Source organism: Vigna unguiculata, chromosome 8, assembly GCF_004118075.2.
Source record: "Vigna unguiculata cultivar IT97K-499-35 chromosome 8, ASM411807v1, whole genome shotgun sequence".
Taxonomy (NCBI): Eukaryota; Viridiplantae; Streptophyta; class Magnoliopsida; order Fabales; family Fabaceae; genus Vigna; species Vigna unguiculata.
In genome coordinates, this window is record NC_040286.1 from 36,966,181 (window position 1) to 37,106,783 (window position 140,603).

At 32.8% G+C, this 140,603-nt stretch overlaps 21 protein-coding genes, 1 long non-coding RNA gene and 1 pseudogene across 32 annotated transcripts in view; 5 read left to right on the forward strand and 18 right to left on the reverse strand.

Moving 5' to 3' along the window:
• Positions 1–5,832: 5,832 nt before the first annotated feature.
• On the reverse strand, positions 5,833–8,218 carry LOC114193641 (probable inactive receptor kinase At5g53320). Its single transcript, XM_028083518.1, has 2 exons — positions 7,059–8,218; positions 5,833–6,688 (listed from the first exon to the last, which is right to left on the reverse strand). The coding sequence occupies exons 1-2, from the start codon at positions 8,206–8,208 to the stop codon at positions 6,027–6,029; spliced, it is 1,812 nt and encodes a 603-aa protein (XP_027939319.1). The 5' UTR covers positions 8,209–8,218; the 3' UTR covers positions 5,833–6,026.
• A 3,249-nt stretch (positions 8,219–11,467) lies between these two features.
• Positions 11,468–13,984, reverse strand: LOC114193648 (probable serine/threonine-protein kinase WNK11). 2 transcript variants are annotated; one of them, XM_028083533.1, is made up of 3 exons: positions 13,834–13,984; positions 12,775–13,278; positions 11,468–12,160 (listed from the first exon to the last, which is right to left on the reverse strand). In XM_028083533.1, exons 2-3 carry the CDS (start codon positions 13,276–13,278, stop codon positions 11,759–11,761), a joined length of 906 nt encoding a protein of 301 aa, XP_027939334.1. In that variant the 5' UTR covers positions 13,834–13,984; the 3' UTR covers positions 11,468–11,758. The 2 variants fall into 2 exon arrangements, with proteins under 2 accessions (XP_027939334.1, XP_027939333.1); XM_028083532.1 differs by lacking the exon at positions 13,834–13,984 and adding an exon at positions 13,667–13,805.
• Positions 13,985–19,236: 5,252 nt separating this feature from the next.
• Positions 19,237–23,326, forward strand: LOC114193645 (FRIGIDA-like protein 1). Its single transcript, XM_028083529.1, has 3 exons — positions 19,237–20,266; positions 20,649–20,812; positions 20,886–23,326. The coding sequence occupies exons 1-3, from the start codon at positions 19,450–19,452 to the stop codon at positions 21,585–21,587; spliced, it is 1,683 nt and encodes a 560-aa protein (XP_027939330.1). The 5' UTR covers positions 19,237–19,449; the 3' UTR covers positions 21,588–23,326.
• Positions 23,327–25,998: 2,672 nt separating this feature from the next.
• On the forward strand, positions 25,999–31,465 carry LOC114193642 (probable WRKY transcription factor 20). 4 transcript variants are annotated; one of them, XM_028083520.1, is made up of 6 exons: positions 25,999–26,490; positions 28,000–28,167; positions 28,534–29,023; positions 29,185–29,350; positions 29,437–29,595; positions 30,738–31,465. In XM_028083520.1, exons 1-6 carry the CDS (start codon positions 26,257–26,259, stop codon positions 31,210–31,212), a joined length of 1,692 nt encoding a protein of 563 aa, XP_027939321.1. In that variant the 5' UTR covers positions 25,999–26,256; the 3' UTR covers positions 31,213–31,465. The 4 variants fall into 4 exon arrangements, with proteins under 4 accessions (XP_027939321.1, XP_027939320.1, XP_027939323.1 ...); XM_028083519.1 differs by having other exon boundaries at positions 26,001–26,490; positions 28,534–29,086; XM_028083522.1 differs by lacking the exon at positions 25,999–26,490 and adding an exon at positions 26,831–26,938 and having other exon boundaries at positions 28,534–29,086.
• Positions 31,466–33,453: 1,988 nt separating this feature from the next.
• On the forward strand, positions 33,454–35,187 carry LOC114193651. Its single transcript, XM_028083534.1, has 2 exons — positions 33,454–34,168; positions 34,437–35,187. The coding sequence occupies exons 1-2, from the start codon at positions 33,964–33,966 to the stop codon at positions 35,030–35,032; spliced, it is 801 nt and encodes a 266-aa protein (XP_027939335.1). The 5' UTR covers positions 33,454–33,963; the 3' UTR covers positions 35,033–35,187.
• Positions 35,127–38,152, reverse strand: LOC114193646 (scarecrow-like protein 21). The gene is made up of 2 exons (XM_028083530.1): positions 37,973–38,152; positions 35,127–37,123 (listed from the first exon to the last, which is right to left on the reverse strand). The coding sequence occupies exon 2, from the start codon at positions 36,917–36,919 to the stop codon at positions 35,309–35,311; it is 1,611 nt and encodes a 536-aa protein (XP_027939331.1). The 5' UTR covers positions 36,920–37,123; positions 37,973–38,152; the 3' UTR covers positions 35,127–35,308.
• Positions 38,153–41,744: 3,592 nt separating this feature from the next.
• On the reverse strand, positions 41,745–43,878 carry LOC114193652. 2 transcript variants are annotated; one of them, XM_028083535.1, is made up of 4 exons: positions 43,523–43,878; positions 43,282–43,331; positions 43,044–43,185; positions 41,745–42,191 (listed from the first exon to the last, which is right to left on the reverse strand). In XM_028083535.1, the coding sequence occupies exons 1-4, from the start codon at positions 43,755–43,757 to the stop codon at positions 42,145–42,147; spliced, it is 474 nt and encodes a 157-aa protein (XP_027939336.1). In that variant the 5' UTR covers positions 43,758–43,878; the 3' UTR covers positions 41,745–42,144. The 2 variants fall into 2 exon arrangements, with proteins under 2 accessions (XP_027939336.1, XP_027939337.1); XM_028083536.1 differs by having other exon boundaries at positions 41,754–42,191; positions 43,104–43,185; positions 43,523–43,872.
• LOC114193647 (transcription termination factor MTERF9, chloroplastic) lies at positions 43,797–46,602 on the forward strand. The gene is made up of 5 exons (XM_028083531.1): positions 43,797–44,292; positions 44,482–44,548; positions 44,623–44,756; positions 44,834–45,523; positions 45,692–46,602. Exons 1-5 carry the CDS (start codon positions 44,014–44,016, stop codon positions 46,007–46,009), a joined length of 1,488 nt encoding a protein of 495 aa, XP_027939332.1. The 5' UTR covers positions 43,797–44,013; the 3' UTR covers positions 46,010–46,602.
• Positions 46,603–48,070: 1,468 nt separating this feature from the next.
• Positions 48,071–53,450, reverse strand: LOC114193644 (zinc finger CCCH domain-containing protein 18-like). 5 transcript variants are annotated; one of them, XM_028083524.1, is made up of 8 exons: positions 52,800–53,450; positions 51,185–52,093; positions 50,941–51,096; positions 50,658–50,837; positions 49,450–49,568; positions 49,171–49,347; positions 48,986–49,079; positions 48,071–48,697 (listed from the first exon to the last, which is right to left on the reverse strand). In XM_028083524.1, exons 2-8 carry the CDS (start codon positions 52,075–52,077, stop codon positions 48,637–48,639), a joined length of 1,680 nt encoding a protein of 559 aa, XP_027939325.1. In that variant the 5' UTR covers positions 52,078–52,093; positions 52,800–53,450; the 3' UTR covers positions 48,071–48,636. The 5 variants fall into 5 exon arrangements, with proteins under 5 accessions (XP_027939325.1, XP_027939327.1, XP_027939324.1 ...); XM_028083526.1 differs by having other exon boundaries at positions 48,071–48,772; positions 49,450–49,574; XM_028083523.1 differs by having other exon boundaries at positions 49,450–49,574; positions 52,800–53,449.
• A 7,210-nt stretch (positions 53,451–60,660) lies between these two features.
• On the forward strand, positions 60,661–61,453 carry LOC114193653 (heavy metal-associated isoprenylated plant protein 47-like). The gene is made up of 3 exons (XM_028083537.1): positions 60,661–60,756; positions 60,922–61,000; positions 61,130–61,453. Exons 1-3 carry the CDS (start codon positions 60,745–60,747, stop codon positions 61,273–61,275), a joined length of 237 nt encoding a protein of 78 aa, XP_027939338.1. The 5' UTR covers positions 60,661–60,744; the 3' UTR covers positions 61,276–61,453.
• Positions 61,454–62,206: 753 nt separating this feature from the next.
• LOC114193640 (DUF21 domain-containing protein At1g55930, chloroplastic-like) lies at positions 62,207–84,146 on the reverse strand. Of its 2 annotated transcripts, none has more exons than XM_028083517.1 (14): positions 84,118–84,146; positions 68,824–68,921; positions 68,640–68,733; positions 67,978–68,055; positions 67,700–67,803; positions 67,124–67,205; positions 66,615–66,754; positions 66,456–66,534; positions 66,286–66,349; positions 65,541–65,632; positions 64,654–64,719; positions 63,774–63,890; positions 63,158–63,328; positions 62,207–62,651 (listed from the first exon to the last, which is right to left on the reverse strand). In XM_028083517.1, the coding sequence occupies exons 3-14, from the start codon at positions 68,682–68,684 to the stop codon at positions 62,409–62,411; spliced, it is 1,281 nt and encodes a 426-aa protein (XP_027939318.1). In that variant the 5' UTR covers positions 68,685–68,733; positions 68,824–68,921; positions 84,118–84,146; the 3' UTR covers positions 62,207–62,408. The 2 variants fall into 2 exon arrangements, with proteins under 2 accessions (XP_027939318.1, XP_027939317.1); XM_028083516.1 differs by lacking the exon at positions 84,118–84,146 and adding an exon at positions 69,253–70,185.
• Positions 72,491–75,716, reverse strand: LOC114193634 (receptor-like protein 9DC3). Its single transcript, XM_028083510.1, has one exon. It carries the CDS (start codon positions 75,566–75,568, stop codon positions 72,614–72,616), a length of 2,955 nt encoding a protein of 984 aa, XP_027939311.1. The 5' UTR covers positions 75,569–75,716; the 3' UTR covers positions 72,491–72,613.
• On the reverse strand, positions 78,576–81,686 carry LOC114193638 (receptor-like protein 6). The gene has a single exon (XM_028083514.1). The coding sequence runs from the start codon at positions 81,654–81,656 to the stop codon at positions 78,789–78,791; it is 2,868 nt and encodes a 955-aa protein (XP_027939315.1). The 5' UTR covers positions 81,657–81,686; the 3' UTR covers positions 78,576–78,788.
• Positions 82,894–84,489, reverse strand: LOC114195180 (putative DUF21 domain-containing protein At3g13070, chloroplastic). Its single transcript, XM_028085569.1, has 5 exons — positions 84,480–84,489; positions 84,118–84,378; positions 84,008–84,059; positions 83,843–83,912; positions 82,894–83,025 (listed from the first exon to the last, which is right to left on the reverse strand). Exons 1-5 carry the CDS (start codon positions 84,487–84,489, stop codon positions 82,894–82,896), a joined length of 525 nt encoding a protein of 174 aa, XP_027941370.1.
• A 787-nt stretch (positions 84,490–85,276) lies between these two features.
• On the reverse strand, positions 85,277–88,283 carry LOC114195181 (receptor-like protein 54). The gene has a single exon (XM_028085571.1). The coding sequence runs from the start codon at positions 88,281–88,283 to the stop codon at positions 85,422–85,424; it is 2,862 nt and encodes a 953-aa protein (XP_027941372.1). The 3' UTR covers positions 85,277–85,421.
• Positions 88,284–98,465: 10,182 nt separating this feature from the next.
• On the reverse strand, positions 98,466–101,506 carry LOC114195182 (receptor-like protein 9DC1). Its single transcript, XM_028085572.1, has one exon. It carries the CDS (start codon positions 101,504–101,506, stop codon positions 98,621–98,623), a length of 2,886 nt encoding a protein of 961 aa, XP_027941373.1. The 3' UTR covers positions 98,466–98,620.
• A 4,724-nt stretch (positions 101,507–106,230) lies between these two features.
• LOC114193635 lies at positions 106,231–109,154 on the reverse strand (annotated as a pseudogene).
• Positions 109,155–112,976: 3,822 nt separating this feature from the next.
• LOC114193636 (receptor-like protein 6) lies at positions 112,977–116,065 on the reverse strand. The gene has a single exon (XM_028083511.1). It carries the CDS (start codon positions 116,043–116,045, stop codon positions 113,160–113,162), a length of 2,886 nt encoding a protein of 961 aa, XP_027939312.1. The 5' UTR covers positions 116,046–116,065; the 3' UTR covers positions 112,977–113,159.
• A 3,471-nt stretch (positions 116,066–119,536) lies between these two features.
• LOC114195183 (ABC transporter C family member 3-like) lies at positions 119,537–123,440 on the reverse strand. The gene is made up of 8 exons (XM_028085573.1): positions 122,759–123,440; positions 121,732–121,951; positions 121,257–121,551; positions 120,932–121,146; positions 120,411–120,716; positions 120,265–120,328; positions 119,941–120,180; positions 119,537–119,852 (listed from the first exon to the last, which is right to left on the reverse strand). The coding sequence occupies exons 1-8, from the start codon at positions 123,415–123,417 to the stop codon at positions 119,728–119,730; spliced, it is 2,124 nt and encodes a 707-aa protein (XP_027941374.1). The 5' UTR covers positions 123,418–123,440; the 3' UTR covers positions 119,537–119,727.
• A 45-nt stretch (positions 123,441–123,485) lies between these two features.
• On the reverse strand, positions 123,486–125,877 carry LOC114193639 (receptor-like protein 7). Its single transcript, XM_028083515.1, has one exon. It carries the CDS (start codon positions 125,837–125,839, stop codon positions 123,545–123,547), a length of 2,295 nt encoding a protein of 764 aa, XP_027939316.1. The 5' UTR covers positions 125,840–125,877; the 3' UTR covers positions 123,486–123,544.
• Positions 125,878–127,593: 1,716 nt separating this feature from the next.
• Positions 127,594–129,277, reverse strand: LOC114193654. Its single transcript, XR_003606290.1, has 2 exons — positions 128,980–129,277; positions 127,594–127,889 (listed from the first exon to the last, which is right to left on the reverse strand). It is a non-coding gene; the product is annotated as an uncharacterized LOC114193654 (long non-coding RNA).
• Positions 129,278–130,141: 864 nt separating this feature from the next.
• Positions 130,142–133,211, reverse strand: LOC114193637 (receptor-like protein 7). The gene has a single exon (XM_028083513.1). It carries the CDS (start codon positions 133,167–133,169, stop codon positions 130,287–130,289), a length of 2,883 nt encoding a protein of 960 aa, XP_027939314.1. The 5' UTR covers positions 133,170–133,211; the 3' UTR covers positions 130,142–130,286.
• Positions 133,212–135,897: 2,686 nt separating this feature from the next.
• The window catches only part of LOC114194073 (ABC transporter C family member 3-like), a 6,101-nt gene continuing 1,395 nt past the window's right edge, over positions 135,898–140,603 (reverse strand). Inside the window, exons 1-10 of the mRNA XM_028084116.1 lie at positions 139,626–140,603; positions 139,362–139,448; positions 138,629–139,279; positions 138,356–138,520; positions 137,879–138,173; positions 137,554–137,768; positions 137,034–137,339; positions 136,888–136,951; positions 136,564–136,803; positions 135,898–136,475 (exon numbers count right to left, since the gene is read on the reverse strand). The exon at positions 139,626–140,603 is cut by the window's right edge and continues 1,395 nt beyond it. Of these exons, the coding sequence (XP_027939917.1) occupies positions 136,351–136,475; positions 136,564–136,803; positions 136,888–136,951; positions 137,034–137,339; positions 137,554–137,768; positions 137,879–138,173; positions 138,356–138,520; positions 138,629–139,279; positions 139,362–139,448; positions 139,626–140,603 (3,126 nt within the window). The 3' untranslated portion in view covers positions 135,898–136,350. The remainder of the gene's footprint in view (positions 136,476–136,563; positions 136,804–136,887; positions 136,952–137,033; positions 137,340–137,553; positions 137,769–137,878; positions 138,174–138,355; positions 138,521–138,628; positions 139,280–139,361; positions 139,449–139,625) is intronic.

Below are 140,603 nucleotides of genomic sequence, written 5' to 3' on the forward strand. Positions count from 1 at the left end.
AAGAAGCTGAAATGCATCCGTAGTGATAATGGTGGTGAGTACCGTGGACCTTTTGATGTTTATTGCAGGCAGCATGGTATTAGACACGAGAAGACTCCTCCTAAAACTCCTCAGTTGAATGGTCTAGCGGAGAGGATGAACAGGACCTTGGTTGAAAGGGTTACATGTATGCTTTCAGAAGCAAAGTTGCCTAAGCACTTTTGGGGAGAGGCATTGCTTGCAGCTGTGCATGTTATTAATCTCAGTCCCGCAGTTGCTTTGAATATTGAGGTGCCAGACAAAATTTGGTTTGGTAAGAATGTTAGATATGATCATTTGCGTGTCTTTGGTTGCAGGGCATTTGTTCATGTTCCTAAGGATGAAAGATCCAAGTTAGATAAAAAGACAAGGCAATGTATCTTTATTGGCTATGGTGAGGATGAATTTGGCTACAGGTTTTATGATCCTGTTGAGAAGAAGCTTGTTAGAAGCCGTGATGTACAATTCATGGAAGATCAGACCATTGAAGACATTGATAAGGTGAAGAAGACCACACCCGAGAAAGACAGTAATCTCACTGATGGTAATCCGATGAGGTTGCCCACTCACAATTTGGAGAATGTTGAAACGGAAGCTCAAGACAATGAGCAACATGGTGATGTTGATGATCAACAGTTTGGAAGTGGAGTAGAGGTTCCAATTGATGATGCTCAAGAGGAACATGATGATGATGACGATCTTGGTGATATACCTGAATCACCTCAAGTCCAACTCAGGAGGTCTAATAGACAGAAACAACCTTCTACAAGGTATTCCTGTGATGAGTACATAACCTTGACTGACGGTGGAGAACCTGAGTGTTTTGAAGAGGCTTTGGATAGTGAAGAGAAGAAACAGTGGCTGGATGCAATGCAAGATGAGATGAAATCTTTGCATGATAATCACACTTACGACTTGGTGAAATTGCCTAAGGGCAAAAGGGCATTGGAAACTAGGTGGATTTTCAGGGTGAAACAAGATTCAAATTCTACGCTTCCAAGGTACAAGGCCAGATTAGTGGTGAAAGGTTTCAGACAGAAAAAGGGTGTTGATTTCAATGAGATTTTCTCACCTGTGGTGAAAATGTCATCCATCAGAACTGTGCTAAGTTTAGCTGCTACTCTTGATTTGGAGGTTGAGCAGATGGATGTGAAGACAGCTTTCCTTCATGGTAATTTGGAGGAAGAGATATACATGAAGCAACCTGATGGTTTTCTTGTTAAAGGCAAGGAAGAATATGTGTGTAGACTAAGGAAGAGTCTATACGGTTTGAAGCAGGCTCCAAGGCAGTGGTATAAGAAGTTTGAGTCTTTTATGTGTGAGCAGGGTTACATGAAGACTACTTCTGATCATTGTGTCTTTGTTAAAAGTTTTTCTAATGATGACTTTATTATCCTGTTATTATATGTTGATGACATGCTTATTGTTGGAAAAGATATTTCCAAAATTGACAGGTTAAAGAAGACACTTGGCGAGTCTTTTGCCATGAAAGACTTGGGAGCTGCTAAAAGGATTCTTGGCATACATATCTCACGTGATAGGAGAGAAAAGAAGATTTATCTATCACAAGAGCAATACATTAGGAAGGTGTTGCAGAGATTCCAGATGGAAAATGCTAAAGCTGTGAGTACTCCTCTTGCTACTCATTTTAAACTGAGTGTTAAACAGAGTCCTTCAAATGAAGTTGAGAAGACCAATATGAGTAGAGTTCCTTATGCATCTGCGGTGGGCAGTTTGATGTATGCGATGGTGTGTACAAGACCAGATATTGCACATGCTGTTGGTACAGTTAGTCGATTTTTGTCAAACCCAGGTAGAGAGCATTGGAATGCTGTGAAATGGATTTTGAGGTATCTTCATGGTACAGTTGATATGAAGCTTTGTTTTGGAGGTGATAAACCTACTTTGATGGGTTACTCAGACTCAGATATGGCTGGGGATATTGATTCCAGAAAGTCCACTTCGGGCTATTTGATAAAGTTTGCAGGGGGAGCTGTGGCTTGGCAATCAAGACTACAAAGGTGTGTAGCGTTGTCTACTACAGAAGCAGAGTTCATTGCTATTACTGAAGCATGCAAGGAGGTGTTATGGTTGAAGAAATTCTTGCAGGAGCTTGGTTTTAGGCAAGATAACTATTCATTGTTTGTTGATAGCCAAAGTGCTATCCATCTTGGTAAGAATCCAACTTTTCATTCTAGATCCAAACATATTGATGTGAGGTATCATTGGATACGTGATGCTTTGGATGCTAAGTTGTTGGAGTTGAAAAAGGTTCATACAGATGATAATGGTGCTGATATGATGACTAAAGCATTGCCAAGAGGAAAGTTTGAAGTTTGTTGTGAGATCGCCGGTTTGGCGGTTATCTCCACATAGTTGTGAGGGGGAGATTTGTTGGGTATTGGGCTCCCTTCCTATGTGGAGAAAAGGCCCAAAATTTGAGAAGCCCATGTCTCACTTAAACCTAGTGGAGAGGAGGCTATAAAATAAAGAGAGAGACAGAACAATAGAGTAAGAATACACTGAAAGCCCTAACACATAGAGGGAGAGGTAGAGGGAAAATTCTGTTCACGTTTTTCATAGAGCTGTCGCAGTAAATTCGGCGCTGCGGATTCGTTCACCGTTGGATCGGGCTGAAATTTTTACAGCAGGTTCGGAACTCATTGCTCTTCATTCTGACCGGTCGGATCTTTGATACGAGGTCTGAGTTGGGAGATATTAATTTCGCACTGCAGCAGTGATTTGTAGAGGTTTTCCTCTCTTGTTCTTCTCTATTTGAAAGCTTTGTTGCTTTGTTATTTGGTTGGGTGTTGGCACTAATTTGTGCTATTGATTAAGACTCTTTTGTACTCTTGTTGATCATAGTGAAGCTATTTCTTTGGTCTGGACGACTCGTGGTTTTTACCCTTGATTTGAGGGGTTTTCCACGTTAAAAATCTTGGTGCCTTTATTTGTGCTTTTGGTGGTTTATTATTGCTGCTCTTTGATTATTGCTCCTCATAGATTCTTGCAAGTTAGGGGAAATTATATCCGCTGCATTCTCTGGTATATTGTTTGTTATTGTTTTCCCCATCAAAGCTTGTTAGGATTATAAGGAGGGGTTTCACTGGGGAGAACAACACCAATGAGATATGAGCCTAACCACATAAGATACTGACACCACTCTCAACCCAAAACCTTAAGGCGATGGGTTTATGGGCCTTGATCCTTATATGGTGCTCTACTTTCTCAATACTGGTCAATGTGGGACTTAGACTCACACTTGGATTCCTAACATTCTCCCCCTCAAGGGTGAGTCCCTTCAACCACATTGGTACACTCCCCCTCCAGCGGAAGCATTCCCAACCACGAGTACCCCTTCTCGTACCGCCGTTCATCTTAACGGGACACGCTTACCTGGAACTCTTTGCCAGGAAGACTTTCGATACTAGGACCATACTGGTACTGTACTCGTCTGAGCCGGTATTAACCATCGGCTCTGATACCACTTGTTAGGATTATAAGGAGGGGTTTCACTGGGGAGAACAACACCAATGAGATATGAGCCTAACCACATAAGATACTGACACCACTCTCAACCCAAAACCTTAAGGCGATGGGTTTATGGGCCTTGATCCTTATATGGTGCTCTACTTTCTCAATACTGGTCAATGTGGGACTTAGACTCACACTTGGATTCCTAACATGAACTTTAGCAGCAAATATATTTAAATCACTTACTTCTTCTGTGTACTTCACTTTCTTGCACTAGCACTACACGTGCTGCAAAGTCATATTCATGGAAATGGTTATTTTATAATATTTTAATTTACTTGTAGTTAGTAATGTAGATATGAGTTGAAAATAATAAAAAATGAGAAGATTGAGAGACTTACAAACTCTAAATCTTAAGATTTAATGTTAAAGATCATATCTTTTATAAGTATATCTCAACTTATAAGTAATAAATCTATTTAGAATGTGAATCAAAATATATTGAAAGTTTGTGTTAGTAAAAATGAAAAAAAGAATGTTATTCCATAATTATGGCTGAAGGTCTTATTTAAGATTTGGAATCTTAAATTTTTTCATATCATTATATTTTAATACACGTATCTTAGAAATTTCAGGTTTTAAATATATGAAAATGATTTGAACAATAAAAATACCTCATTTTTATGTTCAATCTAAAATATTTAATAAGAATAAGAAGAGTTATTTTTATAATTTTTATTCAAATATATAAAATAAAAAAATTAATTAGTAATTTAGAATCTATATTTAGGTATTTTATTTGTTTTGTTCTTTATATCATTTTTTGACTCATTGTGGTTTCAACTTTTGTTAAATAAAGTTAACGTGAACACATGTAGTCTAATGAAATATTTAATTAGTAATTTAGTTTCTATATTTAATGGAGTTTCTAAATTTTTTGTATAGAGACAATGTGATTTTTTTTTCGACAACATCATTGTCCTTAGGATTATGATAACGAATTAAAAAATCACAACTTGAGTTTATGTGTCCATATTTGATGATGCAGTAGACAAAAATAAAGATTTTGAATATGAAAGATGTAATCTTAATAAAATTATGTCATTGGAGCAAAAGGGGTTGAAGAGGAAGAAAAAGATTTTAACTTAGACATGATTATCTCTTAAAAATATTAAAACTCATTTCATATAAAAGATCACAATATCTCTATGTAAAAAAATACAGTAACCAATTAAGTAAAAAAATAAAATATGGATCACATTACATTAACTCAAGCCTTAATATAAAGAAAAAATCACTAATTACTCATTAGATTCAGATTAATTCGTAAGAAACTAATATTTAACAAAAGATAGAACTCAATTGAGTTACAAAATAATATAAAAACAAAATCAAAAGATCTAAATGTAAGAATCAAATTATTAATTAAGTCACATATAAAATAATTTACGTAAAAATCATACGAAAATTAAAAAAAAATACAATTCATCTTGTTCCATAATTCTATTATAAAATACTTAAAAGAGAATGGAAAATTTGAATCTATTTTATCTAAAACTCATTTAGCTCTACTATAATATTATCTTCCCATGTACTTCAATGCATTTTGTTCCACCAAAACATGTTCATAAAAAGTATTCAAAAGGCAAATAAGATCAAATTCATGCGCTCAGAATTTCATTGTTTTGCAATTTCAATTGAACTGACTCGAAGAGACATAATAATTAGTCTTCAATTAACTATTTCATTGCTTTTCCTTTTTGTAGCAGTGATTATCATTAGCACTCGCTCATTGATTTTCAAAATTCAACCCAATGAGTTTCAAAAGCATGGCATGCATATCATTAATCATTTGTTCAGCTGTGTAAAAGTTCATAAACTCATGTAGCTTGAGTATGGCCTCCACCATGCCACACTCTTCTTGGTCTTGGATAAATAAAAGTTATCAATATTTTAGTATATATTGATCTTTTAACATCTAAATCTAAATCTTGATATTTTTTTTTTATAACTTGAGGCGAAATTGTGAAACGATAGTCAAATGATATGAAATAACTTTTTCCCTATTAAAATTCAATTTGAACTATATTTATCTATATGAGAGACACACATCGCCTTATCTTTCATCTTATCTTTCACCACGATTAATTATAAAAAAAGTACAAACATGAGATATGAGTTCAATTTATATAAGAAATTGACATCACTTCTAACTGGAAATCTTAACAAAATGAGTTAGAGTCTTTTTTATTGTATGATGTTCAACTTTTTCATTTTTACTTAATTTGGAGTCAGACTCATTTAGATTCTCGACACATTTATATATCACATGTAGTTAAGAAAAACTCACAGACAATAACATGCACCTATGAGTACAAAAGCATAGTTCTACAACACATTATAATTCCTAAGTAACAAACACACCACTACAAAGGATCACATGTTCATGTACTAGACGATGATGATGATGTTGCCCTTATGATATACATATATAAGTAGGTGAATATGCTATATAGAGCATTAATAAAGTTAAATCAATAATTTGATCCTGGAGAATCCCACGTTTCAGGTATGATTTTGTGAAGTGAACAACACTCATCACGGTTGGATCCATTGGAACAGCATTTGGAAGCAAAACGTTCCTGATATTGTTCATGTTGATCCATAATCTCCTCTATCTTCTGCAAAATATCCACAGTGGTTGGTCTAGTTTCTTGAAACCGTGACACACACAAGAGGGCTATGTTCAGAAGAGGAAACGCCCATTGATGCTCATTCTCCCTAACTTCCTTGTCAAAAACTTCCCCTGTCCATTCCTCCCTCACCATGGATCTCACCCATCTTGGAAGGTCTATTCTGCTAATCTCTGTGCTTTTCCCAGTTAGCAGTTCAAGCAGAATCACTCCAAAACTGTACACATCACCCTTTTCTGTTAGGCTCTTTTCAGGAGCTGTGTATCCCTGAGAGGAAAACAGAAAACCTCTATTTGGGTCCATGAATTTTGATAAACCATGCTCACTTATCACTGGCTCGTTGTTCTCATCTAGAAGGATGTTTGATGGCTTCAGATTCCCATGAGGAATCACCTCTTCTTTCTCATCTAACTTCTTATATATGAAGGCCAAACCCCTTGCAATTCCACATGCTATGTTCAGACGCAGTTTCCATGGGAAATCTTTTCTATCTGCTATATAATCTGCCACAAAAGCAAAACCAGTTACTAAAAGCTTATTATTACGTTATCTGTGTGTTAGATGATTCTTACTTAAAATGACTTCATTAATGCTTTAGAGAGTAATAAATGAAATGCTTTTGATAAATTTTATCCACTTTTGATATATTTCAGATGCAATGATTAGCAAAATTTGTACTCATTAAGTGCTGAATGACTTTTATATCATGACATAATCAATGTTCTCCTTTTTAGCATCAGTGTTCTTTGTATTACTGTAGTAATGTGAGGTTGAACAAGTGTTGTGCAAATGATCAAGGCAGAACAGAAACATATTTACAGAGAAAGTGATAAAGAGTATTGGAAGTGGTGAAATGTTTGAATCTAAACATACCGTTTAACAGATTAAGCAGGCTTCCATTGTTCTGGTATTTGTAAATGACGAATTTTTCTTCACTGGTGGAACGATAACCAACAAGGGGGAGGATATTTTGATGCTTCAAGTTACTAATCTTCCTCAATGTTTCACCAAATTCTTCCAAGGAAACCTGCAAGTTCTTCAATCTTTTGACTGCATAGTGATCATTGTTCTCCAGTTTCACCTTGTAAAGGCTGCTGCAAAAGCCTTCACTCCTCAAATCAGCAGTGGCTCGAAGCAGGTCCTCCATTGTGAACCTCTCACGATCTTCAACAAAGAAAACAAGCTCAGAATCTCCTTCCTTTTGGTTATTCATCACCTCTTGAATTTCTTTACATGGAGCCTTTGACACATCATGATTCTCTTTAACTACCTCTCTCCTTTCAGTTAAATCTAATGACTTTCTTACCATAAAGTAAAGGGATGACAAAAGCACCACAGTGCCCAGAAGTAACACCACCAAAGTTTCAGTCAAATTCTTAGACTTTCTGGCTTTATCAGCAGTGTCTGATAAAGAATCTGGTGTTGTTTTTTTGTCACTTTCTTTTAGCCCCTCTTTGGTACTATTGTTTTCCAACTTAACACTTGGTGTCACAATATAAGTAACTAATCGCCTATATTGTTGTTTACTAGGAATCATACCAGAAAAGTTGTTATTGGAGATGTCTAAGTTCCTCAGATGTTTCAATTTTGTTAAGGCCTTTGGCAAAGTTCCACTCAATTGATTTCTGGTTAAGTTCAAATGTGTCAACCTTGTACAATGCAAAATCGAAGGTGGAATGGTTCCTCTGATGTTGTTGTCAGCCAAGCTCACCACTCTTAACTTTCGGAGCCTGCATAGTGAATCTGCATCAATTGTGCCACCTAGGTTCAAGTTCTCAAGCTTTATATGTACAATATTTGTAGCATTTGAGTCACATCTTACACCTTTCAACTTGACAAAGCACGAATGTGATGATGATCCAACCAAGGTAGTTTTGTTAAGCACGTTTTGTGGATCAACTGCTCTCAGGAAATTGAAGAAAGACTCAGATTCTGATAACTCACCTCGTGCACATTCTATGATAAAGAAAAGGGTAGCAAAGAAAATTAGCCTCAACATAGAAAAACCTCTTTTGTTCTGCATTTTCTGTGAACTTCCCTCGTTAGTTTCTTCTTCTGTTATCAGAATGAATGGTGCTAGTGCTGCATGCTTTTCTATTTTTTGCATCAGATAAAGACATTTCTCTTCTTAGAATCTACCGATAGATACTTGTATTACTTGAACTAATCGAGACATCGTTAATCACTAGATGCAATCTAAAAAGTTAAAAGTGATGAATGAACGTATATTGGAATTCACAACAAAAGTCCAAGATATCAGAATAAATCTTGTCATGAAGCATATTTATCCTTGGAATTTATTAGGAAGTGATTTTACAGACACTTGTAAAAATTTACAGTGTGTTTAGTTTGAGATTTTAACTAAAAACAATCTGATTTTTAAATTTAAACTACTATATATTGAAACAGTTTCTATATGAATTTTGGCAATTGTATGAATGGATCTCATAAACAGAAACATTATTTATACAAAATTTTACCTTTGATAGATAATAAAGACATATGATATGTAAATAATGACGTCATATAAATATTATCTCTTTATATATATATATATATATATATATATATATATATATATATATATATATATATATATATATACTTTAAGAATAAAATGTAAGAAATTCTTGATCATATAGTCATGTTAGGAATCAAATTAACATCATTTATTAGGGAAAAATAATAGATGAGTTATTTTAATGTAAAGAAATAAGTCCAAACATATTAAAGACACAATGATCAAAATCCAAACTCAAACCATTACATATATATATTAATTTCACATGTAAGAAAGAAAGAATAACTTTGATTTATTTCTTTGTGTAATATTTAGGTGTGCCGGCTAAGATTTTTAAAGGCAAAACACAAAACTAAAAAATAAAATTAGAAAGTTTGTAGACATCATGATGTCTTCATATACATAGTTATTTTTTAATATATATATATATATATATATATATATATATATATATATATATATATATATATATATATATATATATGTCTTATGATTATGTCCAATAGGTAAAAAAAAATGAGACACAAAGGGAAAGAAAAGAAAGCCTTGTTTGGGAGAAACGAGACAAGAAGACAGTAAATAAAAGGAAATGAATAGAAAAGATTAAGTTACAGATAACATACTTTACTTCATATTAAAATTTCTACATCAAATCAATATAAATTAAAAAAAAATCATATTTTAATTTAATATTCTGATCACAATCTTCAACTTTTGAATGAAAACAGCACTCACTTTATATTTTTAACAGACAAACATATCTTTACATATGTACAATAACCTTATTGAAGTAGAACAAATAAGAAATAATATATATGTGTATTTATTTGCACTTGAAATCATTGATAAGTTGAAGCAATTTTATATCATGCTTTAAGGGATTAGTCCCAAAAAATTAGTTTTCAGAGGAATTCATTTTAATAATCAATGACATAAAAGCTTATCGAGTCAATTACATCTGCAGTATCTTAATATTAATGTTATGTTTTGATGATGAACTTAAATTTTTTTGAGAAAATTTGAATCATTTCAATTTAAATTTTCTATATTTTCAAATGCTTTTATTAGACAAATCAATTTAAATTTTAAACTATTGGTTTACATGGAATAATTAATTTCTATTATATTTATATAACATATATATTTAGAAATTAATTTTAAATATTTAATATGAGAGAATAAAATTTTTGAAACTTTCATCTTATTTTGGAGTAAAATTTGAAAAGTTTCATAATTGAAAATAAAATGATTTTTTTTTTCTCAACAGTTTGGCAAATAGCTGTCACACACCTGGTTAGAATAAGTAGCAACTGGCATACCATGAATATGCTCCACATGAACAACCAATCATTCAGTATAAAACATTCTTTGACTTTACACTCTGCAAAAACATTGTTCAAGTACAAGAACAAAAACATCTCAAAGAAAGTGGAAGAAACTGGAAGAATAAGAAAAACAAATAGAAATAAAGTGAAATGATTTAAATTAAGCAAAAAGAAGAAGTTACAGATAAAGAAAAATGAATGGAAAACAACATTACACAATCATATACCTACTTAAAAAATAATTGCCCTAGTTAGTTTTGTCAAACATCATCATGTAAATAAAAAATTAAAAATCATCTATACATTGACCACAGGAAAAACCCTCCACCAAAGATTTATGATTGTATCTGGTTCTACTCAAATGCAGCTGGTCTCAAAATGTACCAGAAATGCTTAAAATGGACACATTCATTGATTCATGTTGTTAGTTATGCAAACACACTCTTTCTTTCAAAATTTATCACTTTCTTTGTGTAAGAAGAGTACATCTTTTGATGCAGAAAAAGAAGAGTACCATTCTGATATCACTTGTTCTGATATGAGAAGATAAATACTGAGAAAATCTTCATCAGTGGTCTAAGTTGGTAAAAAAAATAAATTCTGGTAGTGTTCTTTGATAATTCACGAGCAATTTGCAAAGTACAATGGTTTGATTGAAAAGTCAATGTCAAAATCTGGATTTGCTTTAAGAAGAAAAAAGATGTGGTACACCCAACGGGTCACTACAATAATTCCCCAACAAAAAATGGTGGGGTTGCACGATACATGTTTTTCTATCTAAATACCCTTTTGTTCACACCACTCCTCTTCATCATTAAGCTTAACTTTGCTCCTATTTTTTAAATATGAACAACCCCTTTTGCTTGTTCTAGTTATTATATCCAACCACATTTCTTGCTGCTCAAATTGCGTTCAAACCCTTGACTTCACTTTTTTCTTTGCCCTCGAAACAATTCATGAAACCCTTTTCACCTTCACATTACTTTTGATTGCTTCAAGATCTCATTTCCCTGATTGAAGGTCACAATGAAAGGAAAGGGTCCATTGTTTATATCACAAACACTGAAGTGCTACCTTCTTGATATTCAAACAGATTACAAAGTTTTATTACTTGAAACCTCAGGCTAGTAAATTTGGAGTTTACTTGAATAAACATTTTGAAGAATACACATGATAAAATAAGTACAAATTGTTTTCTTCTGTTATTTTCATGGATGAAGACTTAAATATATAATATATGATAAAAGTAGATTCTGAATTGTTATCTTATGTTTGGTTTGGTTTGGTTGGACGAAATCGTTAACACATGTTCCTTTGTTCAAAAGGGGACGACGCACCTTTTCAAAATACAATTTTCTTTCTAAACCTCAAAAATTGTCAGCACTGTTATTATTTTTCATGTGCTTATATTTCATCACGCAACTATTGACTGCTGATTGCATATATTTTAGCATATTTTGTCAAATCAAATCAAATCATCATTCAGTATATGCTGCACAACTGTAAATTTTCCTATGTACAAAATGACACCATCCCCAATCAAACCCTCCCCTGGCTACCCAAACCCAATCCTTGTCCAATTTCACAGCTTGCCAAATGAGAAAAAAAATAAATCAGTCTCTAGCCTGCCCCAAATTGATATGCAAACTAAATAAGTATGTGAATCAAATTAAGGAACCATTACATCAAATCAACATATTGTATCAATGTAAGGACTGAGGACAATTTTACTGGTGAGAAGAAGAACAGTCATCATTTTCGTCATCATCAACAATCTCATCAAAGAAGGGATCTTTGAGAAGTTCAGCTGCAGAAGGTCTTGCTCTTGGCTGAGCAAGGCACTTCTCAATGAAGGCCTTCACCTCTGGATCTTTCACTTTGTTCAGGGCTGCAGGTCTAACTCCAGAACACACCTTCTTGTATATCTTTGCAACATTGTCACATTCACTGTAAGGAATCTCCAGTGTCACCATTTCCAGCAAACACATGCCGAATGAATAAATGTCCACCAACTCAGTGTAGTCTTCATCATATAACTCCGGAGCCATGAATTCTGGTGTGCCAAGAATAGTGTGAGCACAATGGCTCCTGCCCACAATTGCTGCCAAACCCAAGTCACCAATCTTAACCTGATAATAACAACGAAAAAAAAAAGATTAATAAAAAAACACAGTGTCATTTCATAGAAGTATAATTAAGATTGTTTCTGGTTTGATAGGTGGCTAAAGGCTTGTTTGCTTCTGGTGCTTGAAAACTATTTTCCATTGCTCATGTTCTTTCTTATACTATCGTAATTCATTCCCCTATTTACTCTCTTCCATCTCATCTTCATCCCTTCTATCGCCTTTCAAAGTTAGATTTTGAAACATAATAACACGTTATTGGACAACTTGATAAAACATCAAAAGCTTAGAAACACAAATGTTAGGTGGAAAGCAATATACCCAGTAATAGCAAAACTTTAGAACAAAAGAAAAAAAAGTAGTCATCAAATTGTTATTCTACGAACAATGTATTCGATTGTTTGTCAGGCAAACAGGAGACGTAATAACTTGGTCGAGTTAATGGCTTAGATGTCACACCGAACGCTTCGAATCAATGGCAATTTAATTTAATAAATAAACAAAAAGATTAAAACCATTTTTCAAATTTTTCATGCTTTTATTTTTGTATCGAGTTTCACTTTGTCAATTTATCAAACACGTAACTGAAGGAAAAACGATGATTGAGTAAAAGGGTTCACCTGGCCAGTATTCCCATTGACAAACACATTGCTGCAATTGAGATCTCTGTGAATGATGCAGGGATCATGCAAGTGCAGATAATTCAGCCCTTTCAGAATCTGCTTGGACCACTTCTTGAGGGCCTTCATGGAAACATGCCTGTGCCTCTTCCTATACTCCCTCAAATCACCACTGGTACAAACCTCAGTGATGAAATTCAAAGTGTTGCGCTGGTCATCCCTCCACACACTGTAAAGTGCGATGATGTTTTTGTTGGTCAAGCTTCTGAGCAATCTCACTTCAGAGTAAAGCCTATCCACCATGGTAGGGTCATCACAGAAGTTCCTCAGCTTCACTTGGTTCCAAGCCACCTCTATTCCTTCTTCCTGATCAAATGCACGGTACACTTTCTTCACAGCACCACTCCCAAGCAACTCACTGTATCTACCATAGCGACCAGTTGGATCTGTCTCAACAAAGGGCTCAGAATCTTTGTCTGAAGGGTCAGGGTTAACAAACGGCATCTGTGACATGCAACACTAATCAGAACCTCAACAACACCAAAATCAAATCAGATCAAACCAAATTCAGCACGCCACAGAATTTCGTAAGAGTAAAAGGGAACGAATTATAACAAAACCCCCTTAAAGTTTTCAAATGGAAAAATTCACACTGCAGAAATTATTGTATATCACGAGATAAACAAAAATAAATAAAATTAGTGATAAAAAATTTAAAAAAATCTACCAGTAAATGCAACAACCTAAAATTAGCGACGATTTTTTTTTTTTTTTATCTTTAGTGTGAGCAAATGTTCATAATTCTGATTCATCTTCACTTAACATGCAGTCAAAACTTTTGAATTTGCCCAACAAAGTCAATGAAACCAAGTATGTGAGACATGAATACTACCTGGAATTGTGAACACAGATCATCCAATAATTTATCAGGCATAAGTAAAACAGAAAAGAAAACACACGCAAAAAGCTTCAAATCTGGTGAACTACGTGAGTATGCGACTATAAGAGAAGAATGGTAATGAATATAATGCATGAAAGAAGAAGAAGATGATTAAATACCGTGAAGAGAACCGATTGCTGAACCCCAAAGGAGAAAAAGCATGAAATTCTGCAGCTTTCGGCAGAAAAAAAGAAGCTGACTACGCTCCAACCTCAAACTTCTCACAAAAAATAAATAAAAATATAAATGAGAGGGATCAGAAACGTGTATACCTTAGACTATTTATATAGAAAGAATTAAATGTCAAATTAAATCATACTATAAAATATTTTTTGTTTTCTTTTATATTTTATCTTTTTCAAATTCAACTTTTTCTACATATTCTAATGGGGTGGTTTGCGCACTAAATTAGTTGTAATATAAAAATTGATATCTTCGTTTTTTTTCTAAAGCAAATTGTTTCATTGTTTAAATTTAATATAGTTAGTGAAAAATATTAACTTTATTTTTCTTTAAATAGATGCCGTATTCAAATTTTGTAAATAAAAATCCGCAGCATTTACTGTTTTCAACGTGTATTTTACTCAATTCGAATTGCTTAAATTTTATGACTTTTAAACATTAATGAATTTAGAAAAATAATCAATCATTTAACAAATTCATTTCTTCTTCAATTTTACTCGTCATGGCATGGGTCATATGGGAGATGTACATGACATTATAATAATGTATAGAAAATAACTTTTGTTTTGTTTTGTTCTATAATTGTATCTTTGTGATATTCTATTTATTTATTTATATGAAGCATAGAAAAATATTACTAAATTTTTTCAAGGCATTTATTATATATATATATATATATATATATATATAACTATATATATATAACTATTAAGTAGTTTTTCTATTAGAAAAATATTATTTATATATAACTAATAAATAGTTTTTGTATTTATTCATTTATGAAGCATAGAAAAGTACTATTAAATGTTTTTAAGACATTTATTATATATAATTATTATATAAGTATTAAATACTTGTGTACATCGTGTTTGTTTGGTGTTGAAAAAAAGTCAAATCCTGCAACCTGGGAATTAACTGCTGAGAAACGACTGCGTTTCGATTAGGCTCTTCCCGTTTTGTGATTTTTTGTTTGCTGTGTCGGTCAACGCGTAAAGAGTTAATGGTAGCGCGTGAGGGTCCAACAAAGACAAAGGAGCGTGTGTCCAGATGAGATGATTGCATGTTTTTACTTTCCGAGAAAAGGGAAGGGGTGGCGGTTAGTTTCTGAGAAAACATCAAAAGAAAGAAAGAAAAAAAAAAAAAACAGAACAAAAACAGTTTGATTGTGGTTTCAGAATCACATTCTCTTGGTGGTGACAGGAATCCAAATAAAGAGAAATGAGAAAATAAAGTTAACAGTGAAAGTGAGATATGTCTGTTTATCGTTTTATTTTGTATAATTTTAACTATGTTTTTCTTTAAAATTTGTAAAAAAGTTACAACTTTTGTATCTAATCTTTGAGTTATGAATTTATCTAGATTAATTCTGCTTAATTGGATTGTTGTAAGCTTAATATGTTTATTTGAAGCACCATAAAAAATAGCTTAATTAATTAAAATATAAAACTAAAAAATAAATGTATGTCAAATTGAAAAAAGAAAGGCATAACTATGAAATTTTTGGGATTTATAAAAAATATAAAAAATATGAAGATATGTTATATCGAGAAGTTTATTATTTTATTTTAAATAATAAAAAATAAATATATATTTTTTACTTTTATGTAAAAAAGTTTTAAAATAAATATCCTTTTTTAAAAATTAATTTAAATAATAAAATATTAGGTAAATATTTCTAAGAGAAAATTCTAAAATTTAAGAAATAAAGTCATGGAAAGAAACACAAATAACCAGATTCACAGATCAAAAGTAGAAAGCAAACAAAAATGCAGTTTACCTTTTATTTAAGAAAATATTCTATCACATATATGTTTTTTAAGGAACTACATATATTTTTTAAAACATTTTCACAAAAATAATTCATTGTTGAAGTTTAGCTACATGTATTTCACGTGACATAAAAAAACAATTATATCAATATTAATAGTTGTAATAATAATATATTATTTGAGTCATAAAGCATTATAAAATTAAAATAGAATTATTTTTTAAAATAAATAAATTATTAAATAGGGTGTAATAAGTTTTGATAAGAAATACAGTATTAATCCTATAAGTTAATTTTCATTTGCTTTTACGATATTATAATATATATATATATATATATATATATATAACCTGATTAATGCTATGTCAATTAATACTTTTAGAAAATTAATGATAAAGTATGGCTGAATTAAATGTTATTAATTTTAAACAGGGTTAAATATATTTTTGATGTTTTCATTTTTAGTGAAAATTGGAATTAGTCCCTTTTGAAAATTTAAATCAATTTAATCTCTCATCCTTTTAAATGCGTAGATTTAATTCTCTAAATCAAATTTTGTTAAGTTTATTTGACATTTAAAATGCATTTTAAACGCATTTCTCACATAAAATTGAAGCATAAATATGTCAAATGGCACCTAAAAACATACTTAACCTCGTTTTTTTAATATTATGTGAAAATAAAGTATACAATAATTGTATATTGTCATAATTGTATTTAGAATAAATTCATAAAAATTCTAAAATTGATATGTTTTTTTTTTCTTAACTTGTAGTGAAAATTATAATTAGTTCATCTTTGAAATTTTGTTCTAATTTAGTCATTTAACTTTATAATTGCGTAAATTTATTCCTTTCAACCAAATTTTGTTAAGATTATCTGAAGTTTCAAATGTGCTTCATGATAGCATTTGAGTTGTTTATGTTCCTATTTTTTAAAAGAGAATTTATGTTGTTTTTGGTGATGTCCATGAGAAAAATAATAGCATAGAATTGCTGAAATTCAAACAAGACATATATGTGTGTGTGATGGTTAAATTTGTTGTTTTGTTGTTTTGTTAGTCGATTAGAATACTAATCTAGTCAACTAGATTAATTATGGAACATGAACTTGAGCATTGTCATAATCTAGTTGATTAGCCAAATAACCTAATAAACTAGATAAATCACAAAATAGCTCTACTTTAAAATCAGATTATCGCACCAGTTTGGAGTGACGTTTTTGAGACATCAAAGAGAAAGAGAAAGATTGCTTGAGCGTTCTTATAGGAAATTTGCATTGGTTATTCATTGTTTCTCAAGTCGTTCATCAATAATTCAAGAAGATTATGTGATTGTGATATCAAGCCTTACATAAAATCAGGTGTATTCTTTCTATCATTAGTCTTTCATTGAAACACTAATTTTGGTTACTGAATTTCTGGTTTCTTGTTATTGAAACTATGTTGTTCTATCACTATGACTATGATAGGTGTTGGTAAAACTCTATGTAGTGTTACTGGTTGCATTTCTTGAAGGGTTTTTCAAGAGTGTGTATCAAGGGTGTAGGAAGTACATAGGTGGATCTTGTATTGTGTATTGTCCTAACTATTGATGTTATAGTGGAATTTCTAGTGTGGATAGCTAGAGACTGGATGTAGATTCAATTGAATCGAACGAGTATAAATCTTGGTATTTCTTGTGCTCTCTTCTCTTTATCTTTTACATTTTGCTAAGTATAAAAGTTAAACAATATGTCTTTTTAAATTTCTCTTGTCAATCGATTAAAGATTTCATAGAAACTAGTTTTCAAGTGTAAGAACAAATCAAAAGTTTGAGAAACCAATTCGCCCCATCTTAGTTTTGAAATGTTGGTGCATCAAAACTAACCGTTTATACCATTTGAGACATATTTCTGCTTCAATGTTAGCTGAAAAATGTTGGAAACAAGGCAATAAAAAAAGAATAAAAAGATCAAAATAGACGACACAAGAATTTAACGTGGTTCAGCATACTACATCCACAAGTATAATAAAAGGAATAACATAAACCTTAGTCGTAGAAAAATCTCAAATAAATGATTTCATCTATGTTTGTTATAAATTACAAATACAATTAAATTTTAAAATAATAGTATTTTTAAATAATAAATGTAAATACTGTTTAAGAAATTAAAATTAGCCTATTATAACTAAACATTATTATTATTTTTATTGGATTCATAGGGAAGTTAAACCCTAAAAAATATTGTAGTTTGACTTTAGTTATCCATGGCGTGCATGGTGGAATGGATATTCATCATCATGTTCTATTAGTTTCAAACTTGGACACGTATGAACAACTTTCTCATGCTTGTATTATAGTTTTAGTAATTACTTCTATCACATGCCTATTTGCCAAACAAAGAAAATAAAAGTGGATTATCACTTTAAGTTCAAGATTTGATTTCCAATAATGATATGTTAATTTTATATTTATTTCAGTTTATTTGTTGAAAGATTTTTGAAAAAATCTCCATCATTTCATAAAACTTAGATTGGAATAAATAATAAATATAGAGTATGCTAATTAATATGTATCTAATCACGTAATTAAAAGTATATATCCCAAATATTATTGCATGTTAATCAGGGATCACACAGCTTAAACAATAATATCCTCTTATCACAAAATTAAGATGTATAGTTTATTCTAGAAGGAAAAAAGCATATAGGTAAAAGTATATAGATTTAATACAAAGATAAACATGTTAATAGAAATACGAAATTAAAATAATTTGTTCAAAGAGGTTATAGAATAAAAAAAATATTACATTTGAGAATGATGATTCAGACTTAACACACTAAAATAGTTTATTTTTCTCATCCTTTATCTATTTTTTCAATTCCCTTTTATGTCACTACTATGAAAGGTTATAGGTTAATAAAAATGTAAAATTTGTTGTTATAATTTTTTTTATTTAGTTAAACCATGAGTGTTGGTAGAATTTTTATAGAAGTTCACTTCTTTATTTTCGCTGTTTGGTTTCTGCCCCACTAAATGTACAAAATGCCTTTCGGCATAATAATAATAATCATAATAATAATAATAATAATAATAATAATAATAATTATTATTATTATTATTATTATAATAATAATAATAACAAGTTCATTAAAAATGAATAAAAAATATGAAATTCTAATTCTAATTATTCTAAAATTTAGTCGCTAGGTTTTAAGGAATCTACAATTTGGTCCAATATTCAATTTTACCATGTCTAAGTTATTATATGTTACTCCAATTAGTTCATACATCTGACATATTTTTTAAACTGTCATGATTTTCACTACAAAAAAAGTCTAAAAAGATTAGATTTTCTCAGTGTTAAATATTACATTTTAAAAAATAATAAATATTTTTATGTTAAGAAAAAAAATATTAAGTTTTGATGAGTATAAAAAGGAATGTACAAACAATTCAGCTAGGAATTTTAGGAATTTCTGATTAGAGGTGGTCCACGAATAAAAACAAAAACAGGCTGGATTGGAACAAATCAGCCCACACATCGAAGGAACATAGGCCCAAGATAACAATTTACCAGTCAGATTCGGATACAACATTTTCAATTTCTCAGTGATTTTGTAACTTAGATTCTGCAACCTAATCACAACAATTCAAGAACAGAAACCAAAGCACTGAACCAACTTTCCTATCATCGTTTCAATTTCAGGAATTTATTCATTCTGGTTTCAATTTGCACAGAAAACTGTTCATAATCCTCTTTCTCTCTCTCTCTCCGAGGGAACGAAGGAACGGCGACAACAATGCAGACTTCGTCGAAGACCATCTCTGCGGCTCTGCAACTGGTGGACGCCAAGAAAGAGAATTTGAAGAAAGCCTACGATGATCTTCAAACCCATTCCTCTCTTCTCTCTTCTTCCTTCTTTCCTCCTTCTTGGTCCCACATCGACTCACACTTCACCTCCCTCCACAACTCCCTCTCTGAACGATTTCACCTTCTCCAGACCCTCGAATCCCATGAGCAACACACTCACCCACCTCTTTCTCCCTCTAAAGATCCCACCTTTCCACCCTCCCGTTCCGACCCATCATCGCAGAACGACGTCGCATTGCCCAAAACCCACGCGGAACGCATGATCGCCCTCTGCAGCTGCATGGATGGAAAAGGGTTGCGGGACTACGTTGGGGATCATTTCAAAGACAAGGTTGCGCTCGAGGTTGAACTTCAGACTGCCCTCAAGCGTGCTTCCGATCCCGCGTCGATGATTCTCGATGCATTGGACGGTGTCGTGGGTGCGAATGTGGTGAAAGATGATAAGGAATTGCGCAAAAGGAAGAGGACTTGCGGGTTGTTGTTTCAGCAGTTGAGGGCTGCGTCCGTTTCTGTGAGTTTTAAGGTGAGTAAGAGAGCAAAGAAGTTGTGTGCGGAGTGGAAGGGGAGCTTGCCCAGTGAAGGTGGTGAAGGTATTGGGGCCATGACTTTCTTGCAGTTTGTAGCGGCTTATGGGTTGTTATCTGAATTGACAAATAATGAGATTTTCACCTTCTCTGCCATGGCTGCTGCCAATGATGATCTTCCTGAGCTCTACCGAAGTATTGGTTTGACGGACAAAGTTCCAGGTTGGAGCCCTTTCATTTGGTTTTGATTTTTTTGGGTTTAGCCTTAGATGTTTGGAGATGGTGTTACGTAACTGTGTTTGTGTTTTGTTGTTGTAGGCTTTTAGCTCGTTAACTGTTGTTGTGACTTTAGTGTTTAGGGTTAATGGTGTTTTTGGTTCCTGTAACTTTTGAAATTTGCAAATGTTAGCGTAATGTGGTCTTGGATTTGGATTTTTTTTCAGTGACTGAAAACACCACTAGCCACTAGTGCTTACGTTATGTGGTCTTGGATTTGAATTTTTTTTTTTTTAAGTAGCGTAATGTTGTAAATTGAATTTGATTTCTACTGTTGCCCTTTTGGGGGTTTAATTTGTGAGGGAAATTTTGTTTTGGGTTTTTGTAGGTCTTGTTCAGAAACTTGTTGACAGGTGTAGACATATTCTGGCTGTCAAGTATATTTTTGAGTTCAATCTTGCGGATAAGATTCCACCAATTCCCATTTTGAAAGCTCACGTGAATGAATCTCAGAAACTTGCTAAAAGACTTTCTGAGGAAGGGAAGTCACTGGTAAGTATTCACCTCATGATTGTTTACCCGGTGTATAGTGTCACTGCCTGTATTTATTTGTGTGTTTTTGCAGAATGAAATCACAGCCAGAGAAGTCCATGCACTGAAATCTGCAATCAAGGTTATTGAAAGTCATAATCTTCAATCGGAATATCCACCTGAAAGCCTTCAACAGCGTTTAGAACAATTGACGAAGCATAAGGGAAATTTAAAATATGGTGCATCCGCTTTTTCTGCAAAGCCTCCCTCTCATCAGCAGCAACAAGGTGGGCTCAAGCGTCCTCGAATTTCTGCCCCCATTGGTTCTGCAGCTGTCCTGAATAGTGTCGGTGGTGCCAGTTCAACTGCTCACCACTACAAACATCCTCATTTCCAGTCATCAGGTTTGTTGCGGGAGCAACAACCTTTTTTCCACTCACCAGGTTTGTTGTTGGAACAACAACCTCATTTTCAGTCATCAGGTTTGTTGCCTGAACAACAACCTCGTTTCCAGTCACCAGGTTTGTTGCCAGAACATCGAAGTCCCTTCATTAACTTGCCAACCATGTCATATGGCATGAAGGCTCCAACCCCAACCATCTTGCCTTATACAGGCGCTTCGGCTGGGCCTTATGGTCTTGATGATGTCCCAATGGGTCCCAGTGGCAACCTTGGTCAAGGTGGTTCTCTTCCAAATTCATCAGAGCCACTTGTGCCTTCTGGTTATCATGATAGTGTCTCTGCCTATGGTGGTTATGGTCTGCAGCGTTATTATCGAACATCTTATCCTCAGTAGATCTAGAAATTGCTTTTTCTTTTGAATACTGAACAGGGGTTGGTAGCTTTGGTATTAGTTTTTCATTGACTTTGCACTTCTGGCCTTTAAATTATAAAAACATAGTTTGCTTTGTTGATTCCAATGATTATAGGAAAGAAACTAGATTCAGTATCGAAGGATTGGGAGGGAATGCTTGGTTTCACAAATTTGATTACTTGCATAATTTTACTTCGATAAACTTCCTTTTTGGTTAATCGCGGTCTTCTTTAAACTTCTCTGTTTTTGCACTTGATCGCTGCCTAGGCTTATTGTCTTTTCCAAGCATTGAGGCATAGTATCGGGTTTCAAAGGTAAAACCCGCCCAAATAGACACTTTCCATATTTTTATTAGTTGTAGTGTTGCTTGTAATTACTTGTTACACTAGTCTGCGCTGCAGTTGTTTCAAGAGCCCTTCATTTTTTCCACGTCCTAGTGCTTAATTTCATACTAGTAAATAATAAAAAAACATTTAAATGCAGTTATGGAATTAAAAGTATTTTAGCATTACTCCATAGCCAGACAACTGCATCTAGATTGTAACTTTTGTCTGGCTGCCTCTCACTGTACAAAGAAATTCAATTTTCTCTTCCATCGGTTTCAAGGATTTTAATCCAAAAGCACAGGGTAATCCATCCGGTCCTGTAGCCTTGACATAGATCCTATGGGAATGGTATTCTTTTCTCATCCGTGAGACCATGCATCATCCACATGGATTGAAAAATACAAGATATTTTTTTTCTTATTTTTGTCAATACCCTGTATGAACTGTCTGTTGTGCTCATGTGAACAAAAATATTTTCAGTAGTTTCTCATCTATGGTTTCTTTATTTTTCTTTTGTGTTTTGGTTAATGAATATCCTGTATGAAATAAAAAAAAGTTCTTGGCTTTATTAGCTTCTTTCAAACATGGTTTTTGTGCCAAAATTAGCAAGAAACAATGTTTTAATCTCTTTGATTTTGAAAATTCTTCTGTATTTTGAACTGATTCATATGTTTTGATGGTGAAGGGTGCTTATTATGGATTATGATTCCCACTGTACTATAATAATCATCAGTATGAATCATATCTCATTGTCCATTTGACATTTGTTTTGTTGACAACTTACATACAATTGATAATATTTTTATTGTGTCTAATAGAACTAATTCTAGTTGAGTATATTGCATCTTCAGCAGATGTAGATGAGTTGATGTTAAAGGTCATCATGGTAGTGGTATTCGGTTGAATCATGGTCTGTATGCTTTGGTCTATAGTAGTTGATATCTCTATTTTTTAGAAAGCAGCCCAATTACAATATGTTTGGGTTCCATCGCCTTGGGCTAATCCAGGTTATGTGACACTGAAAATGTAGGAAAATAAATAAACTTTTGGGCTGTCTGAAGTCTATATAGATTTTTGTATTTTTTTAGTCATGAAGTGGGGGAAAAAGTTCAGTACAGTTGATAACATAAAATAAAGAAAAATGGCTACTGGAATTGCTCACATTGTCACACTGCCAATGACAATCACATGCTTAAGTTTGAAACCCATGTCTTCTGAAGGTGGGTTATGTGTGTATGCATATCCTGCTAGGTGTAGGTTCTCTTAGCAATATTTTTAGCACCATTTGGTTTTTTACTATATGCTTCTGCACTGTAGTTTCATCTCTAACTAGGAAGTTATTAGCTGAATGAATGAATTAGCTTGAATGTTACTTATGAATAGTTAACACTAAAAGAAGAACAAGTGTATGAGAGGGATCTGATACTGTTGTACCTTTGAAGTGATCTATTACCTATGAAAAGATGTGTCTGTGCAGATTATTCATCTCACCTTCTAAGACCATTGCTAATCTTTTTGGTTTGATATTGTAACGTGTAAGAGACCTCGTTTTCTGTATGTTTACTACAGTGATGGTTGAGACGTATTCTCAGTGTGTTCCATGGAAATGGGCCGTAGATGACATGCCATCTCTCTTCTTTTTTGGTAGTGAGAATTTCATTCAGAAGAAAATGGACCTTGCATCCCTCATCAATTTATGACTAATGTTTTTCATTTGGCAAAGAACAGTTATTAATAATATATATTGCAAACTTTTTGGTCTACCAGATTTAGGATTAGTAGCAGATACACTAGCCAGAGTCAATATTTTATCATAAGGGACTAAGTTACATATTATCTTAAGGTTATTTTATTTCTTTTTCATTTGGCATTTTTTTTTATAATGAACTACCATTCCAACGCTATCAATAAAGAAACTCAATTCAATTTACAAGAAGCAACTCAGATGAATGAGAATTATTTTTTTATGCAGAACCTGTCAAAGACTCTGAGAAATAAGCATAACAACATTAAAAATAAGGTTGGAAACTCATTGGTAAAAATCTTATGACCTTTTTTCTCTTAATTTAACAACTACTTAAAAATTCATCTGTGATTTTCATATAAAATTTTGAAGATACCAGGCAAACTCTGAGAAAATATCTGTTCCTATACAAAACATTTATTTTGTTACGGTTTTAAAATTTCTGAAGTAAATTAATTGGAGAAAGAAAATGCATGGTGAATAAGTAATTCATGTTTCAATTTAATCTGCAAAATTTTATCAAATAAGAGGAAGTATCATGAGAGATATACAAGGCAAGGAATTTTTTGGATGTGAAAATGACGTGCTTAAGCATTTAATATAGACAAATTCATTTGAAAGGAAAAAGATTACTCAACAAAAAGATTGTAAAGATTTAGAAAACCAGTGAGAACTTTGCTTTAACTGCATCTCAAGCCGTTAAATGCTTAGATTTGTTGTTGTTGCTGTTTTCCTTTCTCTTCACCTAATTATAGGCTAAGTACACCCTTCACTTTCTTCTCTGTCTTCAAACTGCTAAAAGTAAAAAACCACACCAAATTGAGAAAGGAAAACAAACTCCAATGAAATGTTTCTTTCTCTTGTGCTTTTCTAGACCATGTTCATTAATAATACCCTACACATTATAGTAGTAAACCAAAATTTGAGCCTCAACTCCTTTTTAACCCCTTTGAACAAAATGGTGTGAGATTAGTAAAAAAGAAGATATTTAATAGTGTGAGGCCAACATGTTAACTTACTCTTTCCTAGATCTTTACAGCATATCCACGAAAAATTGACAACATTCTCATTTATTATTGTCACTGAAAAATACCCAAATGGAATTTAAGTGGTCAGGTCAACAAATTGCCACATTTAGATGCCCTAAACAATGTAGTTAGTGAATTCCAAAACCCTACCACAACACCATTCTCTGTACTAATTGGCGTTTAATCCATTTCTCTGTTCTTGTTTTTGTTTTTGTTTTGCTACTTCATTCACTGCACAAACATGACAGTTTCCCTGTGGGAATTGCCGACAATGCATTCCTTGAATTGAATCTGTGATCAAAGTTCATGTAACATAGACAAAATCTACACACTGAGGTATTGCTTGAGACTGACTCTCCCATTCATGGGGTTAAATTATGTGAATCTAACCCTTTTGGTGAACTAATTCTGGTTTAGCTTTGGCTTTCAACTTGTGGAAAAAGGGTTTCACAGTTTTGCACCAATCACTCGTGGTGATTGCTGTGGTGAAGAGTAACATAGAGTTGGTTGGTACTTGGCACACCACTTATCACTTTCAACTCTTACCTAGATTAACTAGCCACAAACACAACATCGAAAATTAAATTAAGTTAAATAAACAATATTTTCTCTTAACGAATAGTAACATAATCATTTTGTTACAAAATCTTTGTCCAATTGTGTATCATTCAGTGACATAATCATCTACCTATCAGCTTTAAAAAGTCTAAAAGCAAAATCCACACAAATCCATTTTTTTTTTCTCTCTCTCTCTCTCTCTCCATCCCATCCTTTTGTTTCGCCCCTTTAATATATTAATATGTTCTTTTAAAACAATGAATAAGTAAAATTTACGGTAAATTTTTACTCATCATTTAAATTTGTTAAAATCTAGATTGAATTTGTTAAACTAGATTGGCTTTTAATTTTTAGATTATCATACTTTAGGTGTTACTGCTTTATTTTCTTATGAAAGTGTTTGATTTTACCACCTTTTTTTTAAAATTTGTTTATGTTTTTACTATATTATTTCAAAAAAATCATTAAATACCAAATAATATTTTGTTTTATCTTGCATTAGGATAATATTAACAATTATATAAAATAAATAAGAAGTAAAACTCAACTTTTATTTTTATCATAATAACTAAACCAATCTAATTAAGTATTGAATATGTTAAATTTACTGTTAACCCAAATTAATCTAATCCAGACACTCTTACAATTCAACCTCAATTATTACTTCCATGATGATTTTTTTGTGTGTGTGTTGGTGTGAGTTTAGTTACAGAGAAGTAACAAAAAAAAAAAAGTTGAGAAAGAAGGGTTTAAAATGACAGAGAAGAGAAGAGAGTCACAGACATGTGAGTGAGTTGTTTGTGAGAGAAAGAGAGATCCAACATTGTAAGTCAACTGAGTCTCTTACAGCATCTCTGACACAACACAACCTTCAAACACAAAACACAAACACAACACAACACCCACAAAACAAAAATTGCATCTTTGAAATGACCCTTTTGCCCTTCGCTACCTCCCTACTTCTGCTCTGACTCTCATCAACGCTACCGCCCACAATGGACGCCTCCACCGCCACCACCTCCGCCGAGCCCAGCCCAAGTTCGGAGCTCTGCCTCAACGGGGCATCCGAGGATCCGAATCGAGGTGGCTCGGGTCAGAATTCCACGGCGAGGTACAAGCTGATTGCGCCGGCGAAGCTTCCGATCTCGAGGTCGCCCTGCATCACGATTCCTCCGGGACTGAGTCCTACGTCGTTTCTGGAATCACCGGTTCTTCTCTCCAACATGAAGGTGAGTGAGTGAGTGTGTGTGTTCTTTTGCTTCTACTTCTTCCTCCTCTTCTTTGGGAACTCCAATTGAAGTGTTTGCTTTGGTGAAGAATGGAAATAAGTGGGTTGGTGTTTATGAGGGAGAGTTTTCATTTTTTCAGAGGGTTTTTGTGTTTTCTGAGAGGAGATGGAACAGAAGAAGGAAAGGTAAATGCTTGAGTGAATTCAGTGGGGGAATGTTGTCGTTTTTAGTTCATTTTGGTCAAAGGTTGTGTTTTACTGTTCTTTTTTTACTTGACACATATAAGGTAAAGGCCACTTATAGTGAGTGGCATATAAAAAATTGTTCTTTTCACTGTGATTTTCTTGGGATTTCTCAGCTACCCAATAGGGCTTATCTGGGTTGGTGTCAACTCTTATCGATTTGGTGGAATAATTTGATGATTTAGAATGACTTGATTTGAATGCTGGTGAGTAATGAGCTGCAGATGCTTTTTTTTGTTATGTAAAATTCGAAATTCTTATATGCTGGTTCAGCCTCGTGGAAAATTGTTTCTTTAGAGCTGGCTCTTTACTCGTTTGATCCTTCACTTAGTAGTACATTTTTTTTGTATGGGTCCGTTAGTTTCTGATGCTTTTGCTCTTATAGGATTATGTATTGGCTGCTTTATGCTTAAATACGGTATTCTCTTTGGTGGAATATAACTTTAGCTGAGGATCGCTCGACATTCTCCTTTTATTTATTTTAATGTCAGTGTTGTTTTTTCACATAATGAATCCTCTTTTTTGTTGGTGCTTGCCCTTTTTGTTTGTTTTTGTTTCAACGGTGCAGCAGAGTGCACAGAAAAGTCTTCTTCTTTTCCTTTTCCATTTATATATGTGGAGCAAGCGAATCAAGCATTACCAACGATTAGTGGATTGATTTTAGTTATGTGTGCTGTGAGAATAATATAGGGAATGTCAGAAAGATTGTGGGTCTGGATTTTGTGAAAGGACTTGTTTCTAGACGGTAATAGTCTGTATGGTCCTAATTCGAGTAGAATTATTTGCTACATTCATGTAGGAGTGTCTTTTCTTTGTTATGATTGATTGTTTATATAACTAACTTTTGCAAATTATAACGACTGTGGTATCTTTGTCAAACGGACTCCAAATAAACAATATGCAATATCGGCAGCAGGAGAAAGTAAAAAACTTTGCTTACGCTTGGGTTGCTTACATCACTAGCTGATAAAACCATTCAATTAGTTTAGGTTTATTGGTTTACTCAGAAGATTATATATGTGGTCTCTTTCTGCTGTTATTACTGACTTCCTAGGTTTATTGATTGCTGTTTGAGGCCTTAGGGTTTTCAGATATTCAGGAACTTGCTGTGTTTTTTCCTTTTCCCTCCTCTCCTTTTATTGGTTTTTTGAGAAGAGAAATTGTTCCCCGTATCTTTCTGTGCATTTTAGTTTAAATTTTTCATTTCACTCCTGAACTGTTGCTCAAAAAGCACATAGTTTAAATATTTTTTGTCCATGCGTTGCAGGTGGAGTCTTCACCAACTACAGGGTCTCTCCGGAAGCTTCAACAAACAGTACATGGTTCTAAGGCTTCTGCTACATTTGCATTAACCACTGCATGCTTCAATACCAATACTGTTGATGACAGGAAATCAAGCTTCTTTGAGTTTAAACCACTCAACAGGTTGAATATGGTAATGCAATTGATGTTGACAACACTTTGATTAAAATAACTTTCAAATGACATGGACGAATGAGCTCAAATTTTTGTTTCCTATCCTGATTTTACTTGGTTTAAATCTGTGTGCTAACTGACAAAACAAGATGAGATAATTCAACAGAATTCAAATTTATCAAGATTGGTGTTGCTTGCTCATACTTTGTCGCATGAGACAATAAATTCTAAAGTCTTGTTTCATTTGAATGGTTTTATAATTTATAGTCCCATACATGATTATAGTGTTAGATAAAAACATATGGTGTTTTCATGTTCTGATTAATATTGTTTTGAAGATTGTTAATTTCATAGCACTTATCCAATGCTATTTGCTCATGTAAAGGTTCCTGTAGACTTCAATAACCATGTTATCAAACAATCAACTCAAGTAGAAGGTCTAGGAAAAGCACAATCATTTGTTTCCTCACCATTAGGTGAAAGTGAGATAGCAGTTCCTGCTAACGAATTAAGTCTATCATCACCTGTACAAATGGTTAGTTCTAGTCCTAGTGCTCCTGTTGATGTTGATTTGGATGACGTTAACCACAAAAGCAACACAGCTACTGGGCTTCAAGCATCACATGTTGAGGTTAGAGGCAATGGACTTTCAGTTGCAGCTGAGAAAACATCTGATGATGGATACAATTGGCGAAAGTACGGGCAAAAACTTGTTAAAGGAAGTGAATTTCCACGCAGTTATTACAAATGTACACATCCAAACTGTGAAGTGAAAAAACTTTTTGAACGCTCTCATGATGGTCAAATCACTGAGATAATTTACAAGGGAACACATGATCACCCCAAACCTCAACCAAGCTGCCGATACTCTACTGGTACTGTTATGTCTATTCAAGTAGAGAGATCCGATAAGGATTCTTCTTTGGCTGGCCTAGATGGTAATACCAGCCAGATGCTTATCATAGCTTACATATTATTATTACTTATTTCAGAGAAAATAAGCTGGTTTTCTTTTTCTTCTAATTTTTTCTTGTAGACAAAGCATCCTCCATGTATGGTCAGTTGTCTCATGCTGCTGAGCCCAACAGTGCTTCTGAGCCATCACCTGTAGCAACAAACGATGATGGTTTAGAGGGTGTCGGGTTTGCGTCAAACAGGATTAGTGATGACGCTGATGATGATGATCCCTTCTCAAAGCGGAGGTATGACAATTTGGTTGAAGCTCTGAATTTCTTCAGCATGTGTGCTCATATACTGCTGCTGAGTTTTTTTCTTTTTTGTTGAGTAGAAAAATGGAACTTGGAAATGTTGACATCACTCCTGTAGTTAAGCCTATCCGGGAGCCACGGGTTGTTGTACAAACTTTGAGTGAGGTTGATATATTGGATGATGGGTATCGCTGGCGTAAGTATGGCCAAAAGGTGGTGAGAGGCAATCCTAACCCAAGGTATGTCCCCACTCAGAATAGAAGTTAAATTAATAAATCCAATTTAATGTATGTGATTTGTCAAAATGATTTTTTTTTACTATTGTCAAGCTTTTGATCTTGTACTTGCTGTGTAGACAATAATTGAAGTGATGAATTAACATGATATAATAGTTTTTTGTAACTTGAATATTCACTTTTCAATCTTTTTTTTATCATGATTGGTGTTAGCTAGTCTCTCGCTTTGAGACCCCTGTTGCAGCTATAGCTTACCTGGTCCATAAACAAAGTCTGCATCTTTCACTACATTATATTCAGACATGCAAATGCGAGGGACACACACACACACAAACACAGAGTTGCAAAAGCGAGGAAGAAAGTTTATTATTGGTATTAAGCTCTCATTAAAAGTAAGCTAGACAAATGAATCCCGTAAACACGAACATTTTGGTATGGGATACTTTGATGGATCTATGGGCGAGGTAGATGATGTTTTACAGTTTCAAGAACAGCAATGGAAAAATAACTTGCTAGACTATTAGGAGGAGGAATTTCTCTTGGATGACTTTGAAAGCTGTTTTTAATATTCATCCAGAAGCTTCTTATTTTTCTCCTTTGTAGTATAAAGTTGTTGAGAATGAGGAACTAGAGTGATTAAATTACTTGCATAGGTATGACACAAACTGAAAATTAATAGCATAATTGCTAATATTTTTGCTGTGAAGCATAATTGCTAATATTTTTGCTGTGAAGCATGTTGGAGCAATAAAGTGGCAGTAGACTATTAATTATAGGAGAGTATTGAGGAGTAGATGTCACATCCAAAAGGAAAGAAGCTGACATTATTTTTGTATACCCATATCAAGTTGTGAGAAAATTTAGGGTGCGGGGAGGGGAAGGACAAGAAGATATTCATATCATTGCTGGCTTTTATACTCAGTCATAAAAGATTGGAGGACATGTGGACAGTGTATTCTATATTAGTGTGTTGTGTGGCTACTTCAGGAAATGCTTTAAAAGCATGGAAGTCAAATCAAATATTGCTTTGTACACCTTGATATTCTTGTTGCATGTTTATGATTCATACTAACTGCAGTGCTAAAATCTGCTACTCAACTACATATTTCTTGTTAATCTTGTATCTTACTATGCTGCTTATGTAGGAGTTATTACAAATGCACAAATGCGGGTTGCCCTGTCAGAAAACATGTGGAGAGGGCATCTCATGATCCAAAAGCAGTGATAACCACATATGAGGGTAAACACAACCATGATGTACCAGCTGCAAAGAATAGCAGCCATGACATGGCAGTAGCAGCAGCTGGACAGACAAGAATTAAGTTAGAAGAAAGTGATACCATTAGCCTTGACCTTGGGATGGGAATTAGCTCAGCTGCTGAACATAGATCAAATGCACAAGGGAAAATAATGCACTCTGAATTTGGGAACACTCAAACTCACACAAGTAATTCCAATTTCAAGTTTGTTCATACTACCTCAGCTCCAGTATACTTTGGTGTTCTAAATAACAGCTCTAATCCCTATGGTTCTAGAGACAATAGGACTGATGGTCCGGCTTTAAACCATGCCTCGTATCCTTGCCCACAGAGCATGGGAAGAATACTAATGGGTCCATGAAGTTGATCACACATCAGACATGAAAATAAAAGTTCTGAGTAACATTTTACTTTCTTTTTTAATTTTTGGCGGGTATAGCTTCAAAGGTGTAACATCTCATTTTCTGTAAGAAAATGCAGATAGTTCTTTTATGTTTATATCACTATTTGAGAGCTGCCGTTATGTAGAATTGGTAGCAGCTCCATCATGTTGACTTTTAAATCTTTGTAATTGTATAATTATTTATAATCATATCCAAATTCTTCTGTATAAATATGAGGCTGATATCAAAGTTGCTCCCACAAAACCTTGTAAAAGTGCATAAAGCCTTTTGCTAAATATTGTATCTCGTGTTCAGTATTTCACGTTGGTTAGACTCGGTCCCTAGTCCCCACTGCACTGATTACAAGTCGTACATACCCCGTGATTGATGATCTGTTCTGATATAATGAAGTTGGACTGCACGTGATCTGTAAATGTTGGATATTCTTACTGTTTTTTGTAGATTAGACTTGCATAATTTTCGTACTTGTTTAGAAATGGAGCATGGATTTGGTTTTTCACATCAAAGTGAGGGCTACAAGTTTTAGCTTTTGCATTTCTCTCATCGTTGTCACGGTTTTCTGATCTCTGAACGTGTTTCAAACACCCTCTTGCGTGATTGACAAGGATGTGAGGTGAGATAGATAACCATTAGATTTTTACATAGATAGATGTGTCTATTCTCTCTATTCACAGACAAAAAACTCGGTGGATGTTATATTATACGTAGTTACGTACATATATACCTTATCCTCACTTTGGCAACTGATAAAGCGAAATCCCTTGGTTTCAGCACAGAAAAGGACACAGTCCCTTTCAGACTGTAACTTGGAGGGGGGGACCAGCATTGCCGAGTGTGCAGTGCTTGTTTGTTTCTAGAGAACTGAAAAGAAAAAAAAAGGATTTTCTTTTCTTTTTCCTTTTGCAAATTTCCTAGTACATTGCATTGTCATTAGTTTAGCTGCTATATTGTATTCAGTTGTCACATGCCAAGGCGTGATTAGTATAGCTAGAAGAATTTTAGGTGCATTCAAGAATGTTTCTACAAAGAGAAAAACAGATGAAAGATGAGTTTTAGCACTATTTTACAGTAAATATATCAGTAACTGAGATTTGCATAATGCTAACTACCCTTGGCATCTTGATAGAGTAGTACATCCTTGATGACGATTGGTTCTCTTGGCTTTATCTTTGAACCAGTCTGACATGTTCACGTTGGCCTTTAATTGCGGTGCAAGTAAAGTACAACTTTCTTAAATTCATATATTTGTCTTAGCTTAATCAGGACTGAAGAATCATGCAGCCACGTCTTGCTCCATTTGTGGAACCAAGATGTATAGATTCTGAACTGATCCTTGTCCCCTCAGAGTCAGATGAAACCACCCATGAGCACAATTCTGCATCCTTATCGTACCATCATTTTGAACCCTTCATAGCATTATGATTGATTTCTTATGCCAGCTCAAATGGTTCTAGATTTTACACAAATAAACACCAGATTAGAGATAAGAGAGTTTGATCTCTTATTTGCTTTATTTTTCATGTAAATAGAAAAGCAGTGGCAGTGCTAGTGGCATGACTCTTTATACCAAAGAAAAAAGACAACCATGTTTCTGTATGATTGTGTCTTTGATATGTGAAGCGACTTTTCAGAACCATATGCAAACGGAAGATATTCTATTTTGTCTTTAGACTGGAGCGGATCGCTTTTTCTTTTTCATAAATCAAAAGAGAAACTATATTTAATGTATAAGTTTAAAGTTTGTATATTTTAAAAGAAAAATAACGTGGTAAAGAGAATTACAGAGAAAAACTGATACTGCAAAAAGTCTTGTATAAGTAACATAGCCAAAACGTAAGGTTAAGCCCTCAAAAATCACACTTTAGATACATATTTCATGATTGAACTGGTGTAGCTAATCTTACCTTTTAGTAAAATTTGATTATGGAACAGATTCAGTGACTTTTGGGTAAATTTGCACAATTTTTAACTGGTTTCTTTTATATTTTCTTTTTAGATTAAATTTGATCATTCAACACATAAAAATTAAGAAATTACTAGAAAAAATCACTTAATCGGTCCCCATTTTGATATTAACATTGTAAGTAAATTTAAATCAAAGGACAGCTGGGCCAACACTGACAAAAAGACATTAAATGACTAAGGAGAGTCCACTGGTGTACTGCATTTCTTAAAAACATTCCAGAGTAGACATTTCTTTCACATTTTGAAAACAGATCCAACATATGTGTCGCGTAGTGACAGAAGGAGAAAGAAAAAGTTAAAACATTTTTGTCTTAATACCAAATGAATTTAATCCAGAATGTGTACCAAAGGACGGTTTTAATTTTCTTTTAGTGTTATTCCCTGTCTTTGTTGCCGTTACAATACTGTAAAAGTAACACAAGGTCATGGTAAAATCTATAAAAACTAAATAAAAGATAATTATAGAGACAAAGTTATAATCTTTTATCTCTATACATAAATTTTAATTTTGGTTAACGTAATGCAAGAAATAAAAACAAATGTACCTATAACGGCAAGATTATATATTTTTTCCCGTTAAATTTTAAAAAAATGAGTTTAGTGAACAAAAGTTATATTCTTTGTTTTCTTTGTTCCTCAACTTTGTGCATGTTACTGAGACAACAAACTTGTTCACTAGAAACCATTTTTTTTGTGGTCATATATTCCACTCGGCACAAAGAAGAAGAGGAGCAAAGAACGAGATGCATGCCTTATGGGTCTCCTTGAAGGATAATGTCAAATGTGGAAACAAGATCAACGATGTAATCAAGCAGCAAACGAAATGCAGCAAGGGAAGTGGCTGTGTTTCAGAATGGGAGAGAACGAATGCATATAATAGACCTCTGATGCAAACTCCAACTAGCCTAGTAGTTTCAAGACCAAGCAATACACTGGGAAGGCTTCATGGTAAGTTACTAAGTTGCATGCTGCTCCTATTTGCATCAACACAACATGCTTTCATGTCTTCAAAACTCAAAGTGTTTCATTATAAAGAAGCTTGAAATATAAAAGTTATGATTTTTCAGAAGTCATTGTAATGTAACAGGCTTGTAACTTTTTAAGAGGAAAACTAATTGGAGCAGTTGAGGTATACTTGAAACTTCCTTTATCTTTTTTTTTTTCACTGTGTGTTAAATTCTGTGAACTCTTTCACATCATTGTAAAATTTTGGCAGAACTGAGTGTTGGAGACCCATCAAGAAAAATTGTGGAAATGATCTTTCAAAAGGCTTGGCTCAACACATCAAAGCCACTGAAAAAGGTTAGAACAGTCCTCAGGGTGAGCTACTCAGAAGAAGTCCTTGAAAGGTTTGAAAAATATAGAGAAAATGTGAAGAAGGTGGCCTCTGAGCAATATCCAAGGCATCCAAGGAGCACTGTTGATGGGAATGAGCTGTTGCGGTTCTATGGTACTACAATGAGATGTTTCCATGGGAAATCTACGAAGAGAGTTCATGATCTTTGTAAAGATCCATCTTGTTATCTTTGCCAAATAATTCAATTTAACTTCAAGACACAATACGCAGACATTCACCCGAACACAAGTGACAAAGAATTGAGTAACAGAGGAATTGCAACTGCCAGGGTACATAGCGTGAAAAAGGCTGCAATAATTTGCAGGATAATTGCTGGAACTCGAGTAAATGAAGTTGATGGTGAATATGAAGGACCTGGCTCAACTGGGTTAGGAGAAATGCAGTTTAGCTTAGAAAAATTTGTAGTAAAAAATCCCAGTTCTGTTCTTCCTTGTTTTGTAATAATTTTCAGCTAACAAGTTTTGTAGGTGTAAATTGTCATTATTCTTTTTATCTTTGTAAGGGGTATCATAGAAAAATACAGAATACATGTTAGTACTGGAATTATTGTAAGGGTATCTAAATTTTATGTATCGTGTTTGCTGGTACTGGAATTATTGACATAAATATAGTGTGTTCTAACAAACTACAGAGTAATTTGACTTTGAAATGAGGAATTCTGCTAGGATTAGGATGATACATAAATTAACAAAAGTCTGCAATAACAAATATGAACCAGTTCCTTTGGATCTTCACCTCCAAGCACAAGAAGTAATAAGAACTTGATTCATCCAACCAAGACATAGAGCTCCATCTCTCTCTTCTAGAGTGTAATGTCCCTGGTAGCTTTGCTGAAGATTTTTAATCGAACTAGTAATAAAGGAGTTCAATGGATATGTTGAGAATCCAGCCATGGTGAAACGTGATCTCCAGTTCTTGAGAAGCTCGTGGCGTTCCACTCTTTCTGCCCCTTCACATGCTACTAAGTTGACAACTTCTCGAGCCAAACAATGCTGTTCCACGTTAATCCTCTCTTTGTTTTCCTTTGGAAGAGCAACATCAATCGATTCGAAAATAGCCAAGTAGTAGTTCATTGTCTCAACAAAACGGGGGAAGAATGGGAGGTTGCTGGTATGTGATTCTTGCTCAACTAGTGTCACGATCTTTGGAGACAAACACTTTGCCAGTCTCAACAACCGGCCACGATGGTTCTGACCATCCACACTCTCATCTGGAAGATGGTGCAGCATCATGGCAAAATTCACTGCAATAGCTTCACCAGGTCGAAGTTCAAGGTCTTTAATATCAACCTCAGTGGGAGAAACTTCTAAGGCACGGAACTCAAAGGGTACATTATATGATTGTGCAAGTGCTGACAACCTTTCTCCCACAATTTCAAGACCTCCTTCCCTGGCATAAGCTGAAGTTGAGTCATCAAAACCTGTTATTCTGATCTTGGGGGGTCCTCCATATCTGCCAGCAAGAGCTTGGATTAGGCTCACCCATTGTATTCCCTGGTTGATCTGAAAATCAATTATGTGGACTTCACTTTCCCCCTTCATGACTTCAGCAATAGCCCCATTTGCAGACATGTAACCAAATTTGAGATATGGGCAAATTTCATAAAGTAGGTGCATGTGTGAAAGGAGTTCCCTACCAGTAGGCTCTTTACATTTCAAGGCTTTGTAGATTGTGCTTCCTGAAGAGGCCAATCTTGCAACAAGAGCCTCCAACATGTATGCTCCCAATCGTTGGATTGGATTGCCAGAAACTGAGACCATTTTTCTTAACTCTGACATCAACCATTCGGTTGTCTCCATATCATTTCCTGCCACTGCTATTGCACATGCACAAAGCATCTCCTTCAAATCCCCTCTAGATATCATCTCCATCATTTTCTTCCACCTTTCTGCCTCCAGCAAAAATGAATGAGATTCCTCTGGAATCACAGTATCATACATATCCAGAATATCTGCATCATGTCCCAACATAGCACTTTCAAGCTCTCTTATCTTGTGCCTCAGCTCATTGTCATTATGCGTCAAACAAGATTCATTTTCCAGTGAATCATTAGCAATTTCAAGAGAATTATGTGAACTCAACACATATGATTTTGGCTGTAGCTTTGAGAGTGGGCTATAGTTAGGTGAGAAGCTAACAGTAGATGGAGAATTTAGGGAAGGAAAACTGTTCTTTGTAGAAGATTCCAGGGTGCAATATTGTTCTAAAGTACGAACAGAAGGGTAGGTTGCATGGCTGCTGTTATCAGAGGATGAATAGTAGTCTAGGTTCTCACTTTGTAGGAAGCAGCATGACCCAAGATTTTGGACAGCCTCGTAGGACATTTTATGCTTCTGAGACATTTGCTTTTGAAAATTAACCGGTTCTTTGAATATACGTAGAAAACACAACAGCAATGTGTTTTTCTAATATAAACAGTCCAAAATTCTCTGTTTTCTCCTTTTTGGAACAACAATTGTTGGTGCTATTTAAGTTATGTGATCGTTGTCCACATTATACTCAAATTCCAGCTGAACTTAAGCACCTAACTCGAAATCTGTTATATTCTGCAGAAATGGTGACACAACAATTAAAGCAACAAAGTTAGATAACAAAATAACGAGAACTATAACTATATAACACAAGAATGCAGTCTCAGTCCACCGTGTTATTGTTTGTCTTTCAAATTTGATGCAATCCAGAATTGGAGATTAGCTTGATAAACCTAATTAAATGATGAATCTTGGAACACCTGGTACTTAAAAGGAAGAGCTTTTTTCATTCTTTGTCCCATTATTCCTTTTTCATTATAAAAGTACAAAAATAGAATTGTTCAGAAGGCCTCCCATAAGCAATTCATGATTTACAATTCCTCAGAAGATCTATTAGTATTTTCTTGAACTCAAACTTGAAACATGCTCAAAACTTCAACTCAATTACATAGAAAGGTGAATAGGGGCTTCCTAGTATAAACCAAAAAACGTTTAAGCAACCAAATACAAATAGACTCAGAGTTCAAACACACAAACACACAGAAATTCTGAAAAATCACCCTGTTACTCAACAAAATCCGAAGTGTTCCACAAAACTTTTCCTTAAGAAAACAAAAAGCAGGACAAAAAAGCGAAAATCATCAGTATAAAAAAACAAAGAGCTCAAACTTGAAAGTGATTTCTCCCAATTAAACATACCATATAAAAAGTTAATCAGCAACCAATTTCCAGAAACTCAAAACTGCCATAAAAAGAAAAAGTAGCTTTTTTTTTTTCACAGGTAAATAAAACAAGATGCTGCATCTCCTTCAACTTCAACTTAACAATCACAGACACTTGTATGGTAAAATATGTAAAAATCACTTTCCTCCCACAACATCATCATACAAAAGAAGATCAGCAAATACGTTTAGAGATTATCACCTTAACTGAAAGGGAAAGCATGATCTGCACTTTGAAGCCAAAACAACAGAGAACAAATCCAAGGACGAAGCACTTCTGCAGCTAAAAGTAACCAGGGGTTGTCATGCATGTGGGCTTTTTGTTTATTCAAGAATGGAGGCAAGACCAAATACAAGGTTGTTGAGTGCTATATTTTATAGAAAAAACGTTTACTTAGACAACGAAAAAGTCTTGTTTTTTTGCGCGTGCAATTACTTTTAAGCCACTACACTAACGTATTCAATCACGTTTAAATATTATCTCCCAAAATTTTCGTTTACTCGGAGTCAATAAACTTAGTTAAATTCGTGTAATTTCTATTAATCTCCTCTTAAGCTTATTTTACTTCTTCAATTCTTCTGAAAATTTATTAAATTTCACATTTTTTTAATATTTCTTTACATATTCACCTGTTAAAATATTAATGCAGAACAAAGAAGTCTGAAACCGTTGTGTTCTATTTGGGTTCACTGTTCCAAATGTTGACGCACGTGCATGACAGTGTAAACTTTTTTAATTTAGACTTAATTATCTATAATTTTATTTAAAGGAGGTTTATTCTCTGTCTCTCACTCATCACTACTTTTCATTTTTTTTTACAGCTTTTAAACTTTTATTATCTCACATCTCCTTTTTTCCCATATGTAACGAGTGATTTTAAATTTGTAACATACTAAATTTAAATATCATAAGCAATATCTTAAATTTAAACAAAATAATATAAAATTAATATATATATATATATATAATTATAATTATAACAGTTATTATATTTATATTCTTAGAGATGGGTGTTAATGAAAACAATTTGAAACATGAAATTACTTTAGGAGAAAGTTTGTAACTAAAGCAACCCTAAACATATGCTCTGCGGTTTCTCTCATGAATCAAACATCTTCCCCATCAATAGAAGTGATTAATTTTGATCGACATGAAGTTTGGTCGGCGATTTCTCTTGTGTTCTGTGCGTTTCAGAAGTAAAAGTTAAAAAGGGCAAAACAAAGTGTGCGTGCGTGTCGTAAAGGTTGTTGAATCGTGTTTGTACCGACATGGCATTGCATTGACCCACACGCTTTTGCATTCTTAAACCATTAAGGTCAAGGCATATTCAAGGTGGAAAAGTTAATTTTTACGCTTTGAAAAATTATATCTATTATTTTTTTCAATTTAGGAACCAAAATTATATCTATTATTTAGGTTGCCTTTTAAATTTTAAAGAAGACAATTTCCGATATTTTTATGCTTTGCAATGACGATTAACAAAAGTCAAGGACAAACACTTTCTAGAGTCGGCCTTTATCTTCCACAACCTATATTCACACATGGCCAACTATATGTTGCTATTTCTAGAGTCAAAACCAAAAGAGGATTGAAAATACTTATATTGGATGAAGATGGAAAGGTAACAAACACAACTAAAAACGTTGTGTACAAAGAAATTTTTGAAACTCTTTGAAAAGAAATCAATTATAGGTATGTCATTTCGAATTTTATTTTTCATTTCAAAACTGTTATAAATATATATCAATTGATTTATGTTATTTTCTGCCATGTAGGAAAATCATTGTATTGAAAAAGTTGAACAAAGAAGTCATTGTGTACAAAAGGAAATTATGTACAAAAGGAATTTATGAACTTCAATACCAAAGGATACATTCTAGGTATGTAATTTATTCTTTTTTAATTCTTATATTAACAAAGTAGTGTATTAGTCATATTTTTGTTCTTGGTGCTTGACGACAATATTCAATGAAATCAAATCTTAACTTGACATACAACTTTAATTACATTCTAAATTGATCTATTCCATTGATACACGTCAACATCTTTTTAAAACATTAGATTATCATCATATAGATTATTAAATATCCAAAAACCCATTGCTATTACCCTAATTATTACATATAAAAAAAACCCGTGCGTTCCACGGGTAGAAGGACTAGTATATAACATAAATCTCATTGATGCTTCAAATTTAAGGATCAGAAATCACTCTCTTAATCTCGTCAACTAAATTGGTTCATTCTATTAAATTATCCGCACATTGCGATGGTTGATACCTAGTTAGACATTTAATTAACCACCAACTCCTCGTTTTTGGATTCAATTCAACCACTTTTACGAGCAATCACACCGACATGCATAAATGTATCTTTATCCGTTTCACATCAGAATTAATGCTGCATTTCTTTTGTTTCTTTTCACTCTTGAAAACCCATCTCTTATGTTATCCAGTTCTGGAATTTTACTTGAGATTTTAACTAAACTGTTTTCACTGTTCTTTTCCGTTTTCAATACCATAACTATTGTCCATGTCGTAAATCTTACTATAGGATGACACGAATCTATTGTCAGCCATACGTCATACTTTTCTAATGGCTATGAATTTCTTCCTCTTTTTTTCACTTTGTTTTACGGCTACTCAATAATCGCAAGATTGATGCATGTTAATTGAAGATTGACCAGTGTTCTGTGAATTAGTCAAATGACTTTAAAATATCTCTGTGTTGACCAATATTGCAGAAAAAATGAAGAATTTTCATTAGTCTTGACCAATTGCGATCAACTGGTGTACGCCAATTGATGTGATATTCAACTGTGATTTGGAGGAGTTCGAGCCACAAATTGGTTGCACAGTAAAGAATAATCCTTGTTCATCACATCACCCCTTGCAAAGCAACAAAATGCACCCAATAAAGTTACAAAAATTTGCAGTTGAAGTCCATCAGTGCGATTAAAATTTCCATCGATGGATAACATTGAAGTCCAAAAGAGTGGCTGTACCAACTCAAGCACCAAGCCAAGGAATAATCACCATAAAACCAGAACTATTAACGTGGCCTTTAATCTTGTCACTAAAGTCTTACCTTACTGCAAGATCCACGAACAGAGATGGTGATGCACTCTTCAGAGTCAATATGATAAAGTCTTGAAAAAGTTATCAATCATGTAAGACTATAGACCAAAAGAGTAGATGAAGGATAAGAAGTGGAGATTTTGTCACAGATTCGTGTAGACTACTTTTGGTAGCCAAGGTCAACTCACAATTACTCGTATCTGACATCAGTAATGACACAAGTGAAGTCTGCGTAATTTGAAAAGAATCTTCTGATGGAGTTGGTATTGATAAGGAAGGATTTTATAATGTCCACTTGGCCCTTTTAGCAGAATAAATACTGAAGAAAACAGATGTTGACCACCTTAATCTGAGGTACATTATTTGTGGATGGAACAAAGGAATCAACCTTAAAATGATAATCTTCCCTTGAGAGACTTTACCCGAGGAAACTGTTTTTCTATTCTTGTTTTTTTCAATGAGTAGCGAATTGGACATGATTGGTATAAAAGATGTATATTATTTGGATAAGAGATGAGATCAAATAAACACCTGCTCCAAAAAAGCTTGTAACAACATCAGCACCTTTTCACATCAGAAAGATCTTTAAAAACATAGACTTTTTCCACACATTTTTATACAATTTAAAAACTAATCGATGCTTGTTGTTCTTTATGAAGTATAACACATAGACATATGTACAAATGTTTAAATTGTTTATTAAAGGTGTCACTTATTAAGTTTCTGAAATGATTCTCTCTTAATTTTAGATTCAACTCTTCCACCTAATCAATAGTTTTATATTGAATGTGATATCAGATTTTTTTATATAAACACTCATAAATCATTGGAGGTGATTCTCTCCATTCAACCCCTTGGTAAATTCGTTACTGTGGGATTTAAATTCTGGCTCTATCAACTTAAACGCACTTCATTCTGATTACATCATATGCATTTGAAGATTAAGAAAAAATTGGAGTCAATTCAATCAGAACAACCTACAGTGAAAAAAAAAAAACAGCTAAAAACCCAAGCTTCTACCACTTTCACAAATCGTCTAAATATTGAGACTTCACAAACATGTCTCCGTTGCTGCAGAATTCTTTTTCCTTGGGTGGGCATATCAAGAGGGTAGCAAATACCATTTCTCTCAGAAAGAAATTACAATGTTTCTAATGAAAATGGTAGTTGGTATTACAAATAGCTTTACTATGTTGTTTATGTTTGTGTATGATAGAGTATTCTCACAAACATTGAATCTCTGTTTAATAAATTTGTCACTGTTGAAGTATGGTTTTTTTGTACAACGCTGTAGAAATTAGCCTGAAAAGAATCTTTTCCAGGATTGCCAAGGAAGGAACCCACCTGCAATAGAAAGTATGTTAAGAACCGCAAGATAATGGATTATACAGTAGGTTGAGGGTAGATCAACAATACATAAATGGTAAAAAAAAATTAGGAAAACAAAGCAACGAGGCATAAAGTTGTTCATACTCTATGAAGCATGGACACGGATGTAAATACTCCCCTGATGTAGCTTACAGTTCATACTTACGATACCAATTTGCCAAATTTCAGTATCAACATTATGGTTGTGAAATCCATTTCTTACTTTTTGCTGATACTTTCAGAGTAATAAAGGGTTTGAAACATAAGTTACAAGTGATACCGATAACTTAAACATTTAAGAACCTGCTGGGATACCTTACCAACCTCGAAGAGTTTTTGAGAATTTATCTGTTGAAAAAAAACTCTAGACTTCTAATAAAAACTCTATAGTTCTAATGAAAAAAAAAACTCTCAAAAGCACTTTTAACTTATGCCTAAAAGGTTCTACGAGATATTGAAGTTACACTGCTGAAATGAAGTTACTGAAGAAATGCTAGAATTGACCATTATATCACCTGTCACAGCTCCTCAGAGCCAAAATGAATGAAATTGTGGACCAAAAGGAAAAGGACCTATGAAAAATCTCTATTTTAACAATAAAATATTCTCAGGTTGACAATGCACATTCAAATTAGCTTGGTAATGCAAGGATTTCCACAATTCCCAGGTATTCAATGTACATCCTAGTAGATTGTAGTTGTCACAGTAAACATTGAATTTTAAATCTTCTCACATTCAATATTTTGAGTTCGATGTTCAATTACTGGACACATTAAAAATCCCACTTAATCAGGAATATTTCAGAAAGATACATTGAAATTCTCCCACCTGCATACTTAATTGCTTGAACAGAGTACAAGACACGAGAAGAAGTGAATGCAATCATACCACATTCTGGGCAACGGAAGTATTCCTTTTCCCTTAGAACAAGCCCCGACCCACCACACTCCTCACATCTTTGTTGAGCTATCTGTAACAGCATCCAACAATGATGCATTGAAACACACCAGTTACATACCTAACCACTTACAAACAAGTCATAAACTCAACCAAAAGAGTGACTTACAATTCTTTTTCGAAATTCGATCCCTGCCACCACAAAAGGGGTAACTCCAGCTGAAAAATTCAAACCCAAAGAAAATCAAAACCCAAATTCGTAACAAAAACACCATTCTCTTTCCATCAATACAAGGACAAAACACAAAACAGCTAAAAGGATCTGCCTTTAAGATTTGTTTGTCCCTTAGATAAGAACAGTTCTAGTAAAGTGAAAACTTAAAAGGTTGTGATTGTGTGAGTGAAGGTACCTATAGCTCCGACCACAATTTGCCAGGTGACTTCCACCGGAGCTGGATCAAGTACTGTGGTTATATCTTCCACGTTCACAGCACTCACCCTTACCCTTCTTCTTCTTCCATTCTTAACCCAAACATTACAACCTTGTCTCCCAGACACGACAGAGATCCGAGACACTCTGCTCCTTGTTTTCACACTCCCCAATGAAAGCAGAGACAAAGAAGACGCTGCAACTGCTCCCTCCATAGTTAACTAACTCTCCCAAAAGCTCATTCATTTCACAGTTCACAACACCACAACCGTTATAAAGAATGCCACGTGGGCTTTTTTAGCCCACGGGCTCGCGCCACCTACGCGTTATTTTGTGTGACTCATGTTTCCAGATATGGTTTTAAGTAAAAACGACACCGTTTAAGATAGAAAGAGGATAAACCTCTGGTAGTGCAGAGAGAGATTCTAACTTAGGGTTTTGGAGTATATTCTTTTCTGTTTCTGTTTAGCAATGGCTGCTTCTGTGTCTCTCTATCCCTATAAACCCCTGCTATACTTTTCGACTCCTTCGTGTTTTCAGTCCCAATTTCGGAACTTGGAGAGAGGGAAATTGGATTCTGCAAGGTTGAAGAGTTTAGTGAAACTTGCAGCACATTCAAATCCGAAAATTATCAAAACCAACAGGAAGTCAAAGTATGGAGGGGCACTGTCGATGTACGATAGTGATGAAGACGATGAAGAAACGGACGAGGAGGAGGACGACGAAGATGATGATGATTGGCTTTCTGATGTGAGTTGTTTGCTTTCATTGTGTGGTCAAAGATAATGCTTTAAATTCAATGGGTTTTAATTATGCATTTGAAATGTTTTCTTTGTCCAAAAGGTAACAAAATTGTGGAATGCTCGATTATCTGCTGAAATCTGCCATTGATGTTTGTTTGTTATTAATTTTCCCTTTCATTGTGTAATATGTGTGCAGGAGGAATTTGCTGAGCCTGCTAAATTTGATGTTAGGAACAAGAGATTGAAGTCGAAGACAGTTAAAGGTATGTATAACTGAAAGTATTTAATTGAGTGGTTTAAAGGGGAAAGTTTGATGTTCATAACCTTGTTTGTGCAGGAAAGGATAAAGAGAAGGAGTGGGAGTGGGGTTTGAGATCTTTGGACAACGAACAAAGCATTAGATTGCCTAGAAGTGAGAGAGTGGCATCCTTGCAACGAAATGAGAGTGGAAAGGCACCAAATGGTGATAAGGTGAGCTATTTAGTGTCAAAGCATGTCATTAATGTACTTGTGCTCTTGAGCCTCATTTTTCTTTTCCCAAATTGCAGGTTAGTAGAAATGTAAAGAACAAAAAGTATCCGCGGTTGTCTGAAGAAATTCCTTTGGATTCGAAATGGTTACCACTTCTTGATTACTTGAGCACCTTTGGAATGAAGGAGTCACACTTTGTCCAAATATATGAGAGGCACATGCAAGCACTTCAAATTAATGTTGGTTCAGCACAGGAAAGGTTAGAATACTTATTGAGTGTTGGTGTTAAACATAGAGATGTAAGAAGAATCCTATTGAGGCAGCCACAAATTCTTGAGTATACAGTGGAGAACAATTTGAAGTCTCGTGTTGCTTTCTTGAGGGGCCTGGGCATACCGAATTCTAGAATAGGGCAAATCATTGCTGCTGCTCCGTCTTTGTTTTCTTACAGTGTTGAGAATTCATTAAAACCTACAGTTAGATATTTAGTTGAGGAAGTAGGCATCAAGGAAAAAGATTTGGGTAAGGTCATTCAGCTCAGTCCCCAAATTCTTGTGCAAAGAATTGACATTTCATGGAATATGCGTTATATGTTTCTTACCAAGGAGTTGGGTGCACCCAGGGATAGCATTGTGAAGATGGTGACAAAACATCCCCAACTTCTCCATTACAGCATAGATGATGGATTACTTCCAAGAATAAATTTCTTAAGGAGCATAGGAATGAAAAATTCAGATATCTTGAAAGTATTGACCAGCCTTACACAGGTAATTTTTTAATGTATTTCCCTCGTTATTAATTTATGAAAGGTATCCTGTTTCACTGTTCCAAATTTCCATTCTTTCTTTCTACTTTGTATCTTTTGAATTGATACTTCTTATAATATGTAAAGAACAGTTTGTACCTGTTGTTAATGTTGAGTATTGTGTCTGCAGGTGCTATCTCTGTCATTGGAGGAAAATCTAAAGCCCAAATATTTGTACTTGGTAAATGAACTTAACAATGAGGTGCAATCCTTGACCAAGTACCCAATGTATCTTAGTTTATCCTTGGACCAGAGAATTCGTCCTCGTCATAGGTTCTTAGTTTCCCTAAAGAAAGCTCCAAAAGGACCATTTCCCCTTGGATCTTTTGTACCAACTGATGAATGTTTTTGCGAACAGTGGGCTGGAACAAGTTTGGATAAATATTTGGCATTCCGTCAGAGATTATTGCTTCAAAAGTTTGCTGAGAAATATGAAAGAAAAATGTGACAGAACAGAATCAAGTGTATAGTAGTCAACTTGCATAGTACTGGAAGAGGAATTTGTTGAAATATTATTGTCATGTATCGTGTTGATACAAAATGTTATTGATGGTCTGTTTCGTGGCTGAAAAGCTCAGTCAGTCATTAGAGTTTGTTCAGCTTACTGGCATACCATCTGCACATGATTTCATGACACTCGAATCAGTGTCTTATTTTCGGCAGAAGCTGCTACACTAGTGTGAAATTCATTCTTGCTGTTCGTGTTTGATTCAAGCAGTTGTTTACAAAGTGCTCGTGGACAATATTGCAAACTTATATGGGCATAATTTGAAGAACAAAGCTGCATCAACTTTAAGATTCAACTTCTGGATTCTGTCATCGCTACTCTCATGTTTCCTTTTCACCTTCAGTGACATGTGTTTGTAGATATATTTTTTTTCTGTTTTCTTCTTTTGTGTATCTGAAATGAATAGGACTCATTGCCATCACCAGAACTATACAATTTTTGTTACCTTGCGGCAATTCTTATCATATGTGAGTTGATGAAATAACATTGTTATTCTCCTCAATTTCTTGTAATACATTCTACCTGGTTTATTAGATGTTATACATTTTCAGTTAGTGTAATATATCACTTACATCATCTTTCACTTGTAGAAAAATGAATATATAGTAAATCTTTTAATCAAATATTAGTAGATTGTTCATGTGAGAGAACAGTATTTTTTCTTTAAGTGCAGAGTGTTGGAATAAATTATTCATAGATTATATTAGCACTTCTCATTTTATTCTATCATGGTGACTAATTCCATATTTTTTCTGTAATGTACTCAGTTCTCCGCTGCTTGTTCATTATCCTGTATATATATATTGATTTGCCGGATAGGTAATAGAAAAATTGTAATGCAAAGCAAACAATTGTATTTGTTTCTCAAACATCTTTGATTATCAACCATCAGAGGGATGGAAAAACAAAAATGAGGGTTATAACGGAAGCAAATTGCAAGTTACAAGAGAATCAATTTAATTAAAATGGCCAATCTACTGGTTAAATTTTGTAATTAGAAGTTTCTAAATATTCAAATCTTATTGTCCAAAATCGTTTTCAAGAGAATATCTAATTAAGCGTTCAAAATTTAATTAATCTTTTTATAGATTAGATTGTCAAAAGTGGTTTACGTCACTGAATAACAATCACCATGATTAAGTATCAAAGGCACCACAATCACAATCAAAATGTCAATTCACCCTTTTAAAATATTAAATAAGAATGTGAACATGCTTTTAATTTTTCTTTACTTTTAATCTTTTTATTACTTATATTTATTTTCTTTCTACCAACCAGATGAAGAGAAAAATTCAACCCGACACCATGACAATGTTGAATATTGAATATAAAAAACCTACTTTTGGAAGAAGAAATCAAGGTTTTTCCTTGCTGGCACTTCATAATTTCTATTTTCACCCTCAATATAAAAAATAACCAAAGGATCAACGTTAAAACATATTACATTTTCAGAGTAATTCAAAATTATCTAAAATATATTCTGACAATCTAAAACAATCATATTCCAATAATTATATCTCGAATAACGTAATTCAAAATATAATCTAAAATGATATTTCTAGATTATGAAATATATCGAGATATAGATAAATACATGTTATTTTTTATATTCTACCAGAAAGTACTGAGCTTTTGGAAGAAATAGCATAAAAAAATATATGTATTTCTAGCGTATTAACCTCTTTATGAAATGGCACAAATATTTTCTTAATAAGATTAATACTTTTTTTTTTCACTAAAATTTTAGAACAAATTATAAGGACCTTAACTTTAAAACCGTAGATGAATTAATTATTGCCTACCACAATCCCTTTCCACTTGACCTGTTTTATCCAAATTTATCAGCATTACATAACTAGCATTAGATTTGAAATTCTAAAACAAAGTTTCACAGCCTAAGTGTTAGGGATAAAACCATTTGAGTTGGACTTAGTAGCATCAAGTTTACATCAAAATCAAGAGTGCCAAATAAAAAACTAGAACACAATATTCATCTGATGGATAAAAAACCTTTATTGAAGTTGTTCACAGTATACATCCCTTAGTCATAGACAGATTCTAAGGTTCTTAAGCTAAGAAAAACTGTGGACAACAAAATATCTAGTTCTTTTCATCCACTAATGACTTCATCAAACAAAACATAACTATACTTCTTATATGTTCTAAAATTCAAAGCTTCTTTAAGCTAAGAAAAACTGTGGACAACAGAAAATAGTTCTTTTCATCCACTAAAGACTTCATCAAACAAAACATAACTATACTTATATGTTCTAAAATTCAAAGCTTCTTCTGCCACCTGCCTCCTGTCTGTAGTTAAAAGCTATAACCTTCTTACATGTATCCTTTAACTTTTGTTAATGCCACCAATTCCATTTGTGAAGAGGAACTTCTTGCAATGTCTTCTTCAGCATGTATGTACTACCTGGAATTTTGACTAAATTGCTGCACTGGTTGAGAAAAAAGTTCAATGGAAGAACTGTCTTGTGTATCAAAAGAAAGCTGATACCTCGGGCCTTGATCTATTTGAACTCTATATTTCTTGTATATGTATCTGAAACTATGATTGTTTACATCTCACTATCTATTGGAAACGCGAATGGACTGTCTGGGAGGTTGAGTCCTTGATAGCTGGATAGAATTGAAAACATAAATTACATCATCCTTAGTCAACAAAATATTTCAGGAGATGTGGTTGCAGCCAAACTGCATGTTTGCAAACAAATAATGTCATCTACATATAAATTGCATCAAGTCTCATTTTCTACTTCACAAAACAAAAGCTATGTTAGAAATGGATGCATACCTGATTAAATTCAAGCAACAAATTATTGACCATAGTAGAGTGAAGTTAAACCTTAATGTATCAAAAAACATGCAGAGAGTAGAATGTAATAGAAAAGAGAAATGAATGCATACCTTTCCTCATCATAGAAATTGTCGTCTGTATGTCTGGATTTGGCATGCAGTGGAAAACTGAATGATTCTTCTGGTGACTGAAGATTGAAGTGATCTGCATGATAATTTATTTCAATCAATCTGTCATAAGATAGATAGAATATACTGAAACTTGATAAGCAAACATGTAATATAATCTTTCACACCATCTGAAACTTTTGTCTCCTCCAAGGAGAAACCAAAATGAGGTGAGCTGGATAAAGATCTTGAGGACAACTGCGCTTGTGCAAGGCTTCTCCTCTCATGTTCCCGGGCCTGTTCATGCTCTTGCTCTTGAATTAGCATCCTCCTAAAGGATCTATGATTCCCCAAACTTCTTGGAGCTAAATAAATTATAATTATGCATTAGATTGTACAAAATCTTCTACCACAAGAGGGGAGAGGGAGAAATCAGAACGTTAAATAAGGAGGAGAAAATCAATTACAAAGGGAAATTATATGCTCTTCTGAATAAGACATCATACTTGAGGAGTTAAGTTCAGAGTCCGTATCTACACAGTGGGGTGAATAACAAACCGTATGCTCAATTCTATCAGTGTACTTCCTGCATCTAAATTGAAATGAGGTGAAACGTATTATGGAAAAAGGAATATAAGTAGCATGTAAGATTTCTTAAGATGTAAATACTGATTCAAGATACTACATCTGTCCATCTTACTTCTGCATTTAGAAAATAGGCAACGACACAATCAGAGAGAAAACTAGTATTTGACAGTTCAAAGAATGCATTTGAAATCCTTATATGTTCTTAATCAATTCCCCTTCCATGCATGACTTGGCATATTCATTATTGTGGTTTAGTAATTTGGTATGCCTTGACTTAGAGTGAAGTGACCAACCAGTTTTATAGACCAACCAGATATCTCTTTTACAGTGAAGGACACACGATGCAGTAATTTGCATCCAGAAACATATTAAAGAGCTTCTAAGAAAAGGTCTCTTATATGACAACAAAAGTCACACTAGAGTTGTAAGATGGCAGGATACTGTATTTCAGATTAAACAGGCACTTCCTACTGAAAGGATATCACTTTTGGGATTCCTATGGTCATACATGTTATATCTATGAAAAATAAGTGTTTTTGCAGGATCCAATGAAGTATAATGTTAAACCATGGCCATAGCCACCTGTAACTTAATTTGACAAAAAAATGTATCATCAAAAAATTGAGGTTTGGGAAGTTGCACCAATGAGACATGTTTGTGACAATCAGGTTCAATCCTGATTGACTTGAGGACCAAACATTGAGAGATCACCTCATCATCAAGGCAAAAATGATCTTATCAGAAGACATCATCACTGAGTTTGTCATTTCAAATCTTCAACTAACAGATGACATCGAAGGCACTGAACTGAAAGGTCCTCAAATTATGGGTGATAAATATGAGGCTGTGTAATCACCAAGGAGGAATAACTAAGAACAATGGAATCATCAAGGAAGAAAATTTCATCAAATTTTGCTAACTACAGACAATGATTATGTTGTCATTTCAAACCAAAAGCTATAAGCTTTGATCTTAAAACATGAACTTCAAATAACTACAGTTAAAAGAATAAATGAGAATTTGAAGCCAGAATACTGCAAAAACCTCAATTAAATAAGAAAATGAAAGGAAGCCACAAGGAATTCACCTTTCATTAATCTTTGCTTTCTCCCGGTAAGGTTTCACAAGAACCCGAGAACCCCGAACACAATGGGGATTCCCTTTATCCAAAACAGTTTTGACAGTTTCTGAATGAGCAAATGTCACAAATCCAAACATCCTTCTCTGCTGGTTTGGAATTCTAACATCTGCAACAAGCCCAAATGTGCTACAAATGAAACATATAAAAGTCAGTTCATTAGTGCAAATAATCAACTGCAAAAGCAGACTAGTGTGAACATGCACTTCAACAACAAAAAATTGTAACATACTTGAAATAGTTTGAGACATCATCCTCTGTGAAAGTGCTGTCAGCCGGGAATGTCAGATATATCTGTCGTGAAGCACTGATATTTCGAGCAAACTCTCCCTTCTGCATTTGTGTGGGAGCATCTTCTGCCAGAGTCACTGAATGCTGCCCATGGGGTCTGTAATTTAACCACAAAAAAAGTCAAATAAGGATCACAAAGATCAAACACTAAATACACATTACATGCAAAAAAGTTAAGACTTTACCTCACTATTAGCCGAATACTATTTTTCAGTCGCGCAAGAAGCTTTGTCAAACTATAGCCAGACTTACCGTGTCTCTGGCTCTCAGTTAAATAACCATCTGCTTGCAGTACCTTCTTATATCTATCATAGTACGCCATTGGCAGAGAAGCAATCGATATTGCATCATCCCTTGATCTTAGAAGCTCAATAATTTCTGACTCTAGCTGTGCTAGTGACCCTGGAGAAATCACATGATCCTCATTATTAGCATCATTTCCATACATCTGAGATAAATTCTCAGGGGCAACTTGACCATGATAGAATCTGCAGTTATTTCCATGCTTGCAGAATCCTTTGTTGAAATAGTGACAAACTTTCATTGGATATTCAGAAAACCTTCTCCCAGCTTTTCCACCCAAATTGGCAGCAGAAGCATCTCTATAGTAATCATTGGCAACCCCTACAGTTCCAGTCTTTACAGCATCTACACGATTCTCCAAACTGCACAGTTGTGTCTGCTTCTGAAGCTCCATGACAGAATCCAAGTAATTCATTGCCATAAAGTCTGAATTGATATTTCCAGCAGGTTGTGGATCCCAATACAGAGGGGGAGCCTGAAAGTTTGTTGTAGTAGGAGTTCTTGGAGACATTACTGCTAAATGGCTATAACCTTGTTGAGGGTTGACCATGTGTGAAATTGGAAGCATATCTGGTTTCGCAGACAATCTTAGAAGCTCCCTTTTGGCCTGAAATGCAACTTCACGAATGAAATAGTCAGGGTACGAAGCCAATTTTGCCATTTCTAGTTCTCCATGGTCTTGTAGAAGGAGATAGCCAATTATCTTCCTAGCATGCTCTGGCTCAAATTTATGAATTTTATCAAAGACAATCCTTGTATAGTGAGAAATATCCATAACTCTTAAATTGTCACTGCAAAGGGAAAAAATTACCGTTTAAACAAAATTGAGTGAACACTGTTCACAGAACAAGTACAAAGAAACTCAACCACGTCGCAAAGAAAAACCAGAGTCCTGATTTCACAAAAGCGAAATTGCGGACCTAACATACCATAAGAATTAACTAAACAAAAAAAAGAAGAAAACTTTAAAAACTGGGAGCATTAGATTTAACAAATCCAACTTGAACAAAAATGGCGATGCTCCTTCGCAGAAAGAGGCTCTGTTCCAGGGATCAATTATAAATAACCTAGCAAGACAGGAAGTGTGACAGATACGTGGAATGGAAAAACACTCCACAGTGCATTATATTTTCCTCAATTTTCTCTGTCATCACCGAAAAAGGAAGGATTTTTAATGCAGCCCAGAAATGGAACTTGCTCCTAATATGGGAATGAGCACGAAACACGCTCAGAAATACCCACATGCATTAATCACATACCGAAAATTACAAAGTCATAGCAGAAAACAAATGATTACAAGAAAACTGACCAGCATTTGCAATTAAAAACCGGGAACAGACATTTGAAGATGGATGGTTAAAGGTCCTTTCTTTTTGGAAAAGTAAAGAAAAGTCGGTTTAATCTCAAACACCGTTCTCGAAATCAAGTACAATACAACCCCCAAAATAAAAAGAAGAAACAAATAATAAAAACAAAAAACCTTCAAAAGCTGCATACCCATCAAAAAGCACGAGATAAACAGTGCAGCAAATGTTTCAAAAACGGAACTTTTTCATATTTTGCTCATTCCATCAACCTTAATCTCTGTACTAGGAACTTCACGTACAATCAGAGAGGTGCATAATCCTAATCCAAAAGACAAACAGAGAAATGGTTTCTGGAAAGGCTCAGAATCCAGAGAGTGACAAAGACAGCATCTATGGATCTCTCTTCCCTTTCAGAATCAACTCCAGTGAACTCTCCACACTCTGAAGCAGTGACTGTGCAGCAGTCTTTATTTCCTTCCAAATTTAAAACCTTTAGAGAATCACAGATGTTGAATAGTCACGAACTCGAGGCAAAATATTTTGCTTAATTATCGTCGACTATAACTGCTTGGAACTTCCCAATTTCCAGTATCACCCTCTTAACTCTCCTTTTCTGTTTACAAAATAATAACAATAATTCGGAAAATCCAACGTGGTACTAAATTTAGGACTTCAACTTCTCAACTGCACAGCAAGGTCGGCAATCTTAGTGACAGAAAAAACTGCAACTTTTATCTGTCTATATTTAGAGTTAAACTATTTCTTTCTAAACCATTATGTTTAGGAAGGCTGAACATGAAAATTTGTATAAAAAAAAAAAAAAATCTAAGCTTTCTCTGTTCAAAACTTAGATTCAAAACTTTATCCAAATAATCATGATTAATGTATTAAAAAGTTGATAAAATTATGGAGTCTGGTTTAATGTGTGGCATTGGGTATGATCATGAAGATTTAGAAACTCAAACATGGTAAAGGGGGACCATTGGAGGGAAAATGTAGACCTTGGAAATTGGCTAAGCTTAAAGGGCTGGTTGTGGTGCAACATTTTGCATTTCAATTTGTTTGGGAGGGAACACACACAATCACAGATGGGACAATGCTACATCTCCAAATCTTTATATTAAATACTATAAACTAAAAGTTGCATAAATCAATGTCACAAAGCCCCAACTTGGTGAAAGGTCCACACACTCCTTAAGTTGAGTTTTTTGTCATGGTAAATGGGGCCCTTCAAAATTCTGAGAGGGTCCACAACATCCAACACTGTCATTTTATAATCTTAATGATGCTGATTTGGCAATTCATTCTAAGGTTGCTTATACTACTATTTTACACATAGCTATACCCTACCTGAAGGAGGGTATCAAATGAAAGGCAAATATTCCTAAATCTTATCCTTTCATGCCAACTCAAACCTTAATTTTTGTGGTCTATAATGGATCAAAGTGGGTTTTTTTGTTAGGCTTCATTCTCATTTTGGCTTATATGTGTGATTTTAGTTTTTTTTTTTGTTAGTTTGTAGATTTTGTAAATGTTTAAAAGTGTGTTTGTTTTAGAATAAGTTTCACTCAATGAAACTGAAAATCTCATTCAATAAGAAAGTTTTATGATTTTGTTTTAAAAACAACCTAAATAGAATAAAAATTTATTAAACATCATTAGTGATTTTCAATAATTAAAACATTTGAAAAATAAATGATTAATTCTTGTTATTTTTTATATTGATTAAAAATTCCTAATAAAATATTATCGTTGAGTTGTTCTAAGATGTCGCTTAAATTTTTTTGTTGATAATAAGATTATTATTCATTAGTTTTAGCTTTCTCGAATATTGCATGACATTTATTAGCTGGAATAGATCAAAGAGTTGTGTTTTATTAGGTATTATAGAAGAAAGGGTTGTCAATGATAACTTAACATATTATTTGTTCACTATTCATATAATGGGTCAAGAAAGAATGTAGGTGTATTCAAGGATTTGATGATAGAAGAGTGCAATAATTATCTGTTGAATAACATTTATTAAATTTCATTAAATATATTTCAATGTAATGTGAATGAATATTTAAAAATATAAATAATATAAATGAGATAATGTATTTTATTAGAATATGCAAAATACTTAGAATGTGTTTTACTATTGAGTGGAGGAATGGGACCATAAATTCAGTTAAATTTAATTTGTTTTGGTAGATGAAAGATTAACGAAGTAACACTGAAAAAAAAACTTTTCATGTATGTATTTTGTTTTTTTTGTTTAACACAACTCGAACGTTGCAATGGATGACACAATTTTATGTTGATTTTTCTAAATGATTGATATATATTTATGTCAAACTTTGTAAATTATCAACTTAAAATTATGTTGGATCCTTAGGAGAACTATCATAAAGAATATTGAGTTGTTCAGGTTCAAGACCGTTAAAGTATATGTTTGTCTTTCAGTTATGTATCCTTGAATCTATACAACTTAATCTCTTTTTAAATAGTCCAATCTCTATCCCAAATTTAACTTTATTAGTCACTAACTTTTTTTCAACTTGGTCAAAAATCATTCACATGATACGCAACACAAAAAACTAATACTTGTTCAAAAAAACAATTTCGTCATAATTTTTTTATTGGTAAAAAGATGAATCAAGATGGAAACAAAATCTAATTTTGATAAACACTAAATACAAAAAAGGGACATTAATGTAAAATCATGGCTAAGTTCTCCAAAAGCAACCATGACCACAAATAAAGATGGGAACTTTAGTAAGCAAATCCCAATGACGAAACTCATCGGATTGAAGAACTCTCTGTGAGATGTCCATTACTGACAAAGACTTGGTAAAAAAGTACACAAACCACCACCATTTTTGTCACCAGAGATGAAACCTTAAATGCATTCGAACGTTAAATTTCCCTAAGTAGAAGCCTTCAAAACATGTTGCTAAACCTTAAATTTAAGCTAAACAACTTCCCTCGTATAATTCTTTTGCTTTTGAACCCTAAAATCAAGCTGAACAACGAGAAATTAGTCAAATGAATAATGAGAAATTCAAAACCATAATCCTAAATCAAAAATTCTTTTGCTAAACTTACCAAAACCTAAAACCAGAAAATCCCCTCGTAAAACGACGTCGACGAAGAGCTTCGCAAACAAATAGAAAAAGCGATTGAAGAACCACAGACGACAACCCATGCTTTTTGTCCATGACGACGATGACCTACATCTCAACAACTACACTATGCAAAGATGGTGGTGGGAAATGGTTTCTCAGACAAAGGCAATAGACTGATTTGGGAAATAGCTAATGCAGGAAATGGTTTCTCGTGCAAAGACAACTATTCACTAATGTAATTAATTCGAATCGGGAAAATTTTAACACTGGATTTATTACAATATGACAGTTAAAACTAACATATTTTACAAATAAAATATGCCATTTTTCCACTATTAGCAAAATGACAGTTAAAACCGCATTATATTACAAATAAAATATGGTGGTTCAAAAAGTGTTCTATTATGTTTTAAAAAGTGAGAGTTTCAAATAATCACTATATTAAAACCGTCATAATATACATAATTTTTTGTAGTGTCCAATATGTGTTTTTGTGGTGGGAATGAGGAAAGAACATGTAGACGTAAATATAAAAGGAATGTTAAGTTGATTATTTAAAAAAGTCACTGCACATTTTTTTAATAAACTTTACACCAAATATGTGAGGTGAAATGAAATGCACATTTTGTGTTAGTGTAATTACTTGTTAAGACGAGGAAGAAATGAAAACATATTTTATTTATAATTGGCTAATGATTCTCATCTTATTCTAGATATGCAAATTGAAATAATGTTTAGACTATAGTGGAAGATAATGTTTCGAATTTTGTTAAAACATGTTTTTATGAGTGAACTTTGATCATACAAATTATAACATTTGTTTATTTATAAAGTCATGCATATTATAATCTCCATGGATCAAGATTTACTTGAATGTTAGCATACGTTGTAGTTGGGGGGAATGGTTTTTGAGTTAGGTACACACAATGCATCTTGTAATGGGGTTACTGTATGAGTGTCTACTGTACTTTCGCAGCCTTTTAATAATTAATTATTTTGCATTTAAAATAAATAAGAAAAAAAATACAAGTGTGTAATTCTTGCACATAAATAAGAACATAAATAATGCTGACTTAGGAAGAAAAATATTATACTAAGAAAAATTACACCTAACACTATAAGTTGTTGAGATTTGAAAAAATATTAGCATAAGAAAAAAAATAGAGTTGAAAACTTAATATTCACTTTAGCAATATATTTTATTTAAATTTTTTCAAGTGTGTATTATTATTTTCTTTGAGCCACTAATAAAAAATGTACTTAAAAGATAAACCTACTGGTATGAAGTGTTCAATTAAAATAAAACAAAAAATATTGATGAATTTTTTCATTATGGAAAAATCAACTTACAAAATAAATGTAATCGCTTTCGATTTAAAACTTAAAATTAGTATCTTTGTGTATCTTTTCTTCATTCAATTTTATCATAGACTTAGATTTATACTTCAATTTCTAATAAATAATCTGTCATGTTAATGATTGAATTTATTATTGGAATACAACGCTTACTATTTAGTCAGTAGCTATAGTTATTAGTTAAGGTGTAATTTTTTTTATTTAAGAGTGTAACGCAAGTCTAAACGTTACGATTCAATTGTGACTTGGTCCACTTGACCTTCGTTACAGGATAATTGATGTCACATGCAACAATCTTCCCTTCAATAATTGTCTTATTATAAAAATCTCACTCTTAAATTGTAACTTAGATTGGAACATGGAATGAATATTGTTTGGTACCTAGCTCATGTCATATCTTCACAATCCTCTATAATATAATGAGTTATTTCCAATCACATAGTAATATCATTGGATTGGAACATACTCAGTAATGGATTACTCATACCCTTCAAAGCTCGGAAATATGCACTAATTAAAATCTATTTGACTAATTTGAAAATTGTGTACCATTAATTGCATGTTCAGTTGTTTATCTGGTTTTTGTGCACATTACCAAAACAATTAATATTTAAGGTTTCCTCCAATATTTCCACTAAATTATAAAAAAAAAAACGTGGTCTATATAACGGTGATGATAGTATATTTGATAAATAATATAAAAAAAATAACAATGTATTTTTTATTTGATTGAGACTTAAACAAAATTACTTTTTTTATGGTTACCTCACATGTTTGAAACATAATACACAACCTAGTATACACCTCTCTCTCCACCAACCTGTCTATTTGACTAAAATATTTTGAAGAGTGTGGTCCATTAACACGTGATGCAACTATGTTCGTGTGGCGAACATTTTATTTCCAGATTAAAATAATGTACAAACAATCCTCAGATGTTGATAGATATTGATCCAATGAGGAAAGTTTGCATACTGTAAACGATTTATGTTTTCGAAATTTCGTGCTGTGTACTGTGTTTCGATCGCTGTCACTTTTTTCTGTCTTGTCGTTGTCGTATGTTTTATGGCACCGAAAAGAAGAGACCCAGTGAAGCAAAATTGTGAACCTAATGTGGAAATGATAGAAACAAACTAAAATGAATTCGTGGCAATAGTAAAGGAGAGTGAGTACGTTGAATTTGATGACTATGCGTATGCGTGTGTATAATAATATAAGGTTGCATTACAGCTAAACTATACCTATTTTCATGAATTCATTTTCGTTCAAAGATCCGTAAATGTAGCAGCTAATTGGTATTTTACTCAATTGGTTCATTTTTTTTTCTTCTTATGTTACGGTGCATTTGCCAAATCATAACATAACACATTTTCAGGGTATTTGAATAGGTAAATTGGTCATTTTGAAAGGAATAAGATAACAACAGGGGTGCAGAAAGCAAAAACTCAACATTGGGGTATTCCACTAGCTAGTCCAAACATGGAATTGGGCTGTTAAATTCTCTTTTCTTTTTGTATTTTCATTATTACTGACTGTACTCTATACTAGCAAAAAGAAAATAGGTTAAATATGTTTTTGATCCCTCAACTTCCAATGAATTTTGGAATTAGTCTATTTCAAAATTTTGGACCACTTTAATCTTTCATCTTTCGAAATACATGGATTTAGTCATTTTAATCAAATTTGTTAGGTTTATTTGATATTTCGTACGCATTTTATGATTGTATTTAAGTTGTTTATATTGTTTGACATATTTTTGCTTTAATGTTAAGTCAAATATTATTATGAAATGCGTCTGAAATGTCAAATAAACTTAACAAAATTTGATTAAAAAGACTAAATTTACATATTTTGAAATATGAAAAACTAAATTGGTCCAAAGTTTCAAAATGGACTAATTCTAAAATTTACTGGAAGTTAAGAGACTAAAACAATATTTAACCAAAAAAAAAAATTAAAATATCATTCTTTATTGTATTACATGGCTGATGTTCCTGTGAATGTCATCATCGTCGTCATTGTGTCAGCATCTTCATTTTTTACTGAACCTTTAAACATGAAGAACAGAAGAAGAGAATGCTTAATGTGAAAGTTCTAATTTATATTTAGAAAGTTGCTTCTGAAATTTTATTCTGAAAACGCCATTACAAAAGATATTATATATTTAAGAGATTTTTGAATAGATAATACAGAGAGGTAAACAAGTTATTTTAAAAATCATACAAAGTCAACCAGTAAGGACCAATCATATAGTGCCAAAATTGCGTTTGAAAGGGTGAAAATAACACGTTTGGTTGTTGCTTCTTAAATGAACATTTGACTACTTTAAATTGAACATTTTATATATTAAGTTTCATTTCAATTTTTTAAAACATTCCAAACTATCTAAAATCACAGTTTTTGTTTGTTATTATGAGATTAACAGTTAATTCGAATTAAGGGATACATTTTCATTGTGCATCTCTTACAATTAATGGGAATATATATATATATATATATATATATATATATATATATATATATATATATATGGGATATAGATAGATAGATATAGTGTGAACACTATAACTAAGATATATCTTCTATTAGTGTGAACACATAATTAAGAAAAAATAGTTTCAAAAGTCAGCAACACCCAAATCATTCTATTTATTATCAACTTCAATTAAATGATCTTATTCATATACTTAATTAATAATTTAGTATAACCTTCGTAACTATTCATTCCCTCTGTCCTCAATCAATGGTCTTGGCATTCATTACACATAGCTTTCTGTATATTTCAAATCCACCTCACCAAGCTTTCACTCACAACATCAAATTATCAAATACGTGTTCTATAATAAGCATTTTTTTTGAATTTAATTTACTAGGTGCACATATAAACTAATTTAAACTACTTTTTAGATAAAAATCCCATATATACATATATATAGTTTAGTTATCTTTTAAGTACATCCTTAAGTCACATGATTAGCGTACATAGTATCCAAATGTTCAGTATTCTTAAAGAATAAAACTAGGAAGACTGAATAAGGTTTTGACTTTTGAATAATATATAAAAAATAAGCATGTAGAAGCTGCATGAACATGCATGGTTGTGAGAAGAACTCACATTACGTATAATGACATCATCAACTCGTGAAATGATGAGTTAAGCAATAACGCACCTTATTACACTGAAAAACAAATATTTACATTGTCATAAGTGAAAGTTCCTTTTAGATTATAAATAATAAATTAAAAAAATTCAAATAAATTTTTAAATATGTAATATATAATACATTTTTAATTATTTTTTTAACATTTTCCTGAAGCAGGTTCAATATAAAAAAAAGAACAAAAACTTACCAAGTGAATTTGATGAGGTAGATAACATTATGATGATGAGTGAGAGATGAGAAATTCATCCCAGTGTATGAGCAAGTTTAAGAGTTGACTTTTAGGGTTGACTTGTTTTGGTTTTATGATGCAATGTGGCAAACGCGTTGAATCCACAAAAAGTGGATCGCACCAGCGTATATAGCAAGTTAATTAGTTGAAAACATTCTTATATATATGTGTGTGTAGTGCATTCATTTGTGGAACATTCACCTCTTCTAAATCTTGCCAATAATCAAACAAAGAAGACGAATCAGAAGTTAAGCTGTTTCACTATAATCTTAGCAGAATATGACTGCGATGGTAAGCAATTTGCTTCATTCAGTTTCAGTTTTTGATTTTTCCTTTTCCTCAAGAAAGTTTCATTCAAGTTCCAGAACTTTTTTCTGTTTCCATGATTATATAAGATATAGTTCTAGATATATACATAAGGTTACTTATGAAGTGCTGAACCTATAAATTATGCAGCAAAAGATAGAAATTGAGGTACCACTCCACTGTGGTAGATGCAAGAAGAAGATTATGTCGATATGCACCACAGCAGATGGTATGCAGAATGTTTATCAGTTTTACGATGGCTACTGATACATGCTACAGAATCTGATTAATTGCAGTGAAATTTTCCATTTTAACCATGTTTTTCTTTGTTCACAAGATTTGAGATTAAATGGTGCAGGTGTTTGTTCGGTTAGTTTTCAAAGGGAAGGGAAAGATAAAGTGGTGATTAAAGGGGAAGGAGTAGATGCAGCAGGTGTGACAGCATGTTTGAGGGAGAAGGTGAACAAGTATGCTAAGCTAATTAGTGTGGCTAAGGATACATGAACAACGTTGAAGAGAGTTCAAGGTTTCAGCTACCAGCTTCACCATATTCTATCTTTCAATTAGTTTTTGTTGTAAACTTAGAATCTGAATTTTGGATTGCCATGCAGTTATAGTTTGATGTATAAGTTTATCTCTGATATTCATGTGTTATAGAAACCAGAAAGTGATTTTATTTGCTCTCACACTTTCCTAAATTTTCCTACAAAATTTATCCATGATGGTAATTTAATTTTAAAGTAAAATATTCAAGCATAAATTACCAAGTTATTATTTTTTTATTGAATTTAACAACTGCTTCCTTTATTTGATTTTTTTAATTTAACAAGTTATTTTCGATTAATCCATGTGTAAATTGTGTATCTTATAATGGAAATGCATAGTTTTTCATATAAAAAAAAAACACCCGAAGCCATCCTACACCATAAGTTGTTACTAAACTCACTGGAATAAGTTAAAAAAATTTGAGTTACAATTTTATTTAATTGAAACAGGTTAGCAAAATTACAAAATTTGTTTAGTTACAAATAAGATTTTTCGAATGCTTTCCTTACCATATTTAAGGAAAGAGACAAATTATAATGACTCGATTTATTTACAATGAAATTACTAAACATGAAAATTAGCACATTTAATATCTTAAAAACAAAGAAATGATATTCTCTCCAAAATAGAAATTAAATACCAGATACAGTCATACACATTAAGATATATATCATCTTTCTTACTTTTGAAGATTGTGTATACACATATATTAAAGCCATTTTTCATAAGCTTCATATTTGATTTTAAGAAATGTCTTTGTTGTGCAAAAACTGTAAAAAGCTTTGAAAATGGGAAGCTTTGAAAAGCATAAAAGCTCTAAAAAGCCACCACACAGTAATAGCCATCCAAATACAGAAGATGTGTGTAGGGTAGAAAAGATGGCGGGGGGTTAATCAAACTGAAATCTTTATTACACCAAAGCCTTAAAGACTTTTGTTAGCATAGACGCCTCTAATTTGTCTTTGCAGGGTTTTGTTTCTCATTTTGTACACGCCTCTCAATTTTCCCATGTTATAGATTGTAGCAAAAATGGCACAAAAGCATGCCAGGTATAAAGAAAGGGGAAAAAAGAGATGAAGAACGAAACAAGCTTATTCTGTACTAGAACTTTCCTGATCAACTAAATATTCACTAGAAATGTCTTCCTGTGGTTTCTTTGCAAATGTATCTCCATCATATTCTGTATCATCAGCCTCCAAGTTTTCAGCGTTGTTCCATTTTCTCTTCATGATTTTGGGGACCATGCGAGTGACTTTAGTCTCCAACATCTCATCATTATTATTTTTTCTTTCAAACCGAACTGCGCTCACCTTTCTAGCATTTCCAGCTAGTATCTGCACCAAAGACAAAGAAGCTGCGTGTTTTCCATTCTAAAGAAAAGGGGTTGGGGTAGGCTAAGGAGAAGCTCTAGATTCAGTTTATTACTTCATATAGATTGCCAAAACAAAAAAGGTTAATTTGAAACCTTGTGAATGTGGCTCACGCAAGATAAAAAATTGCAAGGGTTATGCAAAATATAATTCCAATCCCATGACAAGTTAACAATGTACAAAGTACTCTTACATCGATTCTCTAACCAAATGTTCAAAAACCAGAAATCAAAGCACAACTTGCGAACAAGCTTTTTGAGGAAAATGGCATTGACATCTTTAGTGTAGCTCCAGTAATAGTAGAGCAATCATATTTAAAAGACACATGCAAGTATATTATAGTTGTGTGATGCTATCGTTATACTTGTTGGTATTACTTATGTGTTCCCCACATCCATTCTTTCCAACTCTGGACAGATCTAAGCAAAAATTCAACAAGTGACAATTTTAGACAGCAAAAGATTGATTACCTCAAGTTTGAAAGTTTGATTCTTTTCCTTCTGATCCTGCTGGTCAGCACTGGACTCATTGTTATCATCTTCATCTTCCCTTTCAAGAACCACTTTGATGCACTCACCTGTCCTTGGAATGTATCCAAATGCCTCACACACAAAGCCTGATACTGTCTCATATTGATGACCCTGAAATTGCATGTCACCTAAGTATCGAGAGGGCTGAAATTCTTCATCAGACTTAACAATATGAACAGTAAGAAAAATTAATTCCAAAATGAGATCATTGTCTCAAAAACTCTAAACCCAAGGATGCATAAAATGTTATTATAGTTAACAGCATAAGTTTCCCCAAAATATAGCATATTTGCGCATTTTCCCAATTTTGTCCATGACTTATGTCGAAATAACAAGTTGGCATAAAAAATGCGTTGACAATGTGCCTACTTGAAATCCAATGCTGTGGGTGCCTATTTGAGATGCAAAGATAGGTCTACAATGCTACAATGATTCTGAGGAGTAAATTCATAAACAACTTAGTTATTGCTATACTAATAAGAAAACTACACAAGCTCCACATAGGGTTATCAGAAGACAAATATGACAATTGCATGTAATCAAAGAAGTGTTAGACCTCCGGCATCTTGATGTTCAAATCTTCTGAGAGCTGATCAATAGATGTGTTTGCATCCACATCAAAAACACCCTCAGCTCGCATTACTATGTAACCAGTTTTTTTCTGTATCTCCTCCTGTAGAATCACCAGAAAAGTAGTTGTTTTAATGAAAAATTAGTATGGAGTAAATGGTTATAGTCATCAACAATAAAATAATTAGGCACAAATAGCTAAATTCAAAGTGCATTAAAGTCCTACTGCTGCTGCAGACAATGACTTGCACTTACATGCATTATTATCACTTTTACACAGCATCACTGACTCCCCCACTCATTTACTTCAATTTCATACTCACATATTTACATTATGTTTTGAAGAGTTTGTAATTGAACATGGAACATGGCTAAAAACACTTTTATTTTACTAACTCTTTATCAACCAAGACTGCCTAATTATGAAATAACAACATTAGATCGTCAAATAAACACTGATCCATTTCAATAGTTTGACCACTTTCTTTCCTGCTGGAGCTTCCATTACTTTACACTATAAATTCGGCTCATATTGTGTTACTTTTAAAAACTTACACCTTTTTATGTGCTTTGAATTATATCAATCTGAAATCATGAAAATAGACAGCCTAAAACACAAGCTGAACTTTCAGGAAAGCACCACTAGTAGCCAATTAAACAGACCAATTGTCAACATATAAATTGTTGATACTTATGATATAAATATTATGCAATAAAGACAAATAAACATTCCATATAAACTGTTGAACAAAACGTACAGAGTAAAAAGGACTTTCTTTTGTTCTTTTGGGTTGATGTGTAAAGATAGTAGTAATTTAAAATTAATTTAAACGAAACAACGTAAAGAATAAGCAAAAGCATTTTACCTTTGAGTCATTTTCATCAAAGATTTCACCAACAATTTCCTCCACAACATCTTCTAGAGTTACAATCTGTTAGATGCCAATATCAATTAGACAACCAGATTTGCTAAACTGAAAACTGTAGAACTTATAAGCAGATACATAGAATGGATTTCAGAAAACTTGGAGAGCGTAATTACAATCTGATAAACTGTGAAGAAACAAACCTTTCTTTTGATTTAGCCATCAACAAAAGCAATTTATGTCTACACCTAGTTGTAAATCAGTCATTGCTAAATGCAACAGCCGTGTGGAAGGATGAACCATAAAATCATTTAAAAAACGAACTCAAAGGACCAAAGAAACACAGCCATTAGACATTCAAACTTAATTGTTACCATAAATAGGAAAGATGAAGGCAACTGCATAATGCGAATAGTAGTAAATAAGGGCATTTGGTAAGTCAGAATTGCCTTGTAACCAGAACAACTTTCGGTTTTGTTACAATGATTTTAGATCAGTAAAGTGAGAAAAAATAATTTAAATTATGTACAACACACAATGTATAGTACAAAATAGACACAATAAAAATAACATTTCTACAGGACTATTTATAAAGTTTCTTGTCACAGTTATCGTGATGGGAATGATCTCAATGTCGGTTCCATTAGCTTTTATTGGAAGTTAAAACACAAAAAGACGTTGGTATATAATTGGAAAAGTTTTTGAAATAAATAAAACGAATGGGGATAGCATGATCTAATTGATATCTTTAATATCATTCTTTTTGGGTCAGTAATTGTAATCAGCAGTGAATGTATTAACAGTGAGGCATAAATTTACAGATTTATATTCATATTTATGTCAAACAAAGATCTGAATTGGTTGCATTCTGTATGGTGTGCACATACCCCCACAGTTCCACCATACTCATTAAGAACAACCGCCATGTGAACCTTCCTGATTCTGAACTCTCTAAGAAGATTCCAAACAGACATTGAATCTGAAAAATCAGTAATAATATTTTTTTCAACATTCTGCACCAAGTCAAATAAATATAGATGTGTTCCTATCCCAGAAAATTCAATCAGTTTAACAATTGAATTTCAATATAAAGAGAAAAATTGTGAATCATGATCATTAAATTTAGTAGTCAAGATGTAGTAAGCTGATGTTTAATTCTAGCACAACAGAAATGAATATTACATCACAAAATACTAGCACAACAGACATAAAAATTGTTGAAGATTCCCCTCTGCACTCCAATTGGTGTGTTTGTACTATAAGTTTATAACAGGGTATAATAGATATGGCAAAATTATTATCAATGAAAAAAAGGATTTCTTAATTAAACAAAGATAACATATTATGTTTAAATTTTAAAAATAGATTCTGAAAATGCACTGAAATATATGGAGTAACACAATCAACACAGCAAAGATAACAAAGTAAAGAGTGAATAAGAAACTTGTTTTAATGCAACAGCAGTTTAGATGAACAAATTGCTAAACGTAGAAAAAAGTATGAAAATGATTTAATAAGGAGAGTATTGCTGATTCCAAATATAGTCATACGGTAAAATAGATAATGCTTTATATGACTGCTTACATTGCGAGAATACGAGCAACCAGTAAACTCAAGACGAGAAAGAATTACCAGGTACAAAATAAGCAGGCTTGTGAGCCATATCTCCAACTGTAGTACTTTCCAGCAACTCCCCCTTCAAAATCAAACAGATTATAATTCTGTAGACTATGAGACTGGGGGGTATAATTAATAAGTAAAGCACTTGTAAATCAATAAAATAGGGAGTAAAAGCTCCCAACCTTTTGAACATAGTCCAGCAGATCCATTGCATACGCTATACCCATTATATTATCAACGCGTTGCTCAAAAACAGGTACCCTAGGAAACATGTCATGATCCAGTCAGCACATTGGAAGTTACATCATTATAAATTTGAAACCAGAAAACCTTTAAAATACCTTGAGTACTGATGTGTGACCCACAAGTGATGAAAGTCTACCAGGCTTGAACTTGCATCAATTGCAACAACATCAACAAGAGGGGTCATAACCTCTCTGACATGTGTATCTTTTATCTCTAGAACATTTTCAATCATATCCTGCAACATATTACACATATATTTAAGATGCTTAACAGATAACAGACAAATAGAAATGGATTAGCATATCGATAAGAATATGAAGATTAGGCTTTTGTAAGTGTTCTAAAGAAAAATGATGATAAAGTAGCAAATATTATAATTAGAAAAAATGGAGGGCAAACTTCTAAATGGAAAATTTATTTATTCTTTTCAGATGAAATTTCAGTTTCCATTTCTTGAATATATAATGTACTTCAAAACAAACAAATTATTGTAAACAAACCATATTTATGAAATTCTATTGTCAATAAATGGGAGCAAAGGCTAAACGTTTTGAAGAAAAATATATTATGATACTGTTATAATATTAAACCCAATATTTATTACCTGTTCTTCCTCCTCTATTGCCCCACTTAGTTCTGCACCTCTTAGCATCAATTTTAGCTCATCTTCTGTCACATATGGCTCACTGGTAAAGTAAGCAATGACTTTAGCATTGAGGTTAAAAAAATCAATGGCAATGTCCCACAATCATTGCTTCAACAAACAGCTGTCACTGTCCATATGATGTACATACAAATTTGACAAACCAAGGATTCTTTCAAACCAGAGTTAAAAAATACATAAAAGAAAAAAAAAACAGTTACTGCCTTGTGCCAGATGATTCAACCAAATTAGAAACCCAAAAACAACTATGAATGAAATGATTACATTTCACCGTTTGTTCTCTTTGCCATAACATTGAGGAAAAAACTGAACCTTAGGAAATGAACAGTTATCAAGGAATATGGATAAAAATAAAAAAGAAAAAAAAAAATCATCCTTGAGATGAAGGAACTAAGATTTAGCATCAGATAAAGGTTAGATTACAGTTAGATTTCACAAAGGCATCCATAAAGAATCAAAAGAAACAGATACAATTCAATAAAAGAAGATTAATCTTAGGCTATCTTTTCAGCAGACCTTCTTCCTTTTAGGCCAAGCAATTTCAGCATCCCCATTGAAAGATAAGTAACAATTCTTCCTACAGGATACAACACCAGGGAAAGCCATGCCACTGGCCTGACCTAGAGGCATTAGGACCAATATCAATGTTCGTTACAAAAAGAAGCTGAAGCAGAAATATCATGAAAATATGAATTACGTGTGAAAAAAAACCACAAATGATTATTGATCAGCATCATTTATGTTATCATATTTTATAAACTACTAAAAGAATGAGCATGAAACTTACAACTTACCACAAAACGAGCCACCTCTGTGGCATTATGAACAGCTATACTTTTTGGAGTGATTTCAGTGAGAAGCAAAATGGCAACCTTGTTTGATTAAAGAGAGAAAAGAAAAATCAGATATGTGAAAAAAATGTACATGAATACAAATATACAAACGTGCACACACCACATGAATTGTTCTGTGATAAAACTGATAGAATAGACCTGATTGAAAAGATAATTTATACTACTATAGTAAATTCAATAACAAAAATCAAAACAATAAGATAAGGTATATCCTATATCCTACATCCTATAATGTTGTCTAAAAACTTCTGATATTTAAAAGCTTTTTAAATGTATAAATTAAAAAGATAGATCATGTCACTCCCCTTTTCTATCTTACTCAAAAGTTAGCTTAGGCACCTTTTTCACAAATTGGTGATAAAGCTAGCAAGCTTTACATGTCAAATTCTTGTTCCCACCACATCAATTCAGGAATTTGCAAGATTAATGGGGCAGCATGTTGATATACTGAAAGATTTAATGTTCCAAATGAATAATAATAAAGTGTCCCAGTGAATATGAATTTCTTATAATCAAAACAATGAATAAGCCATTTAAGCATGTTTTGATGTCCTGGAAATAGTAGATTTCTTTAACATTTGAGCAATAAAATCTAAACATACAGTCATCACTCCTGTTGCAGCACTGACACCAGCTTCACCAAACATAGCAGTTGCTGCTTCAGTGACCAGTGCAGTTGCACCGATATTGACCACCCTGCATACAACAAAAGCATGAGATACATTCTATACTCTGGGTGAAAAACAAATGAAATTTTCAATAATAAGATCAATGAAAAGAGAATACGTTGTGCCAATAAGTATTGTTGTAAGGAACCGAGTAACATCACTTCGGAGTAGTCTGAAAACGCCATTTTCGGACTCCTTTTCAGCCAACTCACGAACCTTCGACATTATCATCAACAGATATTAGGATTTAAGGGTCAAATTTAATCAACTCAAATAATCATAGGGAAATAACAAATCTGATGTGCAAAATATGCAAGCATATTAAAGGACCCCAAAATCATTAGTCAAAGGAAAAGGAAATATAGAAATTTATTCTTAAATCAGTAACATTTACTTTTCTTTGGTCATCTTGGCAATATAGTTATTTAGTAGGTCTAACTGAACAATGCAATAAGGGATAAACTAACGAGTTCTTCTTTCCTAGGCATAGCTTTCATATAACACAAAAAGAATCATTCAGAAAAGGAGGATAAATTATTCAAGATACCTTCCAAGGCCAAAGTGTGGTGATTGAAGTCTCTGCCATAGAGAAAAAGGCCGAAATGCCCAAAAGCAGTGCCAGCACTAAACCTTGCTCCTTGAATATGCGAAGAACTTGCAACACTTTAGGCCAAGTATTTCTAAGCAAAAGTATGCTCTGTCCAATAACGCCATATCCTGCATCCACAACACCTTCAACTGCGAAAACTCGTGGACATCCAAACACCAAAACCCCACAAACAGTTGCAGCTAGGATGATTCCCCTCTTCAACAATTCGTGCATAAACTTCAAATTGGTTTCGGAAACAGCATTTCTCTCACTCAAACCCTCACTGCTACCATCTAAACACCTCAACCGAGTTCTACCTAGTAACTTGGCATCTGCTCCAAAACTTGAAACCTGCAGGGTTGAAAAAGTGGATGGACCGACACAACTGGAAACAAAGGGAAATGAATATCTACTGTTTCTACCCAAAAAGTTGATTGGTATGCTCTTTCGCCGATTTTCATGAGCAGTGTAAAACAATCTGGAACTGGGGTTGAAGCTTTGGAAACTCAGAACCCAAGATTCAAGTGCCATCAGTCATAACAGAGCAACAACACCCACCAATTCAAAATCAAGATTCCATGCAAAGAACTTTAAAGAAACCCACTTATGCTCTGGAAGTAATTGTATTTTGCTTATGAATTAAGTAGGTACTGGTAAAAGAATTCGATGTGCGATGCAACACAGCAGGGAACAACAGCAAAAGAATAAACGAATATCCGCGAAATGATTTATATTTTTGGGTTTCTTGAAATAAAAAGAAAATGGAAATGTAGAATGGAGAATGGGAGAAAATTTAGGGTTTGAAAGGGAGTAGTGAAAACTGGCAGAGGTGGCGCGTGCATTCGCAGACTTTGCTACTTGCTGGATCCAAGGTTCGCTGTAACAAGTGGGATTAAATTACAGCTATTTCACTTTTAAAGCACACTATACATTGAAAGTGTAATAAGAAATATAAATTGTAATATTTTTTTTTATCAATCAGACATGTGTATTATTATAATATAATATGAAAATTAAGTTGTTTATAGGTAGTTGGGAAGATGAGAAAAGGTTGTTTTTGTTTTTTCAATTGACATTACATTTCAAATTTCTCAATATAATCAAATTAAATAGGGTTAAATATATTTTTTTTCTTTCAATTTTCAGTAAATTTTAAAATTAGTTTATTTTAAATTATGAACCAAATTAGTTTTATATTTTTTAAAATATATGAATTTAGTCTTTTTAATCAAATTTTGTTAAATTTATTTGATATTTCTAAATGCGTTTCATAATATTATTTGATTTAGTATTAAAGCAAAAATGTATTAAACATTATAAACAATAAACAACTCAAATACAATATTAAAATATGTACAAAACATCAAATAAACCTAACAAATTTTGATTAAAATAACTAAATTCACGAATTTTAAAAATTAAAAAAACTAAACTGGTCCAAAAATTCAAAATTCACTAATTCCAAAATTTACTAAAAATTAAAAATAAAAAACATATTCAACTTCAGAATATATAAAAACATTTAGAAGCGTACTATTGTTAATTAAAAATATTTGATTTTATGAGATTGTAGTAAGGGAAGGAAGAGAACGAATAAATATGAGATTAATGAATAATTTTTTCCGGAGTCATAGTTAATTATTTTAAAAAAATCTTATTTATATATTACTTTTCGATGTTTTACCGATTACTAAAAAACTAGTCAAGTTGAAATGTATTTTATAAGAGATAATTATTTATTTTATTATTAAAAAGATTACTAAAAAACTAGTCAAGTTGAAATATATTTTATAAGAGATAATTATTTATTTTATTATTAAAAAGTTTGAGTTATAAATATAAATTTAGTTAATAAATTTCATTTTATAAAAATTATTATTTTTCTAAAAACGTAAAAAAAATTAATTATTTACATTATTTATAAATTTTCAGTTCATCTACTTGCTTATTTAAACATAGGAAAATACGTTATAGAAATCTTTTTGTAGAGTGATATAAATCTATTATATTAAAATTTCAAATAATGTAAATTAATTTTTTATCATTCTTTTAAGTTGTATTTGCGATTGTGTTGAACGTGAGGATTGTTGGTGTTGAACATGTCATCGAAGGGCTTAATATGAAATTTTGTTCTCTTAGAAATGTTAGAATGTGATTAAATATTTGATCTAAGTTTTCTATGGGAAGATATTTCATTTTGTATTCATTAACTACTAATAATTTTTCAAAAAATATAATGCAGTAACTCATTTTAGCAACGTGTTATGAATTAATGATTGTCCATTGATTTGATACATTTACTCATATGATTCATTACTCTATATGGTAAATATTTGTATTAACTAAGTTGATTTGTTTCCTTTAGTAACTCATTTTAGCAACGTTTAACTATCGACCGTCAACGTTTAATCATTAATTAAACATAGCCAACAATATTGACTCATATAATTTTTGTAAAAGACTTTACCATCAATATTTTAAATTTTGAAACGAATTTATATAATAAGAATTTAAAGTATTAGAAACGACTTTATAAATTTATGAGATTTGAAAATTCTCAACGATTTTATAGGAAAAAGTTCAAAATTATAATATTTAATAAAAAAATGACAAAATTTAGATGAAGAGAAGTCACTCAATTTTAGTTTGTAATTCTAAAAATATTTATCTACATATTTAAGTTATTTTTTTTGTTAAAAATTATTTTCATGTATTAAAATTTCTCTTTTTTCTCGGCTTTCAATAATAAATTAAAATTATATATATTTCTATTTATAAATATAAAAATTATTCATTTAATTAGTCATTTATTTAAAATTTATTTTAATTTGTCTACTTTGATCGGTGCAGAAAATACTTTTTAGATTGATTAAAATAGGAAGGATAATTTTTTATGCGTCAAACTATACATGATATAACATATTGATATTATTAAAAAAGTGTTATCTCCCCCGGTAATACTACACTTCTTGATTTTTTTTTTTCATTTATGAAACTGCTATTAAAGAAATAATTAACAAAAATGACAATCCTTCAGACAAAACAAATATTGCATATAAGAAAACAATACATTTAATTATAGATGTTTTGATAGGCATGCAGTTAGTAAATAAATGAAAGATTATTATACAGGATAATTTAACTTTAAATTTTAAGTTTAAACATATAGAAAAACACAAACTTGGTAGATTTATAAACTTTGAAACACTCTTACAAATTTACCATAATTAAGACATGAGAAAAGAAAACAACATAACACATTTGCGTGTGAGCTGATCTGAGTCCTCCTCACACCGTTCATTTTGAGCATCTAATAAAGTTAACCCCCAAACATTCTCACAAGCCATTTTGGCTTTCCCATGAAAAACATAAAACTTCCAATCCCCACTCCAAATACTGTTCCACAACCATATCCTATAGCCACTGCTTTCCAACCAAATCCAAATCTCTCTTCTCTCTGCAAGCTTTGTGAATATGGATGATGCTGATCATGCTGATCATGCTTCTGGTTGCATTTCATTGACAATGGATCTCCACATAAGCCCAAGTTTTCCTTATAGGAATCATTCGAAAAAGAATCAAACTGCTTTCCTTTGGGTATTTCTCCCTCAAGATGATTATAGGAAAGATTAAGTACTTCAAGAAACTTCATATCCACCAATTCTGTAGGAATTCTACCAGTGAGCATATTTGAAGATAGATCCAAAGATTCCAACATTGTCAAATTTCCCATGGATTGGGGAATAGGACCACTCAGTCTGTTGTGGGAGAGGTTAAGTCCTGTGAGTGCTTGAAGCTCTCCAATTACTTTTGGAATCTCTCCTTCAAATTTGTTTTCTGATAAATCCATGATCACAAAGTTTGTTGGAATTTTTTTGAATTGCATACTCGTGCCCTTTGTTGTTACAGTCGTAGGTGAATAAAATATTCCAAAAGAGATGGACCATTCCATGTATTGTTGTACTGTATAAAATGGTTCAGTAATAAAAAGTTGGATTTCAATGTATCGCTGTGAAATGCCAACCGCATCGTGTTGAACAACATTCTTCATGAATTCAAAACTTTGTATGTAGTGTTCTGGAATTGGGCCGCAGAAGTTGTTGGATGAGATATCAAAAACATTTAAACTAGGAAATCCATACTTGGTCTTGAATATGGAAATAGGACCGTGCAATTTATTATCCCGCAAAATCAATACTTTCAAAAATGGTAGAGTTTGAAGCCAATGGGGAAATGTATCTTCCAGTTGATTGTTGGCAAGATTTAAAAACTCCAATTGCATGCAGTTGGAAAATGATTCTGGCAAAAGACCTTCCAATCGGTTGTCATTGAGATTCAGAATATTGAGATTGTTGTTTGAAAACGTATTTGGTAAAGTTCCATCAAGTCTGTTGCTTTCTAGACTCAAGACGGAAAGGAACGGTAAACTCACAAGGCATTGTGGAATGGTGCCTGTCAACTTGTTGTTGGACAACACGAGAATCTGAAGTGAACTTGCATTACAAATTGACGAAGGGATACCAGCAGTAAGTAAATTGAAACTTAGATCAAGATATAGGAGTTGCTGGTTCCTAGAGAATTGGTCCACTCGTGTTGTCAAAAAGTTTCGGTCTAGTCTTACATGTCTCAAAGAATCCATTTCATGCAACCAATTCGGCACTTTTCCATTCAACTTGTTGTCGGACAAAAGGAGAGATTGTAGAACTGGGGTTTTTCTTGATAATTTTGGAAATTCAGTTAAACCCATGGAAGACAAGTCCAAGACCTGCAAGCTGGAGAAACTATAATTGACGTTTGATTCAAAGTTTAGTGATAATTGACTTAAATTTGAAAGGTTAAGAATTTGTAGATTTTGGAACTTGGAGAAGAGAGAAAAATTGAGAGAACCACTGAAGTTGTTCGATGACAGATATAAGGCAGTAAGGTTGACAAGGTTGAAAATTGATTCTGAAATATTGCCCTGCAGCTTGTTGCCATGCAGAATTAGACTCTGTAAGGAATATGAGGAGATTGCAGGTATACGCCCCGTGAACTGATTATAAGATAGACCTAATTCTTTCAACGATGGCAAAGAGAAACACCAAGAAGGAATTGTACCATTTAGCAAGTTGTGAGTCAAATATAACGTAGTTAGATTTGAAAACCCAGTTATTTTGTTGGGCAGAGGTCCCTCTAATTTGTTACGCGATATATCGAAGTAAATGAGGTGTTGAAGATTTGAAATTGTTGATGGCAGCTCACCTTTGATATTGTTACCACTCAAATCTAATTCTTCAAATTTGTTTGACTGATGAAATACATTCGGTATTTGACCACTGAGATGATTATAAGAGAGAAGCAGAATATTTAGACGTGGAAGGGTTAAGAGAGAGGGTGGAATTGAACCGTCGATGTAGTTGTGTGAGAGGTCCAATAAAGTAAGATGTGTGAGGTTAGAGAAAGAAGGAGGGATTGGCCCATAGAGTTCACAATTAGATATTTCTAAGACATTGAGAGAAGCTGAAGTACAACTCAGGTCCGGAAGTTGGCCATGAAGATCAGTATTATATGATAGATATAGGTTTTGCAGATTTGGCAGACAAAGAATGTCATCTGTCAACTTTCCCTTTATCCCGGTTCCTCTAAGACTTAAAGTGATCAAAGAGGAAGACAAATTGAGTGAGCTCATTGAAGTTGATGACAAATCTCTCCCATCCAAAACTAGCATCCTTAAATGGGTTGCATTTTGGAGCATCCTCTTCCATGTGCCTTCTTCCCATTTTAACCCAAACTCATAATAACCATGTTGAGAGAGATCAAGTGATTGTAATTTGGAAAGATGTGAGATTTGGGAAGGAATTTCACCTTGAAAGTTTGAAGAAGACAAGTTGAGGTGTGTGAGGCTCACAAGCTCACCTATGGTGGATGGAATCTGAGAGGTGAAGAAGTCGTTGAAAGCAAGGTTGAGTGATTGCATATGAGAAAGACTGAAAAGGGTACTGTTTGCAGTGATTTGACCTTGAAGCCCAGCGCATGGAAGGTCTAAGGCAATGACATGACCAGAAATGGGGTGACAGGTCACTCCAGACCAAGAGCAGCAATCTGTTCCATTTTCCCATGTTCCAATGGTTGGATAAACCTCATGGCAGTTATAAGCATAATTATTAATGGTTAAGGAGGCCTTGAAGTGAAGCAATGCAAGGTTGTCATGGGGGTCACACAAGGAATGTGAGAATGAAAAATGAAAGAGCAGCAACACAGGAAACAACCACCCCATCCCCATGGATGATTTCATTCTAACCTCTCTGCACTCTACAGTGGTCACACAGACTTAGAATGAAGGGAAATACTTTGAGAGATATGAAATTAAAAATGAATATTTATAGCCAAATTCAAAAGTTGAGACAAGGATTTTGTGGGTAAAATTAAGCTTTGACTGTGGTCCACGGCACCCCGGTTCATTCTATTGTCCGCCACTGGGCACGTGAATAGTATGAGAAATATAGAGTTTGTGTATCACATTTCCATTACGTTTACTGCCCACTCACATTGACTTGGAAGTCATTGAGGGTCAAAGACGTCATAAATATGCTCTGTTTTTATCCATTAATGAAATTTAATTTAGGCTTTTTATTTCTGCAATTATTAAGTTAAACAAACATTTTTGTTCCCACTCGTCTAAAAGGTCATCTCCTCTGCTGTTTTTATCTTTTCTTAAAAAATTATATAGGAACTAACAAATACAATAATTTTTTATCCTAATAATTCAGAGATTTTTTTATTTACCATTTTTACATATGACCATACCCACATACATTCATATAAATTAATTACAAATAAATAAAAATATTGATACAAGTGAAAAAAGAAGTAAAAAAATTCGGTAGATTTTTAGAAATAATAGTTAAACAAAAACAAAAGTCTTTAAATTTTAATATTTAGAAAGAAACAGAGGGAGTATTACAGCTCTTCTCAGCACCACCGGTGGAATTGACCTGAAAATAAATGCCCTGGAGTGTCCACTGGAGATATCTTCTTTTTAATACCATTTAACAGCTAATATTAATTTTACTTATTTCTTTATTATCTATGCAGATGCAATTCATGGTCATGACCATTAAAAAACATCTCTTATCTTCAATTGTCCTACTTCATAATGGAAAATCAATAAATGATCAACAAAAGCATAACATTACTTTATTTTTTATCAAGCATTTTAGATTAAATACTTAGAAATGCCCAATTTATCTTAATATTGATATGCATGTTCATCACAATATTATGGCATGACTCAAAGGTTTAGATTGATTAAGTTTTCATTTTACACAAAGTAATTGAATGACACTGATATAAGGTGCTCATCCTCTGGATGAGATGATGTAGAAGGAGACAAATGTGAAAAGGGAAAGAAAAAGAAAAGAACAGAAAGAAAGCTTGTGTGGATGGAGGGCTGTGTTTTTTTGACTCTCTCATCTTTTCAGAAAAGAAGATGAATGTGTTCTACAAATGCCAAAACTTAGGAGGTTAAAAAGGAAGACTTTTCTTCCATTCTGTTGCGTCACGATCAATCAAAACAACAACAAAAATTCTGTTCCCCGGAGTTATTAATCTTTCAGAGTCTTTCCTCTGCTTTAACTTTCACACCATCCCTTTTGTCTACTCTTTTTCCTTTTTTAGGTGGAAAATGTATTAGTCTGGAATTAATTTTCCCATTTTTCCTATAACTCCTACCTGATTCTTCGCATCATTATTCCGATATTACAATGGCATGATGTTGTCGCTATATCACACTTCTCAATTACAAAATACCAAAAATAAGGAACCAAATAACTTAAAATTTCTTCAATAATTATTTAGAATTGATTAATTTTTGTATATAGTAGATAAAATAAGTACCACACTTTTAAAGTAAATTAGAACAATTTAAAAAATACGAAGATACACTACAACATTTTGTAATTTAGACCATATTAAATTAGGCAATGGCTAAATAAATGTGGCCTAAAATATAATAAACAACCTTTTTTAAATGTTGTATAAATATCAAGAAAGTCTATGATTATATAACTGTTGTTTTAAACTATGTGGGAAAAACCAGTAAAAATGTGGTCTAAAGATATAGGTGAAGTCTAAAATCAACATGAAAAACTATTGTCTATTGTGAAAATTTTAAACAACGTTTTAAAAGTATTGTCATACTAAAAATCTTTGTCTATTAGCTATAGCTACATTCACCTATACCATGCTTAAAAAATTATGGTTTAATCTTTAGACCACTGTTTTTATAATTTAGATCACAATGTTATGGAGCTGTCTAAAGTGATTTTTGTCGTAGTGATATTTTTGGTTTTTTATTTAGTGTTAAAAAATTAACGTCACTAGATTGTACATTTCTTGAAAGAAAAATATTTAAACCTTGAGAAATCTTTAAAACATGATAATTTGTTGGATATTGATGGATTTAGTTTATTTTCAGAAATAAATATTTTAAAGAGAATTATAGGTTTGAAAAATGATAAACTAATTCACATTCTTAACTGTATAAAAGAATAGATTCCTTTTCAGATGCATATATAACTTATAGAATGATGTTAACGATCTCAATATATGTATGTTGTTTCAATCGAAAAAAGTTGCTCAGAGTTAAAGATAATAAAACTTAATGTCTCAAAACAAATTAACCCTATGATATGTGAAAAATAAATATTAAATAAAATTAATTGTGATACTTTAATAAATAATTTTGTAAAAAAAACTCAAAAAATAATTTTTAATTAAAAAACTTCACTTTTTAAGTTTGCTTTAGGTCTCTCAAATTGTTGAGCCGTCCTACTCCTCACTTATTCTTCCCATCATTATTCCAATATTACAATGACATGATGTTGGCATATTTCACACTTCCCAATTACAAAATACCAAAAATAAGGAACAAAATAACATAAATATGGTGTGACACAAATTTAAAGGATAATACATCCAATTCAATTTACAGTCATTACACTACACTTACAGGGTTAGATTTGTATTGAAATTACTTGTCGAAAAACTTTCGTATTTTTGTATTAAAATGATTTTTGATCCAATGATGTTGTGTATCTAGATTTCAGATATGATTATAGTCAAATAGTGTAACATAAAATCTTACTACACCATTACCAAATATCATGCTAACATCAAATTAGATGATGCATTTAGAATCCGCTTGAAACTTGGTATGCATCATGCTATTTGTTGCGTGGAAGTACCTGCGAGGTACATTTTCCACAAAAAGATTACAGTTCATGTAATCCTCCAGATTTTCATCATTATCCAGAAACTTTTTCTATTTCAATTTCGATCAATGATCATCGGATTTCTCAAAACTGAACTTCGTAGATTTATAAACTTTGTAATACTACATTCACCACAATTAAGACAAGGAAAAGAAAATAGCATACTAAGTATCATATTTGCATGAGCTGATTTATTCGTTGGCGAGTCCTAAACACAGTGTTCATTTTGAGCATCTAATAAAGTTAACCCCCAAACATTCTCACAAGCGATTTTGGCTTTCCCATGAAAAACATAAAACTTCCGATCCCCACTCCAAATACTGTTCCACACCCATACCCTATAGCCACGGCTTTCCAACCAAATCCAAATTTCTCTTCTCTCCACAAGCTTTGTGAAGGTCGAGGATGTCCATCATGATTCTGGTTGCATTTCATTGACAATGGATCTCCACATAAGCCCAAGTTTTCCTTATAGGAATCATTCGAAAAAGAATCAAACTGCTTTCCTTTGGGTATTTCTCCCTCAAGATGATTATAGGAAAGATTCAGTACTTCAAGAAACTTCATATTCACCAATTCTGTAGGAATCCTACCAGTGAGCATATTTGAAGAGAGATCCAAAGATTCCAACATTGTCAAATTTCCCAAGGATTGGGGAATAGGACCCATCAGTCTGCTGTGGGAGAGGTTGAGTCCTCTGAGTGCTTGAAGCTCTCCAATTACTTTTGGAATCTCTCCTTCAAATTTGTTTACTGATAAATCCATGATCACAAAGTTTATTGGAATTTTTTTTAATGGCATGCTAATACCTTTTGTTGTTACAGTCATAGGTAGGCATCGTATGTATATCTGTGAGCCAAAAAAATCATATTTAATAACATTCCTCATGAATTCAAAACTTTGTATGTAGTCTTCTGGAATTGGGCCGCTGAAATTGTTGGATGAGATATCAAAAACATTTAAAATAGGAAATACATACTTGGTCTTGTTGAATATGGCAATTGGACCGTGGAACTTATTAGCCCGCAAAATCAATATTCTCAAAATTGGTGGAGTTTGAAGCCAATGGGGAAATGTATCTTCCAGTTGATTGTTGCCAAGATTTAAAACGCTCAGTCGCATGCAGTTGGACAATGATTCTGGCAAAGGACCTTCAAATCGGTTGTCATTGAGATTCAGAATATTGAGATTGTTGTTTGAAAAGGTATTTGGTAAAGTTCCATTAAGTCTGTTGCTTTCTAGACTCAAGACCCAAAGGAACGGTAAACTCACAAGGCATTGTGGAATGCTGCCTGTCAACTTGTTGTTGGACAACACGAGAGTGTGAAGGGAACTTGCATTACAAATCGACGAAGAGATAGCACCACTGAGTAAATTGAAACTTAGATCAAGATAGTATAGATTGTAGTTCCTAGAGAATTGGTCCACTGGTGTTGTCAAAAAGTTTCGGTCTAGGTATACATCACTTAAAGAATCCATTTCATGCAACCAGTTGGGCACTTTTCCATTCAAGTTGTTGTCGGACAAATCGAGAATTTCCAAAACTGGGGTTTTTCTTGATAATTTTGGAAATTCAGTCAAACCCATGGAAGACAAGTCCAACTCCTGCAAGCGGGAGAAACTATAATTGACGTTTGATTCAAAGTTTAGTGATAATTGACTTAAATTTGAGAGGTAAAGATATTCCAGATTTTGGAACTTGGAGAAGAGTGAAAAATTGACAGAACCACTGAAGTTGTTCGATGAGAGAGATAATTGAGTAAGGTTGACAAGGTTGAAAATTGATTCTGAAATATTGCCCTGTAGCTTGTTGCCATCCAAACTTAGACTCCGTAAGGAATTTGACGAGATTGCAGGTATAATCCCACTAAAATGATTATTGGATAGATATAAATACTCCAACGATGGCAAAGAGAAACACCAAAAAGGTATTGTACCATTTAGCAAGTTGGAATCCAAATATAATCTAGTTAGATTTGAAAACCTAGTTATTTTGTTGGACAGAAGTCCCTCTAATTTGTTACGCGATATATCCAAGTAAATGAGGTGTTGAAGATTTGAAATTGTTGATGGCAGCTCACCTTGGATATTGTTACTATTCAAATCCAATTCTTCAAATTTGTTTGACTTATGAAACACATTCGGTATTTGACCACTGAGATGATTAATATAGAGAAGCAGAGAATTTAGACGTGGAAGGGTTAAGAGAGAGGGTGGAATTGAACCGTCGATGTAGTTGTATGAGAGGTCCAATGAAGTAAGATGTGTGAGGTTAGAGAAAGAAGGAGGGATTGTCCCTTGGAGATCACAATTAATCATTTCTAAGACATTGAGAGAAGCTGAACTACAACTCAGATCCGGAAGTTGGCCATGAAGGTCAGAATTATATGATAGATATAGGTGTTGCGGATTTGGCAAACAAAGAATGTCATCTGTCAACTTTCCCTTTAACCCAGTTCCTCTAAGACTTAGAGTGATCAAAGAGGAAGACAAATTGAGTGAGCTCATTAGGGTTGATGACAAATTTGTTTGATCCAAAACTAGAACCCTTAAATGGGTTGCATTTTGGAGCATCCTCTTCCATGTGCCTTCTTCCCATTTTAACCTAAACTCATCAGAGAGATCAAGTGATTGTAATTTGGAAAGATGTGAGATTTGAGGAGGAATTTCACCTTCAAAGTTTGAAGAAGACAAGTTGAGGTGTGTGAGGCTCACAAGCTCACCTATGGTGGATGGAATTTGAGAGTTGGAGAAGTCATTGAAAGCAAGATTGAGTGATTGCATATGAGAAAGACTGTAAAGGGTACTGTTTGCATGGATTTTACCCTGTAGCCCAGCACATGCAAGGTGTAAGGCAGTGACATAACCAAAAATGGGGTGACAGGTCACTCCAGACCAAGAGCAGCAATCTGTTCCATTTTCCCATGTTTCTATGCTTCGATAAACCTCATCACAGTGATAAGAATATTTATTCGTAATATCAATGGTTAAGGAGGCCTTGAAGTGAAGCAATTGAAGGTAGTCATGGGGGTGACACAAGGAATGGGAGAATGAAAAATGAAAGAGCAGCAACACCGGAAACAACCACCCCTTTCCCATCCATGATTTCATTCTAACTTCTCTGCACTCTACAAGGGTCACAGAGACTTAGAATGAAGGGAAATACTTGGAGAGATAAGAAATTAAAGATGAATATTTATAGCCAAATTAAAAAGTTGAGACAAGGATTTTGTGCCTAAAATTAAGCTTTGATTGTGGTCCTAGACTCATAGCTTGTAAAGCTTTACCTTTAGAGAAGTGAAATTTTATTTTATGCTATAACTTTGAGAGTGAACCACTTTGGACATATCTGCATCTACGCCATTCATCCTAGTAAATTCGTCATGAACAATTCTATTGGAATCACATTTCTAACCCTTCTCTTCACCTAATTAGAAGTCTTCCACATATACCAACAAAGATGCATGACTTGGGTTTCTATTTCGCTTCATGAAAACCAAATTTATTTCACATCATATTCCTTGTAATGGTAGAACAATTGGCTACACCATTTTTTCATGATTTACTAATCAATGGAGTGAGTATAACATGCTGATAAGCACACGTATGGTCTGAAAAATTTGGAGTTTCTGTATCTTTAATTATTATGTCAAACAAATAGTTTGAAATTTCTACCCTATCCATTACGCATCATTCCTAGAATACTGCCACTCACATTGACTTGGAAGTCATGTGGGTCAAAGACGACTCAGTTATGCTCTGATATTATTCATAAATGGAATCTAAAGTTTTTATATCTGCAATTATTAAGTTAAACCTTTTGTTTCTACTCATCTAAAACGTCACCTCCTCTGCTGTGTTTATCTTCTTTTTAAAAAAATTATATAATAGGAACTGACAAATACATTAATTTTTTATCCTAGCAAAGTAAGTTTTGAAGACAAATATATTACGACACTACTATAATATGAAACCCAATATTTACTACCTGTTCTTCCTCCTCTATTGCGCCACTTAATTCCGCACCTCTTACCATCAATTTTAGCTAATCTTCTGTTACATATGTCTCACTCGTAAAGTAAGCAATGACCTTTTATTTCACCAAATGATTCAACCAAATTAGAAACCAAAATAATTTATGAATAAAATGATTTCATTTCACCATTTCTTCCCTTTCCATAACATTGAGGAAAAAACTTAACCTTAGAAAATGAATAGTTATGAAAGAGTTTTGATGAACATAAAAGAAGAATCCTCTTTGAGATGAAGGAACTAAGATTTAGCTTCTGATAAAAGTTAGATTTCACAAAGCATCCATAAAGAAGCAAAAGAAAAAGATAAGAGTATGTTAATCTTTGGATATCTTTTCAGCAGACTTTCTTCCTTTTAGGCCAAGCAATTTCAGCATCCCCATTGAAAGATGAGTAACAATTCTTCTTACAGGATACAACACCAGGGAACGCCATGCCACTGGCCTGACCTAGGAGGCATTAGGATCAATATCAATGTCGTTACAAAAAGAAGTATCATGAAAATTTGAACTACGTGTGAAAAAGAAAACACAAATGATTAATGATAAGCATTATTAATGATATCATACTATAGTATCATATTCTATATACTATAAACTACAAGACGAGCCACCTCTGCGGCATTTTGAACCGCTATGCTTTCTGGAGTGATCTCAGTGAGAAACAAAAATGGCAACCTTGTTTGATTACAGAGAGGAAAGAAAAATCAGATATGAGAAAAAAAAATTATATGAATACAAATATACACACCATATGAATTTTTCCGTGATCAATCTGATAGAATAGTAGATCTGATTGAAAAGATAATTTATACTTCTATAGTTAACTTTATAACAAAAAAAAAATTAACACCTTAAGATAAGGTATGTCCTATATCCTACATCCTATAATGCTGTCTAAACTTCTGATATTTGACAGCTTTTTATATGTATAAATTCAAATAATAGATCATATCACTCCCCTTTTCTGTTACTCAAAAGTAAACTTTGGCAACCTTTTCACAAATTGTTGATAAAGCTAGCAAGCTTTACATGTCAAATTCTTGTTCCCACCACATCAATCAGGAGTTTGCAATTTTAATGGGGCAGCATGTTGATGCACCGAAAGATTCAATGTTCCAAATGAATAACAATCAAGAGGCCCGATGAATACGAAATTTTGATGATCAAAACAATACAAAAAAGCCATTTCAGCATGTTTTGACGTACTGGAAATAGTAGATTTAGTAGATTTCTTTAACATTTGAGCAACAAAATCACAACATACAGTCATCACTCTTGTTGCTGCACTGACACCAGCTACACCAAACATAGCAGTTGCCACGATATTGACCACCCTGCATATAACAAATAGCATGAGATACATTCTATATACACTGTGGTTGAAAAATATTTGATATTTTCAATAATAAGGCAAAAGAAAAGAGAATACGTTGTGGCAATAATAAGGGATAAACTAATGAGTTCTTCTTTACTAGCCATAGCTTTCATTGAACAAAAAAAAGTATGATTCAGAGAAGGAGGATAAAGTATAGAAGATACCTTCCAAGGCCAAAGTGTGGTGATTGAAGTCTCTGTCAATGACAAAAAGGCTGAAAAGGTCCAAAAGAACTACAAGCACCAAACCTTGCTCCTTCAATATACGAAGAACTTGCAACACGTTAGGCGAAGTATTCCTAAGCAAAAGTATGCTCTGTCCAATAACGCCATATCCTTCATCCACCACACCTTCAACTGAGGAAACTCGTGAACATCCAAACACCAAAACCCCACAAACACTTGCAGCTACGATGACTCTCCCCTCTACAACAATTCATGCATAAACTTCAAATTGGTTTCGAATTCTGTATTTATTAACCACTAATAAGTAAGCTGATTTGGCAAATTTTAGCTATCAACTACACTTTTAATCATTAGTTAAAACATAAGCAATAATGTTATGAGTTATATAATTTTTGAAAAGAATTTTTGTAATACGAATTTAAAGTATTTGAAACGACTATGTAAGTTTATCATATTCGAAAATACTCAGTGATTTAATAGAAAATAATTCAAAATTATAATATTTAATAAAAAATAATAAAATTTAGATAAAGAGAAGTTAATCAACTATAGTTTGTTTTTCTATAATAATTTATCTGCATACTTAAACCTTTTTTTTTGTTAAAAATTGTTTTCATGTATTAGCATCATGTTTTTCTTGGCTTTGAATATTAGACTTAAATTATAATTTTAGTTAGTTATATAGAAATTATTATTTATTATGTTAAGAATTTATTATCTCCAACTTTGATCATTGCTGAAAATATTTTTTACATTGATTAAAAGTGCAAAGATAATTTTATATACCTGAAACTATACCTGATACAAATCATCATGCTGATATTAATACGAAAGTGTTGTCTCCTCCAGTAATACCTGACTTCTTAAAGTGTACAAATATTTATAGTATTAAGAAATCAACTAAAGTCGTTAGTTTTTTTTTATTTATTTACGAAATATTATTTGCTGCTAATAAAAAAGCATATGTTAACGAATAATTAACAAGAATGACAATCCTTCAGACAAAAGAAATATTGCTTATTAAAAAAAACAATCAATTTAATTGTAGATGTTTTGATATGCATGCAATAAGTAAATACATGACAGATTATTATAAAAGATAATTTAACTTTAAATTTGAAGGTTAAACATAGAGAGAACACAAACTTGCTAGATTTATAAACTTTGAAATACTCTTAAGATAAGGAAAGGAAAAAAAAACATATTAATTATCACATTTGCATGAACCGATTTATTCTTTGATGAATCCTCGACACAGTGTTCCTTTTCAGCATCTAATACAGTCAACCACCAAACATTCTCACAAGCGATTTTGGCTGTCCCATAAAAAACATAAAACTTCCAATCCCCACTCCAAATACTGTTCCACAACCATATCCTATAGCTACTGCTTTCCAACCAAATCCAAATTTCTCTTCTCTCCACAAGCTTTGCGAAAGTGGAGGATCTTCATCACGCTTTTGGCCGCATTTCATTGTCAATGGATCCCCACATAGGCCCAAGTTTCCCTTATAGGAATCATTCGAAAAAGAATCAAACTGCTTTCCTCTGGGTATTTCTCCCACAAGATGATTATAGGAAAGATTCACTACTTCAAGAAATTTCATATTCAGGAATTCTGCAGGAATCCTACCGGTGAGCATATTTGAAGAGAGATCCAAAGACTCCAATATTGTCAAATTTCCCATGGATTGGGGAATAGGACCACTGAGTCTGTTGTGGGAGAGGTTAAGTCCTGTGAGTGCTTGAAGCTCTCCAATTACTTTTGGAATCTCTCCTTCAAATTTGTTTCCTGATAAATCAATGCTCACAAAATTTATTGGAATTTTTTTGAATGGCACACTCGTGCATTTCGTTGTTACAGTAGTAGGTGGATAAAATGTTACAAAATTGTATTCCCATTGCATGTATGGCTGTGGAAGGCCAACCCCCTCATCTTGAACAACACTTTTCATGGATTCAAAACTTTGTATGTAGTATTCTGGAATTGGGCCGCTGAAGTTGTTGGATGAGATATCAAAAATATTTAAACTTGGAAATCCATACTTGGTGGCAATTGGACCGTGCAACTTATTAGCCCGCAAAATCAATATTTTCAAATCCGGTAGAGTTTGAAGCCAATGGGGAAATGTATCTTCTATTTGATTATTGCCAAGATTTAAAACCACCAGATGCATGCAGTTGGACAAAGATTCTGGCAAAGGGCCTTCAAATCGGTTGTCATTGAGATTCAGACTGAGGAGATAGTTGTTTGCAAAGGTATTTGGTAAAGTTCCATTAAGTCTGTTGCTTTCTAGACTCAAAACGGAAAGGAATGGTGAACTCACAAGAAGGCATTGTGGAATGGTGCCTGTCAACTTGTTGTTGGACAACACGAGAATCTGAAGTGAACTTGCATTACAAATTGACGAAGAGATAGCACCAGTGAGTAAATTCAAACTTAGATCAAGATATCCGAGTTTGTAGTTCCTAGAGAATTGGTCCACTGGTGTTGTCAAAAAGTTTCGGTGTAGGTTTACATCAATTAAAGAATCCATTTCATGCAACCAATTCGGCACTCTTCCATTCAATTTGTTGTCGGACAAATCGAGATATTTCAAAACTGGGATTTTTTTTCTAGATAATTTTGGAAATTCGGTTAAACCCATGGAAGACAAGCCCAAAGCCCATAGGCAGGAAAAACGATAATTATCGCTTGATTCAAATTTTAGTGATAATTGACCTAAATTTGAAAGGTAAAGATATTCCAGATTTTGGAACTTGGAGAAGAGTGAAAAATTTACAGAACCACTGAAGTTGTTCGATGAGAGAGATAAGTGAGTAAGGTTGACAAGGTTGAAAAATGATTCTGAAAAATTGCCCTGTAGCTTGTTGTCATCCAAATGTAGACTCCGCAAGGAATATGATGAGATTGCAGGTATACGCCCCGTGAACTGATTACTCGATAGATATAAATACTCCAACGATGGCAAAGAGAAACACCAAGAAGGAATTGTACCATTTAGCAAGTTGTGAGTCAACCTTAATGTAGTTAGATTTGAAAACCCAGTTATTTTATTGGGCAGAGGTCCCTCTAATCTGTTATGAGATATATCCAAGTAAATGAGGTGTAGAAGATTTGAAATTGTTGATGGCAGCTCACCTTGGATATTGTTAACCCTCAAATCTAATTCTTCAAATTTGTTTGCCTGATGAAATACATTCGGTATTTGACCACTGAGATGATTATAAGAGAGAAGCAGAATATTTAGACGTGGAAGGGTTAAGAGAGAGGGTGGAATTGAACCGTTGATGTAGTTGATTGAGAGGTCCAATAAAGTAAGATGTGTGAGGTTAGAGAAAGAAGGAGGGATTGGCCCATAGAGTTCACAATTAGATATTTCTAAGACATTGAGAGAAGCTGAACTACAACTCAGGTCCGTAAGTTGGCCATCAAGGTAAGAATTACCTGATAGATCTAGGTGTTGCAGATTTGGCAAAAGAAGAATGTCAACTGTCAACTTTCCCGTTAAGCCAGTTCCTCTAAGACTAAGAGTGATCAAAGAGGAAGACAAATTGAGTGACCTCATTGAAGTTGATGACAAATCATTATAATCCAAAACTAGCACCCTTAAACCGGTTGCATTTTGGAGCATCCTCTTCCATGTGCCTTCTTCCCATTTTAACCTAAACTCATCAGAGAGATCAAGTGATTGTAATTTGGAAAGATGTGAGATTCGGGGAGGAATTTCACCTTCAAAGTTTGAAGAAGACAAGTTCAGGTGTGTAACGCTCACAAGGTCACCTATGGTAGATGGAATTTGAGAGCTGGAGAAGTTGTTGAAAGCAAGGTTGAGTGATTGCATATGAGAAAGACTGAAAAGGGTACTGTTTGCAGTGATTTGACCTTGAAGCCCAGCGCATGGAAGGTCTAAGGCAATGACATGACCAGAAATGGGGTGACAGGTCACTCCAGACCAAGAGCAGCAATCTGTTCCATTTTCCCATGTTCCAATGGTTGGATAAACCTCATGGCAGTTATAAGCATAATTATTAATGGTTAAGGAGGCCTTGAAGTGAAGCAATGCAAGGTTGTCATGGGGGTCACACAAGGAATGTGAGAATGAAAAATGAAAGAGCAGCAACACAGGAAACAACCACCCCATTTCCATGCATTATTTCATTCTAACTTCTCTGCACTCTACAGTGGTCACACAGACTTAGAATGAAGGGAAATACTTTGAGAGATAAGAAATTAAAAATGAATATTTATAGCCAAATTGAAAAGTTGAGAGAAGTTTTTTGTGGGTAAATTTAAGCTTTGATTGTGGTCCACGGCACCCCGGTTCATTCTATTGTCCGCCACTGGGCACGTGAAAGGTCTGAGAAATTAAGAGTTTGTGTATCTCTAACTATCATGTCTGACCAATAGTATGAAATTTCCACCCCATCCTTTACGTATACTGTTACTCATATTGACTTGGAAGTCATTGTGGGTCAAAGACGTCATAGATATGCTCTCTTATTATTCAGTAATGAAATTGAATTTAGGCTTTTTATTTCTGCAACTATTAAGTTAAACATACTTATTTCTTAATTATCTATGCAGATTACAATTCATGGTCATGACCATTAAAAAACATCTCTTATCTTCAATAAATGATCAACAAAAGCATAATATTACATTATTTCTTATCAATCATTTTAGATTAAATACTTAGAAATTCCCAATTTATCTTAATACTGGTAAGAATGTTCATCACAATATATGGCATGACTCAAAGGTTTAGATTGATTAAGTTTTCATTTTACACAAAGTAATTGAATGATCCATGATAAAAAGTTCTCATACTCTACATGAGATCATGTACATTCATAAACAAGGAAACAAATGTGAAAAGGAAAAGAAAAATTTCTGTGCCAAAACTTATGAGGTTTAGGAGGTTAAGAAGGAATACTTCTCTTCCATTCTGTTGCTTCATGATCAATCAAAATAACAAAAATTCTGTTCATGGAGTTATTAATCTTACAGAGTCTTTCCTCTGTTTTTCTACTTTTAATTCCTTTTTTGGGTGGAAAATTCAGTCTGGAATTAATTTTCCCATTTTTTCTATAACTTCTCCCTGCTTCTTCCCATCATTAAAAGATATAACTATGGCATGATGTTGTCACTATATCCCATTTCCCTATTACAAAATACCAAAAATAAGGAACAAAATAACATAAAAATGGGTGTGGTGGCACAGGTTTGAAGGAAGATTGAGTAGATATCAAGAAAACCAAAGAAAATGAAAAACGTAATAAAGGATAATACGTCCAATTCAATGTACAGTCATTACAGTGTACTTGCAGGGTTAGATTTGCATTGAAATTACTTGATCCAATGATCAAAACATCTTATGGTTGTGTATACAGATTCCAGATATGATTTCAGCAAAATAATGTAACATAAAAGCTTACTATACCATTACCAAATAACATGCTTACATCAATTTATATGATGCATTTAGAATCCGTTTGTAACTTGATATGCATCATTCTATTTGTTGCGTGGAAGCACCAGTCAGGTACATTTTCTATATAAAAATCACAATTCATGTAATCCTCCACATTTTCATCATTACCTAGAAACTTTTTCTGCGTTTCAATGTCTTTTAGTGATCATGGATTTCTCAAAACTGGACTTGGAGTTCATGGTATACTCAGCAACAAGCTGAGCAAAAGATGATGACTTGTTCTCTAGCAATACAATTGTGAAGAGTGCAATATAACAGCTCAACTAGCTGCAGATCTTGTATATGAACCTCGCCATTTGAGGGCCAAGTATACCGAAGTATTCTTTCCACTGATATAATTTTATTCTCCATCTTGCACAGATTTGGTATCATCCAAGCTTGTATCTCGTTCATACCTGATTGGAATAACACACCTGGATCTATGAATCCCACTGGAATAGATATTAAAAATATTAAGGAAAATACGATAAGAGACGACATGTCTAATGGCACCAGCAATGTTGAACTTTGGCCGAGAATACCCATAACTCACTTTCATATTTGTTTCCTGAAATCTCGATTGCTAATCAGAGCTTCTAATGGTTGAGGTACCAGAAATTGTTTCAGAAAAGTGTTGAATGATTGGTGCTTTGCAGAGATATATTCTATAGAATAAGCCAAAAGAAAAGAGAATACCAAGCCATTGCATCAAAATGCAGAAACTATGTGTTTACTGATGAAGATGCATGATTATGCAGAAGCAGATACTTTGCAGATCTAAGATGAAGCAATTGGAAATGTTGTGGCGCATGGAGGATGCTATAGAAAGAGAGATGGTTCAAGTTAGTGACCAAAAAGAATTAGATGAATAGTATAACAATAGGAACATTGCATACATATTTTCATATTTCATATCTGTAGGTGAACTTCACATTTCATATATTATTATAAAAATAATTACTCATTATCTTAGTTGAGATAATTCAATTTCATTAAAATACTTTCATTACCCTCCGTATTATTTTTTTATTTTATTTCAAATTTGATTTAAATAGTTGATAATATAATATGAAAATATAATAATTGAAAGTGAAATTTTAATTAAAACAATACATATATAAATAAAATTTTAAAATTAATTAGAAACTAAGATTATACTAATTCTAAAATATTTTTATAAGTAAGATTAAAGTTAAAATTTATATAAAAATAAGTTTAATTACTCGGATGGTACCCACTTTGGTATAAGTGTGTCAATTTGGTCCTCACTTTTAAAAAAGTGTCAAATGCATTCCAACATTTGAAAAAGTGCATCAATTAGGTCCATTTGAGACGGGTTAGTCAACGTGCCACGTGTCAGTTTCTGGTTTTTTTAATTTTTTTAAATTTTTTTTAAATTTTTCCAAAAAAAAAAATGCCATGTGTCAGGTCTCTATGTATAATACGTGGCATTGTCAGTGCCACGTGTCAGTGTCATTATCAGATGTCATTGTTTTGATTTCAATTTAGTCCCCATGTATGTCTTTTTGTTTCAATGTAGTACCTACTTATGTGTATCTGATTCAATCTTGACCTACTTTTTTTTAATAATTAAAATCCCTTTTTTATAAAATTAAAAGTGATTAAGTATAAAAATTTTACAAAAATGAAGTATTTGATATTTATATTAAAATTTAGTGGTAAAAATCATTTTATTAAGTCATTTTTAATAAAAAAAAATAGTATAACATTCAAACAAATAGAAATTTTAGTTTAAAATTAGTAAGAGAGAATATTGTTCTATTTTGAGTTAAAAAAATAATAATTAACAAAATATGAGTACTTAATAAAAAGGTAATTAAAAAAGGAATATGTTTATTTTTCGTTTCTATTAACTACTAATAATTTACCAAAAATATAATTTAGTAAGTTATTGTAATAGGAATTTAAAGTAGACTTAAATACCTTTGTTGTCCTCATTTTCGTAGTGTTTGTTGCGGATGGTCATCATTTTGACAGAATGTTTAAAATAGTCCTCATTTTTATCAAATGTTTAAAATGGTCCTCATTTTCGCAATTCGTATTTTATTTGGTCATTTTCTGTGACGCCATTTAAGTCAGTAACAGAGCACTGTATAGGTGGCACTGTTTGTATTACATTGCATTAGGATGTGTTACGTGTACTGTACAGATGGTTTTGTTACTGATTTAAACGGCGTCACAGAAAATGACCAAATAAATAATATACGAATTGCGAAAATGAGGACCATTTTAAACATTCGATAAAAATGAGGACCATTTTAAACATTTTGTCAAAATGAGGACCATTCACAACAAACATTACGAAAATAAGGACGAAAAAGGTATTTAAACCTTTAAAGTATTTGAAACGACTTTGTAAATTTATCATATTCAAAAATACTCAACAGTTTTATAAAAAACTAACAAACACACAATTGTTGTTGTATTTTTTAATTTTTATAAAAATTTGAGTTAAGATAAATACAAAATATAGAATTAATTTTTAAAATAGTCATTAAATATAAAATTTGAAAAATAAAATATGTAAATTTTGAAAATAATTGTTAAAGACAAAATAGATTTTTAAAATAATAGTTAAAGACAAACTATTTATAAAATACTTAATTTTTAAAATAATAATTAAGAATAAAGCTGGAATAACAAAACGTGAACACAAATTTTTTTTTTTATATATTGTTGTAAATAGTTCAAAATTATAATATTTAATAAAAAATAATAAAATTTAGAAAAAGAGAAGTCGATTAACTATAGTTTGTTTTTCTAAAATAATTTATCTGCATATTTAAACTAATTTTTTGTTAAAAATTATTTTCATGTATTAACATCTTTTTTTCTTGGCTTTGAATAATAAACTTAAAATTATGACTTTTATTTAGTTTAATAGAAATTATTTAAATATTTTGTTACGAATTCATTATACTTTTCCAGTTTTGATCATTGCAGCAAATGCTTTTTACATTAGTTAAAACTGAAAAGATAATTTTATATACGTGAAACTATACCTGATACAAAACATCGTACTGATATTAATACGAAAGTGTTGTCTCCTCCAGTAATACCTAATACCTTACTTCTTAAAGTGTAGAAATATTTATAGTATTAAGAAATCAATTAAAGCCGTTTCATTTTTTTTTAATTTACGAAATATTATTTGCTGCTAATAAAAAACACATGTTAACCAATAATTAACAAGAATGTGACAATCCTTCAGACTGAACAAATATTGCTTATTTATAAAAAAAAACAATCAATTTAATTGTAGATGGTTTGATATGCATGCAATAAGTAAATACATGAAAGATTATTATAAAGGATAATTTAACTTTAAATATGAAGGTTAAACGTAGAGAGAACACAAACTTGCTAGATTTAAAAACTTTGAAATACTCTTAGGACAAGGAAAAGAAAACAACATATTAAGTATCACATTTGCATGAACCCATTTATTCTTTGATGAGTCCTCCACACAGTGTTCCTTTTCAGCTTCTAACACAGTCAATGTTGGGAATAGTCCAAGTGTGAATCAAAGTCCCACATTGGATAGAAAAGATAAAGTTAAACACTATATAAGAATAAAGACCCATAACAACATTGCCTTAAGGTTTTGGTGTAAAAGTGGTGTCTAAAGTCTTATATGTGTAAGACTAATGTCATATAACCATATAGAACCATAATCTCTCAATATCCATAAAACATGCCTATAACTATAACCCATATCATATATGAAAAAAATATAACATATCAGTCAACCACCAAACATTCTCACAAGCCATTTTGGCTTTCCCATGACAAACATAAAACTTCCAATCCCCACTCCAAATACTGTTCCACACCCATATCCTATAGCCACTGCTTCCCAACCAAATCCAAATTTCTCTTCTCTCCACAAGCTTTGCGAAAGTGGAGGATCTTCATCACGCTTTTGGCCGCATTTCATTGTCAATGGATCCCCACATAGGCCCAAGTTTCCCTTATAGGAATCATTCGAAAAAGAATCAAACTGCTTTCCTCTGGGTATTTCTCCCACAAGATGATCCCATGGATTGGAGAATAGGACAACTGAGTCTGTTGTGGGAGAGGTTGAGTCCTCTGAGTGCTTGAAGCTCTCCAATTACTTTTGGAATCTCTCCTTCAAATTTGTTTCCTGATAAATCAATGATCACAAAATCTATTGGAATTTTTTTGAATGGCACACTCCTGCCTTTTGTTGTCACTGTCGTAGGTGGATAAATCATTCCAGAAAAGCCTGGCTGTTCCATGTACTGTGGTGAATTGCCAATCACCAGATATTGAACATTCTTCATGGATTCATAACTTTGTATGTAGTCTTCTGGAATTGGGCCGCTGAAGTTGTTGGATGAGATATAAAAAATATATAAACTGGGAAATCCATGCTTGGTCTTGAACATGGCAATTGGACCGTGCAACTTATTAGCCCGCAAAATCAATATTTTCAAATATGGTAGAGTTTGATGCCAATGGGGAAATGTATCTTCCAGTTCATTGTTGCCAAGATTTAAAACCGTCAGTTGCATGCAGTTGGACAATGATTCTGGCAAACCACCTTGAAATCGGTTGTCATTGAGATTCAGAGTCATGAGATAGTTGTTTGCAAAGGTATTTGGTAAAGTTCCATTAAGTCTGTTGCTTTCTAGATTCAAAACGTAAAGGTATTTTGAACTCCCAAGGCATTGTGGAATGCTACCTGACAACTTCTTGTTGGACAACACGAGAATGTTAAGGGTAGTTGCATTACAAATTGACGAAGAGATAGCACCAGTGAGTAAATTGAAACTTAGATCAAGAGATACGAGTTTGGGGTTCCTAGAGAATTGGTCCACTCCTGTTGTCAAAAAGTTTCGGTCTAGGCTTACATATTTTAAAGAATCCATTTCATGCAACCAATTGGGCACTTTTCCATTCAACTTGTTGTCCGACAAAATGAGATATAGCAAAGCTGGGGTTTTTCTTGATAATTTTGGAAATTCAGTCAAACCCATGGAAGACAAGTCCAACTCCTGCAAGCGGGAGAAACTATAATTGACGTTTGATTCAAAGTTTAGTGATAATTCACTTAAATTTGAAAGGCTAAGAATTTGTAGATTTTGGAACTTGGAGAAGAGTGAAAAATTGACAGAACCACTGAAGTTGTTGCATGACAGATACAACTCAGTAAGGTTGAGAAGGTTAAAAATTGATTCTGAAATATTGCCCTGCAGCTTGTTGCCATCAAGAATTAGACTCTGTAAGGAATATGAGGAGATTGCAGGTATACGCCCGATAAACTGATTATCTGATAGAACTAATTCTTCCAACGATGGCAAAGAGAAACACCAAGAAGGAATTGTACCATTTAGCAAGTTGTGAGTCAACCTTAATGTAGTTAGGGTGTGTTTCTTTAATAGGATATATATATATATATATATATATATATATATATATATATATATATATATATATATATATATATATATATATATATATATATATATATATATATATATATATATGTATGGGGAAGAGTGTAAAGATGAATTTTTGTAAATTTGGGTGAACGAATTTTTGTATTTTTTTGAGTAGATTTAGAGAATAAAGTGAGTAGATTTGGAGATAAATTTTATGAATGTTAGTGAAAGATTTGATTGATGTGATAAATAAAATAAATTGTAAAAATAGATATAATTAGAAAATTACCAAAATACCCTTGATGAAAATAAAATGATTTTGTAAATTGATGTTATAAAAATAATTATAATTAATTAATACGAATTAAAAAATTTTTAAAATTATATAAAATTTTAAAATAAATTATATAATTAAATTTTTAAAAATTATATAATTAAATTTTAAACTAAAGTTAAAAAAATAAAAAAAAAATAAAAAAAGTAAAGAAAAAGGTCAATATATATATATATATATATATATATATATATATATATAAAATATTAAAATTATATAAAATTTTAAAATAAATTATATAATTAAATTTTTAAAAATTATATAATTAAATTTTAAACTAAAGTTAAAAAATTAAAAAAAAATAAAAAAAAGTAAAGAAAAGGTCAATATATATATATATATATATATATATATATATATATATATATATATATATATATATATATATATATATATAACCATGACATCGGTGTCGTAACCGGTGTCACCCCCTTTGAAAACAAGGCACCGATTACGTACATAACCTGTGTCATCCCTCTCTCTGAAATTCACAACACCAGTGCCACACCGGTGCCATCCCAGTCACCCTCACCACCCCTGCAAGACCTGCCACACCGGTGCCATCCCAATTCCCTCACCACCCCTGCAACACCTGCCACACCGGTGCCATCCCACTCCCCATCACCACCCCTGCAACACCTGCCACACCGGTGCCATCCCACTCCCCCTTCACCACCCTTGCAACACCTCCAACACCACTCACGCCACCACCGCAACACCAATCACAGCACCACCACAACACCTCTCACGACCACCACCACACCGCAAAGAACCTCATCTTCCTTCCCTTCGCATTCAACAATCACAGTAACTCACCTTACGGATGACCTTTTGCTTCACAAAACCAAACAACCAAAGAAACGAGGGTAATATAGTAAAGTCTTCAATAATACTCGCTAATCTTCTGCTTCTATAGTGGATGAAAAAATTTGTGCATCCCTCAAATCAACCCTCGCTTATTGGCCCTAATCAGTGCAATGGAACACAATTTCAAAATGAATCCGTGCTCCCTTATTCTGTTGAATAGTGACATACACTCAAGAGAACAGGCCCTTAGAGTGATCAAAGAGGAGGACAAATTAAGTGAGCTCATTGAAGTTGATGACAAATTTAGTGATCAAAGAGGAGGACAAATTGAGTGAGCTCATTGAAGTTGATGACAAATTTGATTAAAATTACTAAATTCACGTATTTCAAAATATGAAGAACTAAATTAGTCTAAAGTTTCAAAATGAAAAAATTTCAAAATTCACTTAAAATGAAGCGACCAAAAATATATTTAACCCTTTGAAATATATAAAAACATTTAGAAACGTACTATTGTTAATTAAAAAAAGAAAATTTACACTTACTTTACTAAAAAAAGAGAATGATTATATATATATATATATATATATATATATGTATATATATATATATATATATATATATATATATATATATATATGAGATTAATGAATATTTTTTTTCCGGACTCATAGTTAATTATTTAAAAAAAATCTTATTTATATATTACTTTTCGATGTTTCACCGATTACTAAAAAACTACTCAAGTAGAAATAGATTTTATAAGAGATAATTATTTATTTTATTATTAAAAAGTTTGAGTTATAAATAGAAATTTAGTTAATAAATTTCATTTTATAAAAATTATTATTTTTCTAAAAAAGTAGAAAAATAAAATAAAAAAATTATTTACATTATTTATAAATTTTTAGTTCATCTACTTGCTTGTTTAAACATAGGAAAATACGTCATAGAAATCTTTTTGTAGAGTGATATAGATCTATTATATTAAAATTTCAAATAATGTAAATTAATTTTTTATCATTCTTTTAAGTTGTATTCGCGATTGTGTTGAACGTGGGGATTGTTGGTGTTGAACATGTCATCTAAGGGCTTAATATGAAATTTTGTTCTGTTAGAAAGGTTAGAATGTGATTAAATATTTCATTTTATGGAAAGATATTTCATTTTATGGACAACATAGTTTCTGTAGCCAAATATTTATTTAACAAAATCTGTAGAACTTCCGATGAATTAGAACCGTTAAAATAGATTAAAACCTATAAATCAATTCCACCTATCATGAGTTTGAGTTGAACTAAAATGTTTTATAAATTTTATTACGGACCAAAAACGAACATAACCAACTCTAACATATTTTTATCAGTAAAATTAAAATGAAAATTTTATATAAAATTAATACTGTAATGTGTTTATTTATTTTTATTTTGTATTCATTAACTAATAAATTTTTCAAAAAATATAATGCAGTAACTCATTTTAACAACGTTTAGCTATCGATCGTCAACTTTTAATCATTAATTAAACATAACCAACAATATTGACTCATATAATTTTTGTAAAAGACTTTACGATCAATATTTCAAATTTTGAAACGAATTTATATAATAAGAATTTAAAGTATTAGAAACGACTTTATAAATTTATGAGATTTGAAAATACTCAACGATTTTATAGGAAAACGTTCAAAATTATAATATTTAATAAAAAAAAATGACCAAATTTAGACGAAGAGAAGTCACTCAATTTTAGTTTGTTATTCTAAAAATATTTATCTACATATTTAAGTTATTTTTTTGTTAAAAATTATTTTTATGTATTAAAATTTCTCCTTTTTCTCGGCTTTCAATAATAAATTAAAATTATATATATTTCTATTTATAAATATAAAAATTATTCATTTAATTAGTCATTTATTTAAAATTTATTTTAATTTGTCTACTTTGATCGGTGCAGAAAATACTTTTTAGATTGATTAAAATAGGAAGGATAATTTTTTATGCGTCAAACTATACATGATATAACATATTGATATTATTAAAAAAGTGTTATCTCCCCCGGTAATCCTACACTTCTTGAATCTTCTTTTTTTTCATTTATGAAACTGCTAATAAAAATATATGTTAACGAAATAATTAACAAAAATGACAATCCTTCAGACAAAACAAATATTGCATATAAGAAAACAATACATTTAATTATAGATGTTTTGATAGGCATGCAGTTAGTAAATAAATGAAAGATTATTATACAGGATAATTTAACTTTAAATTTTAAGCTTAAACGTAAAGAAAAACACAAACTCGGTAGATTTATAAACTTTGAAACACTCTTACAAATTTACCACAATTAAGACATGAGAAAAGAAAACAACATAACACATTTGCGTGTGAGCTGATCTGAGTCCTCCTCACACCGTTCATTTTGAGCATCTAATAAAGTTAACCCCCAAACATTCTCACAAGCCATTTTGGCTTTCCCATGAAAAACATAAAACTTCCAATCCCCACTCCAAATACTGTTCCACAACCATATCCTATAGCCACTGCTTTCCAACCAAATCCAAATCTCTCTTCTCTCTGCAAGCTTTGTGAATATGGATGATGCTGATCATGCTGATCATGCTTCTGGTTGCATTTCATTGACAATGGATCTCCACATAAGCCCAAGTTTTCCTTATAGGAATCATTCGAAAAAGAATCAAACTGCTTTCCTCTGGGTATTTCTCCCTCAAGATGATTATAGGAAAGATTCAGTACTTCAAGAAACTTCATATCCACCAATTCTGTAGGAATCCTACCAGTGAGCATATTTGAAGAGAGATCCAAAGATTCCAACATTGTCAAATTTCCCATGGATTGGGGAATAGGACCCCCGAGTCTGTTGTGGGAGAGGTTAAGTCCTGTGAGTGCTTGAAGCTCTCCAATTACTTTTGGAATCTCTCCTTCAAATTTGTTTCCTGATAAATCAATGCTCACAAAGTTTATTGGAACTTTTTTGAAGGGCATGCTAATACCTTTTGTTGTTACAGTCATAAGTGTATAAAATGGTTCAATATCAAGTGGGATTTTAATGTATCGCTGTGGAATGCCAACCGCATCGTGTTGAACAACATTCTTCATGAATTCAAAACTTTGTATGTAGTGTTCTGGAACTGGGCCGCTGAAGTTGTTGGATGAGATATCAAAAACATTTAAACTAGAAAATCCATACTTGGTCTTGAATATGGAAATAGGACCGTGCAACTTATTATCCCGCAAAATCAATACTTTCAAAAATGGTAGAGTTTGAAGCCAATGGGGAAATGTATCTTGCAGTTGATTGTTCCCAAGATTTAAAACCTCCAATTGCATGCAGTGGGACAATGATTCTGGCAAAGGACCTTCAAATCGGTTGTCATTGAGATTCAGATTCCAGAGATAATTGTTTGCAAAGGTATTTGGTAAAGTTCCATTAAGTCTGTTGCTTTCTAGACTCAAGTCGGAAAGTTTCGGTAAACTCACAAGGCATTGTGGAATGCTGCCTGTCAACTTGTTGTTGGACAACACGAGTACCTCGAGGGAACTTGCATTACAAATTGACGAAGAGATAGCACCACTCAGTAAATTGAAACTTAGATCAAGATATCCGAGTAGATGGTTCCTAGAGAATTGGTTCACTCCTGTTGTCAAAAAGTTTCGGTCTAGTCTTACATCATATAAATAATCCATTTCATGCAACCAATTCGGCACCTTTCCCTTCAATTTGTTGTCGGACAAATAGAGACGTCGCAAAACTGGGATTTTTCCTGATAATTTTGGAAATTCAGTCAAACCCATAGAAGACAAGTCCAACTCTTGCAAGCTGGAGAAACTATAATTGACGTTTGATTCAAAGTGTAGTGATAATTGACTTAAATTTGAAAGGCCAAGAATTTGTAGATTTTGGAACTTGGAGAAGAGAGAAAAATTGAGAGAACCACTGAAGTTGTTTGATGACAGATATAAGACAGTAAGGTTGACAAGGTTGAAAATTGATTCTGAAATATTGCCCTGCAGCTTGTTGCCATGCAGGATTAGACTCTGTAAGGAATATGAGGAGATTGCAGGTATACGCCCCGTGAACTTATTATAAGATAGATATAATTCTTCCAACGATGGCAAAGAGAAACACCAAGAAGGAATTGTACCATTTAGCAAGTTGGAATTCAAATATAATGTAGTTAGATTTGAAAACCCAGTTATTTTGTTGGGCAGAGGTCCCTCTAATTTGTTACGAGATATATCCAAGAAAATGAGGTGTCGAAGATTTGAAAATGTTGATGGTAGTTCACCTTGGATATAGTTATCTCTCAAAAGCAATTCTTCAAATTTCGATGACTGATGAAATACATTCGGTATTTGACCACTGAGATGATTATAACGGAGACGCAGAATATTTAGATGTGGAAGGGTTAAGAGAGAGGGTGGAATTGAACCGTCGATGTAGTTGTATGAGAGGTCCAATGAAGTAAGATGTGTGAGGTTAGAGAAAGAAGGAGGGATTGGCCCTTGGAGATCACAACTAATCATTTCTAAGACATTGAGAGAAGCTGAAGTACAACTCAGGTCCGGAAGTTGGCCATGAAGATCAGTATTACGTGATAGATATAGGTGTTGCAGATTTGGCAGACAAAGAATGTCATCTGTCAACTTTCCCTTTATCCCGGTTCCTCTAAGACTTAGAGTGATCAAAGAGGAAGACAAATTGAGTGAGCTCATTGAAGTTGATGACAAATTTGTACGATCCAAAACTAGAACCCTTAAATGGGTTGCATTTTGGAGCATCCTCTTCCATGTGCCTTCTTCCCACTTTAACTGAAACTCAAAATCATCAAGTTGAGAGAGATCAAGTGATTGTAATTTGGAAAGATGTGAGATTTGGGGAGGAATTTCACCTTGAAAGTTTGAAGAAGACAAGTTGAGGTGTGTGAGGCTCACAAGGTCACCTATGGTGGATGGAATTTGAGAGTTGGAGAAGTCATTGAAAGCAAGATTGAGTGATTGCATATGAGAAAGACCGAAAAGGGTACTGTTTGCATTGATTTTACCCTGAAGCACAGCACATGCGAGGTCTAAGGCAATGACATGACCAGAAAGGGGGTGACAGGTCACTCCAGACCAAGAGCAGCAATCTGTTCCATTTTCCCATCTTTCTATGCTTCGATAAATCTCATCACAATAATTATACGTAATACTAATGGTTAAGGAGGCCTTGAAGTGAAGCAATGCAAGGTTGTCATGAGGGTGACACAAGGAATGGGAGAATGAAAAATGAAAGAGCAGCAACACAGGAAACAACCACCCCATTTCCATGCATGATTTCATTCTAACTTCTCTGCACTCTACAGTGGTCACAGAGACTTAGAATGAAGGGAAATACTTTGAGAGATCAGAAATTAGAAATGAATATTTATAGTCAAATTGAAATTATTATGTCTGACCCATAGTATGAAATTTCCACCCCATCCTTTACGTATACTGTTACTCATATTGACTTGGAAGTCATTGTGGGTCAAAGACGACACAGATATGCTCTGTTATTATTCATTATTGAAATTTAATTTAGGCTTTTTATTTCTGCAATTATTAAGTTAAACGAACATTTTTGTTTCTACTCGTCTAAAACGTCACCTCCTATTCTGTTTTTATCTTTTCTTAAAAAAATTATATAGGAACTAACAAATACAATAATTTCTTATCTTAATATTTCAGAGATTTTTTTATTTATCATTTTTACATATTACAAAATGCACATAAATTCATATAAATTAATTACAAATAAATAAAAATATTGATACAAGTGAAAAAAGAAGTAAAAACATGCAGTAGAAATTTAGAAATAATAGTTAAAAAAAAGTCTTTAAATTTTAATATATAGAAAGTAATAGAGAGGAAGTGGTAAAGCTGTTCCCAGCACCACTGATGGAGTTGACGTGAAAGTAAATGCCCTTAAAAATTGGACTTTTTCTTTTGATTTTTCATCTTAAAGCATATGTTTTGTATCTTTATCTATAGAAAGTAATATATAGAAAGTAATACAGAGGAAGTGATACAGCTGTGTTTTTTTGACTCTCTCTCATATTTTCAGAAAAGAAGATGAATGTGTTCTACAAAGGCCAAAACTTAGGAGGTTAAAACGGAAGACTTCTCTTCCATTCTGTTGCGTCATGATCAAGCAAAACAACAACAAAAATTTTGTTCCATGGAGTTATTAATCTTACACCGTCTTCTCTCTGTTTTTTCTTACAATTAGGAATGCCAACGGGTGAGATGGGGATGAGTTTCGCTATCCCATTCTCATCTCTATAAAAAAATTCATCTCCATCTCTATACCAAATCTAACTGGTATTAAACTTTTGTCTTCTCTTCATCTCCACCGGGTAACGAGTTTAATCTCATATCTATACTTGTATTCATTTTCTTACTACTTCAATATCAATTTTAACTATTTTTTATAAAATAATAAACAAATTACGATAAAGGAAACATAATATTATCAAATATTCAATATTAGGAGGATGATTATTTATTTTATATCAAATACTTTGAAATAAATTATAATTGTTTATATTTTATACTAGAATACCAAATAAAATTTTATGAGAAACAAAACATTTATTAAATTTGTAAACTGCAAACATTAATGAAACCTAGTTGATAAAATTTAAAAATATTTTTAAAAAAATATAAAAGGAAAACAAATATTCAAAATAAAATATATTTTAAATGTTTTTTACTTCAATTTTTTAAATTCTAATGAATCTCTTTTTTATGCACTAATAAAAATGATAATACATCAACGATTTATCAAAATGACGCAAAGAAAAAATAATAAACATAATAATAAAATTTTGACATAGATCTTGTATCTTTTGAATTCTAATATATGTTGGATGGTGATAAAAAAAATTCATGACAATTACATTAAATTTTTATATTATAGTAAATAAAAGTTATTTACACAATTATAATGAAAAAAATTACAGTATGATTGATAATGAGTTGCAAATAAATTAGATAAAATATATCGAAATAGTATTATACATTATGAACATAAACAACAGGTAAAAATATTAAAAATTAACAAATGTGTGTCTGAGAAACAATTTGAAAGACTATTGAAAGAAATCACACAAAGGAAAACAAATGTATAATTAAGGGTATGATAAGATAAAAATATTTTAGAGATCTAAGAAAACTTTTTAAATACCAATATATATATACTTAATGGTTGAAAAATAACGAAAATTATTTTAACGAATATTTTTTTTTTTAAATAAAACAAAAATTAATAATAATAAGTAAACAAAAATTACAGCTATTTCACTTTTAAAGCACACTGTAGTGTAATAAGAAATATAAGACTAATTGTAATTTTTTTTATCAATCATGTGTATTATTATGATATAATATGAAAATTAAGTTGTTTATGGGTAGTTGGGGAGATGACTTAATGTTGTTTTTGTTTTTTCAATTGACATTTCATTTCAAATTTCTAAATATAATTAAATTACTATATTTGGAATATATAAAAACATTTAGAAGCGTACTATTGTTAATTAAAAGAAGAAAATATACACTTTATGGTAAAGGATGGAAGAGAACGAATTATTATGGGATTAATGAATAATTTTTTTGCGGAATCATAGTTAATTATTTAAAAAAATCTTATTTATATTATTTTTCAATGTTTTACCGATTGCTTAAAAAAATACTCAAGTAAAAATAGTTTTTATAAGAGATAATCATATATTTTATTATTAAAAAGTTTGAGTTATAAATAGAAATTTAGTTAATCAAATTTTATTTTATAAAAATTATTATTTTTTCTAAAAAAGTAAAAAAATATCAAAAATTTATTTACATTCTTTCTAAATTTCTAGTTCATCTGTTTGCTTATTTAAATATCGGATTACGGTGGAAAATCCTTTATGTAGAGTCATATAGATCTATTATATCAAAATCTCAAACAAGGTAAATTCATTTTTTATCATTCTTTAGAGTTGTATTGCATTTGGGGATTGTTGGTGTTGAACATGTCATCTAAGGGCTTAATATGAAATTTTGTTCGGTTAGGAAGGTTAAAGTGTAATTAGATATTTGATCCAAGTATTCTATGGGAAGATAAGTCATTAGATGTTTTAGAGTTTTGATGATTTTAGCTCATAATTCAGGTAAGAGAAGCTACTTACTTAATTTGATTGCTTTATTTTATAATAGTGAGTTTGATTGATTACAGTAATGTAGTTGTGATGAGATTAAATGAGCATTGTTGTAGTTGTTCAATTGTAATATTATTTTTCATTGGTGTAAGCTATATTAATGCGGGATTGAGAAATTACTTAAGAATAAATATATTAGTTTGGACCAATTGGCTAATGTAAACTATTTTTGAATTGATTTGTGCTTATTTTGGCTTGTAAAAAGATAGAAATTACTTATCGGAGTCAATTGAGAAAACTAATATATCTACTAGGTTTCTAATTTTTTGTAAACTCCTTTGGTGAGCCAAACAATCGCTGAGCTAAAATGGAAAATGTGAAATATAGATGTTTCACTCGCTCAGTGTGTCATAACTCGTTGGACGAGTCTAATAAAATGGGCTTCCAGGAACATGGTCGTTAAGTGAAACCAATTGTCACTAGACGAAAAATGTTTTTGAGAAAATGCAAAGAGCCTAAGGTGGTATAGGTCGTTGGGTGAGAGTTTGGCTCGCTACGCAAAAGTGAGTTTTTTTTTCTCGAGTAAATGGTTGTTGGACAAGTAGTTTCACGTTAGACAAATATTTATTTTACAGACTTCATAAAGCTCCCAGTAAACTAAAGTGTCAAAATGAGTTAAAACTTCTAAATCAACCTGGTCCATTACGAATTCAAGTTGAGCTAGACTAAATTTTTTTTATAAATTTTAATATGGACAAAAAACGAACCCGACCAACTCTAAAATATTTTAATCAGTACAACTAAAATTAAAATATTATATAAAATTAATACTGTAATATATTTATTTTTCTTATTTTGTATTCATTAACTACTAATAATTTTAAAAAAGAAAATAATGCAGTAAGTTATTTTGGAAACGTTTAGCTATCAGCTGTCAACTTTTAATCATTAGTTAAACATAACCAACAATATTGAGTCATATAATTTTTGTAAAGGACTTTACCATCAATATTTTAAATTTTGAAACGAATTTATATAATAAGAATTTAAAGTATTTGAAACGACTTTATAAATTTATCATATTTGAAAATACTCAATGATTTTATAGAAAAACGTTCAAAAAATTATAATATTTAGTAAAAAAATGACAATTTAGATGAAGAGAAGTCAATCAACTATAGTTTATTATTCTAAAAATATTTATCTACATATTTAAGCTCTTTTTTATTTTTGCTAAAAATCATTTTCATGTATTAAAATCTTATCGTTTTTCTTGGATTTCAATAATAAATTAAAATTACATATTTTTATTTACAAATATAAAAATTATTCATTTATTTAATTATTTAAAAATTTATTTTAATTTGTCTACTTTGATCAGTGCAGAAAATACTTTTTAGATTGATTAAAATTGGAAAGATAATTTTATATGCGTCAAACTATACCTGATATAACATATTGATATTATTACAAAAGTGTTATCTCTCACGGTAACAATACCTCACTTCTTGTTTTTTTTTTTTCCGGATTTATGAAACTGCTAATAACAATATATGTAACGAAATAATTAACAAAAGTGACAATCCTTCATACAAAACAAATATTGCTTATAAGAAAACAATACATTTAATTATAGATGTTTTGATAGGCATGCAGTTAGTAAATAAACGAAAGATTATTATACAGGATAATTTAACTTTAAATTTTAAGCTTAAACATAAAGAAAAACACAAACTTGGTAGATTTATAAACTTTGAAACACTTACAAATTCACCACAGTTAAGACATCGGAAAAGAAAATAATATATCACATATTCATGAGCTGATTTATGAGTCCTGGACACAGTTCCTTTTGAGCATGTAATAAAGTTAACCCCCAAACATTCTCACAAGCGATCTTGATTTTCCCATGAAAAATATAAAACTTCCAATCCCCACTCCACATACTGTTCCACACCCATATCCAATAGCCACTGGTTTCCAACCAAATCCAAAATTTTCTTCTCTCCACAAGCTTTGTGAAGGTTGAGGATGCTGATCATGCTTCTGGTTGCATTTTATTGATAATGGATCTCCACATAAGTTCAAGTTTTCCTTATAGGAATCATTCGAAAAAGAATCAAACTGCTTTCCTTTGGGTATTTCTCCCTCAAGATGATTATAGGAAAGATTCAGTACTGCAAGAAACTTCATATTCACCAATTCTGTAGGAATCCTACCAGTGAGCATATTTGAAGAGAGATCCAAAGATTCCAACATTGTCAAATTTCCCATGGATTGGGGAATAGGACCACTGAGTCTGTTGTGGGAGAGGTTGAGTCCTCTGAGTGCTTGAAGCTCTCCAATTACTTTTGGAATCTCTCCTTCAAATTTGTTTTCTGATAAATCCATGATCACAAAGTTTGTTGGAATTTTTTTGAATTGCATACTCGTGCCCTTTGTTGTTACAGTCGTAGGTGAATAAAATATTCCAAAAGAGATGAGCCATTCCATGTATTGTTGTGGTGAATTGCCAATCACCAGATATTGAACATTCTTCATGGATTTAAAACTTTGTATGTAGTCTTCTGGAATTGGGCCGCTGAGATTGTTGGATGAGATATCAAAAATATTTAAACTGGGAAATCCATTCTTGGTCTTGAACATGGCAATTGGACCGTGCAACTTATTAGCCCGCAAAATCAATATTTTCAAATCTGGAATAGTTTGAAGCCAATGGGGAAATGTATCTTCCAGTTGATTGTTGCCAAGATTTAAAACCGCCAGATACATGCAGTTGGACAATGATTCTGGCAAAGGACCTTCAAATAGGTTGTCATTGAGATTCAGAATGCTTAGATCGTTGTTTGCAAAGGTATTTGGTAAAGTTCCATCAAGTCTGTTGCTTTCTAGACTCAAGACCCAAAGGAACGGTAAACTCACAAGGCATTGTGGAATGCTGCCTGTCAACTTGTTGTTGGACAACACGAGAGTGTAAAGGGAACTTGCATTACAAATCGACGAAGAGATAGCACCACTGAGTAAATTGAAACTTAGATCAAGATAGTATAGATTGTAGTTCCTAGAGAATTGGTCCACTGGTGTTGTCAAAAAGTTTCGGTCTAGGTATACATATCTCAAAGAATCCATTTCATGCAACCAGTTGGGCACTTTTCCATTCAACTTGTTGTCGGACAAAGAGAGATATAGCAAAGCTGGGGGTTTTCTAGATAATTTTGGAAATTCAGTCAAACCCATAGAAGACAAGTCCAACTCCCGCAAGCGGGAGAAACTATAATTGACGTTTGATTCAAAGTTTAGTGATAATTGACTTAAATTTGAAAGCTTAAGAATTTGTAGATTTTGGAACTTGGAGAAGAGAGAAAAATTGAGAGAACCACTGAAGTTGTTCGATGACAGATGTAAGGCAGTAAGGTTGACAAGGTTGAAAATTGATTCTGAAATATTGCCCTGCAGCTTGTTGCCATGCAGAATTAGACGCTGTAAGGAATATGACGAGATTGCAGGTATACGCCCCGTGAACTGATTATAAAATAGACCTAATTCTTTCAACGATGGCAAAGAGAAACACCAAGAAGGAATTGTACCATTTAGCAAGTTGTGATTCAACCTTAAAGTAGTTAGATTTGAAAACCCAGTTATTTTGTTGGGCAGAGGTCCCTCTAATCTGTTATAAGATATATCCAAGTAAATGAGGTGTTGAAGATTTGAAATTGTTGATGGCAGCTCACCTTGGATATTGTTACGACTCAAATCCAATTCTTCAAATTTGTTTGACTGATGAAATACATTTGGTATTTGACCACTGAGATAATTATAACGGAGACGCAGAAAATTTAGATGTGGAAGGGTTAAGAGAGAGGGTGGAATTGAACCGTTGATGTTGTTGATTGAGAGGTCCAATAAAGTAAGATGTGTGAGGTTAGAGAAAGAAGGAGGGATTGGCCCATAGAGTTCACAATTAGATATTTCTAAGACATTGAGAGAAGCTGAACTACAACTCAGGTCCGGAAGTTGGCCCCGAAGATCATTATTGTCTGATAGATATAGGTGTTGCAGATTTGGCAAACAAAGAATGTCATCTGTCAACTTTTCCTTTATCCCAGTAGTTCTAAGACTTAAGAGTGATCAAAGAGGAAGACAGATTGAGTGACGTCATTGAAGTTGATGACAAATCATTATAATTCAAAACTAGCACCCTTAAATGGGTTGCATTTTGGATCATCCTCTTCCATGTGCCTTCTTCCCACCATAACTTAAACTCATAATAACCATGTTGAGAGAGATCAAGTGATTGTAATTTGGAAAGATGTGAGATTTGGGAAGGAATTTCACCTTGAAAGTTTGAAGAAGACAAGTTGAGGTGTGTGAGGCTCACAAGCTCACCTATGGTGGATGGAATTTGAGAGTTGGAGAAGTCATTGAAAGCAAGATTGAGTGATTGCATATGAGAAAGACCGAAAAGGGTACTGTTTGCATTGATTTTACCCTGAAGCCCAGCACATGCGAGGTCTAAGGCAATGACATGACCAGAAATGGGGTGACAGGTCACTCCAGACCAAGAGCAGCAATCTGTTCCATTTTCCCATATTTTTATGTTTGGATAAACCTCATCACAATTACCATAAAAATAACTAATGGTTAAGGAGGCCTTGAAGTGAAGCAATGCAAGGTAGTCATGGGGGTGACACAAGGAATGGGAGAATGAAAAATGAAAGAGCAGCAACACAGGAAACAACCACCCCATTTCCATTGATGATTTCATTCTAACTTCTCTGCACTCTACACTGGTCACACAGACTTAGAATGAAGGGAAATGATTTGAGAGATAAGAAATTAAAAATGAATATTTATAGCCAAATTCAAAAGTTGAGACAAGGTTTTTTGGGTAAAATTAAGCTTTAGTTGTGGTCCACGACACCCCGGTTCATTCTATTGTTCACCACTGGGCACGTGAAAGGTCTGAGAAATTAAGAGTTTGTGTATCTTTAACTATCATGTCTCACCAATAGTATGAAATTTCCACCCCATCCTTTACGTATACTGTTACTCATATTGACTTGGAAGTCATTGTGTGTCAAAGACGACACATATATGCTCTGTTATTATTCATTATTGAAATTTAATTTAGACTTTTTATTTCTGCAATTATTAAGTTAAACGAACATTTTCTACTCGTCTAAAACGTCACCTCCTCTTCTGTTTATATCTTTTCTTAAAAAAATTATATAGGAACTAACAAATACAATAATTTCTTATCTTAATATTTCAGAGATTTTTTTATTTATCATTTTTACATATCACCAAATCCATATAAATTCATATAAATTAATTACAAATAAATAAAAATATTGATACAAGTGAAAAAAGAAGTAAAAACATTCGGTAGAAATTTAGAAATAATAGTTAAACGAAAACAAAAATCTTTAAATTTTAATATTTAGAAAGAAACAGAGGGAGTATTGAAGCTCTTCTAAGCACCACCGGTGGAATTGACCTGAAAGCAAATGCCCTTAAAAATTGGTCTTTTTCTTTTGATTTTTCATCTTAAAGCATATGTTTTGTATGTTTATCTCAGTGGGGATGCCCACAGGAGATGAGTTGTTTTTAATACCATTTAACGGCTAATATTAGTTTTTGATTAATTCTTGGTAATGTCCATTACAAACATCTCTTATCTTCATTTCCATAATTCAAAGTGGAAAATCAATAAATGCCCCATTTATCTAAATACTGATATGCATGTTCATCACAATAATATGGCATGATTCAAATTATTAGATTGATTAAGTTTTCATTTTTACAAAGTAATTGAATGAGCCTGATATAAGGTCCTCATCCTCTGGATAAGATCCTGATGTAGAAGGAGACAAATGTGAAAAGGGAAAGAAAAAGAAAAGAACAGAAAGAAAGCTATGTGTGGATGGAGGGCTGTGTTTTTTTGACTCTCTCATCTTTTCAGAAAAGAAGATGAATGTGTTCTACAAATGCCAAAACTTAGGAGGTTAAAAAGGAAGACTTCTCTTCCATTCTGTTGCGTCATGATCAATCAAAACAACAACAAAAATTCTGTTCCATGGAGTTATTAATCTTACGTAGTCTTCTCTTTGTTCTTTCTTACAACCCATCCCTGATGTCTACTACTATTACTTCTTGGGTGAAAAATAAATTAGTCTCAAATTATTTTTTTCATTTTTTTCCATTAATCCTTCCTATAATTGGTTAAAGGATAAAACAAGTAAAATATTTACTTTACACTTTTAGAAAAAGGTCTCAAATTCATTTTTTTACTATTAATATTTTTCTACTAAATTAAGTATAAAATTATGTTTAAGACAAGAGGTCTCAAAAAAGTTTTTAGTATTAATATACTTATTAAATTAATTATAACATTATGTATAAGATAAAAGAAGCCTAAAAAACATATTTTACTATTAATATAACTCGATTAAACTAGTTATAGCTTTAAGTTCAAAAATAAAATGTGATTAGATTATTATTAGTTTCTGTTGATTTTTATTGGTATTAAAAGTGATAATTAATGAGTTAAAACTTTTTTTAAACAAAAAAGACGATGTTCTTTTATAATTAATATGGAATCTATTTTTTTCGATCTCTATGTGACTTCTCTTGTCTTTCCTTACTTTTTTTTTTATTTTCTTCCAAGATTTCTTTTTGTTTTTAGAGGTTTTGAAGATTACATTCCTTAAATTTTATGTCACCTGTGTGAGCTAATTTTTTTATCCTCATTTGTGGTCAGTATATTTTTTTCTTTTTATTTATGGTGTTTTTACTTTTATTTTGTTTTGAATTTGTATTGTAGTTAGAAATACATTTCTTTTGTACCGTTTTGATTTACAGATTTTGAGAGCTTTTTTCTTTCTGGATATATCTTATTGAGGAATTATATTTGTTCTATAAAACTATTAGTTAGATAGATTATGGTATAGTCTTTTGGTGGATAATATATTAATTGAAGCATAATTTAAAGTTGAGTTTTATGTAGAAAGATAAGTTTAGGAAAGAAAAAGACTTATTATGAGTTGAAAATTAAATTGTAAAATTTCTTCATGAATCATTTGGAATTGATTACTTTTTGTATATCGTAGATAAATCAAGTATCACACTTCAAAGTAGATTTAAACAATTTAAAAAATATGAAAATACACTACAATATTTTTTATAGACCACACTAAATTAGACAATGGTATAAACAACATTTTTATAAATATTGTATAAATATCAATAAAGCCCATGATTATATAACTGATGCTTAAAACTATGTAGGCAAAACTAGTAAAAATGTGGTCTAAAAATATAAGTGAGGTCTAACATCAACATGAAAAAACTATTGTCTATTGTGAGAATTTTAAGCAACGGTTTTAAAAGTATCATCGTACTAAAAATCGTTGTCTATTAGCCATAACTACACTCACATGTACCACACCTAAAAAATTGTGGTCTAATCTTTAGACCATGATTTTTATAATTTAGATCACAATTTTATGTCGTTGTCTAAAGTGATTTTTGTTGTAGTGATATTTTTGAGTTTTTATTTAATGTTAAAGAATTAAAGTCGTTAGATTGTACTTTTTATTTGAAAGAAAAATACTTAAACCTTAAAAAATCTTTAAAATATGATAATTTGTTGGATATTGATAGATTCGATTTATTTTCAGAAATAAATATTTTAAGAAGAATTATAGGTTTGGAAAATGATAAACTAATTCACATTTTTAATTGTACAAAAAAATAGATTCTTTTTTAGATGCATATATATATATATATATATATATATATATATATATATATATATATATATATATATATATATATATATATATATATATCTTATATAATGATGTTAACGATCTCAGCCTATGTCTGTTGTTTCAGCTGAGAGGAGTTTCTTAGAACTAAAAATAATAAAAGCTTAATGTCTCAAAAAAAATTAAACGAATTAACCCTATTATTTATGAAAAATAAATGTTAAATGAAATTGATTGTGATAATTTAATAAATAATTTTTCATAAAAAAAGCTCAAAAAATAATTTTTAATTAAAAAACTTCATTTTTAAGTTTTCTTTAGGTCTTTCAAACTTTTGAACCGCCACGCTCCTTCCTAGTATTCCCATCATTATTCCGATATTACAATGACATGATGTTGGCATATCTCACACTTCCCAATTACAAAATACCAAAAATAAGGAACAACATAACATAAATATGGTGTGACACAAATTTAAAGGATAATACATCCGATTCAATTTACAGTCATTACACTACACTTACAGGGTTAGATTTGTATTGAAATTACTTGTCTAAAAATTTTCGTATTTTTGTATTAAAATGATTTTTGATCGAATGATGTTGTGTATCTAGATTTCAGATATGATTATAGTCAAATATTGTAACATAAAAGCTTACTACACCATTACCAAATATCATGCTAACATCAAATTAGATGATGCATTTAGAATCCGCTTGAAACTTGGTATGCATCATGCTATTTGTTGCGTGGAAGTACCTGCGAGGTACATTTTCCACAAAAAGATTACACTTCATGTAATCCTTCAGATTTTCATCATTATCCAGAAACTTTTTCTATTTCAATTTCGATCAATGATCATCGGATTTCTCAAAACTGGACTTGGTAGATTTATAAACTTTGTAATACTACATTCACCACAATTAAGACAAGGAAAAGAAAATAGCATACTAAGTATCATATTTGCATGAGCTGATTTATTCTTTGGCGAGTCCTAAACATAGTGTTCATTTTGAGCATGTAATAAAGTTAACCCCCAAACATTCTCACAAGCGATTTTGGCTTTCCCATGAAAAACATAAAACTTCCAATCCCCACTCCAAATACTGTTCCACAACCATATCCTATAGCCACTGCTTTCCAACCAAATCCAAATTTCTCTTCTCTCCACAAGCTTTGTGAAGGTCGAGGATGTCCATCATGCTTCTGGCTGCATTTAATTGACAATGGAACTCCACATAAGTCCAAGTTTCCCTTATAGGAATCATTCAAAAAAGAATCAAACTGCTTTCCTCTGGGTATTTCTCCCTCAAGATGATTATAGGAAAGATTCAGTGCTTCAAGAAAGTTCATATTCACCAAATTTGTAGGAATCCTACCAGTGAGCATATTTGACGAGAGATCCAAAGACTCCAATATTGTCAAATTTCCCATAGATTGGGGAATAGGACCACTCAATCTATTGTGGGAGAGGTTAAGTCCTCTGAGTGCTTGAAGCTCACCAATTCCTTTTGGAATCTCTCCTTCAAATTTGTTTCCTGATAAATCAATGCTCATAAAGTTTATTGGAATTCTTATGAATAGCATGCTAATACCTTTTGTTGTTACAGTCATAGGTGGGCATGGTATGTATATCTGTGAGCCAAAAACCTCATATTTAGTAACATTCCTCATAGATTCAAAACTTTGTATGTACTCTTCGGAAATTGGGCCGCTGAAATTGTTGGATGAGATATCAAAAACATTTAAAATAGGAAATGCATACTTGGTCTTGTTGAACATGGCAATTGGACCGTGCAACTTATTAGCCCGCAAAATCAATATTTTCAAAATTGGTAGAGTTTGAAGCCAATGGGGAAATGTATCTTCCAGTTGATTGTTGCCAAGATTTAAAACGCTCAGTCGCATGCAGTTGGACAATGATTCTGGCAAAGGACCTTCAAATCGGTTGTCATTGAGATTCAGAATTCTGAGATAGTTCTTTGCAAAGGTATTTGGTAAAGTACCATTAAGTCTGTTGCTTTCTAGACTCAAAACGGAAAGGAACATTGACCTCACAAGGCATTGTGGAATGGTGCCTGTCAACTTGTTGTTGGACAACACGAGAGCGTCAAGGGTAGTTGCATTACAAATTGACGAAGAGATAGCACCAGTGAGTAAATTGAAACTTAGATCAAGATATCCGAGTTCCTGGTTCCTAGAGAATTGGTCCACTGGTGTTGTCAAAAAGTTTCGGTCTAGGCTTACATATTCTAAAGAATCCATTTCATGCAACCAGTTGGGCACTTTTCCATTCAACTTGTTGTCGGACAAAGAGAGATATAGCAAAGCTGGGGTTTTTCTTGATAATTTTGGAAATTCAGTCAAACCCATGGAAGACAAGTCCAAGTACTGCAAGCTGGAGAAACTATAATTGACGTTTGATTCAAAGTTTAGTGATAATTGACTTAAATTTGAAAGGTAAAGATATTCCAGATTTTGGAACTTGGAGAAGAGTGAAAAATTGACAGAACCACTGAAGTTGTTCCATGACAGAGATAACTGATTAAGGTTGACAAGGTTGAAAATTGATTCTGAAATATTGCCCTGTAGCTTGTTGTCACTCAAATATAGATTCCGCAAGGAATATGACGAGATTAAAGGCATACGCCCCGTGAACTGATTATAAGATAGATCTAATTCTTCCAACGATGGCAAAGAGAAACACCAAGAAGGAATTGTACCATTTAGCAAGTTGTCAGTCAACCTTAATGTAGTTAGATTTGAAAACCCAGTTATTTTGTTGGGCAGAGGTCCCTCTAATCTGTTACTCGATATATCCAAGTAAATGAGGTGTTGAAGATTTGAAATTGTTGATGGCACCTCACCTTGGATATTGTTACCACTCAAATCCAATTCTTCAAATTTGTTTGACTGATGAAATACATTCGGTATTTGACCACTGAGATGATTACAACAGAGACGCAGAATATTTAGATGTGGAAGGGTTAAGAGAGAGGGTGGAATTGAACCGTTGAGGTGGTTGTATGAGAGGTCCAATAAAGTAAGATGTGTGAGGTTAGAGAAAGAAGGAGGGATTGTCCCTTGGAGATCACAAGCTGAGATTTCTAAGACATTGAGAGAAGCTGAACTACAACTCAGGTCCGGAAGTTGGCCATGAAGATCAATATTACCTGATAGATATAGGTGTTGCAGATTTGGCAAACAAAGAATGTCATCTGTCAACTTTCCCTTTAACTCAGTTGCTCTAAGACTAGTTGCTCTAAGACTTAGAGTGATCAAAGAGGAAGACAGATTGAGTGACGTCATTGAAGTTGATGACAAATCATTATAATTCAAAACTAGCACCCTTAAATGGGTTGCATTTTGGATCATCCTCTTCCATGTGCCTTCTTCCCACCATAACTTAAACTCATAATAACCATGTTGAGAGAGATCAAGTGATTGTAATTTGGAAAGATGTGAGATTTGGGAAGGAATTTCACCTTGAAAGTTTGAAGAAGACAAGTTGAGGTGTGTGAGGCTCACAAGCTCACCTATGGTGGATGGAATTTGAGAGTTGGAGAAGTCATTGAAAGCAAGATTGAGTGATTGCATATGAGAAAGACCGAAAAGGGTACTGTTTGCATTGATTTTACCCTGAAGCCCAGCACATGCGAGGTCTAAGGCAATGACATGACCAGAAATGGGGTGACAGGTCACTCCAGACCAAGAGCAGCAATCTGTTCCATTTTCCCATATTTTTATGTTTGGATAAACCTCATCACAATTACCATAAAAATAACTAATGGTTAAGGAGGCCTTGAAGTGAAGCAATGCAAGGTAGTCATGGGGGTGACACAAGGAATGGGAGAATGAAAAAGGAAAGAGCAGCAACACAGGAAGCAACCACCCCATTTCCATGGACGATTTCATTCTAACTTCTCTGCACTCTACGGTGGTCACACATACTTGGAAAGATAAGAAATTAAAGATGAATATTTATAGCCAAATTAAAAAGTTGAGACAAGGATTTTGTGGCTAAAATTAAGCTTTGATTGTGGTCCTAGACTCATAGCTTGTAAAGCTTTACCTTTAGTGAAGTGAAATTTTTTTTTGTGCTATAGCTTTGAGAGTGAACCACTTTGGACATATCTGCATCTACGCCATTCATCCTAGTAAATTCGTCAGGAACAATTCTATTGGAGTCACATTTCTAACCCTTCTCTTCACCTAATTAGAAGCCTTCCACATATACCAACAAAGATGCATGACTTGGGTTTCTATTTCGCTTCATGAAATCCAAATTTATTTCACATCATATTCCTTGTAATGGTAGAACAATTGGCTACACCATTTTTTCATGATTTACTAATCAATGGAGTGAGTATAACATGCTGATAAGCACACGTATGGTCTGAAAAATTTGGAGTTTCTGTATCTTTAATTATTATGTCAAACAAATAGTTTGAGATTTCTACCCTATCCATTACACATCATTCCTAGAATACTGCCACTCACATTGACTTGGAAGTCATGTGGGTCAAAGACGACCCAGTTATGCTCTGATATTATTCATCAATGGAATCTAAAGTTTTTATATCTGCAATTATTAAGTTAAACCTTCTGTTTCTACTCATCTAAAACGTCACCTCCTCTTCTGTTTTTATCTTCTTTTTTAAAAATTATTTAGGAACCAACAAATACAATAATTTTCTATCTTAGTGAAATAATTCAAGAGATTTTTTTTTATTTACCATTTTTACATATCACCAAATACACATACATGCATATAAATTAATTACAAATAAATAAGAATATTGATACAAGTGAAAAAACAAGTAAAAATATTCAAGTAGAATTGACCTGAAAGTAAATTTTATTAATCTTACAGAGTCTTTCCTCTGTTTTATCTTTCAACCCATCCCTGTTGCCTACTATTATTCCTTTCTTGGGTGGAAAATGTAATTGGATGATTCTGATTAAAAAGTCCTCATCCTCTGCATGAGATCATGTACATTTATAAACAAGGAAACAAATGTGAAAAGGAAAGAAAAGAAAAATTTCTGTTAAATGCCAAAACTTATGAGGTTTAGGAGGTTAAGAAGGAAGACTTCTCTTCCATTCTGTTGCTTCATGATCAATCAAACAGACAAAAATTCTGTTCATGGAGTTATTGATCTTACAGAGTCTTTCCTCTGTTTTTCTTTAAACCCATCCCTGTTGTCTACTTTTATTCCTTTTTTGGGTGGAAAATGCAGTCAGGAATTAATTTTCCCATTTTTCTATAACTCCTCCCTGCTTCTTCCAATCATTATTTCGATATTACTATGGCATGATGTTGGCACTATATCACACTTCCCTATTACAAAATACCAAAAATAAGGAACAAAATAACATAAAAATGGGTTTGGTGGCACAGGTTTGAGGGTAGATTTAGTAGATATCAAGAAAAGCAAATAAAATGAAAAACGTAATGAAGGATAATACATCTAATTCAATGTACAGTCATTACAGTGTACTTGCAGGGTTAGATTTGCATTGAAATTACTTGTCTAAAAACATTCGTATTATGTATTAAAATGATTCTTGATCCAATGATCAAAACATCTTATGGTTGTGTATACAGATTCCATATATGATTTCAGCAAAATAATGTAACATAAAAGCTTACTATACCATTACCAAATATCATGCTTACATCAATTTATATGATGCATTTAGAATCCGTTTGTAATCCAAAACACATACTTGGAGAGATAAGAAATTAAAGATGAATATTTATAGCTAAATTAAAAAGTTGAGACAAGGTTTTTGTGGGTAAAATTAAGCCTTGATTGTGGTCCTAGGCTTCTGCTATAGCTTTGAGAGTGAACCACTTTGGACATATTTGCATGTACGCCATTCATCCTATTAAATACGTCAGGAACAATTCTAATGGCATCACATTTCTAACCCTTCTCTTCAACTAATTAGAAGTCTTCCACATATACAAACAAAGATGCATGACTTGGGTTTCTATTTCGCTTCATGAAATCAAAATTTATTTCACATCATATTCCTTGTAATGGTAGAACAATTACATTCTGATAAGCACATGAATGGTCTGAGAAATTTAGAGTTTCTGTATCTTTAATTATTATGTCAAATCAATCCATTACGTATACTGCCCCACTCATTATGGGTCAAATACGACTCAGTTATGCTCTGATCTTATTCATCAATGAAATTTAGAGTTTTTATTTCTGCAACTATTAAGTTATACTTTTTGTTTCTACTCATCTAAAACGTCACGTCTTATGCTGTCTTTATCTTATTTTTTAAAAAAATATGTAGGAACTAACAAATAAAATAATTTTTTATCTTAATAATTCAGAGATATTTTTTATTTATCATTTTTACATATGATCAAATCAACATACATTCATATAAATTAATTACAAATAAATAAAAATATTTATATACAAGTGAAAAGAGAAGTAAAAATATTCGGTAGAAATTTAGAAATAATAGTTAAACAAAAACAAAAATCTTTAAATTTTGATATTTAGAAAGTAACAGAGGGAGTATTAAGCATAAGATTAAATACTTAGAAATGCCCAATTTATCTTAATATTGATATGCATGTTCATCACTATGGGATGATTCAAGGGTTTAGATTCATTAAAATTTCATTTTACACAAAAGTAATTGGATGATCCTGATAAAAAGTCCTCATCCTCTGCATGAGATCATGTACAAGGAAACAAATGTGAAATGGGAAAGAAAAAGAAAAGAACAGAAAGGAAGCTATGTGAGGTGGCTTGTGTGGATGGAAGGGTGTGTTTATTTGACTCTCATCATTTCAGAAACAGAACAGAAAAGATAAATGTGTTCTACAAATGCCAAAACTTTGGAGGCTTCCATTCTGTTGCTTCGTGATCAATCAAAATAATGAAAATTCTGTTCAATGGAGTTATTAATATTAGAGTCTTTCCTCTGTTTTTACTTTCAACGCATCCCTGTTGTCTACTACTATGATTCATTTTTTGGGTGGAAAATTCAGTCTGGAATTAATTTTTCCATTTTTCTATAACTCCTGGTTCTTCCCATCATTACTTCGATATTTCCATGGCATGATGTTGGCACTATATAAAACTTCCCTATTACAAAATATCAAAAATAAGGAACCAAATAACATAAAAATGGGTGTGGCACAAGTTTAAGGTAGATTTAGTAGATATCAAGAAAACTAAAGAAAATAAAAAACGTAATAAAGGATAATACATCCAATTCAATGTACAGTCACACTGCACTTACAGAGTTTGATTTGCATTGAAATTACTTATCCAAAAACTTTCGTATTTATGTATTAAAATGATTCTTGATGATCAAAACATCTTATGGCTGTGTATACAGATTCCAAATATGACTTCAGCAAAATAATGTAACATAAGAGCTTACTATACCATTACCAAATATCATGGTCAATTTATACGACGCATTTAGAATCTTTTTGTAACTTGATATGCATCATTCTATTTGTTGGGTGGAAGTACATTTTCCATACAAAAATCACAATTCATGTAACCCTCCACATTTTCATCATTATCTAGAAGCTTTTTTGTTTCAATTTCTATCAGTGACCATCGGATTTCTCAAAACTGGACTTGGACCTCATGGTATACTCAGCAACAAGCTGAGCAAAAGATGATGACTTGTTCTCCAGCAACCTTGTTGGGGAGTCATACTCCTCAATAAGTCCTGCACCAATGTCTAGCCAAATCAGAAAATGAAACATCAAGCTGCAGAGAATATCAATGCTATATGAAGAATGAGAGCGTTTCCTAACCTTGACTAAGAAGCAGAACCATATCACTGTCAAGAACTGAAGTTATTCTGTGTGCAATGGTAATAACTGTGGAGTCAGCAAAATGTTTCCTAAGAGTTTTCTGAATCAAATTATCCGTAGCTGTATCGACTGATGCAGTGGCTTCATCAAGAACCAAAACCTTGCTTTTCTTAAGCAGTACCCTACCAAGGCAGACCAACTGTCTCTGACCCATACTCCAATTCTCACAATTCTCACTAACTACACCATCAACTTCAATGTTAGCAATAAGTTTCATATTAGATTTATTATTACATTTATTTTCAAGAAGGTTTCAAGACAAACCTTTGGAGTCAAGCTTTCCTTCTTTCTTTCTAACTTCGTCTCCAAGTTGACATTTATCCAAGGCCTGTTTCAACAGAATGTCAACGAGTGAGCACAATACAAATTGTGAAGAACGCTTACAAGTATAATCTTTTATACCAACCCACCTCCCAAATTTGATCATCAGTGTATTCTTCAAGAGGGTCCAGATTATTTCTTATTGTCCCTTCAAACATGGTAGGATCCTGAGGAATAATGCTTAGTCTAGACCTCAAATCATGAAGTCCAATCGAAGAGATGTTGATGTTGTCGATCATAATTTGCCCTGCAGCAGGCTCAACAACTCGGAAAAGCGTTTGTATGAGAGTGGATTTACCACTTCCTGTTCTCCCAACAATGCCAGTTTTCAGTCCTCCGTGGAATTTGCACGTAAGGCCACACAACACAAGTGGAAGATGTGGAGCATAGCGAACCTTCAAAATGGGCAAAAACATCACTTTAAACATAGCACAGAACACCGAGTACAGTTTATGTTATGAAATATGTTGGCATGATTCTTTTTGTTTCAGAAGCTAACTTCTAACCATTTAATAAAAGAAAACTTTGGCATGACTTTCATGAATCAAAGGACCACAAAATGAAATAGAAAAGAAGTACAGAAGCAGAAATATATAATAGCTCAAACTACCTGCAAATCTTGTATATCAACCTCGCCATTTGAGGGCCAAGAAGGATCTGGCCGATTTTCATCTATAACAAGGGGAGGCTCACTAGGAATACAAGTATACTGAAGTATTCTTTCCACTGATATAATTTTATTCTCCATATTCCAGAGATTCCATATCATCCAAGCTTGTATCTCGTTCAAATTTAGTCCATACGTAACCGCTAAACCAGCAAGGCCTTCAAAATCACATAAATAGCATAAAACGGAAAAAATTATGTTCAGTTCCATATTACATTAGCAGAGTAAGTTTTGATTTGTAACGAGTTACCAGATTGGAATAACACACCTGGATCTATCAATCCCACTGGAATAGATATTAAAAATATTAAGGAAAAGACAAAAGTGATAAGAGACAACATGTCTAAGCGGAAGCACAACCATTCCATGGCACCAGCAATGTTGAACTTTGGCCGAGAATACCCATCACTCAGTTTCATATTTGTTTCCTGAAATCTCGATTGCTGATCAAAGCTTCTAATGGTTGAGGTACCAGAAATTGTTTCAGAAAAGTGTTGAATGATTGGTGCTTTGCAGACTCCAACTAAACGTGACAGTTCTCGAGCTGATGGAATATAATTTTGCTGCAGAATTTCAAATTTGTAAGATCTTAGCAATCATCATAAAATATTGTATAATGGAGCAAATTCTGAAAAATAAACTTGGTACGTAATCTTTGCAGGTAAACTATCATCGAAAAAAACGAAGCAGTGCAAGAAATATATGCCACCTTATTATCAAAGTCTACAGGCTCAGATTAATACCGGATACCAGATGCTCATTGTGACTACAGGAATAAAGACAAGGAAAACTTGCCATGCAGCCTGAGACATCACTGCTATAATTCCAAAAAGTTGGATCATAATGAAGGCAAATGATGCAATTTGATAAGGAATGTCTGTATCCAATGCACTCTGATCTGGAGAAGCCTGCAAGAGAACATTACATAGCACAAGTGACATAGTATTATACACACAAAATTCTTATCTTTAACAATCAAGAGAAAAATGGGAAAAAAATGAGGTATACATACTGTGTTAAGGTATTGACTTCAAAATCATTGTGGACAAAGACGACACAGATATGCTCTGTTATTATTCATTAATGAAATTTAATTTAGACTTTTTATTTCTGCAATTGTTAAGTTAAACAAACAATTTTGTTTCTACTCGTCTAAAACGTCATCTCCTCTGCTGTTTTTTTATCTTTTTTTAAAAAAATTATATAAGAACTAACAAATACAATATTTTTTTATAATTTTTATTTAGTTATATAGAAATTATTTATTTATTTTGCTAAGAATTTATTATAGTTTTTCAGCAGAAAATATTTTTTATATTGATTAAAACTGAAAAGATAATTTTATATAAGTGAAATTAATACGAAAGTGTTAATACCTGACTTCTTAGAGTGTAGAAATATTTATATTATTAAGGAATCAACTACAGTCAGTTTTTTTTTTATTTACGAAATATTATTTGCTGCTAATAAAAAAGCACATGTTAACGAATAATTAAAAAGAATGACAATACTTCGGACAAAAGAAATATTGCTTATTAAAAAAAATCAATTTAATTGAAGATGTTTTTATATGCATGATGCAATGAGTAAATAAATGAAAGATTATTATAAAGGATAATTTAACTTTCAATTTGAAGGTTAAACGTAGAAAAGAGAGAACACAAACTTGCTAGATTATTATTTGATTACATTTGCATGAGCTGATTTATTCTTTGACGAGTCCTCAACACAGTGTTCCTTTTCAGCATCTAATCAACTTAACCCCCAAACATTCTCACAACCGATTTTGGCTTTCCCATGAAAAATATAAAACTTCCAATCCCCACTCCAAATACTGTTCCACAACCGTATCCTATAGCCACTGTTTTCCAACCAAATCCAAATCTCTCTTCTCTCTGCAAGCTTTGTGAGGGTGGAGGATCTTCATCATGCTTCTGGCCGCATTTCATTGTCAATGGATCCCCACACAGGCCCAAGTTTCCCTTATAGGAATCATTCGAAAAAGAACAAAATTGCTTTCCTTTGGGTATTTCGCCCACAAGATGATTATAGGAAAGATTAAGTACTTCAAGAAACTTCATATTCAGGAATTCTGCAGGAATCCTACCGGTGAGCATATTTGAAGAGAGATCCAAAGATTCCAACATTGTCAAATTTCCCATGGATTGGGGAATAGGACCCCTGAGTCTGTTGTGGGAGAGGTTAAGTCCTGTGAGTGCTTGAAGCTCTCCAATTACTTTTGGAATCTCTCCTTCAAATTTGTTTCCTGATAAATCAATGCTCACAAAGTTTATTGGAATTTTTTTGAAGGGCATGCTAATACCTTTTGTTGTTACAGTCATAAGTGAATAAACTAGTTCAATAATAAGTGGGATGGCAATGTATTCCTGTGGAATGCCAACCGCATCGTGTTGAACAACATTCTTCATGGATTTAAAACTTTGTATGTAGTCTTCTGGAATTGGGCCGCAGAAGTTGTTGGATGAGATATCAAAAACATTTAAACTAGAAAATCCATACTTGGTCTTGAATATGGAAATAGGACCGTGCAACTTATTATCCCGCAAACAATACTTTCAACAATGGTAGAGTTTGAAGCCAATGGGGAAATGTATCTTCCAGTTGATTGTTCCCAAGATTTAAAACCTCCAATTGCATGCAGTGGGACAATGATTCTGGCAAAGGACCTTCAAATCGGTTGTCATTGAGATTCAGATTCCAGAGATAATTGTTTGCAAAGGTATTTGGTAAAGTTCCATTAAGTCTGTTGCTTTCTAGACTCAAGTCGGAAAGTTTCGGTAAACTCACAAGGCATTGTGGAATGCTGCCTGTCAACTTGTTGTTGGACAACACGAGTACCTCGAGGGAACTTGCATTACAAATTGACGAAGAGATAGCACCACTCAGTAAATTGAAACTTAGATCAAGATATCCGAGTTGATGTTTCCTAGAGAATTGGTTCACTCCTGTTGTCAAAAAGTTTCGGTCTAGTCTTACATCATATAAATAATCCATTTCATGCAACCAATTCGGCACCTTTCCCTTCAATTTGTTGTCGGACAAATAGAGAATTTCCAAAACTGGGGTTTTTCTTGATAAATTTGGAAATTCAGTCAAACCCATAGAAGACAAGTCCAACTCTCGCAAGCTGGAGAAACTATAATTGACGTTTGATTCAAAGTTTAGTGATAATTGACTTAAATTTGAAAGGCCAAGAATTTGTAGATTTTGGAACTTGGAGAAGAGAGAAAAATTGAGAGAACCACTGAAGTTGTTCGATGACAGATATAAGACAGTAAGGTTGACAAGGTTGAAAATTGATTCTGAAATATTGCCCTGCAGCTTGTTGCCATGCAGAATTAGACGCTGTAAGGAATATGACGAGATTGCAGGTATACGCCCCGTGAACTTATTATAAGATAGATATAATTCTTCCAACGATGGCAAAGAGAAACACCAAGAAGGAATTGTACCATTTAGCAAGTTGTCAAACAACATTAACAGAGTTAGATTTGAAAACCCAGTTATTTTGTTGGGCAGAGGTCCCTCTAATTTGTTACGCGATATATCGAAGTAAATGAGGTGTTGAAGATTTGAAATTGTTGATGGCAGCTCACCTTTGATATTGTTACCACTCAAATCTAATTCTTCAAATTTGTTGGACTGATGAAATACATTCGGTATTTGACCACTGAGATGATTGTTATAAAGATGCAAAAGATTTAGACGTGGTAGGGTTAAGAGAGAGGGTGGAATGGAACCGTCGATGTAGTTGTGTGAGAGGTCCAATGAAGTAAGATGTGTGAGGTTAGAGAAAGAAGGAGGGATTGTCCCTTGGAGATCACACATAGATATTTCTAAGACATTGAGAGAAGCTGAACTACAACTCAGGTCCGGAAGTTGGCCCTGAAGGTCAGAATTAAATGATAGATATAGGTGATGCAGATTTGGCAAACAATAGGATGGAATTGAACCATTGATGTCATTTTCTGAGAGGTCCAAGAAAGTAAGATGTGTGAGGTTAGAGAAAGAAGGGGGGATGGGCCCATAGAGTTCACAACTTGAGATTTCTAAGACATTGAGAGAAGCTGAACTACAACTCAAGCTCGGAAGTTGGACATGAAGGTCAGAATTATATGATAGATATAGGTGTTGCAGATTTGGCAAACAAAGACTGTCATCTGTCAACTTTCCCTTTATCCCAGTTGCTTTAAGACTTAGAGTGATCAAAGAGGAAGACAAATTGAGTGACCTCATTGAAGTTGATGACAAATTTGTTTGATCCAAAACTAGCACCCTTAAATGGGTTGCATTTTGGAGCATCCTCTTCCATGTGCCCTCTTCCCATTTTAACTCAATCTCAGAGAGATCAAGTGATTGTAATTTGGAAAGATGTGATATTTGAGGAGGAATTTCACCTTCAAAGTTTGAAGAAGACAAGTTGAGGTGTGTGAGGCTCACAAGCTCACCTATGGTAGATGGAATTTGAGAGTTGGAGAAGTTGTTGAAAGCAAGGTTGAGTGATTGCATATGAGAAAGACCGAAAAGGGTACTGTTTGCAGTGATTTGACCTTGAAGCCCAGCGCATGGAAGGTCTAAGGCAATGACATGACCAGAAATGGGGTGACAGGTCACTCCAGACCAAGAGCAGCAATCTGTTCCATTTTCCCATGTTTCTATGCTTCGATAAACATCATCACAATAATAAACATAATTATCATTATACGCAATATTAATGGTTAAGGAGGCCTTGAAGTGAAGCAACGCAAGGTTGTCATGGGGGTAACACAAGGAATGTGAGAATGAAAAATGGAAGAGAAGCAACACGGGAAGCAACCACCCCATTCCCATGGACGATTTTATTCTAACTTCTCTGCACTCTACAGTTCTCACACAACACATACTTGGAAAGATAAGAAATTAAAGATGAATATTTATAGCCAAATTAAAAAGTTGAGACAAGGTTTTTGTGGGTAAAATTAAGCTTTGATTGTGGTCCTATAATCTTAGCTGTAAACCTTTAGTAAAGGATCAATTACAAAAAGTTTTATTTTCTGCTACAGCTATGATAGTGTTCCACTTTGGACATTTCTGAAAATACGCCATTCATGCTATTAAATTTGCCAGGAACAATTCTAATGGAATGAAATTTCTAACCCTTCTGTTCAGCTAATTAGAAATCACTTTCATGGAAAGTCTTTCACGGAGTAATTTTAAGATGCTGATAAGCACATGAATGGTTTGAGAAATTTAGAGTTTCTGTATCTTTAATTATTATGTTAAACAAATAATATGAAATTTCTACCCCATCCATTACGTATATATCATTACGTATACTGCCACTCACATTGACTTGGAAGTCATTGTCGGTCAATAACGTTAGTCATGCTCTGATTATATTCATCAATGAAATTTAGAGTTTTTATTTCTTCAATAATTACGTTAAGCAAACACTACTAATCTAAAATCTTTAACTTTTAATATTTAGCAGGTAAATAACATAAAAATGGGTGTGCCACAAGTTTAAGAGTAGATTTAGTAGATATCAAGAAAACCAAAGAAAATGAAAAATGTTTGAAAAGACAATACATCCAATTCAATGTACAGTCATTACAGTGCACTTGCAGGGTTAGATTTGCATTGAAATTACTTGTCTAAAAACTTTCGTACTTATGTATTAAAATGGTTCTTGATCCAATGATCAAAATATGAATGGAGTGTAAGTGAAGGGATCAATTACACGAAATTTTATTTTCTGCTATAGCTTTGAGAGTGAACCACTTTGGACATATCTGCATATACGCCATTCATATTAAATTCGTCAGGAGCAACTCTAATGGAATGAATTTCTAACCCTTATCTTCACCTAATTAGAAGTCTTTGTCATTACAACTCTTCCACATATACATACAAATTTATTTTACATCATATTCGTTGTAATGGTAGAACAATTGGCTACACCATCTTGTCGTGATTTACTAATCAACGAAGTAAATATAACATTCTGATAAGCACATGAATGGTCTGAGAAATTTAGAGTTTCTGTATCTTTAATTATTATGTCAAACAAACAGTATGAAATTTCTACCCTATCCATTACGTATCATTCCTAGAGTACTGCCACTCACATTGACTTGGAAGTCATTCTGGTTCAAAGACACATATATGCTCTCTTATTATTCATCAATCAAATTTAATTTAGAGCTTTTATTTCTGCAATTATTAATTCAGCAGACTTTTTTTTTTCTACTCATCTAAAACGTCACCTCCTCTGCTGTGTTCATCTTCTTTTTAAAAAAAATTATATAATAGGAACTGACAAATACATTAATTTTTTATCCTAGCAAAGTAAGTTTTGAAGACAAATATATTACGACACTACTATAATATGAAACCCAATATTTACTACCTGTTCTTCCTCCTCTATTGCGCCACTTAATTCCGCACCTCTTACCATCAATTTTAGTTTATCTTCTGTTACATATGTCTCACTCGTAAAGTAAGCAAGGACCTTTTATTTCACCAAATGCTTCAACCAAATTAGAAACCAAAATAAATTATGAATAAAATGATTTCATTTCACCAATTCTTCCCTTTCCCTAACATTGAGGAAAAAACTTAACCTTAGAAAATGAACAGTTATGAAAGAGTTTGGATGAACATAAAAGAAGAATCATCTTTGAGATGAAGGAACTAAGATTTAGCTTCTGATAAAAGTTAGATTTCACAAAGCATCCATAAAGAAGCAAAAGAAAAAGATAAGAGTATGATAATCTTTGGATATCTTTTCAGCAGACTTTCTTTCTTTTAGGCCAAGCAATTTCAGCATCCCCATTGAAAGATGAGTAACAATTCTTCTTACAGGATACAACACCAGGGAACGCCATGCCACTGGCCTGACCTAGGAGGCATTAGGATCAATATCAATGTCGTTACAAAAAGAAGTATCATGAAAATTTGAATTACGTGTGAAAAAGAAAACACAAATGATTAATGATAACCATTATTAATGATATCATACTATAGTATCATATTCTATATGCTATAAACTACAAGACGAGCCACCTCTGCGGCATTTTGAACCGCTATGCTTTCTGGAGTGATCTCAGTGAGAAACAAAAATGGCAACCTTGTTCGATTACAGAGAGGAAAGAAAAATCAGATATGAGAAAAAAAAATTATATGAATACAAATATACACACCATATGAATTTTTCCGTGATCAATCTGATAGAATAGTAGATCTGATAGAAAAGATAATTTATACTTCTATAGTTAACTTTATAACAAAAAAAAATTAACACCTTAAGATAAGGTATGTCCTATATCCTACATCCTATAATGCTGTCTAAACTTCTGATATTTGACAGCTTTTTATATGTATAAATTCAAATAATAGATCATATCACTCCCCTTTTCTGTTACTCAAAAGTAAACTTTGGCAACCTTTTCACAAATTGGTGATAAAGCTAGCAAGCTTTACATATCAAATTCTTGTTCCCACCACATCAATTCAGGAGTTTGCAATTTTAATGGGGCAGCATGTTGATCCACTGAAAGATTCAATGATCCAAATGAATAACAATCAAGTGGCCCAATGAATACGAAATTTTGATGATCAAAACAATACATAAGCCATTTCAGCATGTTTTGACGTACTGGAAATAGTAGATTTAGTAGATTTCTTTAACATTTGAGCAACAAAATCACAACATACAGTCATCACTCTTGTTGCTGCACTGACACCAGCTACACCAAATATAGCAGTTGCCACGATATTGACCACCCTGCATATAACAAATAGCATGAGATACATTCTATATACACTGTGGTTGAAAAATATTTGATATTTTCGTTAATAAGGCAAAAGAAAAGAGAATACGTTGTGGCAATAATAAGGGATAAACTAATGAGTTCTTCTTTACTAGCCTAAGCTTTCATTGAACAAAAAAAAGTATGATTCAGAAAAGGAGGATAAAGTATAGAAGATACCTTCCAAGGCCAAAGTGTGGTGATTGAAGTCTCTGTCATTGACAAAAAGGCTGAAAAGGTCCAAAAGAACTACAAGCACCAAACCTTGCTCCTTAAATATACGAAGAACTTGCAACACGTTAGGCGAAGTATTCCTAAGCAAAAGTATGCTCTGTCCAATAACGCCATATCCTTCATCCACCACACCTTCAACTGAGAAAACTCGTGGACATCCAAACACCAAAACCCCACAAACACTTGCAGCTACAATGACTCTCCCCTCTACAACAATTCATGCATAAACTTCAAATTGGTTTCGAATTCTGTATTTATTAACCACTAATAAGTAAGTTGATTTTGCAAATTTTAGCTGACAACTATCACTTTTAATCATTAGTTAAAACATAACCAATAATGTTATGAGTTATATAATTTTTGAAAAGAATTTTTGTAATACGAATTTAAAGTATTTGAAACGACTATGTAAGTTTATCATATTCGAAAATACTCAGTGATTTAATAGAAAATAATTCAAAATTATAATATTTAATAAAAAATAATAAAATTTAGATAAAGAGAAGTTAATCAACTATAGTTTGTTTTTCTATAATAATTTATCTGCATACTTGAACTTTTTTTTTTGTTAAAAATTGTTTTCATGTATTAGCATCATGTTTTTCTTGGCTTTGAATATTAGACTTAAATTATAATTTTAGTTAGTTATATAGAAATTATTTATTTATTATTTTAAGAATTTATTATCTCCAACTTTGATCATTGCTGAAAATATTTTTTTCATTGATTAAAACTGAAAAGATAATTTTATATACCTGAAACTATACCTGATACAAATCATCATGCTCATATTAATACGAAAGTGTTGTCTCCTCCAGTAATACCTGACTTCATAAAGTGTACAAATATTTATAGTATTAAGAAATCAACTAAAGTCGTTAGTTTTTTTTTTTTTTATTTACGAAATATTATTTGCTGCTAATAAAAAAGCATATGTTAATGAATAATTAACAAGAATGACAATCCTTCAGACAAAAGAAATATTGCTTATTAAAAAAAACAATCAATTTAATTGTAGATGTTTTGATATGCATGCAATAAGTAAATACATGACAGATTATTATAAAAGATAATTTAACTTTAAATTTGAAGGTTAAACATAGAGAGAACACAAACTTGCTAGATTTATAAACTTTGAAATACTCTTAAGATAAGGAAAGGAAAAAAAAACATATTAATTATCACATTTGCATGAACCGATTTATTCTTTGATGAATCCTCGACACAGTGTTCCTTTTCAGCATCTAATACAGTCAACCACCAAACATTCTCACAAGCGATTTTGGCTGTCCCATAAAAAACATAAAACTTCCAATCCCCACTCCAAATACTGTTCCACAACCATATCCTATAGCTACTGCTTTCCAACCAAATCCAAATTTCTCTTCTCTCCACAAGCTTTGTGAGGGTGGAGGATCTTCATCATGCTTCTGGCCGCATTTCATTGTCAATGGATCCCCACATAGACCCAAGTTTCCCTTATAGGAATCATTCGAAAAAGAATAAAATTGCTTTCCTATGGGTATTTCTCCCACAAGATGATTATAGGAAAGATTCAGTACTTCAAGAAACTTCATATTCAGGAATTCTGCAGGAATCATACCGGTGAGCATATTTGAAGAGAGATCCAAAGTCTCCAACATTCTCAAATTTCCCATGGATTGGGGAATAGGACCACTGAGTCTGTTGTGGGAGAGGTTAAGTCCTACGAGTGCTTGAAGCTCTCCAATTACTTTTGGAATCTCTCCTTCAAATTTGTTTCCTGATAAATCAATGCTCACAAAATTTGTCGGAATTTTTTTGAATGGCCTGCTAATACCTTTTCTTGTTACAATCGTAGGAGGAAAGAATATCCCAAAAGAGCTGGGCCAATCCATGTATTGTTGTGGTGAATTGCCAATCACCAGATATTGAACATTCTTCATGAATTCAAAACTTTGTATGTAGTGTTCTGGAATTGGGCCGCTGAAGTTGTTGGATGAGATATCAAAAATATTTAAACTGGGAAATTCATTCTTGGTCTTGAACATGCCAATTGGACCGTGCAACTTATTAGCCCGCAAAATCAATATTTTCAAATACGGAAGAGTTTGAAGCCAATGGGGAAATGCATCTTCCAGTTGATTGTTGCCAAGATTTAAAAACTCCAGTAGCATGCAGTTGGACAATGATTCTGGCAAAGGGCCTTCAAATCGGTTGTCATTGAGATTCAGACTGATGAGATAGTTGCTTGCAAAGGTATTTGGTAAAGTTCCATTAAGTCTGTTTCTTTCTAGATTCAAAACAAAAAGGGATTCTGAACTCATAAGGCATTGTGGAATGCTGCCTGTCAACTTGTTGTTGGACAACACGAGAATGTTAAGGGTAGTTGCATTACAAATTGACGAAGAGATAGCACCAGTGAGTAAATTGAAACTTAGATCAAGATATACGAGTTGCTGGTTCCTAGAGAATTGGTCCACTCCTGTTGTCAAAAAGTTTCGGTCTAGGCTTACATATTTTAAAGAATCCATTTCATGCAACCAATTGGGCACTTTTCCATTCAACTTGTTGTCCGACAAAGAGAGATATAGCAAAGCTGGGGTTTTTCTTGATAAATTTGGAAATTCAGTCAAACCCATGGAAGACAAGTCCAAGTCCTGCAAGCGGGAGAAACTATAATTGACGTTTGATTCAAAGTTTAGTGATAATTGACTTAAATTTGAAAGGTTAAGATATTGCAGATTTTGGAACTTGGAGAAGAGTGAAAAATTGACAGAACCACTGAAGTTGTTCCATGACAGAGACAAGTGAGTAAGGTGGACAAGGTTGAAAAATGATTCTGAAAAATTGCCCTGTAGCCTGTTGTCATCCAAAAATAGACTCCGCAAGGAATATGACGAGATTAAAGGCATACGCCCAGTGAACTGATTATTGGATAGATATAAATACTCCAACGATGGCAAAGAGAAACACCAAGAAGGAATTGTACCTTTTAGCAAGTTGTGAGTCAACCTTAATGTAGTTAGATTTGAAAACCCAGTCATTTTGTTGGGCAGAGGTCCCTCTAATCTGTTACTCGATATATCCAAGTGAATGAGGTGTTGAAGATTTGAAATTGTTGATGGCAGCTCACCTTGGATTTTGTTACTACTCAAATCCAATTTTTCAAATTTGTTTGACTTATGAAACACATTTGGTATTTGACCACCGAGATAATTATTATTGAGAAGCAGATAATTTAGACGTGGAAGGGTTAAGAGAGAGGGTGGAATTGAACCGTTGATGTTGTTGATTGAGAGGTCCAATGAAGTAAGATGTGTGAGGTTAGAGAAAGAAGGAGGGATTGGCCCAAAGAGTTCACAATTAGATATTTCTAAGACATTGAGAGAATCTGAAGTACAACTCAGATCCGGAAGTTGGCCATGAAGGTCAAAATTACGTGATAGATATAGGTGTTGCAGATTTGGCAAACAAAGAATGCCATCTGTCAACTTTCCCTTTAACCCAGTTCCTCTAACACTTATAGTGATCAAAGAGGAAGACAGATTGAGTGAGCTCATTGAAGTTGATGACAAATCTGTCCAATCCAAAACTAGCACCCTTAAACCGGTTGCATTTTGAAGCATCCTCTTCCATGTGCCTTCTTCCCACTTTAACCCAAACTCATCAGAGAGATCAAGTGATTGTAATTTGGAAAGATGTGAGATTTGGGAAGGAATTTCACCTTGAAAGTTTGAAGAAGACAAGTTGAGGTGTGTGAGGCTCACAAGCTCACCTATGGTGGATGGAATCTGAGAGGTGAAGAAGTCGTTGAAAGCAAGGTTGAGTGATTGCATATGAGAAAGACTGAAAAGGGTACTGTTTGCAGTGATTTCACCTTGAAGCCCAGCGCATGGAAGGTCTAAGGCAATGACATGACCAGAAATGGGGTGACAGGTCACTCCAGACCATGAACAGCAATCTGTTCCATTTCCCCATGTTCTAATGCCTGGATAAACCTCATCACAATATCTATACGTAATATCAATGGTTAAGGAGGCCTTGAAGTGAAGCAATGCAAGGTAGTCATGGGGGTGACACAAGGAATGGGAGAATGAAAAATGAAAGAGCAGCAACACAGGAAACAACCACCCCATCCCCATGGATGATTTCATTCTAACTTCTCTGCACTCGACACTGGTCGCACAGACTTAGAATGTAGGGAAATACTTTGAGTGACAAGAAATTAAAAATGAATATTTATAGCCAAATTCAAAAGTTGAGACTGTGGTCCACGTCACCCCGGTTCATTCTATTGTCCGCCACTGGGCACGTGAAAGGTCTGAGAAATTTAGAGTTTGTGTATCTTTAATTATTATGTCTGACCCATAGTATGAAATTTCCACCCCATCCATTACGTATACTGTTACTCGTATTGACTTGGAAGTCATTGTGGGTCAAAGACGACACAGATATGATCTGTTATTATTCATTGATGAAATTTAATTTAGGCTTTTTATTTCTGCAATTATTAAGTTAAACGAACATTTTTGTTTCTACTCGTCTAAAACGTCACCTCCTCTTCTGTTTTTATCTTTTCTTAAAAAAAAAAGAAAATTATAGGAACTAACAAATACAATAATTTCTTATCTTAATAATTCAGAGATTTTTTTATTTATCATTTTTACATATCACCAAATCACATAACTTCATATAAATTAATTACAAGTAAATAAAAGTATTGATACAAGTGAGAAAAAATAAGTAAAAATATTCAGTAGAAATTTAGAAATAATAGTTAAACGAAAACAAAAATCTTAAAATTTTAATATTTAGAAAGAAACAGAGGGAGTATTGAAGCTCTTCTAAGCACCACCGGTGGAATTGACCTGAAAGCAAATGCCCTTAAAAATTGGTCTTTTTCTTTTGATTTTTCATCTTAAAGCATATGTTTTGTATGTTTATCTTAGTGGGATTGCCACATGTTATTTTACCATCGTGTCACATGAGAGCTTACAATCATGACAATGATAATAGTTGTTTTTAATTTAGTCTTCTACTTTAATTTTTTTGTTCAATTTAATTCTCTATTTCTTCTTTTATCTCCATGTAATTAATCTTTCCTTACTTTTTTATTTTCTTTTAAGAGTTTTTTTTAAGGTTTTGATTCTCATTTTGTCCGTCTGAACTAATTTTTTCATTCTCATATGTGATTAGTATATTTTTTCTTTCTACTTGTGATGTTTTTACTTTTATTTTGTTTTGGATTTGTATTATAATTAAAAATGTGTTTCTTTTGTCCAATTTTGTTTGTTGGTACTTTTTCATTTACGGGTTTCCAGAGTTTTTTTTTTTTGCATATATCTTAACAGGAATTGGATTTTTTTTTCTATAAAACTGTTAATTATATTATGGTGTAGCCTTTTGATGGATAATAAATTAATTAGAGTATAATTCAAAGTTGAGTTTTATGTAGAAAGATAAGTTTATAGAAAGAAAAACTTACTATGAGTTGAAAATGAAATTGTTCAATTTCTTCAAGAATCATTTAGAATTGATTACTTTTTATATATCATAGATAAAGTAGTTACCACACTTCAAAGTATATTTGAAAATTTTAAAATATATGAAATATTTTTAGTTTTTTATTTAGTGTTAAAAAATTAAACTCATTAGATTGTGCATTTTTGAAAAATCTTTAAAACATGATAATTTGTTGGATATTGATGGATTCAATTTATTTTCAGAAATAAATATTTTAAAGAGAATTATAGGTTTGTTAAATGATAAACTAATTCACATTCTTAATTATATAAAAGAATAAATTCTTTTCCAAATGCATATATAACTTATAGAATAATGTTAACAATCTCAGTATCATATTAGTTTCTTTAGCCGAAAGGAATCAAAACTTAATGTCTCAATAAATATTAAACGAATTAGCCCTATTATATGTGAAAAAGAAATGTTAAATAAAATTAATTATGACAATTTAATAAATAATTTTTCATAAAAAAAGTCTTCATTAAAAGATTTCATCTTTTAAGTTTGTTTTAGGTCTTCCAAACTTTGTCGTCGGCCCTTGCACGACCCTTGTTCTTCCCATCATATTCCGATATTACAATGATATGATGTCGGCGCTATGTCATACTTTCCAATTACAAAATACCAAAATCAAGAAATACAATAATTTTTTAACTTTGTGAAATAATTCAGACATTTTTTTATTTACCATTTTTGCATATCACCAAATACACATACGTGCATATATTAATTACAAATAAATAAAAATATTGATACAAGTGAAAAAGAAGTAAGAATATTCAGTAGAAATTTAGAAATAGTAGTTAAACGAAAACAAAAATCTTTAAATTTTAATAATTAGAAACTAACAGAGGGAGTATTAAAGCTGTTCTTAGCACCACTGGTGGAATTGACCTGAAAGTAAATTCCCTAAAAAATTGGACTTTTTCTTTTGACTTTTCGTCTTAAAACATATATGTTTTGTATATCTTTACCATACTGGGATTGTCTATTGCAGATGAGTTGTTTTTAATACCATTTAACAGATAATATTAATTTTACTTAATTCTTAATTATTTATATGCAGATACAAATCATGATCATGGCCATTAAAAACACCTCTTATCTTCAATTGCCCTATTTCAAAGTGGAAAATCAATAAATTATCAACTAAAGCATCGAATTACTTTATTTCTTATCAAGCGTTGGAGTCTATAACTTTTCTTTAGTCTGGAATTAATTTTCCCATTTTTTCTATAACTCCTCCCTGCTTCTTCCCGTCATTATTCGGATATTACAGTGGCACGATGTTGGCGCTATATCGCACTTCCCAATTACAAAATACCAAAAATAAGAAACCAAATAACGTAAAAATGGATGTGGCACAAGTTTAAGAGTAGATTTAGTAGATATCAAGAAAACTAAAGAAAATGAAAAACGTAATAAAGGATAATACATCCAATTCAATGTACAGTCATTACACTGCACTTACAGTGTTAGATTTGCATTGAAATTACTTATCCAAAAACTTTTGTACTTATGTATTAAAATGATTCTTGATCCAAAGATCAAAACATCTTATGGCTGTGTATACAGATTCAAAACGTGACTTCAGCAAAATAATGTAACATAAGAGCTTACTTCACCATTTCCAAATACCATGCTAAGATCGATTTATACGACGCATTTAGAATCCGATTGTAACTTGATATGCATCATTCTATTTGTTGCGTGGAAGTACCAGTCAGGTACATTTTCCATACAAAAATCAGAATTCATGTAACCCTCCACATTTTCATCATTATCTAGAATCTTTTTCTGTTTCAATTTCTATCAGTTATCATCGGATTTCTCAAAACTGGACTTGGACCTCATGGTATACTCAGCAACAAGTTGAGCAAAAGATGATGACTTGTTCTCCAGCAACCTTGTTGGGGAGTCATACTCCTCAATGAGTCCTGCACCAATGTCTAGCCAAATCAGAAAATGAAACATCAAGGTGCAGAGAATATCAATGCTATATGAAGAATGTGAGCATCTTTTAACCTTGACTAAGAAGCAGAACCATATCACTGTCAAGAACTGAAGTTATTCTGTGTGCAATGGTAATAACTGTGGAATCAGCAAAATGTTGCCTAAGAGTTTGCTGAATCAAATTATCCGTAGCTGTATCGACTGATGCAGTGGCTTCATCAAGAACCAAAACCTTGCTTTTCTTAAGCAGTACCCTACCAAGGCAGACCAACTGTCTCTGACCCATACTCCAATTCTCACCATTCTCACTAACTACACCATCAACTTCAATGTTAGCAATAAGTTTCATATTAGATTTATTATTACATTTATTTTCAAGAAGGTTTCAAGACAAACCTTTGGAGTCAAGCTTTCCTTCTTTCTTTCTAACTTCGTCTCCAAGTTGACATTTATCCAAGGCCTGTTTCAACAGAATGTCAACGAGTGAGCACAATACAAATTGTGAAGAACGCTTACAAGTATAATCTTTTATACCAACCCACCTCCCAAATTTGATCATCAGTGTATTCTTCAAGAGGGTCCAGATTATTTCTTATTGTCCCTTCAAACATGGTAGGATCCTGAGGAATAATGCTTAGTCTAGACCTCAAATCATGAAGTCCAATCGAAGAGATGTTGATGTTGTCGATCATAATTTGCCCTGCAGCAGGCTCAACAACTCGGAAAAGCGTTTGTATGAGAGTGGATTTACCACTTCCTGTTCTCCCAACAATGCCAGTTTTCAGTCCTCCATGAAATTTGCACGTAAGGCCACACAACACAAGTGGAAGATGTGGAGCATAGCGAACCTTCACAATGGGCAAAACGTCACTTTAAACATAGCACAGAACACCAAGTACAGTTTATGTTATGAAATATGTTGGCATGATTCTTTTTGTTTCAGAAGCTAACTTCTAACCATTTAATAAAAGAAAACTGTGGAATGACTTTCATGAATCAAAGGACCACAAAATGAAATAGAAAAGAAGTACAGAAGCAGAAATATATAATAGCTCAAACTACCTGCAAATCTTGTATATCAACCTCGCCATTTGAGGGCCAAGAAGGATCTGGCCGATTTTCATCTATAACAAGGGGAGGCTCACTAGGAATACAAGTATACTGAAGTATTCTTTCCACTGATATAATTTTATTCTCCATATTGCAGAGATTCCATATCATCCAAGCTTGTATCTCGTTCAAATTTAGTCCATACGTAACCGCTAAACCAGCAAGGCCTTCAAAATCACATAAATAGCATAAAACGGAAAAAATTATGTTCAGTTCCATATTACAGTAGCAGAGTAAGTTTTGATTTGTAACGAGTTACCAGATTGGAATAACACACCTGGATCTATCAATCCCACTGGAATAGATATTAAAAATATTAAGGAAAAGACAAAAGTGATAAGAGACAACATGTCTAAGCGGAAGCACAACCATTCCATGGCACCAGCAATGTTGAACTTTGGCCGAGAATACCCATCACTCAGTTTCATATTTGTTTCCTGAAATCTCGATTGCTGATCAAAGCTTCTAATTGTTGAAGTACCAGAAATTGTTTCAGAAAAGTGTTGAATGATTGGTGCTTTGCAGACTCCAACTAAACGTGACAGTTCTCGAGCTGATGGAATATAATATTGCTGCAGAATTTCAAATTTGTAAGATCTTAGCAATCATCATAAAATATTGTATAATGGAGCAAATTCTGAAAAATAAACTTGGTACGTAATCTTTGCAGGCAAACTATCATCGAAAAAAACGAAACAGTGCAAGAAATATATGCCACCTTTTATTATCAAAGTCTACAGGCTCAGATTAATACCTGATACCAGATGCTCACTGTGACTACAGGAATAAAGACAAGGAAAACTTGCCATGCAGCCTGAGACATCACTGCTATAATTCCAAAAAGTTGGATCATAATGAAGGCAAATGATGCAATTTGATAAGGAATGTCTGTATCCAATGCACTCTGATCTGTAGAAGCCTGCAAGAGAACATTACATAGGACAAGTGACACAGTATTATACACACAATTCTTATCTTTAAAAATCATGAGAAAAATGGAAAAAAAAAAAAAATGAGGTATACATACTCTATTAAGGATTCGTCCACTTGGAGTGGAATCGAAAAATGACATTGGAGCACGGAAAATACAATAGTGCATTTTATTGAAGAGAATAGTAGCTGTCTTATAACCAGCTGTAACAAGAAGCATTGCCCTGGCAAGGATGCAGAAAGAACTTCCAATGGCCAAACTAACATAAACCCCAATAAGAGTTGTTCCATCAACAGGTGGTTCAACATCTGTTGAGATGGGAGTCGCCCAAGCCATCCAATAATTGCTTCCGATTTGAAGACCTTGAAAAAGAATCTGAGCCAACAATATGAATGGCACAAGAGCTCCTCCATATGCTGTCGTGATACATTTCCAATATACTGAAAACTCAACTTTACCTTTCTCCCTTTCTTCTTCCTGAACAAGTTGGCCTTTAGGTTCATCACTTTTGTTCTCTGTTTCACCATTTTGTTCATCTTTGTTTGCCTCCTCTTTATAACCATGCGTGCCAGAGACATCTAAATCTTGTTCCAAGGTGCTTATTTCATTAGATACTGCTGCTCCATCTAATGAATCTAGAGTAGACAAAGCTTTTTTGTGTGCACCAACAAGTTCCATAAAATCAGCTCCACTATTAAGCAGATCAGCATACTTTCCACATTGAGTAATTTTCCCGTTTTTCATGACCTAGCATGGATAACACGACAGATTAAAGAAACAAAAAAGCTATCTCTACACTATTAACAGTTAAATCATGAGAACTACTCACCAATATAAGATCAGCAGCAGGTAAGAACTCTACTTGATGCGTGACATAAATCACTGTCTTTGAACTTAAAAGGCCCAACAAGCACTCCTACCATAGAGAAAATAGAAAGGTTCACTAACTTGCATAATAATACAATAGTCATTTTGTTGGCGGAACAAAATTTCAAAAAGTTAAATATCAAGGATTATTTATACTTTGCAGTGTGAAAATATAGTAGCTCGGGCTATATTACACATAATAAACAAAATGATGAAACTAAGTTACCTTAAACAGGTGAGAGCCCGTGTGAGCATCCACTGCACTAAAAGGATCATCAAGTAGATATATATCAGCATCTTGGTAAAGTGCACGTGCAATTTGTATTCTTTGTTTTTGTCCTCCACTCAAATTTATTCCACGCTCTCCAATGACTGTCTGATCACCAAATGACAAAATCTCCAGATCCTTTTTCAGGGAACACGCTTCAAGTACATTCTCGTACTTTTCCCTATCCATTTGTTTACCAAACAATATATTATCCTCAATCTTGCCACTTTGTATCCATGGAGATTGAGCAACATAGGCCTTTGTTCCACAAACCTTAAGGATGCCTGATATCTTAGGTACTTCTCCCAATACACAAGAAAGTAAAGTAGATTTGCCTGCTCCAACAGTACCACAAACTGCAACCCTCATCCCTTTAGAAACTTTAAGGTTTATATCTTGCAATGTTGGGTTGGGGGAAGATAATTCCCAAGAAAAGTTTCCATCAACTACCTCAATTGCTGTATCAGAACTACCAGGGGGAAGCTTCTCTACAACATCAGAGGGTAAGTCATCCAGACGAAGGAATGATGCAATCCTATCAAGAGACACTTTAGTTTGTGCTATCATCGAAATTGTATCCGGAAGGTTATAAATGGGCTCTTGAAGAATCCGGAATGTTGCAAGTGCAGACAATATCTTCCCTGACTCGAGGGGAATCCCTACAATCATACAAGTACCAAAAGTAACCACAGCTACAAATGTGGGGGCACCCCAAAACACAAACGTGGTCATGGCTGCAGTATAGACAAACTTTTTTAACCAGCCCTGCTCAGTTTTCCTGAGCTCAGTTATTTTTGATAGAAACTTCATTTCCCATCCTTGTAGTTTTAGAATCTTCATATTCCTTAAAATCTCGGACGTGGCCTTCATTCTTGTATCTTTCAACTCCATCAATTTCTTTTGAAATTTCTCTTGCAATGATCCCAAGGGAACATT

What these genes read in the sequence shown, in the direction of transcription:
- LOC114193641 (XM_028083518.1), bottom strand. Translation starts at nt 8,208, where the DNA reads ATGCAGAACAAAAGAGGTTTTTCTATGTTGAGGCTAATTTTCTTTGCT. An exon ending in CCTGCTTAATCTGTTAAACG is followed by an intron (nt 6,689 to 7,058) that starts GTATGTTTAGAT and finishes CTTTTGTGGCAG; the next exon opens with ATTATATAGCAGATAGAAAA.
- LOC114193648 (XM_028083532.1), bottom strand. Translation starts at nt 13,708, where the DNA reads ATGCCTGATAAATTATTGGATGATCTGTGTTCACAATTCCAG. An exon ending in ATCTGTGTTCACAATTCCAG is followed by an intron (nt 13,279 to 13,666) that starts GTAGTATTCATG and finishes TGCATGTCACAG; the next exon opens with ATGCCGTTTGTTAACCCTGA. An exon ending in TCAATGGGAATACTGGCCAG is followed by an intron (nt 12,161 to 12,774) that starts GTGAACCCTTTT and finishes TGTTATTATCAG; the next exon opens with GTTAAGATTGGTGACTTGGG.
- LOC114193645 (XM_028083529.1), top strand. Translation starts at nt 19,450, where the DNA reads ATGCAGACTTCGTCGAAGACCATCTCTGCGGCTCTGCAACTGGTGGAC. An exon ending in TTTGACGGACAAAGTTCCAG is followed by an intron (nt 20,267 to 20,648) that starts GTTGGAGCCCTT and finishes GGGTTTTTGTAG; the next exon opens with GTCTTGTTCAGAAACTTGTT. An exon ending in CTGAGGAAGGGAAGTCACTG is followed by an intron (nt 20,813 to 20,885) that starts GTAAGTATTCAC and finishes GTGTTTTTGCAG; the next exon opens with AATGAAATCACAGCCAGAGA.
- LOC114193642 (XM_028083519.1), top strand. Translation starts at nt 26,257, where the DNA reads ATGGACGCCTCCACCGCCACCACCTCCGCCGAGCCCAGCCCAAGTTCG. An exon ending in CACTCAACAGGTTGAATATG is followed by an intron (nt 28,168 to 28,533) that starts GTAATGCAATTG and finishes GCTCATGTAAAG; the next exon opens with GTTCCTGTAGACTTCAATAA. An exon ending in TTCTTTGGCTGGCCTAGATG is followed by an intron (nt 29,087 to 29,184) that starts GTAATACCAGCC and finishes TTTTTCTTGTAG; the next exon opens with ACAAAGCATCCTCCATGTAT.
- LOC114193651 (XM_028083534.1), top strand. Translation starts at nt 33,964, where the DNA reads ATGCATGCCTTATGGGTCTCCTTGAAGGATAATGTCAAATGTGGAAAC. An exon ending in TACACTGGGAAGGCTTCATG is followed by an intron (nt 34,169 to 34,436) that starts GTAAGTTACTAA and finishes AAATTTTGGCAG; the next exon opens with AACTGAGTGTTGGAGACCCA.
- LOC114193646 (XM_028083530.1), bottom strand. Translation starts at nt 36,919, where the DNA reads ATGTCTCAGAAGCATAAAATGTCCTACGAGGCTGTCCAAAATCTTGGG.
- LOC114193652 (XM_028083535.1), bottom strand. Translation starts at nt 43,757, where the DNA reads ATGGAGGGAGCAGTTGCAGCGTCTTCTTTGTCTCTGCTTTCATTGGGG. An exon ending in TCGAATTTCGAAAAAGAATT is followed by an intron (nt 43,186 to 43,281) that starts GTAAGTCACTCT and finishes ATGCTGTTACAG; the next exon opens with ATAGCTCAACAAAGATGTGA. An exon ending in TCAAGCAATTAAGTATGCAG is followed by an intron (nt 42,192 to 43,043) that starts GTGGGAGAATTT and finishes TTTCTATTGCAG; the next exon opens with GTGGGTTCCTTCCTTGGCAA.
- LOC114193647 (XM_028083531.1), top strand. Translation starts at nt 44,014, where the DNA reads ATGGCTGCTTCTGTGTCTCTCTATCCCTATAAACCCCTGCTATACTTT. An exon ending in GAAGTCGAAGACAGTTAAAG is followed by an intron (nt 44,549 to 44,622) that starts GTATGTATAACT and finishes TTGTTTGTGCAG; the next exon opens with GAAAGGATAAAGAGAAGGAG. An exon ending in TATTGACCAGCCTTACACAG is followed by an intron (nt 45,524 to 45,691) that starts GTAATTTTTTAA and finishes TTGTGTCTGCAG; the next exon opens with GTGCTATCTCTGTCATTGGA.
- LOC114193644 (XM_028083523.1), bottom strand. Translation starts at nt 52,077, where the DNA reads ATGGATATTTCTCACTATACAAGGATTGTCTTTGATAAAATTCATAAA. An exon ending in AAAGCAAAGATTAATGAAAG is followed by an intron (nt 49,575 to 50,657) that starts GTGAATTCCTTG and finishes ATTTCAATTTAG; the next exon opens with ATGCAGGAAGTACACTGATA. An exon ending in AATTTCTATGATGAGGAAAG is followed by an intron (nt 48,698 to 48,985) that starts GTATGCATTCAT and finishes AATTCTATCCAG; the next exon opens with CTATCAAGGACTCAACCTCC.
- LOC114193653 (XM_028083537.1), top strand. An exon ending in GATATGCACCACAGCAGATG is followed by an intron (nt 61,001 to 61,129) that starts GTATGCAGAATG and finishes TAAATGGTGCAG; the next exon opens with GTGTTTGTTCGGTTAGTTTT.
- LOC114193640 (XM_028083516.1), bottom strand. Translation starts at nt 69,825, where the DNA reads ATGGCACTTGAATCTTGGGTTCTGAGTTTCCAAAGCTTCAACCCCAGT. An exon ending in CAATAGAGGAGGAAGAACAG is followed by an intron (nt 66,755 to 67,123) that starts GTAATAAATATT and finishes AATATGTTGCAG; the next exon opens with GATATGATTGAAAATGTTCT. An exon ending in TGAACATCAAGATGCCGGAG is followed by an intron (nt 63,329 to 63,773) that starts GTCTAACACTTC and finishes ATGCAATTTCAG; the next exon opens with GGTCATCAATATGAGACAGT.
- LOC114193634 (XM_028083510.1), bottom strand. Translation starts at nt 75,568, where the DNA reads ATGAAATCATCCATGGGGATGGGGTGGTTGTTTCCTGTGTTGCTGCTC.
- LOC114193638 (XM_028083514.1), bottom strand. Translation starts at nt 81,656, where the DNA reads ATGAAATCATGGATGGGAAAGGGGTGGTTGTTTCCGGTGTTGCTGCTC.
- LOC114195180 (XM_028085569.1), bottom strand. An exon ending in TCCCTTATTATTGCCACAAC is followed by an intron (nt 83,913 to 84,007) that starts GTATTCTCTTTT and finishes TGTTATATGCAG; the next exon opens with GGTGGTCAATATCGTGGCAA. An exon ending in CAGCAACAAGAGTGATGACT is followed by an intron (nt 83,026 to 83,842) that starts GTATGTTGTGAT and finishes AATGCCTCCTAG; the next exon opens with GTCAGGCCAGTGGCATGGCG.
- LOC114195181 (XM_028085571.1), bottom strand. Translation starts at nt 88,283, where the DNA reads ATGGGGTGGTTGTTTCCTGTGTTGCTGCTCTTTCATTTTTCATTCTCA.
- LOC114195182 (XM_028085572.1), bottom strand. Translation starts at nt 101,506, where the DNA reads ATGGGGTGGTTGTTTCCTGTGTTGCTGCTCTTTCATTTTTCATTCTCC.
- LOC114193636 (XM_028083511.1), bottom strand. Translation starts at nt 116,045, where the DNA reads ATGAAATCGTCCATGGAAATGGGGTGGTTGCTTCCTGTGTTGCTGCTC.
- LOC114195183 (XM_028085573.1), bottom strand. Translation starts at nt 123,417, where the DNA reads ATGAAGAATGTTGTTCAACACGATGCGGTTGGCATTCCACAGGAATAC. An exon ending in CCAAAATCGGTTGTGAGAAT is followed by an intron (nt 121,952 to 122,758) that starts GTTTGGGGGTTA and finishes TTGTTAAAGATA; the next exon opens with AGAATTTTGTGTGTATAATA. An exon ending in CAATGAGCATCTGGTATCCG is followed by an intron (nt 121,552 to 121,731) that starts GTATTAATCTGA and finishes GAAATTCTGCAG; the next exon opens with CAAAATTATATTCCATCAGC.
- LOC114193639 (XM_028083515.1), bottom strand. Translation starts at nt 125,839, where the DNA reads ATGGGAATGGGGTGGTTGCTTCCCGTGTTGCTTCTCTTCCATTTTTCA.
- LOC114193637 (XM_028083513.1), bottom strand. Translation starts at nt 133,169, where the DNA reads ATGAAATCATCCATGGGGATGGGGTGGTTGTTTCCTGTGTTGCTGCTC.